We start from the raw sequence: 122,844 nt of genomic DNA, 5'->3' as shown, positions 1-122,844 counted from the left end.
GGTTTTAATCTTATAATTGTACATCTTATATCTGCGGAAAGCCGTTTATAATACGATGCGAGAAATAACTATTCTCTAACCCTTTGAACATACTCGTATTAAAACAGAAAATTAAATGGGACACCCTACCTGCACACCACCCGTACAATTGCTAGGTTATACAAAATCCTCCATTAAAAAAAAAGGATTTTTAAGGGTGTTCTGGGACCTTATAGTGTAGTTAAGACAGCCTACCAAGTACCAACACCTTGGTTAATGTGAATCATATAGGATTTGACGAGCCAAACATGATCGCATGATATACATAGTGAAAGACGAAAGTAATTGGACTTGTATCTGTTTGTCTGTTTGAAAAGAAGGATCTCGCCAACTGCTGGACCGTTGTTGTTCTCCTTTGAACTGTAGCTTCTCATAGGAAGGTTTATTATTATTATTTTGGGGTAGGGATATCCACCACCACCCTCCCAAGAGAAATCGCTTCTACAAAAAATTCCGTCCCTAGTATCATGGGAGTGAATTTTACATTGAATGCAGGGACGCCCGTAGGCACCACAAAGCTTAAATACCCCCCCCCCCAAAATAAAAAAATCTTAGACGTCCTTAATTGCTTAGAAATAAGTTTCTTCGTGGGCAAGAAATTCCTAGTAATACAACAATTTATTTTCTCGTATTCATTTGAATCCGGTGGATAGGAACCGGTTCTCATGAATACGAAAAACTATGTCTAGCATCGTATTATATCCAGTTTTCTACGAATATAGAAATGTACAATCATAAGATTAAAACTAGTTTTTTTAGCCGGTGCCTTCGGCACCACGGGGCTAAAAAAACTAGTTTTAATCTTATAATTGTACATTCTATATCCGCGGAAAGCCGTTTATAATACGATACGAGAAATAACTATTCTCGTATTCATTCAAAACCGATAAATATCCGGTGGATAAGAACCGTTTCTCATCCATATGAAAAATCTATGTCTAGCATCGTATTATATCCAGCTTTCTACGAATATTAAATGCACAAACATAAAATTAAAACCAGTTTTTTTAGCCCGTGCCTTTGGCACCTCGGGGCTAAACATAGTTTTTTGTATGGATGAGAACCAGTTCCTATCCACCGGATTCGAATGAATACAAGAAATAACTATTCTCTTATTTCTCATGTATATAGATTTATTATGCATATGCGAAAGATGTGCATGCTGATAGAAGGATAATTAATTATTATAATAAGAACACAACAGTTCAGTAAGGATGCTTTAACAATGCAATGTATGTAATTGTAGAACTAGCGGCTGCGCTCCTAGCATCTAGGACCTATTTAATCGAAGGAGTAAGGAAAGTAGAAAAAATAGCCTAAAACAAAACTTAGATATATAATAAATACATAGCCTTAAACCATCTAGAGACATGTAACAAGCTTCCATAAAATAGAGAACTCAATAGGTTTAGTATTTTTCAAAATTTTACGCAACAGACAAAAAGAACCTTACTACTTTATATAATAGAATATACGTGGATATTACGTGGTACATTTTCGTCAATTTAGTTCACAAACATGACCATCTCTTTTTGATCAGTTGGTTCACTTAGTAGAAGGGTAATCGTTATTTTAGCCCACTGCGGGTTCACTTTATTAAAGAACATGCAAATCTGATGTAAAATCCAAGTATTAATATAACTAACTATTGCTATAATCATTATTTGATATAATCTATGATAGAAGCTAATGTACTCTGCTAATAGATATATTATTACTTGGATGTTACACCAGATTTTCATATTCCTTAATATAGTAAAAATCACAGCAGGTTAAAATAGCGATACTCCCTTCACCCCATACCCTCCCTTCTTACTAGACAAACTGACCAATAAATGAGTTCCATATAAGCAACCTACATTGACTACAATTTTACCCCTGTCATGATATCCACGTATATTTTTTATCTATTACTCTACTGATTAATACATAAACAAGAATGACAGCATCCATAAGTAGCGAAGCTCAGAAATTATGAATGTATATTATAAATATATTTACCATATACCAGTGTCATCCTATATATTTGATGAAATAGGGAAATGACGAAAACTTCAAAATCACGCAACCTTTAATTCACGGAAAATTAAAAATCTAAGAATCGATCTAGCACAACAATATATAAACAAATCTTAATGAAACTTGATGGAAATATTTAGACTATTAGCATATTCAATCCCTGATAATTTCAGCCGTAAATTTTGAATAGGAATTGAGAAAACAATAGAAAACCTAAAAATCTAGGAATCGATTTAGCACCCCTATTAATAAAAAAATCGTAATAAAACTTAAGGAAAATATGTAAAATGTAAATTTAACCCTTACAGATCGGGGGGGGGGGGGTCATATTGACCCCCCCCCCTCTATTTTTTCAATGTCATTTTTTTTGTAGATAAGATAGAGAGTTGTGACTTCATGACTTTTTAAGTTTAGTAATTATACGTCGGCAAGAGTTGATTTTATTAGGATATCTGGTCTGTGTCGGCCGTGGTGTCCGGTCAAAGTCGGTTGGGTAGCACCAAAATTTAAAAAAAATTCTAAATGAATCTTAATTTCTACATTATGACTTTGTATATAAGGTAGAAATCTAAAATTATTTTTGGTGAATACTGAGATATCAATTACCTTATGAAAAAAGTGGTGTTATGACCGTTTGACCGCACCCTGACCGACTTTATGACCGATTTTTGTCCGGCTTTTACTACAGACATATATCATGAATATCGTGGCTTCTATTACAGCTAAAGACCTATAATTTTTTTTGGTAAATCCTTGAGCAATAATAAACAGATAAAATATTAATTGGCGCCGCCAACCGCCGTTTTACCGCCGTAACCGCCGAAAATGGCGGTTTCCGTTATTTGCCGTTTTTTGGCGATGATCAGAAAAAGTAATGTTTTTGTTATGAAAAATAAAAGTTCGTCCTAAAATTTGGTCATCCTAGCTGCAAAATTGGCCGCTCTACAGCTGTTTTAAAATTTAGCGGCTGGCCGCTAAAAAGCGGCTAAGGAGCGGCCTGACCGCTATGACTAGAAAAAGTAATTTTCTCTAAAAATACACATGAACCACCAAAAAAAAATTTTACGTCTTTATCTGTAACAGAAGCCGAGATAGAGGGGGGGGGGTCAATATGACCCCCCCCCCCCGATCTATTAAGGTGGGAATAGGGGCCCGATCTGTAAGGGTTAAGCAATCTCTGAAAATTTCAGCCCATTATCTTAAAATCAGAAAAACATGAAAATGTAGGAATCGATCTAGCACCCCAAATGACAGACGGTTGGACAAAACAATGTATAGATTAGATGGGCATATGTTATAAGAATCTTCACTAAAATTTCAGCTGTCTATCTTTTATAGGAGCCGAGAAAATCACGTTTCCCTTACTTTGTCTCAGACGGACGGAAAGACGGACAGACGGACGGACATTTTGAATTATAGAGTAGCTTCGCTACTAATAAAGGATAATTATGTCCATAAGGAGCGTAGCCTCAAAGTTTTTGTGTTTATCAAATGCTTCGGACGTACGGACATTCTGATAAAGATTATAGTGTTGCTACGTTTTCTTAATCGTGCCTACGCCCTACATGTCAAAGGAATCATCCAGTTTAAAAATATCGATTTTAATAAATAGAAATCAATTACTATGAAAAGCCAAAACAAGGTATATTAAAATTCAATATGTATATATTTTGCAAAAAGAAAATAAAATTTGAAAAATCCGCATAAAAAACTATACACTCTAAAAAATCAAGGAATTTTATCTATTATGATTTAAAAATGAAGCTTTTCAATTCAAAGATCGTTTGTGCGTCCGTCCGTAACAAAAAAGATAACTGATGAACAAAGGTCATAGTAATCCCCATCAAAAATATTAGGCCTTCTATCTGATATAAAAGCCGAGGAAATATTTTCTTCGTTCAAAAAACGTTTGTACTACTTTCACTATCTATGAGAAGGAGTCAGCTCATACCAACAACGAAATTAATTTTGCCCCCCAAATATTATTTTAGATTTATTTCGCTTGTTGGCTATACCTTATTGCTGATTTCGAGTACCCTAAGTTTTCTTATATCGTTTTCTAATTCGTTGGCTTAAATACTTTTGATAGAATTTGATTCTTCTTTTCTCATAAACTAGAGGTGTCCAAATGTTTTAACCAATACTGTTTTTCTACTTAAGGGGTAATTTCGTTTATGATCATAAGATTATCATTGTTGGATTAAACCCAGCTTATACCAATAACGGAATTAATTAGAGAAAAAAGCACGAAACCTATAAGTGGTTTTCAGCTGTTGTTGGGGTGCAACACATTGACGACCTCTCAATTTGCCCCCCAAATATTATTTTAGATTTATTTTACATGTTGGTTTTATCTTATACCTGGATTAAACCTTCCCTTTCCTACCCTCCCAAAAAATTAACCATTATGAAGCTAACAAATGGCAGAACAAGGTTTGGGGGAAGAATCTTTTACAATCCATAGTCCAGCCACTGAATTAATTGAAACTTTTTTAACAGTTCAGAAAGTTTAATATTAATGTTTAAAGTTGCAATCGATATGTTATCACTTGGATGTTGCACCAAATGTTCATGTACTCTTATAAAGTGATACTTGCAGCTTTCTAAAATCCCTCTACTTTACCCCATCCTCTCCCCTCCTACTCGATGAACGAACTTTCCAATAAATGAGGCGCATAATAGCAACCCAAATTGACGACAAATATTACCTTGTCAATATATCCACGTATATCATAAATCCAATAAAACTGCACTATGCAACAAATTTTATATTCAATACATTTAAAGTACATTACTCTAAGATTAGTTGGAGTTTTTTTACTTCTAGTATGGCTTCGAAACCGATAAATATCCGCTGGATTAGAACCCGTTTTCAACCATACTGAAAAATCATAATAGCATCGAATTTTTCTACATTTTTCTACAAATATTAAATAGTTCTGTTTGCCCGGGGCTAACAAAACTGGTTTTAATCTTATATTTTTATTCTAATATCCGCGGAAAGATGTCTCACAAACAGCTTTCAGCAGACAGAAACTTAAAATCCATTGGCCCCGAGTGGCTGATATTCCTGACATGATGATTCTTATAATCCTTATAAATAAGGATGACAACATCCATAAAAGCGAAGCTCTGAAACGGTTGGACAAACGGACATTAACACTTGTATAGTGTCAGAACTGAATAATCAGAATATACACGGTGTTTCAGAAAAAACTGCGTTTTCCGTTTTTCTGACACAACCAGAAGGAATACAGAAAAAAAACGATTATATGTCCTTATTCTCTGTAAAAAAAGTACATCAACAGGTGTTTTTCATTATCTCTAAAAATACGGCCTCTATGATAGGTACATAGTTTCCAAAAATGCTTTATGTGAAAAATGTTGTGCAAGAAAAATTAAAATAACTCTTTTATTATGTATAAAAAAATCGTAAAATTTTAATATTAATTTAGAAAAGGTATAAAAAAGTACCTTAATGAGTTTTAAAGGTAAACTGCTTTTTAGCTCCTCACAAAATCATTTTTAAGAAACTGCAATTTGTCATTTTTTCACATATCTTGATTGTTGCAGTAAAAGAATCTTCTTTAATAACGTAGGTTATAGTAAAAAGAAAAAAACTTCTTTTTATTTGACAAAAAAATCTCTAAAGACAAAAAAGTTATTGAAGTTTGAATTTTTTTTATTAAAGCATTTAATTACAAATTATGGATAAATTATTAGTTTATATCTTAACCTGTCAATCAAATTAAAGGATTATAGGAATAAATGAGGGGTGGGGATTTACAAACATGAGCAATTTTTAAGATCATGTTTCTTAAGTATACAAAAAGAAAAACTGAATATTTGTTTTCAATAGAGGAATTTTAAATGAAATTTTTAGTGTAATTGGTAGAAAATTGTATTGGCCGTATTAAGATGTTGTTTTCAAGTGAATAAATTTTGGAAAACTAACCTTAAGGCATGAAATTCTACCAGAAAAAAGCACCATATTCATCTTTTGAAATATTTATGCTTTAAAATCCGCCGTTATTTTCAGAGATATTTAACAACACCTGTACCAATTTCGATGCATATTTTTTTTAGAGAATATTAACATATATTTATTTTTTTTTACTCCTAATGGTTGTTTCCCAAATTTGGAAAACGCAGTTTTTTTTTAAATGCCCTGTAAATGAATGAGAGCCAAAGCAAAATTGTGAGTAAATTTGTTGAAAAACTTCTTGATACAGGATAACGTTTATGGACATATTTACATTTTATGACTTGATTATAAAGTTGCTTCGCTTATAATATTGTACTTTGTTGCAGGGAGTAAGGGAGGGGACAATGGGCAGTTAATTCAATTTAAGAGTATTCAAAGAAAGGCTATGAAATCCAGATTAATCCAGAAAATTTGGAGGAAATTGTAAAGGGGTTGTTAATTTAATTTACAAAAATATAAACTAAGAAAAAAAGTTCCAAGAAAAAAAGCAATCATATGCTGATTAGATTACAAGTATATCAGACTGACATAACCATTCTGTAATTAATTACTAATAAATCTCCCTGGAACTCTCCTGCATGCCCCTTTTTATCCTGTTTTTTCCCCTTGCCCCCACCTCCCTTCTCACTTTTCCCATCGTCTGCTTTAAAAAGAGAGGTGGGGGAGAGGGGAGTGAAATAGAGTATGGGAGGGGTGCTGTGTATTCTTAACTTTTATATTTAAACCACTCTCTGTCTGCTATATTCAAAACTAACAAAGCGAGTAGCGGCATTCCGTTGCTAGTACCCAAAGTCAGTCAGAAACTGCTATATTCTTGCACATTCCCTTTAAGCCAGTACCCAAAGTCTGAGACTCCTAAAAATTGAATATTCGATCATTTGTCCCCTCCCTTACTCCCTGACTTTGTTGTCCCAGGAATCTATATACCAAAAATCTGATCAAACGGATAATAAGATCACATAAAAATTTGTTGTTAAAAAAGTAGAAAATCAACATGTTTAAAATTGACCTACGGACATTCTTGTAAGATTATAGGGTTCCTACGCTTTCTAAATGTACCTAACTACTACAGGAATCACCATGCAATGTTTGAAATTGATGGGACAATTCTAAAATGCCGAACTTAACGAAAAAAGCTATCTGTCTCAGACGGACCGACCCTAATTATAGAAAAAAATCGCCTTTAAAAAGTGCCGCCAGGAACTTTTTAATCATTACAAGAAATTCCGTACAGAATCATTGTTCATAAATAATCTTGAACATCAAATGCAATGTTGCTCTGTTTTTTTAATGTTCGTTTGTCTGCAGAGATCCTAAGAGATCAAACATTGGCCGGTAAATTTTTAAATATCCCAAATGATGATATACAACATTACCCTTACTCTAGATTAAGTTAGAGTGTGAAACGTTTGTACACTCAACTTAAAATTTTTCCAAAAGTTGTGTTTCGTTAAACTTGACTTTTATGGATGTTGTCATCCTTGATTTTCTTACATATAGTTGTACTAGACTTAGCTCGATATAATTATCTCACTATTGGCTAGGTTTTATTTACTTTCTTTTGGTTTTACAATATAAAATACGCTCTGTATTACTATAAAATTTTTAAAAAAATTATCTATTATATTTTATATAATATTTTTTTATTTTGAATTATCAACCAGAAAGGGTTAAAATGTTTAGTTAATTGTTAAATTTTAGTTCAATATCTGAACACATTACGCACATATCGCTGGTATCAAATTATTTTAAAACTAAGTTTTCTTTTATTTACTATGTTATTAATTTAAATTTGTTGTTTTATGAATAGAAATTTAATACTGATCAATGTAATTCAAATAGCAACATGAAATAAAAAAATGAATTTGTTCTTAAAACAGTAAAATAATGGGTCTTATCGTTCTGGTCAATGAGAGTTTATTATGGATTATTGGAGCACTATGAGTTTTAAACACTTGTTACTTGGAAAACTTGAGCTCATTATAGACATTTATTTTCTATAAAGATCTGTCATGGATCTTGATGCAATATATCATTCTGTTTTGTAAATGTTAAAAAATGGAAGGTTTCATTAAACAAAAGTTCCTGCAAATATAAGTATTAAATAAAATAGTATTTTTGGGAATTTCTCTCGAGTTAGAAACTTTATAAACATTTCTATCAAATTCTAAAACTTTTACCCCCCAAATAGTAAAAATCAGAAATAAACAGATATATGGATAGATAGATAGATAATTAGATAGATAGATAGATAGATAGATAGATAGATAGATAGATAGATAGATAGATAGATAGATAGATAGATAGATAGATAGATAGATAGATAGATAGATAGATAGATAGATAGATAGATAGATAGATAGATAGATAGATAGATAGATAGATAGATAGATAGATAGATAGATAGATAGATAGATAGATAGATAGATAGATAGATAGATAGATAGATAGATAGATAGATAGATAGATAGATAGATAGATAGATAGATAGATAGATAGATAGATAGATAGATAGATAGATAGATAGATAGATAGATAGATAGATAGATAGATAGATAGATAGATAGATAGATAGATAGATAGATAGATAGATAGATAGATAGACAGATAGATAGATAGATATATAGATAGATAGATAGATAGATAGATAGATAGATAGATAGATAGATAGAAAGATAGATAGATAGATAGATAGATAGATAGATAGATAGATAGATAGATAGATAGATAGATAGATAGATAGATAGATAGACAGATAGATAGATAGATAGATAGATAGATAGATAGATAGATAGATAGATAGATAGATAGATAGATAGAAAGATAGATATAGATATATGTTTGCAAGTTAATAATATGTAAATCTTAAAGATTTTACACTGTAATTTTGAAACTGTAAAATGCGAAAATTAGAAAAGACGAATCTTTTACTTTATATATAATATACTAGCGGCTTCGCCCCAAGAGGTAATTTAGAAAAATTAATTACCTCTGGTGCAACCACCAACTAACTAAAAAAATTGAGGGGGATATTTTTCCGTTTTTTGGGGGGTTGTAGCTTAATACCACCATAGGACCAGTAGATATATTCCCTAAAGAGTAGAATTCAATCGGTTCAGTGGTTACTTATTCTACTTTGTATCATAGATAGATAGTAGTTAAAAATTGTTGTAATAATTGGTAAAAAAGACGAATGGGGTGAAGCGGACGTTTTTATTATTTGTTGGGTCTTTTATGACTTTAATTGATTTTGATTTGTTGGTTCATTAAGTTGAGTATCCAAACGTTTCAACAAATAATTGTAACTTAAGAAGGGGTAATTTTGTGTATCATCATTAGGGATGAATACCAAGTTATCAGTCATTGTCCTATCATTAGACCTCGTAATTTCAGGTCAGCTGAATTCTAGTTTCCGATTGTGTACATAGCACCCTAATCCTATCTCAATATTTACTACTAAGAAAAAGAAAAAGTAAAAAAATTTTTTTTTTTTTTTGGGGGGGGGTATTTTTCATTTTTTGGGGGGGTTGGGGGTGTCCCACCCCCCCAAGAAAATAGCCTAAAACCATCACAGGACCAGTAGGTATATTCCCTGAAGAGTAGAGCCAAATCGGTTCAGTGGTTACTGAGATCTTAAGCTTCAGACGGACAGACATCGTTCTACTTTGTATTATAGATATCGCTTTTCCCTTTGAACGGCGTAGCTGAAAACAGCTTTTGCAATAGTTGGGGTTTCTGTTGTACAACTTCGGAAATTAGGGAAGAAATTTGCTATCAATTTTCAGTTAATCTAATTTCATTACATTGGTCCAGGGAGGAAGGGGACATTAGACTGTAATGCACACTTGTAACCAATGTTTTATTAACATGATAAATTTGGCCAACACACTTTGGGGGCTTTATCAAATTAAATGTATAATAACTTAACCCCTTAGTTCCCTGCAATTGGTCAGGTGAAGTTAATTTTCAAAAATAATGTAAAATATCCGTTTAAGTCTGAATTTATCCGATTTTGTACTGTAGTTATACATGTAAAATGTTTATAGAACCAAATGTTTATTGAAAAAAAAACATGGAAAAATTTAGAATTAGGTAGTCTGCCATCATGGATTTAGAATACGTGGATGATATATTGAAATTTTGTTGTATATTTTGGTTGCTAACATTTGTTGGTTCAAACGTTTCAACCACTAATTATAATCTACAGAAGGGGTAATTTTGTGTATCATCATTAGGGTTGTACATCAATTTATCGGCCATTGTCTTATCCCTTTAGATCCTTAACAATTATAGCTCTACATAAAAATTAGCGACCTATCAAATAATATATAGTTATCTATGGCGTGCTATTCCTACAAAGTGGCTGATTAATTGATATATTATTACTTGGATGTTGCACCAGACTTTCACGTACTCTGATAAAGTGATGCTCGCAGCTGGCTAAAATAACGATACCCTCCACCCACCCCTTTTACCCCATCCCCTCCACTCCTACTGGATGAACGAAAAGACCAATAAATGAGGTCTCTCTATGAGCAAGCTAAATTGTAGATAAATTTTCCCCTGTCAATTATCCATGTATATCTAATATCCAATGGCTAATGAATTATTAATTTTAAAGTCTATGGTTACTGTCAGCCTTGTATATCTATACACACACACACACACACACACACACACACACAACACACACACATATACACACACGCACCCAACTACACACACACACACACACATACATACTCACACCCATACACCTACATTTACAAAGTGTTTTCTAGAAACTAAATAGTAGTTAAAACAAAGCTTTCTTTAAAATAAACTAATATAATACGTATCATTCTAGTAGTTATTTTTTTTATCATATTATAGATAGCTTTTCGCGGTTTTTAAAATGTTTTTGAACCAATTTGTATTGTATTGGCCGAGGGGCCGAAGTCTCCCAGGCTAAAATTGTTATAGTTATGTGATTTTAATATTCCGGGAAAATTGTCTATAGTACAATGTTATTAAAGATTTTTCAGTATGGCTGAGAACAGGTTCTAACTAGCGGATATTAATCGGTTTCGAAGCTATACTGGAAAAATTATTGTACAAAAATCTTGCAAAACCGATTGAGTTCTCCACTTTTATGATGCTTAACACACATATAGATCATGAGATGGTTTTAGGCTATTTTCTTTCTTATTTTGTTTTATTTTACCCATAGTATACATATATAGGATAATAATAGCTGTTTTTAAGATTTCAAGTGTCAAACACTTTAATGCTAAAGCAAGAAAATCGATGTATTATTAAATGGATGTTGCACCAGATTTTCATGTGCTCTGATAAAGTAATACTTAGAGCTGACAAAATTATGATCCACCCATTTACCCCATCCCCATCCCCTTCCTTTGTACTTATCAATAAATGAGGTCTATATTAACAAGCTAAATTGGAAACAAATATCCACGTATATCTTAAATCCATTAAATAAAAATAATTTTAAATTTGAATATTTCAGAACTATGACAAGTAATATGAGATTTCTTGGTATTATATCTGTAATTATAGCTATTCAGCTAATTAATAAAGTAGAAGGTTATGTTTTAGATAGATAGATAAATAGATGGAAGAATAGATAGATATATAAATAGATAGATAGATATATGGATAGTTAGAAACATAGATTTATAGTTATTCGTGGTTTAATCTCTGTAATTATAGCTATTAAGATAATTAATAAAGTGAATAGAATGTTATGTTTTAGATAGATAGATAAATAGATAGATAGATAGATAAATAGATAGATAGATAGATAGATAGATAAATAGATAGAAAGATAGATAGATAAATAGATAGATAGATAAATAGATAGTTAGCTAAATAGATAGATAGATAGATAAATAGATAGATAGATAAATAGATAGATAGATAAATAGATAGATAGATAAATAGATAGATAGATAAAAAGATAGATAGATATATGGATAGTTAGAGAAATAGATTTATAGACAGAAGATGTATGAATTAATAGATTTGTGGTATTATATCTTTAACTAGCGACTATACCCCTATAAGCCTCGAATGACACTTGAAGAGGTTTGTTTCACCCTACCACACCCCCCCATATCCCCTAGATGGATAGTTAGATAGACAGAACTCCTTTATTTTTTTTATTTTGTAGGGGGTATAAAGTGCCATTACTGTGGCCGGATGGGGCTGTGTGACCTCCCCTATGACTCTGATGAGGGGGTGTTTATTGAATGTGACAAATCCTGTCTCAAATTTGATGGGTAAGTTTATGTACGGCTTTTTACATGAGAACAATAAACATTTTTAAAAGCATAGCTTTTCTATAATTAGGGTAGATCCTTACGTCCGAGACGGATAGCATTTTTCGTTAATTTAGGCATGTTAGAATTGTCCTTTTGATTTCAAACTTTGCATGGTGATTCCTGTAGTAGTTAAGTACGATTTAGAAAGCGTAGCAACTCTATGATTATAACCAGAATGTCCGTACGTCCATTTTAAACATGTTGATTTTTTTTACTTTCAAACAACAAATTTTATGTGATATATTTATCCTATTGTTCTGATTTTTGGCATGCTGATTCCTTGGACAACAAAGTACAATATTTTAAGCAAAGAAACTCTATAATCAAGTTCTAAAAATGTAAGTATGTCCATAAACATTATCCTGTATCAAAAAGTTTTTCAACAAATTTACTCACAATTTTGCTTTGATTTTTATTTATTTATATTCTGATTATTCAGTTCTGACGCTATACAAGTGTTAATGTCCGTTTGGGAATCTCTTGGGAATCGATAAAACTTTCTAGTGCTTGTAAAAATGTTAGAAGTGGAAACCTAAGCTCAATGTGCATTTATAATGAAAACAAGGATAACATCTTTAATAGGGTTGGGCCGGATCCTTTTTTGTTCGGATATCCGGATGATTTATAATGCCGGATATCCGGTTCCGGCTGGATATCTGACCAACATTCGATATCCGGCAAATTAACGTTTATCCGGTATCCGGATAGTTACAATATCCGGTATCCGGCCGGATATTGAAAATGGCCGGATATCTGACCAAAGCTTAATCTTAAGTTAAGCTCAACAAAATAATATTCCAATTAAATTAACTTAGACCTGCGTAAAGATATACTTTGCTCTTTGCATGGTGCCAAATCGTTATATTAATCACCATTAAAAAACCATGTAAAATGCTGGTATCCAAATATGCATGGAATATATAATCTACAATACAAAGTAAAATAATGTATGTCTGTCTGTCCCTTAAGATCTCGGTAACCACTGAACCAATCGGATTCTACTCTTCATGTAATATACCTACTGGTGTTATGGTGGTTTTAGGCTTTTTTCTTGGGGAGTGGGACACCCCCAACCCACCCAAAAACCAAAAAGACCTCCCAATTTTAATTTTTTTTTTTTTTTACAAATTTTGCGAATTCGCTATTTTTTCTCGAAAATTTGCGATCCATTCGCATTTTTATTACGGCTGGGTAGGTAATAGAAGATTTAATTATACCTCTTGGGGCAAAGCCCTTAGAGGCTAGGGGCGAAGCCGCTAGTATAATATAAAGACTTTGTATTGATGATTGTCGTGATGATACGCTTTCTAAATTGTTTCTCTCGGAGGGTTGGTGGTGCCCTACACCTATAATTATTTAATCCTTATCAGGACCTAAGAGAAGTTTCATTGAAAAAAATAACCATATTTGTTTATCGGTTAGCAAAATCCATCGGTACAAACACACACAAATCCTGTTACTGTATTATGAGGATTACTAAACTATCTATATGAATAGGTTCGATAAGACTGGTAAACGTGTAATTGTACGAGACTGTGGAGTCTTTGAGGCTGATGAGTGTAAAGAAGGTACACTTTTATCTATCTATCTATCTATCTATCTATCTATCTATCTTTCTATCTAGCTATCTATCTATCTATCTATCTATCTATCTATCTATCTATCTATCTATCTATCTATCTATCTATCTATCTATCTATCTATCTATCTATCTATCTATCTATCTATCTATCTATCTATCTATCTATCTATCTATCTATCTATCTATCTATCTATCTATCTATCTATCTATCTATCTATCTATCTATCTATCTATCTATCTATCTATCTATCTATCTATCTATCTATCTATCTATCTATCTATCTATCTATCTATCTATCTATCTATCTATCTATCTATCTATCTATCTATCTATCTATCTATCTATCTATCTATCTATCTATCTATCTATCTATCTATCTATCTATCTATCTATCTATCTATCTATCTATCTATCTATCTATCTATCTATCTATCTATCTATCTATCTATCTATCTATCTATCTATCTATCTATCTATCCATCTATCTATCTATATGTCTATCTATCTATCTATCTATCTATCTATCTATCTATCTATCTATCTATCTATCTATCTATCTATCTATCTATCTATCTATCTATCTATCTATCTATCTATCTATCTATCTATCCATCTATCTATCTATCTATCTATCTATCTATCCATCTATCTATCTATATGTCTATCTATCTATCTATCTATCTATCTATCTATCTATCTATCTATCTATCTATCTATCTATCTATCTATCTATCTATCTATCTATCTATCTATCTATCTATCTATCTATCCATCTATCTATCTATCTATCTCAGGGATAAGGGATAGGAAACCTGGCCATAAATTAGGTCTCGGCCTGGTTTTGAAAGGGATCATGCAACTTTTACCATTTGCCTAATTTAATGACCTTACTGGCGGACGGCTCATATTGGCTACCGCTCTAAACCAATAGTGTTCTGTGATTTGGGCTTGTTTTGTATCAACCAATCACCAATTGGCGGAGCCAATTGGTGATTGGTTGATACAAAACAAGCCCAAATCACAGATGGCGGAAATTTTAGAAGCAGACAATTATAGAAAAAATAATGATTTCGTCTGCTACGAAAAAATAAATATAAATGGTGTTAGATCACATTAGTTTAATTATTAAATCTGCTTAGAGTTAAACATTAAAAAAGGGCCACATAGAAAAAACAAAAATAACGGGATTATTTTTTTGGAAAGAAGGTAGCTACGAATTTTCATTTGGTAGTTTATAAATTAGATGTTGTATTTTGAATTTTAAAAATTTAGTACGGAACTGATACAACACCTTCACCCTAATTTTTGTACAATACAACACAGTACAGATATATCATTACATTATATCCAGTATAGTATCCAAAGAACTTGATAGAATGTTACCCAAGTGCATATTTATTTATTTATTTTGAATTTTAATTAGCAATGAAATTTTCCAATAAAATTTTTACTCATTAATAAAAATGCAAATAATACAAACTAAAATCTGTCTGAGGGAAACCCAACGATAGCTTTCTGACAGTTCAAATTACCAAAGTAAAAGATAAAAAATTTTGGGAGAGAAAAAACTTCATTTTTACAAAAGCCATTAATATATAGGTTTATAAAAAGTTATGTTTTTTACTTTAAACTAGCTACCTGAATTTGATTCTATACTTTATCTACACACACACACACAGCTTTTTCATTAGCATTTTATACGAACCACTGCGCTATCCCAAAACTGGTTTATTAGGCTAGGAATAGGCCTAGGCTTGAAATAGGCCTGAAATAATATTTTCCTACGTTTCCCATCCCTTATCCCTGATCTATCTATCTATCTATCTATCTATCTATCTATCTATCTATCTATCCATCTATCTAACTATCTATCTATCTATCTATCTATCTATCTATCTATCTATCTATCTATCTATCTATCTATCTATATATATATATTTATTCTATGTAGATGAACAGTATCTGAACACCGAGGCAAGAGGAAGCCTCTGCCACTGTATGTCAGATGAATGTAATGGTGCAACAACTCTAACAACATCATTAACAACCATGGGTGCAGTTGTTCTTGTTTTATCTACAACTTTTTATTTACATTTTTAATGTATTCAATAATTTTAAAGAACAAAATTTTTTAAACATCAAATTTTAGAAAATTTTAGAAAAATAAATTTTACTTTATTTTCAATTGTTTTATTATTAGAAGCAAGGCTACTCTATAACTAGTTATATCCGTCGGACCAAGTCACAACACTCAAATAAGATTTTCTCAGCGACTATGAAAGATAGAGGTATGTTTTTAGTGTAAACAAAAACCCATGAAAGACAGGTTTAGGTAAAAGATTCGATATATTATTACTTGGTTGGTGCACTAGATTTTCATATACTTAATGAAGTGATACATCTAAATAATGAATAGGGATAAATAATAAAGCTACTCTATAATGAGGGTAGATTCTACACAATTATTGTTACTAAAGGATAAACATGGAATACAACATCCTTAAGTAGCGAATCATACAAAGAAAAAAGTATTTGAATAATACAAATATTTTTTGAGAAATCAAACGGCGAAAAAAGTAGTATATTAAGCAGATGCTTATCAATTAAAGGAATCATCAAAAAAGTGTCAATTAGCAAATTTGATCACAAATAAATAATCTTTAGGACAACTGGAAATTATTTCTTTATCAATGGCGAAGCGAAGCTCTAAAACTGTAGGACAAACGAATATGAATAAGTCTAAACAAAATTGTAAGTAAATTTGTTGCAAGACTGCATATAATCAGGATACTGTTGAAAGGCGTAGGATATGCATAGAAAAAAACATGGTTCTTTGTTGTTACAGAAATCAGTATTCCAAAAATCAATTCTATAGGATATCTAAATCACATAAAAAATTGTGGTCAAAAAAGTTAAAAATCAGTGTGATTTAAATGAACGTACGGACATTAGGGTTGCTATTAAAGAGTTGTTAGGCTTTCTAAATCGTACCTAACTATTACAGGAATCATCATGCTACATTCGAGATCTATAAAACAACATGCCTAAATTAACGATAAGAGCTAAGTGTTACTTTAAAAAGTGATACCACAAAAATTTTAAGAAACAAAAGTATGTAGAAATTGACTAAAAAAGGATGATAACATCCTTAAAGCGCAGCACTGAAACGGTAGGACAAACGGACATTAACTCCTGTATAGTGTCAGAACTAAATAATCAGAATATATGTATTAGATTTGGAGCAAAATTGTAAGTAAATTTGTTTAAATTTGTTTTATGGACATACTTACATTTTTAGGACTTGATTATAGAGTTGCTTTGCTTATACTTTGTTGTTCCACGAATCAACACACCAAAAATCAGATCAATTGTATGATTAGATCACATAAAAATTTGTTGTTAAAAATGGACGTACGGACATTCTTGTTATGATTATAGAGTTGCTACGCTTTCTAAATCGTACCTAACTACTAAAGGAATCACCATGCAAAGTTTAATATTGATAGGACAATTCTAACATGCCTAAATTAACGAAAAAACCTATCCGTTTGTGACGGACGGACAGACGTACGGACGGACCAACCCTAATTATAGAAAAGCTTCGCTTTTAAAAAGGAATCAAACCGTCATTAATAATCTATACAGAGGCCTGCAGAATGGGAGTTTAAGATGGTGTATTCACCCTCCAAGCAAAATAAGGGTGTTATTTACACCCCCCCCCCTCCCCAACACATCTCTACACCCTCCTAATAGAGTCAAGGGGGATGTAAAGGTAAAACAAGCATAAATCTCTGAAACTTAAGAGGGATGTCAAAAAAATATTTGCACGCTTCGCGCGTCAATTAACAAATTGAAACACTAAAGTCAATTATATAGTTGCTTTGCTACTCAGGGATCTACAGGGATAAGACAATGACCGATAAATTGATGTACATCCCCAATTAAGAATTATTACTTCTTCAGATAAAAATTTTAAGTTTATGACTCAACTAAATAAGCCCCCAAAGTTGTTGAGCCAACGAACAAGAAAATGTATTTATAAAACTTTGGGGACTAGTGAAATAAACAGCCCATTGTCCTCTCTCTCTCTCTCTCTTTCTCTCTCTCTCTCTCTCTCTCTCTCACTCTCTCTCTCTCTCTCTCTCTCCCTCTCTCTCCCTCTCTCTCTCTGTTTGTTACTAATAACTGATTGTAAGAAAGATAAATGTATAATTCTTGCATTGCATATCCTCTCATTGACAGTGATTTATATACAACCAAAGGCAAGATAGTATATATCAGGCATTTAAAGGGATTTGATACACAAAAAAAATTCTAGTGTAGATTAAAATAGTGGTTGAAATGTTTGGACACTAAACTTAATAAACGAAGATGATTAAAGTCCCTCAACAGATTATGACGTCATACGATAAAATAACCAATGAGAGGCCAGCATCAATTTTACCATTGGTCAATTACAGCGTATACTGGCCTCTCATTGGATATTCTATCGTATGACGTCATAATCTGTTGAGGGACTTTAATTATCTTATAATAAACCAAGAATTTAAAATTTAATAAAGATACCAAAAGCCATGAATAAGAAAACTGTATCATAAAACTTTGGGGACTAAAGTAATAAACAGCCCAATGTCCCCTTTCTCACAAGGAATAAGAAAATGGACAAAATATTAATATACATATCCAGAAATGATAAACAAATTACCCTTCTGAATAAATTAAAATTAATGGTTGAAAACATTGTAAACGGCTAGTTTGACCCAACCAATCTATTTATAAATTACCTTTTTTAAAATTACCTCTTGGGGTAAAGCCCCTAGAGGCTAGGGGCGAAGCCGCGAGGATTTATTAAAAGTACCCAAAGCAAATGTATGAAAAACATGGAATACCAGTATCATGTATAATTTCCAGACCAATATCCCCTCCCTTCCTGGTATATACTTCATGCCAATACAGGGATTTCAGGGGATAAGACAATCAATGTACATTCCTAATGATTATGCATCAAATTCTGTAGATTACAATTAGTGGTTGAAATGTTTGGACACTCAATTGTATGATCCAACCAATCAAGATTCATTAAAGTCACTCAAGTTGTGAAGCCAACGTATAATTAATTATTACAAAACTTTGGGGATTTGTGTAATTTCCAGTCCAATGTCCCCTTACTCCCTGGTAAATAATACATACCAATAAGCTGTACATTATTTTATATAGGGAGTGTGGGGGGGGGGGACATTGGGCTGTTTATTATACTAGTCCCTAAAGTCTTATAATAACGTTTTCTTATTCAATGGCTTTAAACAAAACTGGGGAATTTTATTGAATTTTGATTGCTTGGTTCAATTAATTGAGTGTCCCAATGTTTCAACCAATAATTGTCATCTAAAGAAGGGTAATTTTTGTGTTTAATCATTTAGGATGTACATCAATTTATCGGCTATTGTCTTATCCCTTTAGTAGATTTACACCCCCCCGGCCCCCCCCTTATAAACGCCTATTACTATATAATACACAGGAAGTAGGTATGTTATAATTATACAATAATCATTAATAGCGAAGCTACTATAAACCTTAGGTATGCTCGTATATTCGTCTTATATTATTTATAGACAAATATATTTAGATACAGTATTTTTTTTTATTATTTTTAATTTAACCCACTTATTCCTGTCAGAAATTGAATATTAATATCTCATTTTATATGCGTGGGGCATAGACGTCCAAGCTTTTTTTTGTAGGGGGGTAACAATTTTTTAAGGGGGGGAGGGGGTAAAGCGCGCCGCAAATTTTTTTTACCCCCCCCCAAAATTTTTACCCCGGGGGTAAAATTTGCTTGGGGGGGGGGGTTAATTACCCCCCCTGAAATCTGTTGGCAGAGGTAAATTTAGATTACCCCCCCCCCAAAAAAAAAATATTCTTGGTTTTTAACAAATTATGCTTTAAAATCAGTTTATTTAAATAATATTAATTGCTTAAGACCAAATTTCAAGGTAATTTTATCGAAAACATAACTTTAAAAGTAATACTTTTTAATTCATTAAAAAAACTCTGTATTTTCAATAATATTTGTTATTAACGTAGCTGCTCTATAACAAGGGACTGTCCTTACGTCTTCGGGGCTAACAAAACTGGTTCAAATCTAATAATTTTTCATTTTAATATCCTCGGAAAGCTGTTTTTAAAATGATGCGATAACTAACTATACTGTGATATTATGGTATTAAGGTTTGAAGCAACCAGATATCTAAAGGGATAAGACAATGGCAAATAAATTGAGATACATCTCCAATGATGACGCACAAAATTACCCTTTTTCTAGATTAGTGCTTGAAACGTTTGAACAATCAACTAAGTAAACCAAATAAAAAAAAATCAGTAAAGTCCCCAAACATGTTAAGCCAACGAATAGGAAAACGTAATTATAAAAAATTGGGAACTATGGAAGAACCGTCCCTTAATTTGAGAAGTAAATAGAAAAATATTTAATAAACCTTTCCAGGACCTATGAGAAGCTACCCTGTAAAAGAGAACCATTTTGGTTCAGCGGTTAGCAAGTTTCTTCAGTACAGACAAACAGATAGACAATTATCCAGTTACTTTTATAGAAAGTTTAAGGTTTAAAGAACCAGCCCTTAATTTGATAAATACCAGACAGACATGAGCGTAATTAAAAGAAGAAAAGACAAGGATGACAACATCCATTAGTAGAAATGAAAAAAAATCATGGAATGGAATTCAAAAAAGATATTCAAAGAGAATTTGTTTGAATTAAGATTGGATTATTTAACAAATAAACCACAAAACCTTCATCTTATATTTTTTGATTTATTTGTTATTCCTATTTTGTAAGATGATTGACATTTATAAATATATACAAAAACCTGCTAAAAAGCAGTCCGACCGCCATGGATGTATTTTAGTTGATCAAGCTCCTTAATGATGGGATTGTTGACAAAAAGTTTCAGTTGTGTATTTTGAATAGGAGCCGAGAAAATAACGTTTCTCTTACTTTGTCTATTACGGACGGACAGACGTACGGTCCGACCCTAATTATAGAGGAGCTTCGCTACAAAAAAAACAAAACAAGGATGATAAATGTGTTGATAACCAAGCAAAAATTTGTCAAAAAAAAAAGAAACAGGTTCGAATCTAAAAATATATTAAAAAACGCCAAATTACCCCTGGAACATCGAACCCCCCTACTTTTTAGAAAAAAATGTGCAATTCCTAACTCCTGCGGAAGCCGTAAACGCACCTAGCTTCCAAATATAACCTAACCTTGCCTGACTAAAATCAAACAAACAAATTAAAAAAACTACCTTTTATTTTAAAAAAAAAATATTTGTTTTTGGGGTATTTAAGCTAAACAAGGCAATTTAAGGGAAAACGTCCGTGATAGTTACTCTAGGAAATCAGACGGATAAGTAAAAGTGTATAAATGCTAAGCTATCAACAAAAGTTATTTGTCTTTCTTAATCAAAATTTTGTGGGGGAGAAAGTTAGGAGTAATAATCGATATACAATTACTTGGATGTTACACCAGAATTTCTGGTAGTCTAATAAATTGATGCTCCCAGCCGTCTGTGATAATGATGTCCGTTTATCCGATCCCCTCCCCTTCTACTGGATGATCGAACTGACCAATAAACGAAGTCCATGATAACAACCTAAATTGAGGACAATTTTCCCACTGTTAATATATCCACGCATATCTTATATCCATTTATATTCAGGATTAATTGGATTAATTTTGACCTTTAATCAGGGATCTTAGAGGATAAGACAATAGACGATAAATTGATGTACACTCTTAGTTGTACTAAACAAAATATCTGCTTTTGTAGATTGGACACTAAGAGATTTCATATAAGTACCCAAAGTTTTTAGTAAATGAAAGAACGTAAATATAAAAGTCCAAAGTTCTCTTCCTTCCTGCTAATACCAAACTATCTAATCTATCTATCTATCTTTTTTTTCTTCACGTATTCATTTTAAATTTATATTAAACTATCTATCTGTCCATCTATCCTAAGTAAAAGGATCTCTATCTGTGTGTCTGTGTACTAAAGGATCTTACTAACCACTGAACCGATATGGTTACAATTTGCTTCTCATAGGTCCTGGGAAGGTTTATAACTATTTTGAGGGAGGATACCCCCTTAAAAAAATTTAGTTTTCCATTTCTTGTTAAAACTACAATTAAAACTGGGGAAGTCTACTTCCAGGATGTACCAAAGGATCTCGCTAACCACTTAATCGATATGGTTCTCCTTTATAAGTAGCTTTTCATAGGTCCTGGGAAGGTTTATAACTATTTTGTGGGAGGTTACCATTATCTTCCCAAGAGAAATATGACCCCAATTACATTTTTTTACTTTTTCGTTTAAAAACTAAAATTTTGATTTGAGGGGGAGTTGACCCCCCTCCCCACTCTCAGGTGCTCTAGGGGCGTAGCTGCTAGGATTGTATAAAATAAATGAATATGTTTGATATAAAATATTTGGGTAAATTAATTTTGATATTTTGAATTGAGATTTTGCAAATGAAAAACAAATATTATCAAAATCATTTTTTTGGTAGTGTAACACCTTCTCCCCCCCCCCCCAAATCTTCTCCTTTTTATTGAACTAGCGGCTTCGCCCCTATTCTCTAGGGGCTTTACCCAAAGGAGGTAATTAAAAATACAAAAAAAATTATGGTTCTGCCATTTATTTTGGGTACCAGTGTAATTTACAACGCAATATCCCCTCCCTCCCAAGTGGTTTATTAAATGTGGGGTATATTGTTAAGTCTGCTAGCAATTTAAGAAATTTTTCCCAAATATTGTTTTTAATTATTACCAAAATAAATATTTCTTATTTCTCCTAAAACATAAAAGGATGACAACATCCATGAAAGCGAAGCTCTGAAACGGTAGAACAAACGAACATTAACACTTGTACAGTGTCAAAACTGAATAATCAGAATATAAATGTATAAGTATTTATCAAATTTGTAAGTGAATTTGTTGCAGAACTGCTTAATTTAAAAAGAGATAATTTTTAAGGACATACTAATATTTTAGAACCTAATTGTAGATATGCTTCGCTCATATCATTGTACTTTGTTGTCCTAGGAATCAGTATTCCAAAAATCAGATCAATCTGATAATGATATCACATTTAAATTTGTTGTCAAAAAAGTTAAAAATCACCATGTTCTAAATGGACCTACGGACTTTCCGGTAACGCTATTAGAGTTTCTTTCTAAATAGTACCTTTCTATTACAGGATTCACCATGCAAAGTTTGAAATCGATGGGACAACTCTAACAAGCCGAAATTAACGAAAAAGCTACCTGTTCCAGACGGACGGACGTACGAGCTATCCTAATTATGTAAAAGCTTCGCTTGTCCCTATTATGAGCTAACAGTTTTGCCCTTGAGTCTCGGGGGGGGGGGGGTCGTTCACATGTCGGGAGTACTAAAGTAGCCTAAAACCAGACAAAAAAATAAAATTTAAGCACAATATCTGAATGTGAAGGAGAGGAGGGATAAGACAATGGCCGATGTATTAGTGTACATCCCCAATATTGATACACAAAATTAGATTACAAAATGTAGATTACAATTAGTGGTTGAAACGTTTGGACACTCAACTAAATATAAAATATTACATTAGATTATCCTCCTTAAACTTTTGAAACTCCTCAGTTTATCCACTAAAAATAAAAAAAGCTTGGACGTCTCTATAGGAGGGGATGTCAAGACGACCTTCCCAGGGAGAGAGGGGTCATTGTGCTGTTTATTACACTGGTACCCAACGTTTTATTATTTGTTGGCTTTCCAACTTTGGGGACTTTTAATAATTTTGATTAGTTGGTCCTTTATGTAGAGTGTCCCATCGTTTCAACCATTAATTGTAAGGGGTAATTTTGTGTGTCCAAGCGGCCTTTCCCACTTTTTCTCCACTCACTGATCATCCCCCCCCCCTGGAAACCCCTGTTGAGCCACCGTTCAAATTAACAAGTTGTTGTATTTGATTTTTATTGACCTATCCTACACTAAATTTTTGCAGAGAGAGAGAGGGGACAATAGGCTGTTTTTATTACTCTAGTCCCCAAAGTTTTATAATAATGTTTCTTATTTGTTGGCTTTACAACTTTCGAAAATTTAGTTAATTTTGATTGGTTGTTTCACTAATTGTAAAAATTTACAGAATGGAGTAAGTTCGTTTATCATCATTGGGGATGTACTGTACATCAATTACCGGCCATAGTCATATCCCTTTAGATCCCTGGTATTTCATCAATGATTTGAGTGAAAGGTGTTGAAACAATTGGTTTATCAAGAACAAAAGTTGCTAATCATGTGTGACTTAATTCTACTTCAACAAGGATGACAACATCAATAAAAGCGAAGCTCTGAAATTATATGAGCGACAAACATTAACACTTGTATAGTGTCAGAGCTGAATAATCACAATATAAATTTGTTGAAAAACTGCTTAAATACAAAATATTGTTTAAGGACATACTTACATTTTAGGACTTGATTATAGATATGCTTCGCTTATACCAATGTACTTAATTGTCCTATGAATCAGTATTTCAGCGATTTACAATGAGAAAATAGCTTTATATATCATACCCAGACTTAAATCTTAAAAGAAACAGCCTGAAACCGTCCTGGGAATCCGTATTTTTCTATAATTAGGGTCTTCGTCAGTATGTCTGTAATGGGTGGAATTGTCTGATAGATTTCTAGCTTGGCATGATGATTCCTGTAATAGTTAAGTACGATTTCTAACGATTAGCTCTAACTCTATAATCGTTATCAGAAAGTTTGTACAAATATTTTTAAAACATGTTGATTTTCAACTAATTTTGACAAGTTATTATACGTTATGATTCTCATATTCGTCTATTTTTTTTAAAATAATGATAACAATGTTTAATGTTATTTGAAAAACATCTCTATAATAAAGTCTTATAAAATATATACATACCCTGAAACAAAATCTGTATAATTCATTTATTTGTATATAGTCCCTTTTGTGGCAACGCTCTTTAAGGGGCGATTCGTCGTATTTTAAAAATGGCCTTTGATAGGTTATTTTAGGTTAGGTTTGGTTATATTGGGTTAGGTGATTGCCCTGCTGGGTTGGGCAACTGGCCCCGTAGGGTTAAGCAATTGGCCCCGCAGTGTTAGAGCTCCCGCAGTGGCTAGAAATAGGAGAAAAGCTACTGTGAAGATACGAAGAAACGCCCCTTAAGGTGCGTTGCCACGAAAGGGACTATACCCATTTATTTTTATGTATGTTGCCATCCTTATTTTTTTCACTTTTTGCAGTGACTGTTAAAAATTATTTATTTTTAGAGATTTTTCCAGCCGTAAGAAAAATGTGCAAAAAGTAAACCATATATAGAGTAGTTTCGCTATAATAACTTTCGGTTCCCGTCAAAACGAACATATAGTTATGTGTCGATAGTGGACAAAATAATGCCATTTCATACGCCTACATGCGTAATGTTGGAAGGGTGACACAAATTTTAATAAGGTTTAGTTTTACAAGAGAGTAAATTAATAAGATAAATTTTTGATAATATTTCTATAGCTTTAAGAAAGATTCTATATTAGGGTGGGTCGATTTTAGACATTTTTTTTCTGAGGCCAAGTCGGGGATCTGCAAATGATTTGTATGAATATAATACACCTCTGGATGATTTAAAATTTATCCTAAGTCTTAAAACCGCTGACGACCAGACATTCAATTGTATAGCTATTTGTAAATGGGAGTCAAATTTTTTTTGAATCAGAACTATGGCTTCATTGTGCTCCCTGGAAAGGCCTTGAGGAGCTGAATCAAGAACTTTTGACCGTTTTAAAAAATCTCGTTCCTAGCCTGAGAAAATCTAAAAAACCTCTACAAATTAGACAATTCTTAATAAACCTTAAAAAATTGTGGTTTTTTAGTGATTTCTAAGGCTAGGAACGAGATATTTTGAAACGGACAAAAGTTCCTGATTCAGCTCCTCAAGGCCTTTCCAGGGAGCACCATGAAGCCATAGTTCTGATTCAAAAAAATTTTTGAATGTCGTCTTTGCATATTAATAAGTAATCAAATATATTTTTTAGTGGTCGCGTTCTAAAACTCAATTTATAAAAATTCTTTTTCGGTCAGAAATGTTTTTAAGGTTAATTTTATCTGTTGCAGGGGATGGCAGTGGATGGCAGGGGATTTGGGACTAAGCCCCTAGAGGATACGAGCGAAGCCGCTAGTTTCTAATAAAACAATGCAAAGATTTCTTAATTGAGAGGAGGATGTTATGGTTTAAAAATGTGATTTCCTTAGTCGTTAAATACTTTAGTGTTACTGTAAAATTATAGTCACTGAAAGCTACTAGTTTTACAAATATTTTTTTCTATCTATTTTTTTGATAAATCAGTCAACTTTTATCCTTCATTAAAACCGTTTGGCTTATTTTCGTGTATTTACTATATCATTATATGTAGCAGCTACGCCCCTAGAGGCCTCTAGGGGTACTTGAGGAGGGGATAGTCGAATTTGATAACCCAATTTTTAGATTTAAAAAAAAGTTTTTTTGGGTGGTGGATTTTTTTGGATGGGGTTCTCCTTCCCCCCATTTTTAAGTTTAGTCTAAGGAAATAAAAAATATAAATTTTTGGGGCGATATCTTTTGGGAGGAAGGTAGTACCCTCCCCGAAAATAGTTATAAACATTCCCGGGACCTATGAGAAGCTACCCTGTTAAAGAGAACCCGATGGGTTCAGCGGTTAGCGAAATCCTTCGGTACAAATAAACAAGCAAACAGACAAACATCGTTCTACTTTGTATTATAGATGTAGCAGCTACGCCCCTAGAGGTCCAGCTATATCTTAGTTTCAATTTCTATTTTAGGAGAGAAAATTTACTTTTTTTTCACTTTTTCTTTTTGAAACTAAATTAAAAAAATGGAAGGTTCGTATCCAACCACGCCACCTCAAGTGCTCCTAGAGGCCCCCAAGGCCGTAGCCGCTTATTACGTTGATAAAGTAACTAAACGAAAATTTAAGCCTAAATGCTATTTTCGAAGAATAAAAATGACTTACTTATATAGTTAATAGCTCATATACATTAGTTGACAGTTTAGAAAAAATTGCATATTAATCTTTAAATTTCAGTTATAGGTAATGGAAAAATTTAATTTGAAGATGCCTATAACTTTTTTGTTATTGAAGCTGGAGGCTTCAAATTGGTGGTATTATTTTCTACGTGTGGCAGTTAGAGCGGTATTTTCCTGCAGGCTTTCATTATTTTAATTTCAAAAAGGAAAAAAAAATCTTCTAAATAGAAATTAAAAATCTCTTAATTATTAACATAAATTCAACACAATTCAAGAATGTGTCAATACAATTTTTAAAACAAACAATTAAATCATAAATAACTTTCTTTTATGTTTTCTATTGATATTTTAGAGTATAATTGTGCTTTGCTACTTATGGATGTTGTCACCCTTGTTTTTAGCTTTTATTGTCTTTTTAAAAGCGAAGCTTTTCTATAATTAGGTTCGGTCCGTCCGTACGACCGTCACTACGTTACAGATAGCTCTTTTCGTTAATTTAAACAGGTTAGAATTGTCCTATCGATTTCAAACTGTGAATGCTGATTTCTAAAATAGTTAGGTACGACTTAGAAAGTGCAGCAACTCTATAATCGTTACCAGAAAGTCCGTACGTCCATTTAAAACAAACTGATTTTTTACTTTTTGACAACAAAGTTTTGAATGTTAAAATCATCCTATTCATCTGATTAAATGAATACTGATTTCTATTACAGTATAGTGTTATACGCGAAGCATCTCTATAATCAAGTTAAACAGTAACATGCATTTAATCATTTTTGCAACAAATTTACTTACAATTTTGTATAGTATTAGACATATGCATTAATATTCAGTTTATTCAGTTCTGACACTCTACAAATGTTAATGTTTGTTTGTCCTTCCATTTCAGAGCGTCGCTTTTTATGGATGTTGTCATCCTTGTTATTTTAGATAAATGATAAAATGCTTTTTTTATGTTTAATGTTGCTTATCAACACTCACTTTTCTTTGACTGCAAACTTTTCTTCAGTAAATGATTTAGAAATTATTCCTCAAACAGGTGAAATCTATATTCATCACTAGTGGCTACACCCCCTAGAGGCCTCTAGGGGCTCTTAAGGTAGGGAGAGGGAATAAAGTACCCTAACCACACCCCCTTACTTACATTAGCTAACTACATGTTAAAGATAAAAAATTACCCTCAAAAGTATAAAAAAAATGATTTTTAATGTGTTATAAAAATTAATTTAAAGTCTTGATTTTGAGGATGATGGCCTTTAAGATGCTCCTACTGGTGGTGATAGGGAGCAAAATGTTATCAAAAATCATGCCAATTAAGATAACTTGTCTATTAACTTATGGTTCAATTTTTGTAGTCATAGCAGCCTCCAATGGAGCCTCCTGACAAAAAATATAACCATCTTCTAAAAACTTTTGTATTTATCTTATGAATTGGAGCAATTAAAATTACAATTTTTCTCTTTTCTATACTGATTGGTTGGAGGCTGCTATACCTACAAAAATTGGACCATAGTTAAATATATAAGTTGTCACCATGGGCATGCACTTTGATAACATTTGGCTCACCATCACAACCAACTGGAGCATCTTAAAGGCCATCATCCACAAAATCATGATTTTAAAATAGATTTTTATAACACATCAAAACATTTTTGTATACTTTTGAGGGAAATTTTCATCTTTAACATGTATTTAGCTACATCCATAGGACTGGAGGTCAGCAGCTGTCCTAAAAATTGTTGTTTTATCAAAAACAATCTTTAAAAGAGAAAAAAAGTTAAAAATCGTTTTCCCATAATTTTTTATTCAGATTTGATTATCTTTTTGGTTCACCAGTATTTGACTAGGATGAAAGGGAGGGGGGGGGGGGGGTATGTCAAACGGTCTTTAGTATAGTTATTTCTAGCATTTTACTAAATCAGCTTTCCACGGATAGAAAATGCAAAATTATAATATTAAAACCAGTTTTTTTAGCTCAAAGATGCCAAAGGCATGGGCTTAAAAAACTGGGTGTAATCTTATGATTGTACAATTTTATACAGTGTGTTTTTTTTATGAGAACTTTTTTGAAAGCAATTTTACCCCACTTATAGTTATCAGAATTTAATGATTAATGGCTTATTTTCTTCGTTTTTTAAGGCAATTAATAGAACAACAAAAAAATATTTCATTTCTTATTTAAAAAGTACAGTAAAATCTAAAATTCAAAACTTAGGTGTCAACATCTAAAAATGGTTTTAGCGCATTTTTCTTTTGCTCAAATAATCAACCTTTTGCAAGAATGGCTGCTAAACACTTAAAAGTTGAGATATAGAGCTAAAATGTATACAGATACTATTAGGGACATGTACTAGAACATATCAAAGTTTGAAGGTCATATCTCAACCAGGGAGGGAGTACTGGCCCCCCAAAGTCGACTACAGAAAATCCATTTTTTAAAGAAAAATGCGCTAAAACCATTTTTATATGTGGACACCTAAGTTTTCAAAGAAGGTGTATCAACTTTTTTTTTTATGGCTAGCCGGTTCTTTTAGTAAGTAGTAGATGTAAAATTTTTCATAGAATTCAGATATGCAATCGGTTTTTTTGTAGACCTCTTATTTTTTAAGTAATTTAAGTTTTTTAAAAAAATAATTAAGTCGGTTTTAAGGTACTAAAACGCAACAAAATAAAAGAAGAAAATGGCCAGTAAGAATAAAAATAGTAAGATCTTTAATTTGACACCTTACTTTTAAAATTCTGTTGAGTAATTATTGAAAAAATCTATTTTTTTAACCTCGGTTTAATAAAAACTTTAGACCTAAATATTTTCTCAAACAGACATAAAAAACATGGGTTCATATATACCTTTAGAATCAGAAAAATATTACGAATCCATTGTAAGCAAAATTGAAAAAAAGTAAAAAAATAAAAAAATATAAAAATGGCCAATTGTATTTTTTGTTCTGGCAACACTATCGTCTTCCCTTTTTTACCCCCTCTTTACCCCCTCTATACCCCCTTCCCATTTTTATACCCAATTCAAAAGTTAAGACGTTGCCTGTACAATATAATATGATATTTTCATATAATTCCTTTTATTGTAGTTTATATACTATATTGTAAACTTTTTTTTTCAATTTTGCTTACAATGGATTCGTAATATTTTTCTGATTCTAAAGGTATATATGAACCCATATTTTTTTACTTGTGAAATGATAAAATTGAGTTCAAAGTTTTTATTCTCGTGGGTTTAAAAAAATCGATTTTTTCAATAATTACCTGACAGAATTGAAAAAGTAAGGTGTCAAATTAAAGATCTTACTATTTTTGTTCATAATGGCCATTTTCTTTCTTTTTTTTGTTGCATTTTAGTACCTTAAAATCGACTTAATTTTTTTTTTTTAAAATTTAAATTACTTAAAAAATAAGAGGTCTACAAAAAAACCGATTGCATATCTGAATTCTATGAAAAATTTTACATCTACTACTTACTAAAAGGACCGGCTAGCTATAAAAAAAAAGTTGATACTACTTCTTTAGATTTTACTGTACTTTTTAAATAAAAACTGAAATATTTTTTTGTTGTTCTATTAATTGCCTTAAAAAACGAAGAAAATAAGCTATTATTCATTAAATTCTGATAACTATAAGTGGGGTAAATTGCTTTCAAAAAAGTTCTTATAAAAAAAAACACACTGTATTTGTAGAAAACTGGATATATTACAATGCTAGACATAATTTTTTCGTAAGGATGAGAACTGGTTCTAATAAACTGTATATTAATCAGTTTTGAATGATTACGAGAAAAAATATTATCTAACCTAAAACAGTAGAATGTTATCCATCTGTATTAATGATTATTTCAATAAAATTTTGGATACTAATTCAATTACAAACCCTAATAAATTGTTAAGTATAAAATTATAAATATTGCTTATTCTTTGTAGATATAATTTACCCAGAAAGCTTAGAAGATCCTGGAGATGCCTTTGTTCACCTTCTTTTCTTATTTTACATTTCACCAAATTCTAATGAGGAGAAAGTTAAAACAGCAACAAGGTAGGAAAAATATTCTTCCTATTCTCCGCTATACTAAAAATCATGTTTAGCATCATAGTTCAGACAATTTTCCATGAACATATTAATAAAAATTCTAAATACCAATTTTGTTACCTCAGGCCTTCAGCCCATTGGGGCTAATAAAACTGGTTTTCATTTTTATAAATAATTTTGATAATTATTATTAGAAATACATTTTGAAATTTATTTTAAAGGAGGTTGAAAAGGCATCTTGATAGATTTTTGTTTTCAATATTTGTTGAAAGTACTGGAACTCCTATAAATTTTATCATTGTTACAGATGAAAAGAGTAAGGTAAATTCTAAATAATTACTAAAAGACCTGCGATCATGGCTCAACACGTAGTGCATTTGCCCGTCATTGGTGAGGTGATAGGTTCAAACAGACACCATGTCATAACTACAGACATTAGAAATGGTTCCTACTGCTGCTATGTCATGTTCACAACATAAATAGTTAGAGTAGGGGAAATGCCTTGGCCCATAAACAAGGCAACTAATTAGCAAGCTCAGTTAGGACTTTTGGACCAAGGTTGTGCACTAAAAGGGTTGTTTGTCTGTTGAATGCTACTTAAGCTAATATCCATCAGCGGGCATTAAAGTATTGAGATCCAGATGATCACTTGAAATTTAAGTAAAATAGATAAATTAAACTACAACTTATTCAAAACATTTACCATCTAACCCAATAAATCCAACATCTGTTTAGATATGAAGCTTTTTTATATTTAGGGTAGGCCTGTACATTCATTTGATAGTAACAGATACAATTTGTTGTTAATTTTAGGCATGTTACAATTGTCCTATTGATTTCAAACTTTACATGTTGAATTTAGACAATATAGCAATTTGTTACTAAAAAGTCTACCTTTAGTCTCCAATTAAAACATGCTGATTTTATACTTTTTTGAAAACAATATTTGTAAGATTTAAACCTCATTTTCATCTTATTATGATCAATAATTTCTTAGACAACAAAGAAAAAAATTATAAGCATACTAAATATCTCCATAGTTAGGGCCTAAAAATGTAAGTTTGTCATTATAGGGGGTGATGTATTTAATAATTTATAGACAATTCTTTTTCTTCTAACACTATACTTAATATCATTTGTCCCAATGTCTGAATTTAGAGCTTTGTATTTATGGATCTTACCATTCTTTTTTTGTAGATTATTGTGCATAATGCATTTAATGAATCTATTGGAAGAATTCTTCACAAAAAACTATTTTACAATAAAAGAAAATTTGTTGATGAAAATTGGAAATTTCCTAGGTAAAAAATAATAAAAATAAATTTGTCTAAAAAGTTTGTAAAATTACACTAATTCCAAAAAAGAAGACATTTTAATATAAACAAAATCAACAATGACAAAATTAATATTCAATTTTCTTAGGTTTAAGATACAGTATGTTTCTTATGTGTTTTTTCAACAAAAATACAGGAAAAATTTAGGTATTGTTTGGATTATCTTTAAAAGTTAGCTGTTTACTAAAGCAAACCAATTGAGTTATAGAATTTATGTACAATTGTATGTACATACAGCATGACCCTCAAAAAAGTATTTTTAAGCATCTGCAGCCCTTATTTCTCAATGAATTATAAAAAAAATGCATATGTCCTTGTTCTCCATAGTATTCCACATAAGTAGATATAAAAATATTTTTTTTACCTCCATTAACACCGGAGATTTTTAGAGCTAAAGTTTTGAAAAAGTGACTGAGAAAAAGAATTTTTTTTTGTTTCTCATAATTTTTGGATGGTTATATTATGTTTTTCTGGCAACTGAATAATGAGACACAAAGAAAAACAAGTTAACTAATTATTTATTTTTTATTCCACCAAAAAATATAAATTTTTAATGGCAAAAAATACTACTGAATGAATTGATTATTTGCAAATTTTAGGTTATTTATTTACCCTTATTTGAGAAAAGGATTAATTATGACAGTTGCTCCGCCTACTTTTCTGACATCTCAATAATTTAATAAGGGGTTAATTAAGCTTTTTAGACAAAAAAATCATTATGTTTTAATTTTATTTTCTTCATAACTTTTTTGTTATTAAAGTTAGGATTGTGAAACAAAAACAATTTTCCTGCTATATTCATAAAGATTTATTTGGTTTTTTAATCTTAAAAAATTTTGCCTAATAAGTAAGTTTTTCAAAATATCATTAAACTAAAAAGACTCAAAAAATATGTGTAAAAAAATGCTTTTTACTCAAAAACTAAATTTTTTATTTCATTTTTGTATAAATTTTCTGCTAGTAACAAAAATAAAAGAATTTCTACCTTAATTTTGCTAAAAAAGTCGTTTCATGTTAAAAGTTACTTTTTCCTCAGTCACTTTTTCAAAACTTTAGCTCTAAAAATCTCCGGTGTTAATGGAGATAAAAAAAATATTTTTATATCTACGTATGTGGAATACTATGGAGAACAAGGACATATGCATTTTTTTATAATTCATTGAGAAATAAGGGCTGCAGATGCTTAAAAATACTTTTTTGAGGGTCATGCTGTAGTATAGGTCAGCAAAATCTTCACCTGTACATTGTACCATTTGTACTAGTTAGCAAAATCTTCACCTGTACATTGTACCATTTGTACTAGTCAGCAAAATCTTCACTTGAAGTCATGAAGGTGTATTTGCAAGCTTTCTAACCCTATGGCTAAAGGGGTCACAATACTTATAATGACTAATTTCTATAAAAGTCTAAGAAAATCCAAATCCTATGCTAGCCTTGAAAATTTGATAGAATGAGGACTATATTTTTTTAGATTTGTACCGCGAAATCTTATGTCCACAAGAAATTGTCGAAATTCCAATCATAGATGTTGATGAACTTGAAACACTTACATCATTTTCAGGTATGATTTCACACACACAAAAAAATAAACATAAAATTCTTGCTTTCAAAAGGGGGATGCTATGTCTATTTTCTTTTTCAGTAGGATTGAAAGCGTAAAACTATTTTAATCATTACTAAAGATGTAATTGGTGTACAGATTAATATGGTCATGTACAGGCTAATTGTTTAAACTCCCAAAGAGAAATTAATCCTAAAATGGGGATCTTGGACAAAGTAGCTTCAGACAAAGTAGCTTCGGACAAAGTAGCTTCAGGACAAAGTAGCTTCAGGACAAAGTAGCTTCCGTACAAAGTAGCCCCCTAAGGAAAGTAGCCTCCACTGGTCATGGCCGCAGCGCTTGGCCCCTTGGCCTGCCTAGCCGCGGGCGCTCGGCCCCCAAGCCTATAACCTAACCTAACGTAACCTAACCAAAAAATTGTAAAAACATTATTAAAAATTGTGAAAACAATATTAAAATTTGTAAAAATCTATCAACCACTTTTTGCAAAATCCACGAAATTCTAAACCACCTATGTATTATCAGTTGATGATATTTTTCTTCAATAAATGTTCTGAGGCTAACATAGGTTAGGTTAGGTCATAGGCTAGGGGGCCGAGCACCCACGGCTAGGCATGCCGAGCGCTGCAGCCTTTATTACTATTTGAGACTTTTTTTCTTAGGAAGCTACTTTTCTTAAGTAAATGTCCTGAAGCTACTTTGTCCTAAAGCTACTTTGTCCTGAAGCTACTTTGTCCGAAGCTACTTTGTCTGAAGCTACTTTGTCCGAAGCTACTTTGTCCAAGATCCCTAAAATGGTGTTTTAATATATACAAATATCCAGCTTACTTGATTATTGCTATATAGTACCAAGAATTAAAAAATAATGCTTGTTACTGTTTGTTAACATGGATTATTGTTGCAATGTAAGATTATATTGCAGTATATCCAGCCAAATATTTTAAACATCCAGTATCTGGCCAGATATCCAGCCAAGATAGATATCCTTACAACCCCTATTAAAAAATACAGAAGATAGTATCAAAAACACTTGTATTAATAATGATTTAATAGTTAACCATTCTTTTACTTCAGTTAATGAGAGCCTCAAAGTAGAAAGGTAAGAAATTTTGATAATATAATTATACAATTTACCATTACCATTAGAATAATCAATAAATTCTGTAAAAAAAACATGAATGGCAACATTCATAAAAGTAAATGATTAAAATCAGACAAGGACAAATGAACATTAACCCTTACAGATCGGGCCCCTATTCCCACCTTAATAGATGGGGGGGGGGGGGGGGTAAAGACGTAAAATTTTTTTCTGGTGGTTCATGTGTATTTTTAGAGAAAATTACTTTTTCTAGTCATTTTTTTCGGTCAGGCCGCTCCTTAGCCGCTTTTTAGCGGCCAGCCGCTAAATTTTAAAACAGCTGTAGAGCGGCCAATTTTGCAGCTAGGATGACCAAATTTTAGGACGAACTTTTATTTTTCATAACAAAAAAATTACTATTTCTGATCATCGCCAAAAAACGGCAAATAACGAAAACCGCCATTTTCGGCGGTTACGGCGGTAAAACGGCGGTTGGCGGCGCCGATTAATATTTTTATCTGTTAATTATTGCTCAAGGATTTACCAAAAAAATGTATAGGTCTCTAGTTGTAATAGAAGCCACGATATTCATGATATATGTCTGTAGTAAAAGCCGGACAAAAATCGGTCATAAAGTCGGCCAGGGTGCGGTCAAACGGTCATAACACCACTTTTCTCATTCACCAAAAAAATTTTAGGTTTCTACCTTATATACAAAGTCATAATGTAGAAATTAAGATTTATTTAGAATTTTTTTTAAATTTTGGTGCTACCCAACCGACTTTGACCGGACACCACGACCGACACAGACCAGATATCCTAATAAAATCAACTCTTGCCGACGTATAATTACTAAACTTAAAAAGTCATGAAGTCACAACTCTCAATCTTACCTACAAAAAAAATGTCATTGAAAAAATAGAGGGGGGGGGGGTCAATATGACCCTCCCCCCGATCTGTAAGGGTTAACACTTGCTGTATGTTAGAACCTAATTAGCAGAATACAAATTTTTAAGTTGAAATAAGATTGTACATAAAATTGTTTAAATTTGTGTTCCAAAAATCAAATAAATTGGATTATTGTATTATACAAAATTTTTGTCAAAAAAAGTTTTTAAATTAGACATGCTTTAAATGATCAGGAAACAGCATGCTAAGTCTGGAATAAAAAGACAGTTATTTCTAACAGGCACAGATTTACAATAATACCCTGCCATTAAATTTGGATGTATAGATGGAAATACAAACAGATCCTAATTATAGAAAGCTTCTTATTCATTGATGAGCTAATTATTTAAATTTTATTCAAAAAATGCCTGAGCGACAATAATAGGTTTTCTTATTAACCCTAAATCATTTATGAGGATGGTGGAGGTGTGAGAGTTGGGCTAAAATATTTCTTGTTGTTTTTAGGTCTAAAAAAACATCATTAAAAGTTGACATAGAATTAATTAGCTCTTAAAAGTAAAATATAATGTTGAAAGACAATGAAATAAAAATGTCCTCCCAGTATCTGCTGTTTTGTTATAAATTGAAATTGAAAAAATGATCATTACTCATATTTTAAAAAGTCATTTTATGTTTGATTAAGTGTTTTATTCACCTATTATTTTCAGAGTTCAACTTCATACCTCTTTATTTTGTCCACCAAGATATCAGCTGGTAATTTTATTTTATTAGGCTTTAAATGTTTTTTGTCAAATGAATTCATGCAAAGTGTCCCTTATGTCAAATATTCCTGATTGCTGATTGACAGTAACTATTAAAAAAAATTCTTAGACAAAAGACACAAATATAAATAAAATTTATAATTATTGGCCTATTACTGTTATTCACCAAGATGATGCTTTCTAAAGTACTTTCTGGTAATGAAAATATGATCCTTGCTAAGATTTTTAAATTGCACTTTTCTAAAGAAATTATCAAGAAAAATTTGTCATGTCTAAAGTAACTGAAAGAAGTAGTAACCTTTTCTTTAAAATACCCAATGTCCTTTTAATCATAAAGGTTACCATTATATCTTAAACCTATATCATGACTCATTCTTTCCTGTTTTTAGAAAACTTACTCATTACCATATAACATTTTTTTCTTTTTTTCAGGATTCTTTTTACATTCAGTTTGTAATAGTGAATGAATTACCAAAGTTCATAAAAAAAATGATCAGGATTGATATTGACATACGGTTGAGGTTGGTAGAAATTTTGAATAGGTCTTATCAGGGGCGTCCAAGCTTTTTATTTTGGGGGGTGTAAAATTTTTTTAAGGGGGGGGTAATTCGGTTTTGGGGGGGGTAAAATGGCGCGCGAAGCGCGTCGCAAATTTTTTTTACCCCCCCCCAAAATTTTTACCCCTGGGGTAAAATTTGCTTGGGGGGGGGGGGGTAATTACCCCCCCTGAAATCTGTTGGCAGGGGTAAAATTTGTTTCCCCCCCCAAAATTTACCCCCGGGGTAAAATTTTTGGGGGGGGTAATTTAAATTTTATCCAAAATTTAGTATTAAAAATGCGCGCGAAGCGCGCAAATTTTTTTTTGTTAGAGATTTTCTATTTTGGGGGGGTATTTACCCCCTCAAAATTGTTTGGGGGGGATAAATACCCCCTCCTAAATGGTTGGGGGTGCCTACAGCACCCCTCGGGTAGGGGTAAATTTTAAATGGGGGGGGTAAAATGAAAAAAATTTTGGGGGTGCCGTAAAATTTAGTATTAAAAATGCGCGCGAAGCGCGCAAAATTTTTTTTGTTAGAGATTTTCTATTTTGGGGGGGTATTTACCCCCTCAAAATTGTTTGGGGGGGATAAATACCCTCTCCTAAATGGTTGGGGGTGCCTACGGCACCCCTCGGGTAGGGGTAAATTTTAAATGGGGGGGGTAAAATGAAAAAAATTTTGGGGGTGCCGTAGGCACCCCCAAATTCGTTTGGGGGGGGTAATCGCCCCATTACCCCCCCCCTTGGACTCCTATGGGTCTTATACTAATATAAACAGGAAAAATTTTACAAAATATAAAAAAGAATACATATAATTACTTTTATTAAATGTTTTAGGATTGATATAGGAATGTTACATGATCAGTTTAATTTAATGAACAGGTCTATTTAGTTTAGTCTTTTCATAATCTTTATTTTTAAAAGAATGAAATTTGGAAATAAATATAAAATTGAATATGGCAATATTTGTTTAAACTTCTAATTTTCTATGCATAGAAATGAAATATTTGGCTTACAAAAGGACTGGCCTGGGGACTGGATTGGCCTGAACAAAGTTAGAGCTTGGAATTATTTGGCGAAAGCTAATACTTCAAGTTTTGGTCAGACAGGGCCTCATCAGGTAGTTTAATCAATTAAAACATTATTTTAGGATTTGAACTCAAAATCATTTTTGATTTTTATGATGTTTTTTCTTATAAGGCTTTAAACAGTGGAGTAACATTGTTTGACATTGAAAAACTAAGAGCACAACCTGAAATACTTGCTCCAGAGTATATGCATAAGTTGAAACAGGAATTTGGCTATATTACAATGAATGTTCAGGTATAAATATGATTTAAGTTGGATTAGAACATTTGCATTACATCCCTGGATTCACAGTAAACATAAAAATTTTAACATATGATACTTTTAGCAAATAAACCATGCAAATTATAGCAAACAAGGATCTTTTTTATATAAAAGTCAGTGTATTTTAATTGTTTATCAATGTTGTTTTTATATTTAATTTCAGGGAGGCTATCACTTGATCAGATACAAACATCCAGAGAAGGTTAAACAAAATATTTAGTAGAAAAACAAAATTCTATAAATTATTTGAGAATTATACATAGACACTATTAAAAGATCTGTCTTTGCTTTTTAATCACTTTAAGAGTACTAAATTATATATCATAATATTCTATAATTAAAACTGTTATTTTATTTTTTTAATAAGTTTCTAATATGATATTACCAATATTCAATTTACTTATTTAGGTGTATATGATCCCATGTCAATACAATTATATGGTAAATATATCTTTTTTTTGTATTTTTCTCACTTCAACTTATTTCTTTTCTTTACAATTTTAGAAATCAAATTGTAATTGTTTTTTAATTATATTTTATAATTCAATGATATATTTTTGTCCTTTTCTCTTTATTATAAAACAGATTTAATAACTTTAGGAAGTTTTTGCTAGCAAAGAGTATGAACCAAATAGCTTAGAGTATCATACCTGCCTCTCTAAGCCATACATTCAACATTTTGCTGGAGAAAATATACTTGCAGACTCTATTTTAGTTAGGTAAGTAAATATTATAATTTGGTATTTGTAATTGATAATTCATAAGCCACTATTTGTGCATTAATTGTTAAAAATTGCAAATAGATTCACTAAGGTTGCTTAAGCCAATTTATGCTTAAAATCTAACAGAGATTTATAATTCTAAGTCTAATTAAGACAGTCCTTATCAACCATTTATCCTGTTGATTTAAATATAAAGCACCAAATAATTATATAAATATTATTAAGCACCAAAGAACCTAATCACAACTTCAATTTGTATACTATTACTAAACCTTTCTAATAAACCCCGAACAAACATATTATGCAAATCTGAATTTTTAAAATAGCAGCTTTATTATTCATCTAGGATGATTTTACAATAAATATGAAATGTAGATGCCTCTTTTGGTTACAAAATTCCACTGTTATTTTTTAATTAATCAGCACCAATAAAGCACAAGATCTCAAAAACAGCATTTGGGGGAAATACTGGTGAACAAACATATTATGCAAATCCAAAACAAAGCAAAAAAAAAATTTTTTTTGGCACTTTTCTCCTCTTTTAAAGATTGATTATGATAAAATAATAATTTTTTAAGGGATTTATGCATTAATTACTATGAAATATAGTATAAGGTAGAAATTAATGACTTTTCTAAATTAGAAATGTTTGAAAAAAATAAATTCGATCCCTATCACTTTAGAGGACAGCTGCTGATCCCCAGTTTTATGGATGAACCTAAATACATGTTAAAGATAAAAATTACCCTGAAAATTATACAAAAATGTTTTTTGGTGTGTTGAAAAAATCAATTTTAAAATTTTGATTTTGAGGATGATGACCTTTAAGATGCCCCTATTGGTGGTGTTAATGAGCCAAATGTTATCAAAGTGCATGTCCATGATGACAACTTATATATTAAACTTTGATCCAATTTTTGTAGTTATAGCATCCTCCAGCCCAGCATTATTAAAAAAGAAAAGAATTGCAATTTTATTTACTTCAATTCATAAGGTGAATGCTGTAGTTTTTAGAAGATGGTTATATTTCTTGTTGGAAGGCTCCATTGGAGGCTGCTATGACTACAAAAAATGGTACATAGGTTAATAGACAAGTTGTTGTAAGTGGCATGTACTTAGATAACATTTGGCTCATCATCACCACCAACAGGAGCATCTGAAAGGTCATCATCCTCAAAATCAGGATTTTAAAATGAATTTTTTTAACACATAAAAAAACATTTTTGTATACTTTTCAGCGTAATTTTTATCTTTAACATGTATTTAGTTTCATCCATAAGACTGGGGGTCAGCAGCTGTCCTCTAAAGTGATAGGGATCGAATTTATTTTTTTCAAACATTTCTTATTTAGAAAAATCATTAATTTCTACCTTATACTATATTTCATAATAATTAATGCATAAATACCTTAGAGATCTTGTGCTTTATTGGTGCTGATTAATTAAAAAATAACAGTGGAATTTTGTAACCAAAAGAGGCATCTACATTTCATATTTATTGTAAAATCATCCTAAATGAATAATAAAGCTGCTATTTTAAAATTCAGATTTGCATAATATGTTTGTTCAGGGTTTAGTTGAATACTTGTCATAAGCAAGGCTTCTTTTCAACTCACTTTTTTCTGTCTGACCATCTGTATATGTTACTTGGATACTAATAAATAGATCTGTTTCATAAGGGGGCAAGTAGACATTTATAAAATCAATATAATGTATGGTTAGGATTCATTGAAAATTTTGGATTTTAAAAGTAAAAAAATTGTGTATCTGTACCTATATCACAATAAAAATAGCAAACACCTTAGAGGGCATTCAATGTCATTTTCCCAGTACCAGAATAGGGTTAACTTATTCTCCCCTTCAACAATTATATTTGATTCTGTTTTAGATACAAGAACCTACTGAAACTGTCCTTGTGGTGTTGGGATCCAACTTGGCATCATTGTTATTAATTCAGTTTAATGCAGTAGAAATCTTATGTAGCAAAGCATTTCTTATACCTTATTCTTAGTTTTCACCTACCATTTTCTTTTTATTTCAGATGAAAATTGAAATGCTATTCCTTGCATTAATCTTTTTAAACTTGAGTGATTTTTCTTTAGCTGAAAATTGTTCTATTGTATATAATTCAGAAATTTTTGCTGAAACAGGTAAATATGTTTGCTTGTTGTATATTTGTGTGCCCAACAATGTCATTCATAAATACAAAAAAAATTCAGAACCTCGTTGGAAAGAAAACAATGATGTATCTCAAAAGAACTAGAAATAGAAGAAAAGCTTCCACAAAAATATAAAAAGACCCACTGCTTTGTTTTCTTTCTATGATCCTCTTATAGTCTCATTTGACTAGGGGAAAGTTTTTTTAAATCTCATAGTACTATAAAAAGAATTTGTATAAAAAAAACTCATCAATTACTTTTTGTAGATATATTTGATTTCCCAGGAAGCATAGAAGATCCTGGAGATAACTTTGTTCACCTTCTTTTATTATTTCAAATTGCATCAAATTCTGATGAGAAAAAAGTAAGAAGGTAAGATCTATTGGATTTATTGACAAATCTAAAATGGAATATAGTAAATATTTCCAAAAAATCTTAATCCAGGTTGGGTTGAGCTTATTTATTTCCTCTGCTACCTATTCAGATTTCAGCTACTTAAAGATCCTGAAAAAAGATATATTTTAGGAGGTTAAAAAGACATCTTCGAAAATTTGTGTTTTCTATATTTACTGAAAGTACTGGAACTCCAATAAACTTTATCTTTGTAACAGATGATAAAAGCAAGGTAGACTCAATTTGAACTTTAAGTATATTCTAAAAAATCAACTTTATGTTAAATTGAACCAAAAATATGTTTTTAGACTATAGTAAACAAAATATTCAATGAATCTATTGGAAGAGTTCTTCACAACAAGCTATTTTATCAAAAAAGGAAACTTTTCAATGCAAATTGGAATTTTCCCAGGTAAAATGATATAAATACAATAATTGTTGTTACATTTATGATTCCTATATAAGATATATTTTAATAATTTATTTAATATTTACTAGAAAGACAAACCAAACAAAAGTAAATTTTTTTAGATTTAAGATACAGTATGTTTCTATTGTGTTTTTTCAACAAAAATACAGGAGTGTGTTAGGTATTGGCTTATACTTTTATCCTAATTATTCTTTTTAAAAATTACTATTTATGTGAGGTAACCTTTTTTCCCACCAGAAAAGAATATGCAAATAGGCAACAAATTATTACAAAACACCAAAATTTTAGGTTTTTATTATTAATTAATATATATAAAAACACCCACTGTAGTTCACTTTTATTCAGCTTCCAATTTTTTAAAAAGATTTATTAAACTACTAATGTATTTGGCCAGCTACATCCTAGTAATTTCAAACTTGGATGGGATAGTGTTTTATTAAATTATTATTCTTATATCAGATTTGTACAGCGAAATCTTGTGTTCACAAGAAAATTCTGAAATTCCAATGCTAAATGTAGATGAAGCTTTAACTTTATTTGGCAATAAAAAAGGTATAAATAAAAATAAAAATAATAATGTAACTATTTATATTTATATTTTCTTTTTAAACAAAACAGAGATAGAAAATTATTGAAATATGAACTTATGAAATATGTAATTTTAGTGGACCTTAAGAACTAGTTGACTAATTGCTTTATAGATAATCCTTAGAATTACCTGGACAGATTATTTTCTGTTGTTGAAAAGCCAATATTGTGTATAATAAAGCTAATATGTTTTCTATTTTAGTTGATGAGATCAAGAATATAGAAAGGTGAGAATACAAGATATTGACATTGTCAAAAATTAGTCTGCTGGTTCAAGTTTAGCAAATATCAACAAATAGTATGATTGCAAAATTTGTATGCATTGGAGATACCTTAAACCATTTTCAGGATCAAAGTTGGAAGCAATTGGGGATGTCCATCCAGATATCAATTGGTAATTTTATTTCCAGTATGGCTTTAAATCCAATTATTATCTGCTGTCTTAGAACTTGGAAATACTGAAAAATCATGTACAGTATTGTATTGCAAATTAATTTTCCAAGAATATTAAAATAAAAATAGTAAAATCATTTGCTAGCCTTGGCCTCCAGCCCCTTGGGTCTAACATATAGGGAATGATAAAAAACACACTCCATCCCTCTGCCATTATCAGGATCTAACTTAAGGGGAAATTATATAACAATCTTTAACCTGTAAAATGTTATAACTCAATAAGAGTATAGATTTTCAATGATAATAGATAATTTAGATAATAACTTACTGATAGATAAATCATCATGCAAAGTTTGAATCAATAGGACAATTCTAACATAATTTAAAATATTTTTTTAGGATACATTTTACATTCAGTTTCTGATAATGAATGAATTTCCATTGTTCATAAAGAAAATCATTCGTCTTGACATTGATCTGCGGTTAAGGTTGGTGGATCAAATTCTTGAAAAAAATTTATATCTTTAAAAAATTATAAAAATTAAAGTTTTTTGATATATTTTTATAGGGTTGATATAGGTCTGTTACATGATTATTTTAATCAAATGAACAGGTACTTATTTTAAAAAATACTGAATAAATTTCATTCACAATTATCTGACTGATGCTTGACTAAGATGGCAAAATATTGATTTTTGTTTCATTCTTAGACAAGAAATTTTTGGATTAGCAAAGGAAAGGAGTGAAAACCACAAAATTAGGTCTTGGAATTATCTAGAAAAAGTTAGTTCTTCAAGTTTTGGACAGACAGGACCTTATCAGGTAGTTGAACAACCTATACTTGAATATGTCTGTTTATTTTTGATTTTCCATTTCAAAACTTTCCATACAAACTGCTAATCTTCTTAAATGCATGCAATTTTAAACACTGTATATTTGCAACAACATATCATACATAATCAAACATGTACAAAGGGTCTTGCTTTCTTGCATTTAGATCCAAAATCATATTAAAACAATCATTTAAATTATTTGATAAAGCTCTGTACCTGGGTGAAACTGCCAGGTTTGCCTTGATTCAGTACTTGCCTTAAAATGTGTTGCATTAGGGTTAATCAAGAAGTAATAACAATATCTATCTATAGGGCAAAACTATAATAGTGACTTTCTTTTTAGGCTTTAAATGGTGGATTACTGTTATTGGTTATTGGATATTGAAAAGCTAAGGACACAACCTGAAATAATTGCTCCAGAATATTTTAACAAGATGAAACAAGAGTTTGGCTATATTCCAATGACTGATCAGGTAAAAGATAGTCTGGCATCAAAATTTCAGGTTGTATCTTTTATAAATGTAAGAACTCATGACTGTCATGTAACACATAGCACAACCACTTGTGGCAAAGGTCATAGGATCAAATCCTGGCCTGACACCACATCATAACTAAAGGTGTTAAAAATGGTTCTTACTGCTACTATGTTAGAAAATGCCAGGGCCCAAAATAGGTGCAACTCATTATCATGCAGAGTTAGGACTTCCAGGAAAAGTTTGTTCAATCAAAGGTTCTAGTTGATTGTCTGAAGCATTAAGCGCAGGAAAAATTCTCATTGCTTCCAGTTCATCATCACTGACAGTTTTAAGATTAGCAAAAAATTAAGTTTTCTTGCAATAAAAATGCAATACATATAGAAAAATTTTGAAAAAATAAATATGTTGAATCCTTATTAGTATCATAAAAGGAAACTACTCCACACTAATTCCATGAAAAGGAAAAAAATGAAGGAAATATTCATGAAGATATTGTGCTTATTTACTAAGTATATTTGCGATTACTTTTATTTAATAGATTTTTCCAATTTTTAACATTTACAAAAGTGCCTGCCTTATTGCTTCAAGATCCATGTCAGATCTATATAGGAAATAAATGTCTATAAAAGTTTTCCAAGGAATAAATGTATAAAACTCATAGTGCTCCAATAATCCATAATAAACTCTCATTGCCCAGAACAATAAAACCCAATATTTTACTTTATTAAGAATAAATTATTTTTTTATATTTCATCTTGCTATTTACATAATATTGAAGTATTTTATTCCTATTCTTAAAAAAGAAAATTTAAATTCATAATATAGTAAATTTAAGAAAACTTAGTTTTAAAATGAGTTGATTCTAGCGCCCCTCCCTAATGTGTCCAAATTTTGAAACAAAAATTAAAAACATTTTAACCCTTTCCTGACGGTTATAAAAAAATATATATTGGAAAATAAATTCCGTAATTTAAATTGCATTTTTGAAAGAATGAAAATGGCTTTATTATAAATACGTATTTGAAGATTAAACTAAGAAATCAAAAGAAAATGGAAGAAAAAGCAAGTTAGAGAGAGGTTTTTTTTTAAAAACAAGAAAACGCTAAGGCAGAATGTTAATACGTTCATAACTTATCAAAGGCTTTTATTATAAAATAAATAACTAAAATCAGCCGGACAGAAATTCTAACGTAAGTAGTTGAACTTGAAGTAATCTTTATGTGTAAGTTAATATATTTATCTCTTTCTATTATAAATGCATAAGAATATTTTAAACTAGCGGATGTGTACCTAGCATCCAGGGGCTCTCAATTAAAAGGGGCAGAAACAGGCTAGAAAAAATAGCTCAAAACCATCTGAAAATGAAATAGCCTAATACCATCATGGGACCTATTTAAAGCTTACCTAAAATAGAGAACCCAATTGCTTCAGTAGTTATTAAGATCTTAACCTTCATAAAAAAAGTTGAAAAACATATTTTTGCAGACAGACTGACGGGCCAATTGAGATGCAGAGTAGATGCTCACCACCTTTAACAGGGAAAAATTCATCTTTCTATCAATCAAATGACAATCAGAGCATTACCGATAGACTGACAGACCATGTAAATTGTATAATGGATGCTTATTTGTAAAGGAGAACCATATCGATTCTGCGTTTATAGAGATCTTTTAGTACACACACAAGAGATCCTTTTACTTTATTTTAAGGACTATAGGCTAGACTTCTATTTTCAATAGAAGAAAAGGCACATTTCCCTACAGAAATTGATGTCATCTAGGGTTACAGACAGACTAATTGACTAAATAAGGTAGAGAGTAGATATTCATCTATCAGGAAAATCTTCTCTAGAAAAAATCAGTTGTGATCGTCTATCTAATTTAGAATTTGATAAATAAAATTTTTACATTTTAAATTAAATGCCTTGCAGGGTATTTCCGACAGGCTTATGGAATAAGTAAATCACATATTGGATGCTTAAAGGTATAGGGTATATTCTCAAAAATTAAAACCGTCTATCTTTAATAACAGATGGTGAATTATGTTTTACCCTCAGACGGACATTTCTAATTAAAGAGGGGCTTCGCGTAAAAAATATTATATTTAATAGAAAAGTTAGGTCAGCCAAAGTGAGGATGAGGGTGCTTTCCCATATCGAGTGCATATCGAGCATTGAAAATACACTTCCATATTTTAGAAATAAATTGTAAATTAGAAGGGATAGTTTTTTTGCATAAGCCTAACTCCTGCAGGGGGCCCTAACCCACCAAGGTTTACCCTTGATGTGCCCTTACTCTTGATAAGATATTAATTAAAGAACATATAGAATTTCTTAGAAATTTTAAAGCTAAACAAGGATGACATCATTTATAAGTCCTTAGTAAAGCTAATAAACATGGAAATCTTTACAATAGAATTTATATAATATCTTTGATAGTAGATGCATATCAAAGCATTCCAACAGACGGACGGACAAAGCAAGTTCATCAGTATGGGGATGTTTTTAATTCCAGCCATTGATCTTTTATAAATGAAGAGAAATTCACGTTTACTTCTTTACGGTTTCTTTCAGACAGACAGACAGACATTTCAATCAAACATCCATAAACTTTAGAAATCTAATAAAATAGACGGACAATATGGTTAAAACATTAGATGTCAATAGAAATATATACAGTAAACTTAAAACATAAAATACCATAAAATCTAATTACTAAAACTTTAGCATAATGGACGGACTGACTGACAAAGTTAATTAAATATATATTATGCTTTTTAGTCAGCGAAATCCTCACAGACAAATTTGCTTTTCATTTTTAATTTTAAGTAAATCATAATTCTGATTTTGTACCAGACAGACATACAAAGTTCAAGTAAGATTTTCTGCTAAAATATTTTTTAGTAGAGAAGCTACTTTTTAATTTATAATATAATAATTTTTCCTAATAACTCGGACCCTAAGGCGGCCTGAGGCTGCTTTGTCATATCTTAATAATTGCATTAGCCTTCTACCTTTCCAGTTCGGATATTTAATATTCTCAAGAGCATTACAGACCAGCGAACAACGTGAGCTGTAGGCTAGTTCAATAATACTACCAATAGCCACTCTGCTGGATGCACTGCTTTGATTTGCACATTATTTACACCACAACAACAAAATAAAATATTTAGGAATAACAAAATCAATTGCTCATAATATCTTAAACATTAAATGTAAACAAAATTGTATAAAAATAAGCAAGATTTATGTTTTAGGATAGCTGAGATTTTATATGAATTATATATTTTACTTTTAGGGAGGCTACCACTTGATGAGATATAAACACCCAGAGAAGGTAGAAAGTTAATCAAGATATTTAATTTGAAATTGTGGCAATCTTCTTAGATTTCAATTTTAAAAATTAAGATCAAGAAAGAAATTATTCATGATATTTTAAAGTGTGTAAAACTATCATTTATTGGTTAGTTAAGTATCTAATATTACCAATAATTACTTAGGTGTATATGATCCCATGCCTGTACAATGATATGGTAAATATCATCTTATTTTTGTTTATTTTTTATTTGATAACATTTTGACAATATCTAAAACACTTAATTAAAAATAATTTCTTATAGTTATTTTATTTATCTAGCCAGTTTTTGCTGGGATAATTGAAGAACAAAACTTAGAGTATCATACCTGCCTTTCCAAACCTTACATTGAACATTATGCTGGAGAAAACTTATATGCAGAAGCAATTCCATTTTTATTCAAGTAAGATTTATAATATTTAATTTAATTGGATTTACTAAATAACAATTTTTATGATAAAAAAACCTCCCAAGAATTGTCATAAACCTTTCAAGGACCATGAGAAGCTACCCTATAAAGAAGAACCAGATCGGTTCAGTGGTTAATGAGATCCTTCGGTACAAACATACAGACACACAGACACACAAACAGACACCTTGTTACTTTATCATAAGATTTTTTTGGTTTCAAGCTTTGCAAGTAAGGTCCAGATTTAGAAATACTCTGCTTATTGTGAATTAAATACCTAATTTAAATTAATATTTTTATTTAAAAAAATTAGGTTCGCCATGCAAAAATGTAAAATTCTGTGTTTAGATACAATTACTTACTGAAACTGTCTTTCTGGTGTTGGAATCCAACTTGGCATCATTGTTATTAATTTAATTGTGTTAGTTGTAGAATTTTTGTAAAAAATTTTAACCATTGTTTCTATTAATTATTTTTTTATGCTTAATAAATTATAAGATTGCATGTAAAGTAACCCCCTACCCCTGAAGTTTTTTTGCAATGAGATACAACTCTCTGTAACAATGTTGTACAAACATACAGCATGACCCTCGAAAAAGTATTTTTAAGCATCTGCAGCCCTTATTTCTCAATGAATTATTAAAAAATGCATATGTCCTTGTTCTCCATAGTATTCCACGTAAGTAGATATAAAAATATTTTTTTTACCTCCATTAACACCGGAGATTTTTAGAGCTAAAGTTTTGAAAAAGTGACTGAGAAAAAGAATTTTTTCTTGTTTCTCTTATTTTTTTGATTGTTATATTATGTTTTTCTGGCAATTGAATAATGAGACACAAAGAAAAACAAGTTAACTAAATATTTCTTTTTTATTCCACCAAAAAATATAAATTTTTATTGGCAAAAAATACTACTGAATGAAATTGATTATTGCAAATTTTAGGTTATTTATTAACCCTTATTTATAGAAAAGGATTAATTATGACAGTTGCTCCGCCTACTTTTCTGACATCTCAATTATTTAATAAGGGGTAAATTAAGCTTTTTAGACTAAAAAATCATTATTATGTTTTATTTTTATTTTCTTTATAACTTTTTTGTTATTAAAGTTAGGATTGTGAAACAAAAACAATTTTCCTGCTATATTCATAGAGATTTATTTGGTTTTTTAATCTTAAACAATTTTGCCTAATAAGCAAGTTTTTCAAAATATCATTGAACTAAAAAGACTCAAAAAATATGTGTAAAAAAATGCTTTTTACTCAAAAACTAAATTTTTTATTTCATTTTTGTATAAAGTTTCTGCTAGTAACAAAAATAAAAGGATTTCTAGCTTAATTTTGCTAAAAAAGTCGTATCATGTTAAAAGTTACTTTTTCCTTAGTCACTTTTTCAAAACTTTAGCACTAAAAATCTCCGGTGTTAATGGAGGTAAAAAAAATATTTTTATATCTACTTACGTGGAATACTATAGAGAACAAGGACATATGCATTTTTTAATAATTCATTGAGAAATAAGGGCTGCAGATGCTTAAAAATACTTTTTCGTGGGTCATGCTGTATATCTCATTTGTTGGCTTAAAAACAAATGGGTACTTTTACCAGATCTTGATTTTTCGTCCATTGTCTTATCCTAAAGTTCCATGTTTTTTTTATGAATTTACCAACTTTTTATTTTAATATTTTTTCTATTGAATATCAATATTAAAAATCAAATTAGTTGTTTAAACAAAAACTATTCAAATAATTGTGTTTTGTTTAATAAAATATTCAATTTTATTTTTAGATTTGCTATTCTCTTAGCAAAGCTACTTTATGTCCAAACAATGTGTTGTTTTACTTTAAGTTTTAAAAAGAAAAACTTTTAACAAAATCAGGGTGTCCAGTCCAGCCTTTAGTGAGATCCTTTATTTTGGTTTTAGGTGGTTTTAGACTATTTTTTGTACCTTTTCCATCTCTTGGAGAGCCCCTAGATGCTAGGGACGCAGCTGTTACTTCTTATATTTTGCGTACATATGGTCTGACATAAGATAGTAAATTTGTAGGTTTATTTAAATAAAATAATATTTTTTTTACATAAATCGGAAAAAAATGTTAAATTCATCTTTATTTTTTATTTTTTTTTGTCATGCTGCTTTGTTTGATAAAATATTGGCATATTCTGCCTTACCCGATAAAATATTGGCATATTCTGCCTTACCCGATAAAATATTGGCATACTATGCTTTACTTGGGGGAATATTGGCATACTCTGCTTTACTTGACAAAAAATTGGCACACTCTCTTTTACTTGTTGTGTTTGACACACTCTGGTTTACTTGATCCAAACTTTTTTTTACCTATTTTTATATGATAATTGAAGGTTTAATAGACAATGAAATGATATATATTTTTATTTAAAAAGGGAATTGTTAATTCTCGCATCGTATTATAAACAGCTTTCCGCTGATATAAACAATTATACAATTATAAGATTTATTTTTTTTAAACCAGAGATGTCAAAGGCATGGGCCCCAAAAACTGGTCTAATCTTATGATTGGACATTTTCATATCTGTAGTAAACTGGATATAATACAATGCTAGACATAATTTTTAGGTATGGCTAAAAACCGGTTCTAATCCACTAGATAATAATCGGTTTCGAAGTGATAATGGAAAAAGTCATGATTTGAAAGGAAAAATCAGTATTATGAAATATATAATTTGTTTATTTAGCAAGCATTTTTGGAAATACTTTAATTTTTTATAGTTCTGAAGCTTCAGAAGCAAAAAATAGGAATTTTAGGTCAACCTTAAAGTTGTTCTTTTTAAATTTCACATTTATCATAGTTGTTTAATATTATTCTACTAGCGGCTACGCCCCTAGAGGCCTCTACGGGCACTTGAGGAGGGGAGAGTTGAATTTGATAACTTTCTTTTACTTTAGATTTAAAAGAAAAAGTAAAAAAAAATAATATATCGTTTATCATTTAAACAAGGATGACAGAACTGAATAAGCATAACATAATTATAGAGATGCTTCGTTTATAACATTGTACCTTGTTGTAACAGGAATAAGTATTTCAAAAATCAGATGAATCGGATAATTTTAACATACAAAAATTTAATGTCAAAAAAGTAAAAAATCAACGTGTTTAAAATGGTCAAACATACATTTGGTAATGATGATTATAGAGTTGCTATGCTTTCTAAATAGCATCTAACTACTACAGAAATAACTATGCAAAGTTTTAAATCGATAGAATAATTCTAACAAGCCTAAATCAACGGAAGGAGCTAACCGTGACGGACTGACGGACCGAACCTAATTATAGAAAAGCTTTGCCTTTGAAATTAAAAATGCAATAAGGTATATTAATATTTTATTGCTAAAATTTTAGAAGACAAAATTTGCGAATGTTAAAAAACACTGACAGGCAAAAACTACAGGGATCCAAAGGGGTAAGAAAATGACCAATAAATTTATGTACATCTCCAATGAAGACACAAAACTGCCCCTACTTTAGATTAAAATTAGTGGCCGAAATGTTTGAACACTCAACTTAATAAAATAACCAATTAAAATTCAATAAAAGTCCCAAAAAAACGAATAAGAAAAAGTTATTTAAAACTTTAGGGACTAGTGTAATAAAAAGCCCATTGTCCCGTACCTGTCTGCAAAAACTAGGCTAATCTGTTTTACCCTTAACAAAGACTATTTAATGTTTGTCTTCTTCAATGTTAGGGGTTGATATACTTGGGACTCTACTTTTTGTAAATTTTGTACTGTAGGGTAATACCATGGTCCAAAAACTGGTGTGGATAAGATAATAGCCGAAAAATTGATGTAAATCCCCAATGATGATACGCAAATTTTTCCCTTCTGTATATTATAATTAGTGGTTGAAACATTTCATTACTTAAGTTAATGAATCAATAAATTGGTCCTACCCCAACTGTAGGAGTCCTAAACGTCGGAGTGGACAAATGCAGGAGTCTCAAACGTCGGAGTGGAAAAACGTAGGAGTGCAGTGGGACAAACGTCGGAGTGGACAAACATTGGAGTGAACATTGCTTAAGTAAAACCTAGGAGTGTCCGCTTTTTTTATAACATGACAATTTTGAAATTTTTTTATACCTCTGTCTACAAAATAATGACTCGGCCCCCTAGCCTGCCTAGCCGCAGCGCTCGGTCCCCTGGCCTATAACCTAACCTAACCCAACTAAGAAAAATAACGGGACCGATAAAATTGAAGAAAAAAGTTTTTGGGACTCCTGTGTTTGTCCACTCCGACGTTTGTCCCAAAAATCCTGCATTTGTCCACTCCAATGTTTGTCCCACTCCGACGTTTGGGACTCCTGCGTTTGTCCACTCCAATGTTTTTCCACTCCTACATTTGGGACTCCTACATTTGGCGTGGAACCAATAAATCAATATTCAATTAAAGTCCCCAAAGTTGTTAAGCCAACCCATAAGAAACTTTGTGGACTACTGTAATAAACAGCCCAAATGTCTCCTCTCTCCCAGATATTTTGTACAATTTTGTAATAGAATAGTATATCCATCTCTAGCTTGTTTGTAAATGGATGTCAATAAAAACTTGCGACATTACAAAAAACCAACAAAAATTAAATCTATGTATGTTCAACATTACATTTAGACAAATAGTATGATGAGTTCCAGGACAAACGCAGGAGTCCCAAACGTCGGAGTGGACAAACGCAGGAGTGGACAAACGCAAGAGTGGACAAACGCAAGAGTGGACAAACGCAGGAGAGTTAAAATACTAATTTAAGTAAGTATTTCTATACAGGTTAGGTTAGGTTAAGATATGAATGTACAAATAAGCCCCCCTCAGGGGCATTTAAAAACTTAAAAAATATGTAAAAGTGTATGCTTATTGGTATAGGTAATATACACACTAAAAAAGTTGACCGAGAAAGAAAACAGATCTACAGTTTATATGAATATACCTGCCTCCCTTTTCCAAGGTCTTTGTCTGCTAGCAAATTGTTTTCTGCTACTTGGCTGTGTTGATATTCTCGACACTATTTGTTAATTTTCAAAGACCCAATTGGGAGTCGTCACAAGGGTTTGGACATACACTTATTTAACCCCTTCCCTTCTAGTGTTTTACTATTATGCCGAGAAAAACTCATTTTCCTCATGGGAATACAGACAAAGTGGTTTAAAGAGTAGCTTATCTAATGAAAAAAATAACATTTTGTAACTAAAATATATATTTATAAAAATATAGTTAAATGCATATTATAAAACAAGAACAAAATCAAAAATATGATTTTAGATTTAGTTTTTAGTATAATCCTTGTTATATATATTCTTAAATAATTAATTATATTATTTGTTGTTCTTTACAGCTGTTTTAACTCCTTCCTCAACACTTTTCCTAAATTTTAGAAATGTTTAAGACTATACAACCCTTTGATTGCACAATCTTTATTATGAAAAATTAGTTCTTTTCCATACTTTTGTATATCAAGCAATCAATTTATCAAGCAAATTTCTAACCAATATGTATATCAAAGAATTTATCAAAATGAAAATGATTCTATTAATCTATTCATTTCAATTAATATATAAAACATTTGAACAATATATACATATCTATCAATCAATATGTAAATCAATCTATAAATCAATCCATCAAATAATTTTTAAATTAGTCTATAAAAGGATCAATCAATCTACATTAATTAATATATCAATTATTCTTACAATCAATATGTAAATAATTCAATCAATCAATTAAAGGCTCAATTCATTAATTAACCCATAAATCAGTCTAATGAAGAATCTATTAATCAATATGTAAATTATTATAATATCAATCTATCCTTATCAATTAATATACCAATTAGTCTAATAATCACAGTAAATCAATATGGAAATCATTTGATCTATATATCTTTAACCTATCAATCAATCTGTCTATCTATCAGTTTATCAATAATTTCATAAATGAATCTTGCAATAAATATTTGCAAAAAAACCTTTAGTTGTTCAATCTTTGTAAAGAAAATACTTTTGATGCTAATGTCACACGCCTGACATACCTGTTGGTGATTTAGGAAGTTCATCCAGGAAAACTATTCCTCCTGACAACTGCTTGTAATGCACAACCTAGAGTTAAAATAGTTCTATAGTTTTCAAACCTTTTTACAATGTATACTTACCTATATATTGGCCTATCATTGGTCATTTGTATTGTATGTCATTATTTCTTTATAGGCACTATGAAGAGCTTCACAATCTTTCTTTTTTTCTATCTCTCAATCTACTGATTTGTTATTCTATTTCCCAATTAATTCTATCTACTACTAATTACCATATCATTCTATCTATTTATTCTATTAATGAAATTATTAATCCATTCATCTATCTACGCATCTACCTTATCTTTAAGCCATTCATGAACTAATTCTTCTGTAACATTAGGATCTGATTTCACAATAAATGCTTTTGGTGCCTCTCCATATTTATCATGTTTCACACCTAAATTGCAATTTAAAAATGTCAATGGGTGAAACCATAGTAAATTTTGCAGTAGCGTAGCTAAGCTATAAATCTCTTTGTATGTCCGACCCTACCTCAATCCATTTTCTATTCAATATAGACTGCAAATTTTTATTGAATGTGAAAGGTTCTGTGATTTCAATACATTTGTTCTTGATATATGATCACTTTAGATCTGCTCTTTAAACCACTTTGTAAGTATTTTCATCCATAATCTTTTTTGTGTTTTGCTACTCGAGGATTTTGTCATCCTTTTTTTATGAATGTTTATGATATTTTTAAAAGACTTACTAGAGTAAAACATTTTTAATTGATAGCTACCTATGACAGAAACTTCAAAAATGCCCTTCATATTTTTTATTTCATCTTCCAACTCAGTAGGAGATACTTGGAAACCTTTTACCTAAACACAATATTAATATACCAATCAATTAATTTAACAATAAATATCAATCAATTTTTTAACTAACACTATATTAATCAATTTATCAATCAATATCTGATTAAATTTATCTATCTGATCATCAATCAATTTATTAATAAATTTATCAATCGGATAATCAATCAATTTATCAACTAATCTATCAATCAATATATCTATCAATTAATCTATTAATCAAACTATCAATCAATCTATCAATAAATCTATCAATCTATCTATCAATCTATCAATCAATCTATCTATCAATTAATCTATCAATCAATCTATCAATCAATCTATCAATCAATCTATCAATTAATCTATCAATCAATCTATCAATCAATCAATATCAATAAACCAATCCATTTTAAAGATATCATACAATCTACTACTTTACTAATCAATCAAACATATATCAATCTATCATCAAATATGTAAATAATTTAATCAATCGATTAATCAAACCATCAATCTCTTAATTTATGAATCAGTTTATTAATCAACCTTCAAATTTACCAATCAATCTATCAACAATACATCAATCAATCTATTAATCAATCTATAAATCATTTTATTTTCAATCAATCTATAAATCATTTTATTTTTCAATCAATCAATTTATCTATCAAATTATCCATTTATACATTAATTAAATAAATAATAAATATGCTAATCAATCAATTTATCAATCAAGTTGTCATCCAATCTGTCAATCATTCTATTAATCAATTTATCAATAATTCTTTCAATACATTTAATCATCAATCAATCTATTTATCAATGTATATAATTAAACAATTAATATTTTTATAAACCAATCAATTTATTAATCAATTTATCCTTCTAATAATCTATCAATCAATATTTCTATTAACCAATCAATTAATTAATCAATTTATCCTTCGAAAAATCTATCAACTTATCATTACCTTAATCATATCTTTGATTCTATCAACTACATAGAAGTCCATATTTTCATCGTAATAAAGAATATCTCCAGTATGTAACCATCCATCTCTATATTATTAATAATTATCATAGACAGCTTTCTGTGAATAGTAAAATAAAAAATTCTAAAATTCAAAAGATGTTAAAATGAAAACTGAAGAAATAAGGGGAAAAAAATTAAAATTGTTACTTGTGAATGGCAGAAGTTCTGTAAAATTTTTGCCTTACTTTATATCACTTACAAATCGTCTAATTCTATAATGGTTAAAAAGATTGTATAACTATCTAATTATAGAGTAGCTTATATTTTTATTTAAAATATATAAACTACTTTAAAGCTGCTTTTGTCTCTTTCTCATTCTCATAATAACCTTTCATAACCTAAAACAAATTTATAATTAATAGTAAAAATTTTACAATATTGTCCATTTCTGACTTCCTTGTCTATAATCTATAATACAAAGTAGAATGATGTCTGTGTCCGTCCGTCTCTGAAGATCTTGGTAACCACTGAACCGATCGGATTCTACTCTTCAGGGAATATACTTACAGGTCCTGTGGTGGTTTTAGGCTATTTTCTTGGGGGGTGGGACATCCACCCAACCCCAAAAAACAAAAAATCCCCAACCCATTTTTTAAAAGTAGGCTGTAGCAGTAGGTAGCCTGTAGCAGTGCAGGATGAGGGTAGACTGTAGCAGTGTAGGAGGACTGACTTTCCCTTACATCATAGGGCGAAGCCCCTGGAGGCTAGAAACGAAGCCGCTAGTATAGTATACTAGAGTTGGCTCGATATAACTATCTCACTATTGGCTAGTTTTCTATGAGTTACTACATATCTATTTATCTATTTCTCAATAAATCAATTTTCCTCCCCCGTCATTACTATCTTAAAAAAAAGTAAATATTTAATAATTTAAATGACTTTAAAAAGATTTTTTTTCAATTATATTTTTTTTTACATTACCATCACCAAAGGGTAATATGATTCAAATTTTAGTTTTAATATTTAAACACACTAAAAGGAAGTGTCGCCACAATTGAATTCTTTTAAAACAGAGTTTTCTTAAATTGACTATATTAAAAATTTAAATTTTCTTTTTTATGATTAGAAATTAAATACTTCAATAATGTAAATAGCAACATGAAATGAAAAAAATGAATTTATTTTTAATAAAGTAAAATAATGGGTCTCATCGTTCTGGTTAATGAGAGTTTATTATGGATTATTGGAGCACTATGAGTTTTAAACATTAATTCCTTGGAAAACTTGAGCTTATTCATAGATATTTATTTCCTATATAGATCTGACATGGATCTTGAAGCAATAAAGCAGGCTGTTTTGTAAATGTTAAAAATTGGAAGAATCTATGAAATAAAAGTTATCGCAAATATACTTAGTAAATAATATTATCTTATTGAATTAATTTAGAATTCTAATTTTAAATATTTCATAATAATTAACAAATAACGTCAAGGAGGGAGGGGACAATGGGCTGATTATAACACTAGTCCCCAAAGTTAAAAAAATATTTTCTAACCGTTGCCTTAACAATTTTGGGGATTTAATTGGTTGTTTCATTAAGTTGAGCGTTTCAACCACTTATTGTAATCTACAGAGAGGGTAATTTTGTGTATCATCAATTAGGACGAACATTAGCCAATAGCAACAAAAATCTAGACATAGCCAAATATACACAACCAAGTTCCTACAAAAGAACAGAGAGAGATTTACTAGCAGACTAAAAGGGTCTCCACCACTTGGGTCAGGTAGTCTCTCCTGGTTGGTTAGGTCCCAACATCTCACCATAAAACTTTGAATACTTATTACCTGTGGGCCTTTGATGCACATCTCTCCTGGTTGGTTAGGTCCCAACATCTCACCATAAAATTTTGGGTACTAATTACCTGCGGGCCTTTGATGCACATCTCTCCTGGTTTGTTAGGTCCCAACATCTCACCAGTTTCGGTATCAATTATCTTCACCTGGGAAAAGAGATAGGTCAATATAAGAAAAGATACTTTCTCCATCAATATTCCTTCAAAGCTCAAAAACCCCAGCAACTTAATTCTAAAATAGATTGAATATAAGGACAAAGAGTGAGGGGGGGGGGTCTGGAGAAGTTTACTTTTATTTCTTTAAGGCTACAACATGTAAGGTTAGGCTATGTTTGGTACTGGGTAGCCCTGCAGGGTTACAACACTTTAGGTTTAGGAATTCATTGAAATGACACTTAGAAATAGGAATCTTTACAAAAATTTGCAGACATCTATTGTTTAAATCAGTAAAATTATAGAGTAGCTTCTCTACTAAAAATTTGAATTGCCTGGGTATTGTTAATAATTTTGCCAACAGATCCAGGTGTAAAAACTTTAGTTCTCATCACTAGTGGACATTCACTCATACCAAATCTAACAATGACAATAATCGATTAATAACTCTTGGATGTTGCACTAGATTTTCATTTACTTTAATAAAGTGATACTCCGCCCCCTTTATCCTATCCTCTCCACTCCTACTGTATGAACGAAATGACCAATAAATGAAGTCCATATCAGCAAGCTAAATTGACGACAAATTTTCCCCTGTTAATATATCCACTTATATCCTATATCCATTTTGAGGAAGAGATCAGTAGTTTATAAAATGGTTAAGGCATCAAAAAATTGTAAAATTACCCTTCTTTGATAACAATTGGGAAAGGATGTATTTTCTGTTCCAAAGCTTTGATGGTATGAATTCCCAGGGGAGAGCCCCCACTTGATATAGTCCTGCAGTTCGTCAGGTGAACATCCCTGAATAGATATGATTCAACTAAAGCTTTTGTGAATAGAACATAAATGTAGAATATGCGTACAGGCAGTGGAATGTTCAAAATCTTATATAAAAGTGGGGCTATTTGAATAATGCCCAGTTAACAAACAACTTTTAGAGGTCGACCGATTTATTCTGTAGGTCAACCTAAACAAGTTCAACTAACAAATGCCTTTATAAAATCAGTCAACCTAAAGCTTTTTTAAGTCGATCTAAAATTTCCAGAGGTTGACCTATGTCTTTTGTGAACTAAGCTTAAATATCTTACATGGGTATAAACTGATAAAGATGATTGTAATCTATGATAGAATTATTGATGAACAAATTATTTTTGGAAATGTTTAGACACTGAAGGTTTGTACAACCGAATCAAAATAATAAGAAACTCCAAAGTTTTTTTTTCCAAAACAAATGAGTGAGATGATACTAATTTAGAGAATTGTCCATTTTATAGGCTTATACCATGTAATATTATTTGGCCTTTAGTCTATTATCATCAAGTAACTGACATAACAGCAGCTTGTCCTGTTAGTGTTATAGTTTGATTTTAATGTCATAGATTTTGGTAATTTATGATTTCATACCGCCATTTCAAAAATTGAATAATTAATAAAATTTCGATATTTTTTTAGAATTACCATCTAAATTTTATTCAATTCAAATACTACAATAGTTTACCTTTGAATAGCAGGGCTGTGAGCAATAAAAGATACTAGTGGTGGAACCAGATTCAGAAAGTTGGGTTTATACGTGGATAATACATTCATAAACAACTCTGGCTCAAATCTAAATGTATAAAGTTGCAATCATCATTAATTATATTTTTTACTTCAGTAAAAGGTGGAATCATCATTAATTATATTTTTTACTTCAGTAATCAGTACAAATAAAAGAACTTGAAAAGAGACTCAATACTTCCACTTCAGTCAGGCATGACAAAAGTGGTTACATGAAAGAAATTTAGCACTAGAAGTAAGAAGAAAATTTATTTTATAAGTTGGTATGTTTATTTTATTGATTCTAGTAATTTGACATACAAAGCCAAGATTTAAATCTAGTGGCAAACAATTGGTTACAAAACCAATGATAATAAATTTAGATGGAAAGCTATAAAACTTTATTTTCTTCACAGGACTGATTAATTGACTAGCCATAGATTCTTAGTGTTTTGACCATGGTTGTCATTGAATAGGTTAAGACACTTTTTTAGCCACTAGGACTAGCTTAAGGTCCACACACACAGCAAAGAAGCTTGGGACAGGGTTTGTACTGTTATTATGTTCGTGAGTATTAAGTATCCAAACCAAAATTTGTTCTTATTTCTTTCGCAACATGGGGGAAGTTTCATGAATGTATTGTGACTGAGAAATTCAAGTTACCAAATGAAGAATTGAACTCTAACTCCTAGCACCACAACTCAGTGTATTTCCAAAAAAGGCAAAAAACCTCCTCTCTGGGACTTTTTCTGTATGCATAAATAAAAAAAACTCACTTTGGTAGAAGAACAACTTTGATGCCAGCAGACATAGGTTGAATAATGTTGCATGTCATGCCATAGATATGATACAGTGGAATTACAGAATATACAGATGGTTGGGGTTCTCCTGTACCTATGTTAGATAAGCTTTTTAATATTTACATCCAACAGTTCTTATGGAATGACTAAGATTATTAAGTATCTAAAAAATCAGGGTTATTTGATATTATATAGATATGATATAGTGGAATTACAGAGTATATAAAAAGATGGAGTTCTTTGGTACCTAAGAAATCAGGGTTTTATATAATTATATAGACATGATACAATGGAATTTCAAAGAATACAGATGATATGGGTTATTAATTAACTAAAAAATCTGGGATGTATAATATTATGTAGATATGATACATTGGAATTACAGAGTATACGTATGGTTAAGCTTACCTAGCACTTAAAAAATCAGGGATGTATACAATTATATAGATATGATACAGTAGAATTATAATGTATACTGATGATTGGGGTTCTTATGTATCTAAAAAAACAGGGATGTATAATATTATATAGATATGATACAGTGGAATTACAGAGTATAAGGAGGGTTGGGGTTCTCAAGTACCTATGTAAAATAAGAATTTTTAGAAGCAGCTTTTAGTGCCTATAAAAATGATGATCAATGATAGTCCAGTATACAGTTTACAATTGGTTAATTACAATATATACTGACCTTTGGTCATTTGTATTATATGATGTATTTTTTTTATAGGCACAATGAGCTGCTTCGAATTTTTATTAGAATTACATCCTATAGTATCTGTGCAAAAACTAACTTGTATGTTTCATTAGGCACTATTTTATTAATTGTTAACTAGGTATAAATTAAGATGATAAAAACCTGGAAAGTAAGGTTCTACAGCACAGCCACTCTCTATACAGTTCAAGATTACATCATTTGCCATTATGTTTCTATGGCTTAACATAACACCCTAAATACAGATTAAATAAAATTTAAAGTTTTACCTTCAAGCTTATTTACAAATAACTGTGTAAAAGATTAATTTTTTTCTCGTATTTATTCGAATCCAGTGGATAAAAACTGGTTCGCATCCATACGAAAAAACTATGTCTAGCTTCGTATTATATCCAGCTTTCTACAAATATAAAAATGTACAATCCTAACATTAAAGCCAGTTTTTTTAGCACGTGCTTCTGGCACCTTGATGCTAAAAAAAATGGTTTTGATCTTATAAATGTACATTCTATATCCGCGGAAGAGCTGTTTATAATACGATGTGAAAAATAACTATTACTTTAATTTTGTAGAACAACTTTTTTCTGGAACTTTATTGTTAGGTCAAACAATCAAGCATATCTGAGGAAAGCTAATCCCTCCTGCTATAACAAAACACTCAGGTTATAAGGTTAAGTAACACCCAATAGACAACCAACTCTTTGATTGCACAACCTTTGTCTTGAAATCCTTACTGTGCTTGATTATGAGTTTTGCTTGTTTTTGGCCAAAGCATTCCCGCTAATCTGAATATAATTTTGACGCAGTGTAAACTCATAACCTCACCGCTGACAGGATTTACTAGGTGCTAAGCTGGTTTTACCTTAGGTAGGCCTGTGGTGCCACTGGAAAATGGGAGGATTGCAATATTTTCTTCCAAATCAAAATCTTCTCTGCTGTCAAATTTGGACTCTTCTGTCTAAATAGAATATTTTTATCTACTAAATACCAAAATTGGAATAATATGCTTTTTTAACCAATAAAAATGTTTATTAGATGCTGACAGGTACACCCTAGCCAAGGGGGGGGGGGGTTGAATACAAGTCTTGTGAGAAAAAAATGTGCACATATAAGAACCTTTACTGTAAATAATAATCATATAGGTCCAGCCGTTCGAGAGATTCTTCGCTACAAAGGAAAAACACAGACAGACAGGCTACATATTACGTATATAATGATTTTAAAATAAGAGTTATGTTATATTGATCAAACGCTTTACTAATATCAAAGTGTTATTATTGTTACTACCAACATCCAAATAAGCAAAGCTCTAAATAAGAAGAAAGGACAAACGATCAATAACTCATGAAGAGTGTCAGAACTTGATTTGCAAAACATTTATTTGCAAGTCTAAACAAATTTGAACTTACATACCAAATATTGTTTAGGGATATACTTTTTATTTTTAGGATTTTGTTATATAGATGCTTCGTTAATAATAGTAAATATTGTTGTCCTCAGAATCATCATGAATATGGTTATCATATCATACAAAAAATTGTTGTCAAAAAGTTAAAAAAAACCACGTTTTAAATAGAAGTACGGACTTTCTGGTAACGACTAAAGACATGCTACATTTCCGAAATATTACTGTTATAAGGAGCATCATAAAAAGATTAAAATCAATAGGACATTTCTAACCTGTATATCATTACGGACGGACTGTCTAACGGACCGACAATTATTATTTCTTATTTCTTAAAATTAATTAATCATCCAATGATGTATTCCTAACTCTAAGATATAAAACTAAATCTTTTGCTTTCTATGCATTATGCAAATTTAAATTGAAAATTTTCTTCCAATATCCTTTTGATTTGTCAATGGACTACAGTACCAACCCTTCATTTATATGTATACTATAGGCATCTAGGAGCACTTGAGGGGGAAAGTATCACCCACCCCTCATTTTTAATTTTATTTTAAAATGCATAGTTAAAAAAGAATAATTTGAGGGCGATTTCTCTTGGGAGGGGGTGGTACTCTCCCAAAAGTAGTTACAAAACTTGCCAAGGCCTATGATAAGTTGCATTGTAAAGGAGAACCATATAGATCCAGTGGTCAGTGAGATCTTTTAGTACAGACAGACACACACACACACTGATTCGGTTATTTTATTATATAAAGATTTATAACTAGTAAGACAACATCCATAAGTAGCAAAACTAAGAATCGTGGATAGGAATACGGACAAAGAGATTTGAATACAAATTTTTTAAATCAAGAATAGATTTACTGGAGAGAAAATCACTAAACCTTTCTCATTTATTTTCATATTATCTTATATTTACATTTTCAGTAGGACTGACAGACCGACAGACAACGCAAATTACATACTGGATGCTTATTTTTATAGGGGATATTCACAAAAAATTCAGCCATCCAGCAAAAGTGAAAATCAAATTTACCCCATAGCGTTACGGACTAGTAGACTGACTGAAGGACGGGACTGACGGAGTGACATACGTAAGTTAATAATAGAGTAGTTTCGCTACTAATACAAAACTTTGGGGAATATTTCCCACATATAAAACTTAATTTTTATTTTTTTTTTTAATAGTTCAAGGGAAGATTTATAACTATTTTTGAGGTAGTGTACCACAACCCTCCCTCGCACAAAGAAAGTAATGACTCTCCACAAAACCAATTTTCTTTTAAAACTAAATTGAAAGAGGTGGTCGACTTCTCCCTCACAAAACATACCCATCCTGTTACATAAAACTTTAAATCAAATTAAGGGGCGAGAGGGGGGGCATTATACAGCCCCTCTGTAACAAATTAGGAAATTATCTAAATATTCTTGACAGTCTTATACAAACTTCGATCATTAGAATCATAACATTATATAAACAAATAGTTGATAATTATATACTTTTATTTTTCTGAAAGTATTTTTCCAGTATTGCTTTGAAACCGATTAAAATGTCCGCTGGATTAGATACTGAAAAACGTGTAAATAATTTTAAAATTATTAGGGTCGTCCGTTCGTCCGTACGTCTGTAACAGATAGCTTTATTCGTCAATTTAGGCATGTTAGAATTGTCCTTCCGATTTCAAACTTTGCATGGTGATTCCTTTAGTAGTTAGGTAGAATTTAGAAAGCGTAGCAAGCGCATAATCATTACCAGAATGTCCCGACGTCCATTTTAAACATGTCGATTTTTTTGATTTTTTTAACAACAAATATTTATGTGTTTCAATCATCCGATTGATCTGATTTTTGGTAAATTGATTCGAGGGACAACAAAGTATGATGTTAAAAGCGAAGTAACTCTATAATCAATTCCTAAAAATGTAAGTATGTCCATGAACAATGAACATGCTGTATCAAGCAGTTTTTCAACAAATTTACTTACAATTTTGCTTCGACAATTTTATATTCTGATTATTCAGTTCTGACACTATACAAGTGTTAACGTCCGTTTGTCCTACCATTTTAATGCTTCGCTTTTATGGATGGTGTTATCCTTGTTCCACGAACATTAAAATAAAAATCTTAAGATTAATATCAGTTTTGTTCGTCAAGGTTTTTGGCTCTTCGGTGCTAAAAAAACCGTTTTAAAGTTTTCATTCATTTTAATATCCGCAAAAGGCTGCCTTTTATACGATGCAATAAGTATATCATGAATTTACTTAATTTAAAAATGAAGTTTAGAGATTGCATAGCTACTTTAAAACTAGGGCAGTCTGTACGTCTGTTTCTCCGTCACTCATCAAACAGTAAATAACCTACCTTGATAAGTTGTTTAAATGCAGTTTGTTCATTTTCTTCATCCACATAAAACACTTGCGGCTGTGCAATATCATTTTTATTCATTTTCAAAGTCGAAACTTTTCTATAATTAGGGTCAGTCTTTACGTCCGTAATGGATAGCTTTTTTCGTTAATTTAGGCATTTAGAATTGTCCTAAAGATTTCAAACTTTGCATGATAATTCCTGTACGAATTAGGTACGATTTAGAGAAAGCGTAGGAACTCTATAATCGTTACCAGAATGTCAGTATGTCCATTTTTAAACTTTTTTAATCACAATTTTTTATGTGATATAACAATCCGATTGATCTGATTTTTGGAGTTGATTCCTATTGCAATAAGTTACAATATCATAATCAAGTTCTAAAAATGTCAGTATATCCTTGAACATATTTCTGTATTTAAAAAGTTTTGCAACAAATTGACGTATAATTTATTTTCCAACTTATATATTTTATTTTGTATATTAAGTTTTGACACTCTACAAGAGTTAATGTTCATCAGTCATACTGTTTCAGAGCTTTGCTTTTATGGATGTTGTCATTCTTGTTTAATGACTTTTTTTTATAAAAGCGATATATCAAAATTTCATGTGCTCTCTGATAAATCAATGCTCGCAGCTGGCTAAAATGACGAAACCCCTCATCCACCACCTTTACCCAATTTCCTCCCTTCCGAACGAACTGACCAATAAATAAGATCCATATTAGAAAGCTAAATTAAACGACAATTTTTTCCCTATCAATATATCCACGTATTCTATATCCATTTTGGTGTTACATATTACAAAATTTGTTATATGAAGTTTGAAGGTGGGGGGGGGGGGGGTCATATTGACCCCCCCCCTCTATATCGGCTCCTGTTACAGTTAGAGACATAAATTTTTTTCTGGTGGTTCATGTGTATTTTTAGAGAAAATTACTTTTTCTAGTCATAGCGGTCAGACCGCTCCTTAGCCGCTTTTTAGCGGCCAGCCGCTAAATATTAAAACAGCCGTAGAGCGGCCAATTTTAAAGCTAGGATCACCAAATTTTAGGACGAACTTTTATATTTTATAACAAAAAAAATTACATTTTCTGACCATCGCCGAAAAACGGCAAATAACAGAAACCGCCATTTTCGGCGGGTACGGCGGTAAAACGGCGGTTGGCGGCGCTAATTAATATTTTATCTGTTTCTGATCACAATAAAAGACTACATAAAAAAATTGGTTGGTTTAGAGCTGTTTTGAAATTCGGCAGCTGGCAGCTTAAAAACAAGCAAAATTATAGGTAGGAAATAGAAAATCGGTCAAAAATCGGTCAATGAGTGGTCAAACGGTCATGACCTTACTACACACGGAAGTTTATTATTGATCAAGGATGTACCACAAAAAATTGTTAGGTCTCTAGCTGTAATAGAAGCAACTATATACATGATGTAAGTTTATAGTAAAAGCCGGACAAAAAATCGGTCATAAATTCGGTCAGGAAGCGGTCAAACGGTCAAATGGTCATAACACCACTATTCTCAAATGTTCATTGATATCCCAGTATTCACAAAAAAAATTAGGTCTCTATCTTAGACACAAAAGTCATAATGAAGAAATTAAGATTTATTTAGAATTTTTAATTTGGTGCCACCTAACCGACTTTGACCGGACGCCACGACCGACACAGACCAGATATCCTAATAAAATCAACTCTTGCCGACGTATAATTACTAAACTTAAAAAGTCATGAAGTCACAACTCTCTATCTTACCTACAAAAAAATGACATTGAAAAAACTAGAGGGAGGGGGTCAATATGCCCCCCCCCCCCGATCTGTAAGGGTTAAAAGAGTTATTCATCGTATAGTATTTTAGACAGTTTTCCACGGCTATTAAAATGAAAACTTACAATGTTTAAACCAGTTTTATTAGAACCGGACAAACAAAACTAGTCTTAATTTTATGATCTTTTTTTACAATTTGTGGATAATTGTCAATCATTTGATGATACACATGATTTTTCATTATGGCTGAGAACATGCTATTATTCAGCGTATATTAATCGGTTTCGAAGCCATACTGGAAAATAAGTCATTTAATATAATATAAGATGAAATCAAATTAAAATGGATGAAATGTAAGTTTATTTGACTTAACATTTGTTGAATGAAAAGCTTATTATTTCTTTTACAGAAACTTTATCCTATCAAAGAATAACAATATAGTCAGGGAAGAAGGGATTTTAATCAAATTACTTATTAAGGTTAGGTTCAGTAAAGGTTAGAAGAGCCCCGAGGGGTAGAAATCCACCAGATATTAAACTTGAAATATATTTTCTTTTTAAAAAGATTATAAAAGGGAGGGGGGGGGGTGAAAGCATTTAATATTAATTTGAAAGATATTCTTAAAAATCAAAAAGATGTCCATCTGTCTTTCTATAAAGAAGGAACTCGCTAACCGCTGAACCGATATGGTCTTTCCTGACAAAAAAATGTCACCCTTTCCCCCAATTTATTTTAATTTTTCTTTTTAAACTAAATTTAAAAGATAAAGGGGAGAGGGCACCCTATTGGCCTACAAGAAAGTATCCGCAAGTACTCTTATACAGTTAAGGTAAATAACAGTTTTATAATAACGAAAAAAAATATTTTAAAAATTTTATTATTTTATCCACTGGCATTCTCCATATTTTAGAACCTCGTCGAAGAGAAATATAAATATTAAATATAGGTTAATATAGTCACAATAGTTCAAGTTTCTGTTAAAAATCGATTAAAAACCTAACCTTGAGAAAACACAGATTTGTATTCCTTTTAAACTGGCCGTGTCAGCCGCGAATAAGTCTCAAATTTAATCCCTTTGGATTTAAAAAAAGAGGGATTGCAATGTATGGGTCAGGTTTAACATCCAGATGTTTTTTTAAAAATTTATAATTGCGAAAGGTTGATTTCCATGAACTGAAGTGCCCCTCAAGCATAATTTTACATTTTCAATGTGTTAATTATAAACACAACAGGTTCAGTTTTGTGATTTGAGCAGCTAATGTTATTTTAAAGTTTCTGAATTGTATGTGAAAAATGGATATAGAATATACGTGAGTATATTTACAGGGGAAAATTTGTCGTCAATTTAGATTGCTCACATGGACCTCATTCATTGATCAGTTCGTTCATCCATAGATGGAGGGAGGGGGGGGGGGGGATGGGGTAAAGGTCTGGGACATTGTTATTTTGCCAGCATCAAATATTGCTTTATTAGAGTACATGAAAATCTGGTGCAATATTCAAGTAATAATATATCCATTAAAAAAATGATTTTCCTTGACTGGCAGGTTAGGGATAACTTCTTTCATTTTTCCTTCCATTCCTAAAATAGGTTTTAATCATTATTTGATCCTGTCTGTCATTCTACCCATTTTAAAATATAACATTGTATCTTAAATCCTTACACTAAAGTAACAGGATGTCTGTGTGTTTGTGTGTTTGTTTGTACCGAAGGATCTAGCTAACCGCTAAACCGATCGGGTTCTCCTTAACAGGGTAGCTTCTAATAGGTCCCGGGAAGGTTTTTAACTATTTTCTTGGGGGGGTGGGACACCCCAACCCCCCCAAAAAAAATTTTTCTCTATTTTTTTAACTAAAATTAAAAAGGAGGGGGGGGGGAGACATCCCCCCCCCCCCAAATAAAAAATTTCACACCCCAAAAATATTTTTTACTTTTTCTTTTAAAATCTAAAATAAAAATTGGGTTATCAAATTCGACTCACCCCTCCTCAAGTGCCCCTAGAGGCCTCTAGCCGCTAGTCTATACATATTTCTATTAATCTTATGTATATCATTTCATATATAACCTTTTATCTATATTTCTTATTATCTATCCTTTTTTCTATATTTCTATCTTAACTTTCTATCTTAAAATATATCTTTCTATCATTCCTATCTATTCCTAAATATTTCAATCTAGCAATTCTATCTATCTTTCTTTTTATCTTTTTATTTGCCTTTTATATATCTCTCTTAATATCTTTTTTTCCTTCTACCTATCTTAAAATCTATCATCATATATTAAAATCTATCTTTCTAATTATTTTTTTAAAATTATTTTTTTTTCATATCAATTTTCTATCTATCTTTGTTTCTATCTATTCATTTAACTCTCTTTCTAGATATTTTTTTTATCTATGCAACTCCTTAACTCAGATAAAGTTAACTATACAAAAATAGCCTAAAACCTGCTTAAAGGCAGTCTGACCGTCATAGTTGTTTTTGAACGACAAGAAATTTAATTTTGATACTATAACTGAAAAAATTTTGGAAATCGGACCATAAACACCAAAGATATGGAGAAAAAAGTGAAAAATACAAAAATAGCCTAAAATCTTCTAAAAAGTGGTCGTATCGCCATTGATGTTTTATAGTTAATTGTTCTCCTTTATAATGGGAATGTTATCGAAAAAATTTCAGCCTTTTATCTTTTATAGAAGCCGAAAAAATAACGTTTCCTCCAAACTAAGACATACGGACATTTCAAATTATAGAGTAGCTTCGCTACTAAAAATAAACAGATTCCTAAAACCAAATATTTATTCCAATTTCCAAAAAACAAGGATGACAACATCCATAAAAGCGAAGCACTGAAACGGTAGGACAAACGGACATTAACACTTGTATAGTATCTGAACTGAATAATCAGAATTTAAAAGTATAAGAGCCAAAGCAAAATTGTAAGTAAATTTGTTGAAAATCTGCTTGAAGCAGGATAATGTTTATGGACATACTTAAATTTTTTGACTTGATTATAGAGTTGCTTCGCTTATAATATTGTTTTTTGTTGTCCCAGGAATCAATATACCAAAAATCAGATCAAACGGATAATTAGAACACTTGAAAATTTGTTGTTAAAAAAGGAGAAAAATCAACATGTTTAAAATGGACGTACGGACATTCTGGTAATGATTATAGAGTTGCTTCGCTTTCTAAATCGTACCCAACTACTACAGGAATCATCATGCAAAGTTTGAAATCGATAGGACAATTCTAACATGCCTAAATTAACGAACAAAAGCTATCTATCTCGGACGGACGTACGGACGGACGGACGTACGGACGGACTGACCCTAATTATAGAAAAGCTTCGCTTTTAAAAATTTGTAGTTATTTTATTATTTTCATTTTTAACAATATTACTATTTACCAAATTATCTTTATTATTTTTTTTTCATATAAACTTTCTATCTATCTTTCTTTTTATCTATTCTTTTAACTCTCTTTCTAGATATTTTTTTTTATCTATGCAATTCCTTATAAATTTCTGTCTTTTCTCTCCTATCTAATTATCTTTCGATCTTTTAATCTGTCTTATCTTAAACTATCCTAAAAAAAACTACTCCTCTGTCTATTACAAACTCTATTACTGAGAATAAAAGAATATAATTATAAAATGTATTGCTGGTTAGGACACTTAATAATTAATTTTTAATATTTATTAATTAGAAAAAAATACTTCAACATATTGTTATTTTATTCTATAGGTAATGAGAGTTTTCTGGGATTATAATTAGTTGTAAAAACATTTGGACATCCAACTTAATGAACCTGCCAATCAAAATTCAATAAAAGTCCCCAAAGTTGTTAAGCTAACTAATAAGAAAACGTTATTACAAAACTTTTGGGACTAGAGTAATAAACATCCCAATGTCCCCTCCCTTCCTGAAGAGTTTTAATCGCAGACATTAGGCTTCCTTATATAAAGGGGCAAAATAGAATAGAATAGAATAGAATAGAATTTATTAACTAATGCAATACATTTAAATTATTAGATATACATATAAAATCATATTTTAAAAATTGCATAGCAAGGAGTAATTAAGCCTTGGAGTAGGCCGTAAATTTACCCCTTTAATTGATTTCATTTATTATTTTATTTAAAGCGAGAATTACAAAAATTATTTATTATATAAAGATATTTAAACAAATTTAATAGATCAATAATTAAGTGGGTTGACTAACTAACTATTTACAGTTACACAAGTTGGTACAGATTTTATTTCTTACAGGAAAAGCATTTTCTTTTGTTGCAATGAAATGATTTATAATTTAAAAAATAATCTTTTTTAATCATGGACAATGATTTCTTTACAGAGTCTGAAAGCCTTATTTCATTTCTCAAGTTATTCCAAAGTTTTGGAAATGACACTGCTGGAAAATATTCAAGATGTTTTGTTTTAGGTATACTTATCAGTAACTTTTTTGATCTCTGAGAAGAAAGAACTTTAAACATGTTATCAAAGCTTTCTGGGAGTTTCTTATGAAAAAATTTACTTATAAAATTTAAGATGTTTAAATTTACCAAATCATCAAATTTTAAGATTTTAGATTGTCCAAACAAAATTTCAGTGTGTGCATTATAATTAGCACCTACAATAATCCTTATTGCCCTTTTTTGTTGTTTTCTTATTTGATCAATATCTTTACTTTTAGAGAGACCCCATGTGATATTAGAATAATTTAAGTGAGGCAAAATCATTGAGGAATAAATCGTTTTCAAAGTTTTTGATGGGAGAACATTTTTTATTTGATTTAATGCATATAGAGAACTAGAGACTTTGTTTTTTACCATTTTTGTATGCTCATTCCAATTGAGAAATTCATCAAGATGTACCCCAACAAATTTAAAAGACTTTGTTTCATTTTCATTGCTGATTCTCTCAACTTCCTCCCCATTAATGAAGATTCTAAAGTTATTATTGACAGGTTGCATACTGCTAAGTCTGAAGACAATGTATTTTGTTTTAGATACATTTAAAGAAAGTTTATTTGCCCTAAACCATACTGATGCCTTATCTAATTCTTCATATAATGATGTTTTTATGGTTTCTAAATTACTTGAGGTTTTACAAAAGATTGTGTCATCTGCAAAAAGGCTACAAAATAAGGTTGTTGAATTTGGAAGGTCGTTTATATACAACAAGAACAAAATTGGTCCAATGACAGAGCCCTGTGGTACTCCATGGGTTAATACTTTTTCTTCGGACTTTACACCATTTATTTCAACATACTGTTTTCTATTAGTTAGATAATTTTCAAACCATTTTGCAGATACACCTTTAAAACCATAGTGTTTTAGTTTGGATAGTAAAATTGGTATATCACACGTGTCAAATGCCTTTTTAAGGTCAAGAAACACACAAGCACTGTATTCTGATTGGGGCTTATTCAGTCCGTCATAAACTTTGTTGATTAAATGTATCAGTGGTTGTTGTGTATCTCTTGACCTTCTGAAGCCATATTGATGTTGATATAACATTTTGTTTCCCTCAAGATATCTAATCATTTGAAAAGCAACAATTTTCTCAAGTAATTTAGAGAGGGCTGGAAGTATGGAAATAGGACGATAATTGTCAAATCTATCTCTTTCACCAGCTTTGTAAATAGGTATAATTTTTGCACATTTATAGTTATCAGGAATGTAGCCAGTGTTTAAAGAGAGGTTAAACAGGTGAATGATAGGCTTTACAATTATTGGCATTATTTCTTTTAAAAGTTTCATAGAGATATTATCATTACCTACACTTGATTTTGATTTTAATTTGGACAAAGTTATATTGATAATAAAAGAGTTTACTTCCTGAAAGTTAAATTCTTCATCATATTGATCCCCCAAGAAATCCCTGAAAGATTTAGAAGATTGAGGTATTGATTCAGAAAGTCTTGGCCCAACATCAACAAAAAAGTCATTAAAACCATTGGCTATCTCAGAGAAAGTATTATAGGATTTTTGTGCATCTGTAAAAACACAAGGCACGTCATTTTTACACTTTTTTTTTCTTGACTATTAAGTTAATTAGCGACCAAGTCTTTCTGATATCAGTAACACAATCTTCAAATCTTTCATGGTAATATTTTTTCTTCTCTTTTCTAGCAAGTTTTTTGAATTTATTATTTAGGCATTTAAATTTATTTTCAGCAGATTCAGTCCTATGTTTAAGTTTGTTTTTAAAGGCCCTATTTTTGGCTTTTCTGATTTTTAATAACTCCTGTGACATCCACGGGTTAATAGGAACTTTTCCTTTGTTAACACATTTTTCTTTTAAAGGGAAACTCTCTGTAAAGTACTTTTCTAATATGTTACCAAAACTTTCAAAGGCAGTTTTCAGAATATTATCATTATTAACACCTTCCCAATTTTGTGAAGAGAGTTTCTCTTTAAAGTTTTCTATGTTATTTGGACTCATATCATAATAATATTGTTTTTGGTTTGAAGTATTTTTTTCACAAGTTACATTTAAGTAAAAAATTGGGAGATGATCAGAAATAGAAGATATAATTAGGCCGCTTTCATAAAATTCTTGCTTTTTATTGCTAAAAATGTTATCAATGAGAGTTGCTGAATTTTGACAAATTCTAGTAGGTAGAGTAATCATTGGTAGAAAAGAAGAGGATATTAATAGGTTCAAAAGATCATTTGTTTGGTTGTGGGAATCAAAGTTTAGAAAATTTGCATTGAAATCACCCCCAAATATAATTTCATCAGATTTTTTTAAAACTGGGTCAGTTTTAAGAAATGTTAATTTTTCTCCAAACCATTCTATAAAGTTATTTAAGTTACCACCAGGAATTCTGTAAATGTTGCCTATAATCTTAAATTTGTTCTTACCAAAAAATACTTTTGTGAATTGAGTCTCAAATTCGCCCTCTAAAATATATGATAATTCATCAATAATTTCATAACTTAAGTTTTGCTTAAGATATATTCCTAAACCCCCACCCCTTTTTCCTTCCCTTGTTTGTAAGATAATATCTTGATAATTTTCTAATCTAGTGGTCTGTGCGTTATTTGCTGCCCAAATTTCTTGAAATAATAGAATACTAAAAGAAAATTTTTCAGTTTCTATCTCCGATAATAATTCTTGTATATCGTCGATTTTATTATTTATACTTCTAATATTCTGACTATAGACTGAAAACTTTTCCTCCCTCTTTCCAATGAAGTTTACAAATTCATGGTTTTCAAAGTAAGAACACGAATGATCAGGGATCTCACATGAAATTTTTTTTTTACACGACTTTTTTTTAAAAAAGGGAAGGGGGGGAAGAAAAAGAGGGAAAAGGGGAATTAAAAAGGGAAGGGGGTAAGGCAAGAAAATTTTAAAAATACACGACTTTTTGGCAAAAGTCGTGTAAAAAACACGACCTTGTGATCACTGCGAATGATTTAAATTTGAATCTAATTGCAAAGAATTATGTCCAAGATTATTAACTAACTCATCATCCATTTTTAATTTGAATGCTTATATTATTTTTGTTTAAATGTACCAAAGAAAAAAAAACATTAAACAACCCATTTTTAATGCTATGATATTTTACACAGAACATATACATAGTAAAATAAATATTAAGTGATAACAGATAGAGATTAGTTTAAAATTCGGGTTTTTCAAAATAAAATATTCATCCCATTTTTACACCATTATATTCTAGTTTGATTCACTTTCGGATTGTTTATCATATTTTACAGGAGACAAGTTGGAGTAACTCACCCACATAGTAAGTTTTAGAGTTGTCATTTTTGTAATCCAAAGTTAGCCGTTTGGGAGCCGCTCCTTTGCTCAAAGTGACACTGATAACACCATTTTCATTAGAAGTAAAATGGTTTATCTTTCCATCCCTTTTAAGCTCCTTTTGTTTTCTGATTAAATCTGAACGCCTTTTTGTGAGTTGGAAAGTTAACCAAAAGTTAGGTCGTTTTACCTTTCTCACCTCCTCTTTCTGGGATCCTTCCACTGATGCCTCCCCCTCCATCGCTCCTCCCTCCATCTCGTTCCCCTCCATCGCCCCTCTCTTTCTTTCCTCAGGTTGACCTACAATCTCCTCCTCTTTCCTGGGCTGTGATGGCTTGGGCCCTTTCAAAATCGCCGAACATAGTTTAGCATATGCTGAACCCATCCTTCGATTATTAAACCTTATAATACCACAACCTTTAGATGTAGGGTGGCATGCTTCAATATCCAGAGCTGGGTCAATATGAACACCATAATACTTCTCTATAGTGTCGCATATTTGCTGTCTGTATGGTTCTTCTCCAATTTCTTCTGGCTCTTTTAGAATAGACTTAAGGTTCTTGGCTGCATTTTCTGGTGAGGCAAATAATAAAGTACCTTTCATTGCTCTTTGTTGGTTCTGGTCAATGTGATCGCTGTTATATCTGACCTGTGCCTGTATGTTGGTGGGAACACCATTTCCTTTCCATCTGTTGTTATCTCCTCCCCCTCCTCTGGGCAAGTTTGTACCATTTTTCCCCTTTCCACCCTTTACTTCCCACTCTTCCTCATCGCTTGAACTCTCACTTCCTGACTCTTTAAGCTGGGTAATTTCATTTTTAAGTTGACCGATAGTTTTAATTAGGGTGTTTAAAACACTTTTAACAGAATTTTCATTTAATGTCAATTTATTTACATCAACTTTTAACTCACTTAAAAATGCACTAGTGACTGGGTCCAATTTTACTTGAGTCACTTGAGGTGGTTTGTTAGGGATCTTTTTTGGTCCCATTTTACAGCTATAACTTTAATTTGTTAGAGATTTATATATTTTTTTGAATCACCCTTGTCCAAATCTAATCACTTGAAAACATGTGAACAGGACAAGATACAAAACTAAACTGAGATACAAAACTAAATAGACTAAAACCTGACTAATACTATTCATTTATGATTTTTTCTGCTGTTTTAAAGATCTTACTTGACAAGCAAACATGATTCCTTCTACTTAAGTATCCCTATATTCAAGTAACAGAATGTCTGTCTGTACCGAAGATTCTCGCCAACCCATGAACCGATATGGTTCTCCTTTACAGTAAAGATTCAAAATAAAAATATACCACCAAAAATTTGTTCTTCTTTTTAAAACTAAAATAAAAATTGTATTTACTTACTCCCCCTACCTAGAGGCCTCTGGGGGCGTAGCCACTCGTTATATAGGATAACAGAATGTCAGTTATTGGAATAAAAATACCTCCAATTACTTGTAACCACTTTATCTTATTCAATGGTTAAAAGACTTTTGGCCCTTTCATTAAACTTTGATTGGTTGGTTGCAAACTGTGGCAGTGGTAACTATGTTGATCATCATTGGAGGATGTTTATCAAATATTAAAACATGTAAAAATATATCTATAATACAAAGTATATATGTAAAAAGTAAGAAAAACATGTTCACATACCACAATAGATATAAAATATGTGGATATATTGACAGGGGAAAAATTGTCGTCAATTTAGTTTGCTAATATTGACCTCATCTATTGGTCAGTTTGTTCAACTAGTAGTGGAGGGGATGGGATAAAGGAGGTATTATTATCTTAACCAGCTGCGAGTATCACTTTATTAGGGTACATGAAAATCTGGTGCAACATCCATGTAATAATATATCTTACCTTTCAATGTAAAAACAGAATCTGGTTTTGACAGGGAAAGGATTCTATTCAACTCAGATGGTGTTAACATTGGGCTCACTGGCACAATCACTGTTCCAATTCCTAAAAAAAAACAAGGATTACAACATCCATAAAAGCGAAGCTCTGAAACGGTTGGACACACAAACATTAACCCTTAACAGTCGGGCCCCTTGCCGCACCTTAATCGGTCGGGTGCCTTGAACGCCCCCCCCTATTATCTCAGTTCCCATTAAAGCTAGAGAGCTAAAATTTTTTGTGCAAGTCTCCTGTTTGATAATAAATTTCCGACCTTTTATAAGTCAAAGTCAATTTTCGCTTCCTTCACCCTTTTATTTAACAACCTTTGTTTTTAGGTCCTTTTTTACTTAATAATTTCAAACAGCTGTAATTTTCTTATTTTTTAAGCTAGAAGAACAATTTTTTTTACAGAAAATGTTTTTCTTTATGTAAATCTTATATTAGAAATATCAAAACGTAAATTTCAGCGTCCGCAGCTGTACTTTGCAGCTGCCAGCCGCCGCAGTCGGCGTTTGGTGGGAAAACGGCTGCGGATCTTTATAAAATTTTAGTATGTTATGTAGACAAGTAAGAAAAGCTTTAGTTTAAAATTTGAAGTCTCTAAGTCAAAAATTGCGGCCGCATGAGCCTTTTAAAGATTTCTGGAGACCTGGAGGATCAGGACCTGCAGGATTATACCTTGAACCTGAAATTGACTTGAACACCTGTATTTATATGAGGATATACTACTAGAGGACATTTTAGTATTTTGGTAAAATAAAATGCTTTGTTTTAGTCAAAATAATATTTTTGCTCTTTACCTGGATGACCCTGCCAGGTTTGCTGGCATCCTGTGCCCGCCAGGATGGAGATATTCAAAAAATTTCAACTCTTAGTTATGTGTCATACCCATACTTAAAAGTCACGCAGTTTGGGCTCTTTATCTTTCACACACAGAAAATGAGATAGAAAAAACTGGAGGGGAGGGGGGGGGGGGCGTTCAACGCCCCCCCCTCCCCCAGACCGTTAAGGGTTAAGACTTGAGTAGAGTGTCAGAACTGAATAATAAGAATATAAATGTTATAATAGTCGAAGCAAAATTGTAAGTAAATTTGTTGAAAAACTGCTTGGTACAGGATAATGTTATGGACATATTTATATTTTTTGGACTTGATTATAGAGTTGCTTCGCTTATAATAGGATAATTTTATCACATAGAAATTTGTTGCTAAAAAAGTTAAAAAGCAATATGTTTTAATGGATGTACGGGCATGGTTTTCGTAAAAATCACTCCACAGTTTTAGCCCTAAACGATTTTAATGACCAAGTTGCTTCCGGTTTCAGCAAGAAACGACCACCAGACAGAACAGTTTTGCTGCAAATTGATTTAAGCAAAGCTTTCGACATGGTGTCTCATGATAAACTCTCGAAAGACCTCGGACAATCTTCCCTTTCAGATCCTCTGAAACGTTGGTTTAACTGTTATCTGAAAGGAATACAATCACGTGTCAACTTCAGAAACACTACATCCAAATGTAGAAATATTAGAGCTGGAGTTCCCCAAGGAGCTGTAACATCACCAATCCTGTTCAAATTAGGGTTGGGCCGGATATTTTTTTGGCCGGATACCGGATATCCGGCTGATTTCAAATGCCGGATATCCGATATCCAGCCGGATAACCGACCAACGCCGGATAACCGGCAAATATCCGGTTATCCGGCCAAATTACCGGATAACCGGCCATATTACTGCATATTAAAGTTTCAAAAAAGGATATAGTCCCTTTCGTGGCAACGCACCTTAAGGGCCAATTTGTCGTATTTTTAAAATTGCTTTTAATAGGTTATTTTAGGTTAGGTTAGGTTATATATTGGTTAGGTGATTGCCCCGCAGGGTTAGGCAATTGGCCCCGCAAGGTTAAAGCTCAAAATAGGAGGAAAGCTACTAAGAAAATACGAATAATCGCTCCTTAAGGGGCGATGCCACGAAAGGGACTATACCTGCAAAAAAAATCTTCATAAACTGGTGTTTTATTATTTAAAATTAAAGTCAAAACTTAACAATTAAGTAACTATTATATGATCTTTCTTCTTAGCAATTAATCTAATGAACTATTACTACCCTCAATCTGTAGTATCAACCCCTAACGGTTGAAGGATGGGCGGGGAGGTGGCGTTAAATGCCTGCCCCCCCCCCCTCTGTTTTTTTCTATCCCATTTTCTGTGTATAGAGGTAGAGGGCTATAACTTAGTGACTTTTGAAATATGGGTATGACACATAACTGAGAGTTGAAATTTTTTTAATACCTCCTTCCTGGCGGGCACAGGATGCCAGCAAACCTGGTAAGGTCATTCAGGTAAAAAGTAAAAATATTTTTTTTTACTTAAACAAAGCATTTTATGTTATCTAATACTAAAATATCCTATAGTCGTACATCCTTATATGAAATGTATATCAAGTCGATTTCATGTTCAAGGTATAATCCTGCAAGTCCTGAACCTCCAGGTCTCCAGAAATCTTTAAACGGTTCCTGTGACCGCAAATTTTTACTTGAAGATTTCAAATTTTAAACTTTTTTACATATCTTCATGACATATTACAATTTCATAAAATCCGTTGCTGTTTACCTGCCAACCGTTAGTTTGCGACTGGCAGCTGCCAAGTACTGCTGCCACCGCCAAAATTTATGTTTTGAGATTTGTAATATAAAATTTACATAAAGATAAACATATTCAGAAAAAATTGTTCTTCTAGCTTCAATAATAAGAAAATTACAGCCATTTAAGATTTTAAAAAATATAAAAGATTATATTGCCGGATATCCGGTCAGATAGTTTCAATATCCGGTACCCGGCCGGATATTGAAAATGGCCGGATATCCGGCCACACCGGATATCCGGCTCAACCCTAGTTCAAATATTACCTGAGGAATCTCCCAAACCCACCCAAGAATGTCAAAGTGGTCCAGTATGCAGACGACATCTCTATTTATTCTACTGGTTTGGACATAAATGCTCTTACTGAAGCCATCAATAAGTTTGTCCCTAAGGTCATTGAGTTTCTCAATGAAAGAGAGCTGATAGTGTCACCAGAAAAGTCAACAGTAACTCTGTTCACTCCAGATACCAAGGAATACAAGATCCACCCAAAAGTTCTGATTAACAACATCCAGGTCAAACTTGAACATGAACCTAAACTTCTTGGTGTCACATATGACACTATGTTAACCTTCTCCAAGCACATAAGAATCGTCACAAGCACAGCTGATACCAAAATCAATATGCTGAAGTCTCTCTGTGGCACCGACTGGGGCCAAGATAAAGAGACAATGACAATGACTTACAAAGCCTTTGCCAGAAGTGCAGTATGCCTGCCCTATTTGGAGCCCCATCATCTCTGACTCCAACTGGGAAAAATTACAGGTATCTCAAAATAAGGCTCTCAAAGTTTCCACTGGCACACTGAAAATTACCCCTTATCAACACATACATCAAGAAACCAAAGTGTTACCTATTAGGGAGCACTGCATGATGAAAACAAAGCAATATCTGCTTACCTGTCATCTCCCAGAACACCCAGGCAACAAACACGTTGTTAAGCCTTTACCTGCCAGAAAACACCTGAAACCAACCATTCAAAACTTTAGAAATAGCATACAACAACATCTTCCAATCAATGCTGAAAACAGAAAAGCCAAACTGAAAGCTATTCACACATCTGAAGTTAAAAACACTCTAGAGAATCTTCCCCCAAATGACGTTTTGGGTTGCAAACCCCCTGAAATTAACAAAGAAGAACTTTCTCTTCCCAGACATGTTAGGACCCAGCTCTCGCAACTTAGATCTGGTTTTAGTCGCAAACTAAACTCCTACCTGACAAGACTTGACAATACAGTTGAAGATAAGTGCCCCAACTGTGTAGCTACGTTCCTCACGACACTGCACACCTTTTTAACTGCCCCGACGACCCCACATCCCTGACAGTTGTATCCCTATGGACAAAGCCTAAACAGGCTGCTGAATTTCTGAAGCTCGACGAAGGATCTACCTGATAAATTTCAATATAAGATGCAAAATACATGTTGTTGGCAGATACAAGTGACAAATCTGTGGAGGCTAATCAATTAATCAATCAATGGATGTACGGACTTTTTGGTAACGTTTATAGTGTTGCTTCGATTTCTAACTTGTACCTAACCTCTATAGGAATCATCATGCAAAGTGTGAAATCGATAGGACAATTCTAACATGCTAAATTAACAAAAAGAGCTATCCGTTACGGACTTACGGACGGATGGACAGACGGACCATAAATATTTATTTATTGTAATGTTAAAAATAAACAAACTCCTAAAACCAAATATTTATTCCAATTTCCAAAAAAATAATTTAGTAGTTATTTTATTATTTTCATTTTTAACAATATTGCTATTTACCAAATTACCTTAGCAACCTAATCATATTTGAATGTTTGTATTTAGTTTTATTCAGATACAATTTTAATGTTTTTCTATGAATAATTTAATATTGTCAATCAGAGGCATGTAGAAGGGGGATTATCTTACCCCCATACTAATTCAGGGGTTTGGATACAGCCATCTAGGTGTCCATTCCCCTACAACCCTCTACACCCCTCTGTTGACTAGGGTGAGAGAGGTTAGGTGGAATTGCATCAACCCCCTCTTGTTGTCTGTATTTCAACCACTAATCATTTTGCTTAAGGGAGCATAATTGTAACCTAAGCAAAGAGAATAGAACCAAACTCTGGAATATTTAGGAGTATAATTGTTACCTTAGCATAGTGAATAGGACCAAACTCTGGAATATTTGGGAGTATAATAATTACCTAATCATAGAGAATAGGACCAAACTCTGGAATATTTGGGAGTATAATTTTTACCTAAAGAAGCATAGAGAATTGAACCAAATTCTAGAATATTTGAGAGTATAATTGTTACCCAATCACAGAGAATAGAACCAAACTCTGGAATATTTAGGAGTATAATTGTTACCTTAGCATAGTGAATAGGACCAAACTCTGGAATATTTGGGAGTATAATTATTACCTAATTATAGAGAATAGGACCAAACTCTGGAATATTTGGGAGTATAATTTTTACCTAAAGAAGCATAGAGAATTGAACCAAATTCTGGAATATTTGAGAGTATAATTGTTACCCAATCACAGAGAATAGAACCAAACTCTGGAATATTTAGGAGTATAATTGTTACCTTAGCATAGTGAATAGGACCAAACTCTGGAATATTTGGGAGTATAATTATTACCTAATCATAGAGAATAGGACCAAACTCTGGAATATTTGGGAGTATAATTGTTACTTAAGCAAAGAGAATAGGACCAAACTCTGGAATATTTGGGAGTATAATTGTTACTTAAGCAAAGAGAATAGGACCAAACTCTGGAATATTTGGAAGTATAATTTTTACCTAGCATAGAGATAGGATAAAAATCTAGAATATTTGGGAGCATAATTGTAACCTAAGCAAAGAGAACAGAACCAAACTCTGGAATATTTAGGAGTATAATTGATACCTAAGCAAAGAGAACAGAACCAAACTTTGAAATATTTGGGAGTATAATTGTTACCTAAGCAAGCATAGAGAATTGGACCAAATTCTGGAATATTTGGAAGCATAATTGCTGCTTTACTGCCAACTTTATGTCCAGAATCTAGCAACCCACCTCCAATTTTCCTAAAAATATATTTAATTTAGATTTTACTATTTTATTTCTTTTGCAGTTTGTCATATATTACATTTTGATCATAAACAAATATTTAGGATTCTTATTGTAGATAAGTTCTTGATTAGGTTAATCAAAATATTGATCCTGTTGGGTTGATCACCCTAGTCTTTATCCACGTATTTACCCCTACCTAGGTCAAATGAGAAAAGGTATATTTTCCCATTTTTTAGGCCATACTGTAGAAACTGACAGAGAGGGAGGTGACAATGGACTGTTAATTATACTGGTACCCAAATTTTTACAAAAAAAAAAGTTTTAAATAGATAATGTATTAGGGAGTCCTACTTTGGATACTTTTATTAAATCATGATTGGTTGGTTCAAACTATCAGTGTCTAAACTATCAGTGTTAAAACTTTCCCTCCAATAATTTCAATTTACAGAAAGGATAATTTTTTATGATAATTTGGGATATAATACCAATATATTGGCTAGTGTCCTACACCTTAATCTACCTGAGAAAGTGTGCACAAATTTTGGTGAGGTTAAATGAGAGGTGAAAGGGATTAATTTGAAACAATTAGACAATAAACTAGAACTGGGAAATTCTAATATAATAGTAAATGGATGTTTGTATGTTTATCTGTTTGTCTATTTGTCTATCTGTCTGTTCTATTGTTCTTCTGCCTGTCTATCCTTTTGTTTCTCTGTCTGTCGGTGTGTCTGTCGAGCTATGTCTTGTCTGTGTGTACCAAAGTATCTCACTAACTGCTAACAGCTGTCTATCCATCTGTCAATGTAAGGTAAAAAATATTATTAAAAAAATATTCAACAAACTATCTATCTATTAATCTATCAAACTATCTGTCTATAAATATATCTAACTTTCTGTCTATCTATATGTCTTTCTATCAAACTATCTGTCTATAAATCTATCAAACTATGTGTCAATCTAACTATATGTCTATCTATCTATCTATCTATCTGTCTGTCAATCAATCTATCTGTCTGTCTGTCTATCAATATATATGTCTGTCTATCTATCTTTCTGTCTGTCTATCAATATATCTATCTTTCTGTCTATCTATCTTTCTATCTGTCTGTCAATCAATCTATCTGTCTGTCTGTCTATCAATATATATGTCTGTCTATCTATCTTTCTGTCTGTCTATCAATATATCTATCTTTCTGTCTATCTATCTTTCTATCTGTCTGTCAATCAATCTATCTGTCTGTCTGTCTATCAATATATATGTCTGTCTATCTATCTTTCTGTCTGTCTATCAATTTATCTATCTTTCTGTCTGTCTATCTTTCTATCTGTCTATCTGTAAGGTGAAAGGTATTAATATGGAACAATTATCCAACAAACTATCTATCTATTTTTCTATCTGTTTGACAATCTAACCCTTTGTTAATCTATCTTTCTATTTATCTATTATTTATCTCTCTATCTATTTATCTATTAGTCTATGGAAGGTGAAAGGTATTAATGTGAAACAATTATCCAACAAGCAACCTTGGCACTAGACATCAGAAAGTCAGGGATAAGAAAATGGAAGATACTTTTATCTTCCTTGGCAGTAGCTTTCAGGGATTCTGGGATATGAAAATGGGGTAATATCATTTGAGTAAAACACTAGAGGGAGAAAGGGTTAAATAACTGTATCTCCCCATCTCAATCGTCTTATGCAATCTTTTTATTAAGTCATTGAAAATAAACCAATGGTATCGCTTATATTAACACAGCCAAGTAGCAGAAAATAATTTAGAAGCAGACGAAAGAGGTCTTTGAAAAATTAGGAGAGGTAGTTGTCTGTATATACATCTATACTATAGATCTGTTGTAATATCCTCTTAGAAATTTTTTTTCTTCCAATTTTTAAAATTTGTATACACGCTCGGCCCCCTTGCCTGCCTAGCCGCAGCGCTCGGCCCTCTTGCCTGCCTAGCCGCAGCGCTCGGCTCCCTAGCCTAAAACCTAACCTAAATTAGTTGTTATGTCTGGGTGGTATAAAAATTTTCAAAATTAGAAAAAAGAGAAGAACGCCGAAAATGGGAGATACATTAATCTTTCCCCTAATTTGTAATAGGAAGAAAAAACTTATTTATTTCTTAAGGAATGAGACAACGGACAAAAAATTAATGAACATTCTCTATTGTGTTAAACACAATAATTCCTTCTTTTTATTCAAATTATTTTAGATATTTGGACACTTCTAGTTTGAAACCAACCATTCAACATTAAATAAAAGTACCCAAAGATTTGAAGCCAACTATCAAAATGACGTGGTTATAAAACTTTGGGTGCCAGTGTAATTTAATTCCCTTTCTCCCTGGATGAAATATGTTTACTAGTACTCAAGTATCTACCTAATTTTCTATCTACTTATGTATCTTAATTTCTTTCTGTCTCTCTAAATGTCTATCTATCTTTTGATATATTTGTCTACCTATCTGCCTATGTATCTGTCTACATCTGTCTAACTATCCGTCTACGTATCTTTCTATCTATCTGTATATTTATCTGTCTATCTATCTATCTATTTAACTATATGTCTACTTATCTGTCTATATATCTGTTTATATATTTGTCTACCTATCTGCCTATGTATCTGTCTATATATCTATCTATCTGTCTAACTATCCGTCTACCTATCATTTTATCTATCTTTTTTTCTATCTGTCTATTTATCTATCTTTTTTCTATCTGTCTATTTATCTAACTATATATCTTTCTATCTATCTGTCTATCTAACTGTCTATCTAACTGTCTAACTAATTGTCTACCTATCTGTCAATATATCCGTCTATATTCTATCTGTCTATCCGTCTGTCTATCTATGTAATTTTTCTATCTACCTATGTATCTTATTGTCTTTCTATCTATCTATCTTTACCTAATTTGCTGTGCAATATCTGTATAAGTGAAACTCTTCCCCGTGTATCCACATACTATAGCTGAAATAATTACAACAGTATGGCTTCAAAACCGATCATTATCCGCTGGATTAGAACCGGTTCTCAGACATACTGAAAATAATGTATAGCATCGTATAGACAATTTTCCACGAAAAATAAAATAAAATTAAAACAATTTTTATCATCACGGGCCTTCAACCTATCGTTGATAACAAAATTACTTTAATCTTCTAATTTTACATTCATATATCCACTGACAGCTGTCTATAATACGATGCGATGAATAACTACTGACAGTTTTATAAACAAGAATGACAACATCCATAAAAGCAAAACTCTGAAATTAAATGGAAGAACAAATAAACATGAACACTTGTATAGTGTCTAAACTTAATAAACATATATCAATTTACAGGTAAAAACCAAATTGTATATAAATTTGCTGCAAAATTGCGTAAATACAGAATTCTTTTTCACGACATACTTACATTTTAGAACCTGAAAAGCCCTTTAAATTATAAGTTATTTGTGATAAAGATTTAATGAGTTGTGCCTGTTTTGTGCCAAGGCATTCCCCGACATTTACCTGGTAGATCGCTTCTAATGGCGGCTCTTTTCAGAAAGAAATCACAAAGGTTCTCATCTGGGATTTCTAACTAAAATTAAATATTCATCAGGGATCTAAAGGAATAGGACATACATTTCCAAGGTTGCTTAACCAGATTATCCCTTTTGTACATAAAAATTAGTTTTGAACTAACAAATCCTTATAATAAAGTAACAGGATGTTTGTGTGTTTGTCTGTACCGAAGGATCTCGCTAACCGCTGAACCGATCGAGTTCTCCTTAACAGGGTAGATTCTCATATGTCCTGGGAAGGTTTATAACTATTTTGGGGGAGGGTACCACCACCCTCCCTAGAGAAATTAAATTTTTTTAAAATTTCTCAATTTTAGAAAGAGAGTTCAACGAAAAACAAACATCAAACGTAAATTTTTTTACTTTTTCTTTTAAAATCTAAAATAAGAAATTGAATTATTAAATTCGACTCTCTCCTCCTCAAGTGCCCCTAGAGGCCTCTAGGGGCGTAGCCGCTAGTAAACAATTAAAGCACCTAAAGTTTATTGGTCATCGAAAAAGATATTGTTGTCATAAAACTTGGGGTAACATTAATTTTTACAGTTTAATGTCAAATTTAAAAAAATAGACCGAGAACAATTGATATGAAAAGCACCAACGGTTAGCTAGCTAGATCTTAATGAATATATAAACAACCTTAATACTTTATATAATACTAAATGCTGTTACTCTAGCATCAAGGAGATGGCTGGTAAAGTCAGAAAACTAGCTTAAAACCACTCCAAGATATTTGTAAAGCTTTTCTGAAAACTACAGCCGATTCGAACCAAATATTTCTGATATCTTAAGCTTCAGACAAAAAAAAACTACTTTGCAAAATAGTGTATATTTAAGTATCAACATCTTAATTTTTAGAAATAGATTTATGGATTTATATAAAATAAAAAAGAAATCAATAGATATTTAATGCATAGATAAAAAGAAAAATAATCCTAACATTAGAACAGATAGATATAAGACATAAAGATAGATAATTAGATTGCTATGATAGATAGATAAAAACACAGATATAAAAATAAAACTTACGTCAGAATAGATAGATTTAACAACACCCGGTTGACTGCTTTGTTGAAGTCCACGATTCACAAACTAAAAACAAGGATGACAACATTCATAAAAGCGAAGCTCTAAAACCAAAAGGAAGGACAAACGAACAATAACTCTTGTATAGTGTAGGAACTTAATAAGCAGAATATTAATTTGTAAGTCTAGACAAAACTGTACATTAATTTGTTGCAAAATTGCTTAATTACAGGATATTGCTAAAGGACATACTTTCAATTTTAGGATTTTATTGTAGAGATACCTCGCTCGTATTATTGTACCTTGCTGTTCTAAGAATCATTCTTCCAAAAATCACATAAATAGGATAATCATATCATACAAAAAGTTATTGTCATAAAAGTTAAAAATCAGTTAAAAGTTTTTGTACAGACTTTCTGGCAACAATAAAAGAGACCGACCATAATTATACAAAAGCTTCGCTTTAAAATAAATATGTTACACCGTTATTTACAGTTAGGGAAATTCATTGGCCTCAAACAGGTGGAATTATTCTGTACAGTTAGGACTTTTAGACAAATGTCATGCAATCAAAGGGTTTGTTGTCTGCAATAGTTAAATGTTAGAACAATTTATTTATTAACCAAAAATTTTCTTATTCCTGTTTCTCATAAAAATGCATTTTCTATTATTTATTTTATAAGTAAACTATACTTCTATATATCAAATTTTCCTTTTTGTAGCGCGAAGCTACTCCATAATTTACTTATGGAGTCTATTGGGAAAATGTGTTTTTTTGGTTGCTATTTTGGTCAAAATTTCTTTTATCATAGAGCATACATCTTATTGGAGCCGTCAGCTTGTCGGTCAGGCTACAAGACAAATATTTTATTTTTAACTATAAAAATTTCGAGACTTTTTATTATTTATCAAATATTCTTTTTTTTATGATCAGTGAACATCTGCTTTGTAACCCAATTTGTTCAAATGCCCATACATGATATTTTTGGGTTTCGCTCCTTTTTGATGTTGCCATCCTTGTTAATATATAATGTAATACAAGAAAAGAATATCTAAAGCGAAGCTTTTCAACAATTATTGTCCTTTTAATGTTAGAGTTTGTGAGGGAATTTAGGCAGAGGTCAATTGGAGATAAAATATTCTTTCCAGTATGGCTTCGAAACCGATTAATATCCACTGGATTAGAACATATTTCAGCCATACTGAAATATCATGTATGGCATCCTAATAGTCAATTTTTACGTAAAATGAAAAAAAATCATAGAATTAAAAAGTTTTTTTAGCCCGGGGGGTTGGGACTAACAAAATTGTTGTATATTTTTTAAAAATTTTTTCACAATATCCGCTGAAAGCTTTATATAATACGATGCGATATTTAACTATTTTTGTTTGGGATAAATAAGTTGTGATAAATTGGGAAGAAAAAACGAATTTACAAATCATATGGTTTGCTATAATAATGGATTTTTTATCCTTGTTTTTGTAGATCAGGATATTTTTAATTTAAAAATTCTGCAAATACGAAGTGCAGTAACAAAAATATAACCATTTTCAAATAAAAATAGATATGATTGAAGACATACCGTGTAAAAAATTGATTAGGAAAATCGGCCATCTACTTCAAATCAAATCAAATCAAATCAAAATATTTATTTCAGTCAACATATTAAAACACAATTATATGATACGAATATTTACATAGGTATATTGTTTATATAGTTTTATTTTATTTTATTTATTTTAATACACAAGAAATATCAAATATGTTGCCTAGTGGCAGGACCTAACGCAAAACACAATGTGTAAATTTTTTAGTATAAAGTGGATTATTAAACAATAACACTGTGATCATGCGGTAAAAAGAGATCAAGCCCTATTAAGAATATAATACAATAAAATAAAAATGAGATGAAAGTTAAATATCATAAGGGAAAAAATTTGTATTTCTTTTAAAAAAAACATAAAAAGTAAATGGAGCATGTAGTTCAAAAAAAAAAAGAAAGAAAGAAAAAAAGAAAGGAAATGTACGGCGTTGTAGTATGTTTAAAACCTGGCAATTTTTGCATTCTATTATTTTTTGATCACAGAATAATAAAATTATAGAATAATGGCAGCATTCCAACCAACAATAGTTCAAATTGCTTAGAACAGCAGCCGAGTAATATACCAAAATAAATCAAGTTACCGATAGACAGCCGATATTTAGTAGTGGTAGAGACTGCGTATAAAGAGATACTATGCAAAAAGTTTATGTATTCTATAATTTATGGAATCTCATAGATTTATATCGTCGACAATATGGTATTGATAAAAAATGGTCATGGCCAATAAAATATCAACATGCTATTTTTGAAATAATCATTTAAACAGTTTTTACGTACTTTGTGGCATTAAAGGACGCCTGCAAGAAATACCACGCTTTAACTACTGAAAGAGTGCCACAAGTAGACCCAATACCCCTAATTTAAAGTCTTCAGCTTCAATAACAAAAAAGTTCTAGGCATTTCAAAATAGCATTTCATGTACAATGAAAATTTTGAAAGATTTACAATGCTCATAAAGAAAAAACAATATTAAATTACGTTGCCTAGACATAAAATTATAACCTTATCTTTGTCAGAAATTTAGATTGTCGGTAACTGATTACATATTTACAATAAAAACACCACATTTCATAGTCAAAATCTATAAAAAAAATTCGATTTAAATTGTATTTGTGAACGAAAATCATAGCGGAAACAAAGGGGAAAACTAAAATAAGCTCAGCTGTGATTGGTTGCTTAGCTGATTCAGCCTTCTGATTGGCTACAGTACACTCGGTACAACGCAAGTTAAACTTAATTTTTTTTAATGATTTTGACTATAAAAATGGGTATTTTTATTGTAAAAATATTATTAGTTACTGGCAACCGAAATTTGTGGCAAAGATAAGCTTATAATTTTGTTTCTAGGCCACGTAGTTTAACTTCAAAATTTCTAACATAAGCATTGATATTCTTTCAAAATTTTCATTGTACATAAAATGTCATTTTAAAATGCCTAGAACTTTTTTGTTATAGAAGCTGAAGGCTTCAAATTTGGGGTATTGGGTCTACTTGTGGCAGTCTTTCAGCAGTTAAAGAGTGGTATTTCTTGCTGGCTTCCTTTAATGAGGTGATGGCTGACAAAATGTCGAAATATCGAGAGTAGTAGTTATTTCTCGCATCGTATTATAAACAGCTTTCCGCTTATATAAAATGTACAATTATAAAAATAAAACCAGTTTTTTAGCCCCAAAATGCTGAAGACACGGGCTAAACTACTGGTTTTAATCTTTGATTGAACATATTTATATTCGTAGAAAGCTGTATATAATACGATGCTAGACATAGTTTTTTCGTATGGATGAGAACCGGTTCCTATCCACCGGATTCGAATGAATACGAGAAAAATATTTATGTTAACATTATAACTATACAATTTTTGCTTGTTTCTACTATAAACCATTAGACATAATATATCTAGATGGTCCATCTGACCCCATAATTTGTCATATTTACATAGGAATTCTAGAAGACAAATACATTTATGTATGTTTGCTTACCGATTCTTTCTAATAATAACAGCAACGAATTTTTTAGGATATAATTTCTCGAAAGCTATCTCAATCCTAAGAAATTCAACTATTCATATATGACTTTTAATACATGTCTTAACATATGCTTCAAATTACACGAATGTAGAACTGTTTACTTTATATAATGTAACCTAGCAAAGCTTAAGGCGACTATTTTTAGCTAACTCATTATGCAAATGTAATGAAAAACTAACCGCCCTTTCTCCTTTAAGTCTATCTAACAAATAATATGACCAGGTTGTTCCTTCACTTTTTTCCTATTGGCTGATTTAGAGAGTATGTATCTAGTTTATATTTATTTACAAAAAATTGTCAAGTTTCTGTTTTGCACCAATTCTCAGGAAAAGATCTTTTTTTCCTTCTGCTAATAAATTTTTAGAATGTATGATTCCAGGAAATCATTAATGTAATAAACAAGGATGACAACATCCATAATTAGCGAAGCATAAAATCAACAAATGGACAAATGGACAAAGTTAGTTATAAAGCAGATATTGAGTTGTCATATATGTAAAAAGTTGGGAGCATGAGTTAGAGAAGGATGGAAATAATAAATTATTTAATTTATTATATATGCTCATTGCGAGGGAATCTTCACCTAAAATTTCAGATGTAAATCTTAAATAGTAACCAAAAAATCACATTTCCGCAAAGCTTTACGGATTGTTTGACTAAAGGACTAGTTGACATATTTCTAATATGATAACTGAGAAAAATATCGATAATGTAAAACTTAGAAAAACATACTTTTATTTTAAGGTTTTTATTATAGAGATGCTTCGCTTTGATATTGAATCTTTTTGACCTAGAAATCATAATTTTAACAAGGATGACAACATCCATAAAAGCGAAGCATTGAAATGGTAGGACAAACGGACATTAACACTTGTATAGTCATAATATAAATTTATAAGAGTCAAAGCAAAATTGTAAGTAAATTTGTTGTAAAACTGCTTGATACAGGATAATTTTTATGGACATACTTACATTTTTAGGGCTTGATTATAGAGTTGCTTCGCTTATTACATTATACTTTGTTGTCCCACGAATCAATATACCAAAAATCAGATCAATCCGATGATTTGATCACATAAAAATTTGTTGTTAAAAAAGTAAAAATATCAACATGTTTAAAATGAACGTACGGACATTTTGGTAATGATTATAGAGTTGCTACGCTTTCTAAATCGTACCTAACTACTAAAGGAATCACCATGCAAAATTTGAAATCGATAGGACAATTCTAACATGTCTAAATTAACGAAAAAAGCTATCCGTGACGGATGGACGTACGGACGGACCGACCCTAATTATAGAAAAGCTTCGCTTTTAAAAATCTTACCTTTTGTAAAGGTCTTTGGCCTCTCAACAAACATTTTATTAACATTGTTTAACTTTTTCAATTAGTCTAAAAACATGGTTAAAACATTAAACCACATTTTTCCAGTGATTGCTTAAAACTTTGGGTACTTTTTAAAAATTTGAAATCGTTGGGTCAAACCTGATCCACCCCATTCGCCCCTCCAACTATATGAACGAACTGACCAATAAGTGCTGTCTATATTAGCAACTTAAGTGGAGATGGATGATGGCTTGCACGTAGTTCCACCTGCCCGAGGGTCAATGAGTTCCAGAGCCATGCTGAGAAGGTCCTACCATGTCAGACGGGTTTGTGACGAGGCTCCAGTCTAACAGTCATCCCTGAAACTCCACAGTAATGGAGGTTGGCGCAGGGCTAATAACTCTGCCCGTAGAAAAACTTTATTACAGAAATACAACAAGGTACCCCTCATACCCTTGTAACAGAGGAAAGTATGGGAAATTCTACTGATCCAATGACTGAGGCTGTTGGCAACAACAATATGACGTCTGGCTGGCAAACTGCTAGCAGACCAGGTAGACCGAGGCTCCTCAACTCTAGTAGATCAACCAAAATTTGCACATGGAACGTACAAACAATGTACCAGGCAGGAAGAGTAGAAAACATTATTAGAGAAATGACGAAGTACAAGATTGATGTTCTAGGCATCACTGAATCACGATGGACTGGAAGTGGTGACTTCAAACATCTCTCAGGCATGAGAATACTATATTCTGGCCAACAAGATGAGGCACTAGGTCACCACCAGGGAGTAGCACTTATCCTAACAGCCGATGCCTCCAAGGCTCTGATAAGTTGGCTACCACATGGCCCAAGAATAATGGAAGCTTATTTTAAAACCTCTAACAAGAGGATAAATTTGCGGCTAATATTAGTCTATGCCCCAACTGAGGATAAAGATGATGATGTCAAGAACAACTTCTATGACCAACTTGACAAAGTTTACAGGGATGGTCAAAAAGAGAAGGACATTACCATGCTCATCGGTGATCTCAATGCCAAAGTTGGTGATAACAATGAAAACATGGAGGAAGTAATGGGTAGACATGGACTTGGTTCCATGAATGATAATGGAGACAGACTTGTAAGTTTTTGTACAGAGCATAAGTTGGTGATAGGTCACAGTTGGTTTTTTATTAAATGAATAAGTTAGGGTACAATGTTTGGCACTTTCGATATAAGTAAATGATAATAACAAAGCCACAGAATACGATAATACCTTCAGAAAAATCTATGAAAATAGTTTTCATACTAAATTTTGTTTTTTTATATTTTTTCTAAAATGTAATGACAGAAGATGCAAAATGTCGTCTTAGTTTTTTGAAAGGAGTAATCTTCTCTGAAATCTAAATTATCAAAATATTTTTTTTGGTAAATGATTATACGATATATGTCAAACATTTTATCAGAAAGAAATATTTAAAATTGTGAAGTAGAAACCTGAATAATTTTTCTTGTGGAAATAGTTTTCTGCAAATGTTGATAAACATATGTCTGCTAGCATTAAGATGTTTGTACTGCCAATACACGTTGGGTTTTATTTAAAGAATTTCTTTAAAATGTTTTTTTTTTACATTGTATACCAATAACGCAATATTTGCTATCAGAAAACCCCCGACTAAGACTCGCCTACAACCCGATCTTTTAGGATTGCTTTGTAATTTACATTTTTGAAAGTCTTTCAACAGTATACACAGCAAATTCTCTCTTTTTTAACTAACTTTCTGAATAATATACCTAAAGCATTTGAATTGACAAAGGCTATGCTAATATTTTTACCATTCAAGTTTATTTAATATTCTAATAAATAGCGCAACCCTCCAAGTTTATGACTACTTTTCATGAACATATGATCTAAAGAATAAGCTCTGATGCAATGTCATATAAGGATATTATAATATTCATTAAAAAAATTGTTATTTTTGCATATATGTTACATTTTACAGTGTTTTGTGGCTCAAAAGAAAGACAATTAAAAATTATTTCATATTATATAGTTTAAATTACATAAGATAACCTAGAAATAGTAAAAAATTCCCTTTCTTTTTTTGTCGCAAAAGAGAATTCAACAAAGATTTTCATTAAAAAACACCTTAGTGTAAAAATTAAAAAGTTTAAACATGGTCACAAAAAGATTCAATTAGTTTATTAAATGTTTCATTTTCAGCAAATGACGATTAATCTCTATTACAAAGAATAAAGTGTAAAAAGATATTCTCGTTTTAATTTTAAGCAACTTAAAATGCATTTTAATACCTTTTAATGATTTATTTTTTAAAACATCATTTTATAAAATGTTATTGATTTTTAAAGTTATATATTAGAATGTTTTTAAATTTTGTTAACATTTTTTTTTAAATGTAGAAAATTGGTAATTCTAAACATTCAAAAAATGATTTTATTAAATTTTCATCACTTAAATTGCATGTTTGATGAAATTTTCAACTGATAATTCAAGAAAAATCGTTTAAGTTTTATTATATTTTACTTTGAAATGTTAAAAAAATATATTATTGTCAAAAATGTGGAAGTTATACTTTCCTCAAAAAAAGACCCAAAACATGCAAATTAACACGTGTAATGAGATTTTTTTTCTTTCAGGTTTAATCTTAAGTAATTATTGATATTTTTTGTAAAAAGGATTTTATATAAAAAGTTTAAAAACTCGAGTTATGCAGTGGTTCTAAAAAAGGTTGCGAATTTATGCAATTTTCTTGCAAAAAAATTTTTCTAGGATTTTAAAAATAGCAAAGGGTGTTATTAGACGTACTTACAGATACAATTGCTAAGTCATTTTGGCCAAACACTAAAATAAAGTTTTGACATCTGAGGGTCCAACCGTGAGGTGGAACCCTTTTCCCTCACAAGAAGATTCATACAGCCACGTGGAAATCACCAGATCAAGCTACTTTAAACCAGATTGATCATATATGCATCTCCAAGAAGTTCAGAAGATCCCTTCTTGATGTAAAAGTACAAAGAGGTGCAGATGTAAGCTCTGATCATTTTCTACTCTCTTCCATTGTTAAGCTAAAACTTAAAAAACAACAATCAGCCCAAAACCCAAGGATTAAATACAACATAAGTGCTCTTCAAGATCAAGACAAGCTAAATACCTTTAAGCTTAACCTTCATAATCGTTTTGAGGCCTTGACACCCACTGAAGATGACACTGTTGAAGAATCCTGGGAAGAAATCAAAACTGTCTATAATGAAGTCAGTAAAGAATATCTAGGTTTCAAGAAAAATGAAAAGCAACCATGGATTTCTCAAAATACCATCAACCTTATGAATGAAAGACAAGAGTTGAGAAAGAAAGTCCTTGATACAGAAAATGAGGCAGACAAAGCTTCTTACAATAGACTTAGCAAGGCCATAAAAAAGAGCGCTCAAAGAGATAAAAGATCCTACACTGAAGAACTTGCAACAAAAGCTGAGAATGCTGCAAGACAAAATAGGATGAAAGAGGTCTATGATATCACCAGAAAACTGACTGGTAAATTCAACAAATCTAGTTCACACATCAGAGACAAACAAGGTAATCTGTTGAAAACTGATGAAGATAATCTGAACAGATGGGCTGAACATTTCAATGATATCCTAAATGTACCCTCTTCTGAAGAAGAAGTTGATATCCCACCTTCTGAAGATACACTTGACATTCTCACTGAGCCCCCTAGCCTGCAAGAAATCAAGGAAGCGTTAAAGACTCTCAAGAATAACAAAGCTGCTGGTCCTGACAATATTCCTGCTGAAGTATTAAAAGCCGACATAGAACTCTCAGCCAAGTCCTTTTTACCCCTCATACACAAAATCTGGAATAATGAGATCTGTCCCGAGGACTGGAAAAATGGTCACATCACCATTTTACCAAAAAAAGGAGATTTGACTCAATGTGGAAATCATAGAGGAATCATGCTTTTATCAGTTCCCGGCAAAATTCTAAGCAGAATTATTCTAAGCAGGATCAAAACTAAAGTTGATGAAAAGCTTAGACCAAATCAAGCTGGTTTTAGATCAAATAGATCAACAATTGATCAAATTACAACACTTAGAATAATAATAGAACAATCTAAGGAATGGAACTCTCAGCTTTTTGTAAACTTTATAGATTACAAAAAAGCATTTGACTCACTGGACAGAACATCACTGTGGAAGATCTTGAGACACTATGGCATCCCAATCAAGATCATCAACATTATCAAATCTATGTACGAAGATGGTGGTGGTAAAGTGATGTTCAAGGGGAAACTGTCTGATCTGTTTGTTATTAAAACTGGGGTCAGACAAGGATGTCTCCTTTCCCCTTTTCTCTTTCTCCTTGCTATAGACTGGATCATGAGACAGTGTGAAGCAAGAGATGGTATTCAGTGGACCGTTACTGATCATCTTAATGATCTGGACTATGCAGATGATATTGGTTTACTCTCTACAACCAGACATCAAATGCAGAGAAAGACGAATAGGATTGCAGAAACTTCCAAGAAAATTGGATTAAATATAAATGTTCCCAAAACTAAAATCCTTAGAATAAATGTCACATCTCAAGAACCAATAAAGATTGGCGACATTAATTTGGAAGATGTTAGCACATTTGAATACTTAGGCAGTAAAATTGATGAATATGGTGGAACAAATGCAGATGTTAAGGCTAGAATATGTAAAGCTAGATCAGCTTTTGCTTGCCTAAACAATATCTGGAACTCAAGAACCATCTCTGTTCGCACAAAGTTAAGACTTTTTAACTCAAATGTCATGTCTGTTCTGCTCTATGGAGCTGAAACATGGTTTCTAAATAAAACCCATGAGACTAAGCTCCAGACTTTCATCAACAAATGCCTGAGAAGGATTCATAAAATCTTCTGGCCTAACATCATATCAAATAAAGATTTGCTTCTGAGAAGTGACATGAAAGATATAAGATCAGTGATAAAGCAAAGAAAATGGAGATGGTTAGGACATACCCTAAGAAAAAGTCCCCAAGATATTACTAGGCAGGCCTTACACTTTAATCCCCACCAGGGGAAAAGGAAACCAGGAAGGCCAAGGAACACCTGGAGGAGAGAGTTGGAGAAAGAGATGATTGATTTGAAGATGGAATGGAGTGATGCTGTTGCCTTAGCAAAGGAAAAGAAGAATTGGAGAGACCTTGTCCGTAGCCTATGCCCATCATAGGGCTACCCAAGGCATAAGTAAGTAAGTAATATTAGCAACTTAAATTGACGACAGTTTTTTCTTAAAATAAAAATCATAGAAATAATACCATTTGTAATATTATAATTTTTCTTTTTAATTAAAAGCGAATAAATGTTTATAATATGATGCGATAAACAACTATTATGTAATATAATATGAAATATAATCTGTAAAAGATAATTAATAACTGAATTAGTCAAGGAGTTAATTATATAAAGATAAGTACTAAAAATATACAGCAAAGAACCTCTATATTTCACTTACATATTTTCTTTATTATGTTATGTACTAAATAAATTGAAAAGTAGGGGATAGTTTTTTTAAGGCGTTGCTACAGAAGACCAACTCTACAAAAGACCAACGCCTACAAAAGACCAACGCCTACAAAAGACCAACTCTACAAAAGACCAACACCTACAAAAGACCAACATTAAAAAAACCGTAATGCTAGAAGTTCATAGCCGCAGAGCTTGGCCCCCTAGCCTGCCTAGCCGCGGGCGCTCGGCCCCCTTGCCTATAACCTAACCTAACCTAACCTATACGTATGAATGTTTAATGTAAATTAATTTATTTATAGTTTAGTGGTTGGTAGATTTTTTTCAAATTTTTAATATTTTTTACAATATTTAGATAAGGTTAGGTTAGGTTATAGGCAAGGGGGCCGAGCGCCCGCGGCTAGGCAGGCCAGGGGGCCAAGCGCTGCGGCCATGTATTGATTATGTAATACATTATTAATAAATTTAATGTTTATATAACAATATATAGGTGTTGGTCTTTTGTAGGCGTTGATCTTTTGTAGAGTTGGTCTTTTGTAGGCGTTGGTCTTTTGTAGAGTTGGTCTTTTGTAGCAAGGCCTTTTTTAATGCCTTAATCCTGTAGTACCTATACCTGCAATGCCCTAACCAAACGGGGCTATATACCCTGTAACCAATATAACATACCACCCTAAAGTAACCTAGTAATATACCAAAACAGTAAAAATAACCCCACACCTCCCTATTTTATCTTTAACTCAAAATAAGAGAGGAGGTTTTGTATTCGACTAGGCCATTTGAGGGAAACTTATTCTTCTTGTTATTCTTGTTTAAAAGAAGATAAGAGTGTACTAATATTAGTTTTATAAAATTATATATTATATAAGTAGTTCTAGTTGTATTTATTTAACTTTTTCAATTTCTTGGGGCACTCTACTAAGGGAGAGGGAGGTTATATAGCCCCCCCCCCCCTCCTCCTCCAACTCTTCATTCTATAAGAAATATCATAAAGAAGAATCAATTGTATATTATTATTTAAATATAATATTTTTGAGGGAGGGTTTTTTTTCGGTCAGAGTGATAAATTGGGGATTCTGCTAAAATATTGATTATCACCCAGCGACAAGAAAGTAAGGCTTCGAAACTGATTAATATCCGCTGGCTTAGAACCGGCTCTTTGGCCCCTCGGGACCAACAATACTAGAATCAAGTTAGTTAGTTGTACGTTTTTATAAATAAGTGTATGTATGGTTTTAGGCTATTTTTCCGCTGTACCATAGCCCTGCAAATATAAATCCCCATATACTTATGCAGTAGCTGAGTTCATAAAAAAATATATTTTGATAACTTTGACATTAAGAATATTAAGGATATCACAAACACATAATAAAGATAAAACTGATTCGAACTTTAAACTCGCTCGCTTGTATTGTTGTTAAATCAACGCGATTCTAAAAAGCTTAAATCAGCTAGTATAACAGTATGTTTTTGGCACTTATTTACTCTATTGCTGTTGTGTTATACACATAATTTAAAGACTATAGAATCTACTCTTATCAATTGCTACACAATAGAATTTATAGAATTCTTAAAATATATATTTTTTTGTTTTCCATTGGTGTATCACTGTATACTATTTTTTATAAATTATATTTTTACTTTATAAACATAAAATATCATAGATATTTTGACTATTTACCCCCCCCCCCCTTGTTTAGCAATCTAAATGTAGAAAATCCACTAGAATTGAAAACATGATCAGCTGATTTTTGTTTACTTTTTAAAGCGCAGCTTTTATACATTAAGAGTGAAGCTGTCAGATAACAAATCAATAGTATAGATGTATATACAGACAACTACCTTCCTTCCTTTTTCAAAGACCTCTTTCGTCTGCTTCAAAATTATTTTCTGCTACTTGGCTGTGTTAATATAAGCGACACCATTGGTTGATTTTCAATGACCCAATTGAGAGTCGGCACCCTTCTAGTGTTTAACTCTAATGTCAGACGACTGGATAAATAGATCTATTATGGATCCTGATTATCATGTACTCTAATAAAATTAAACTTGTAGCAGGCTAAAAACAACCCCCCCCCCCATCTACTCCCTTTACCCCTCCCCTCATAATGAATGAACGAACTGATCAATAGGTAATGTCATTGTTCATGTTACCAACCTAAATTGACAAATTTCAGATCTTAGTTTTCGCCGTCTAATTGCTAGATTATCTAATTCGCTATAATATAAAGATAATTTTTTCTCAAATCGCCAAATCTGGGGTCTGAAATTTGCGTCACCCTTATAATCTGAAAGTGGGGAAGAGAATAAGGGATGGGGTAAAACCGGTTATCATAATGTTTTATCTTCTTGACTTTAACCCTTACAGATCGGGCCCCAATTCCCATCTTATCAGATCGGATCTATCTCGGCTCCTGTTACAGATAAAGACGTAAAATTGGTGGTTCATGTGTATTTTTAGAGAAAATTACTTTTTCTAGTCATAGCGGTCAGACCGCTCCTTAGCCGCTTTTTAGCGGCCAGACGCTAAATTTTAAAGCAACTGTAGAGCGGCCAATTTTGCAGCTAGGATGGCCAAATTTTAGGACGAACTTTTATTTTTCATAACAAAAAAAATACTTTTTCTGATCAGCGCCGAAAAACAACAAATAACGGAAACTGCCATTTTCGACGGTTACGGCGGTAAAACGGTGGTTTGCGGCGCCAATTAATATTTTTATCTGTTTATTGTAGCTCAAGGATGTACCAAAAAAAATTATAGGTCTCTAGCTGTAATAGAAGCCACGATATTCATGTTATATATCTGTAGTAAAAGCCGGATAAAAATCGGTCATAAAGTCGGTCAGGGAGCGGTCAAACGGTCATAACACCACTTTTCTCAGAAGGTCATTGATATCAAAGTATTCACCAAAAAAAATTTAGGTTTCTACCTTATACACAAAAGTCATAATGTAGAAATTAAGATTTATTTAGAATTTTTTCTAATTTTGGTGCTACCCAACTGACTTTGATCGGACACCACGACCGACACAGAACAGATATCCTAATAAAATCAACTTTTGCCGACGTATAATTACTAAACTTAAAAAGTCATGAAGTCACAGCTTTCCATCTTACCTACAAAAAAATGAGATTTAAAAAACTAGAGGGGGGGGGGGTGGCTCTAGGAGCCCCCCCTCCCCTATTTTTCTACTCTTACAATATAGTGCATAGTTGATAATCCTAGGAATCTTTATTAAAACAGGGATGACAACATCCATAAAAGCGAAGATGTAAAATAAGAAGAAAGGAAAAACGAACAATAATCCTTAAAGAGTGTCAGAACTTAATCAACATAACGTAAATTTATAAGTCTAAACTGAATTTTACATAAATTTGTAGCAAATTTTTCGTAAATACAGAATATTTCGATTTTTAGAGAAACCTTGCTTATAATACTGTACGGCTTGACTTATAGGGTAGGTTTGATTTTGGTAATAAAAAATGTTTTTTTTTTTAATGCTAACTAAATTATTAATTTATATTAATCAATTGGTAATGTGTCAAATAGGTTAAAGGGAGTGTGAACGTAAATATTTCTCATCTGATTATCAAATCTTAACATTTTCTAAGCACATTTCACTACACTGATCAACCAAAAACGTCCTATTAACAAAAATATCCAGGAATAATGCTTTGATTTTATGGTATTTTGGGAGGGAAAAAGGAAAAAACAAGGAAAATCTGAACGTTTTTGTTTCTTATAATGTTTGTAGGGATATTTAACTTGTCATATATAGTTGAAACAATTTACTTACTGTTAAGGATTTATTTTATGATATAAAATTGCCAATTAGTTTTTCTATAACGTAGTAATTAGGTAATAAAGACCTATTTTAAATTCGTATTATTGACAAAAAAATACCTCACTGTCTACAAAGGGTTGAATCTCATAGGTTATTTAAAATAATAATATCCTTTTTTATTGTGTTGGACAATAAATAACCCACTTTAGAGAATTAGTTTACACTTTTATCAGACTGTTTATAAAGAAATATTGCATCTTTATTATTTACAAATTTGTAATTAAAGGTGGGCGAGAGATGGGCCATCTAAAGTTAATTGGATACTAATAGAATAACCTGTTTCTAGCTTTGTTATTGTATTTGGTTTTCAATAAAAAATATTGCTTATTTTATCAATTTCTAAGTAACTATACATTGGTTTAAAGTAAGGATTATGTTAAAAGTCAGCTTAACCGTTAGGAAAAATCAAGAACTATGTGAAAAAGTTTAATTTTAGGTATAATGGGAGAAAAAAGCAATTTAATGCACATTTTATATAATACGGAAAATTTCTTCCTTTCCCTTTATCTTATAAAAATCGTCGGAAAAAGCCATTTTTTAAGCAAACAAAAGCGCGTTTTGCTCTATCTGTAAGATATTATGAATGAGATAATGTTAAGATTTGATATTAAGATGAGAAAAATTTACGTTCACAGTCCCTTTAATTACAATATGGTATAAACCTAACCAGTCCGTTGGTCGCCCTAGTGGTACTTTTCCTCAACAGGCCTGGAGAATCCAAAACTTAATATAAGTGAAAATGTAAGTCAGCACCTCGCCACAATGTCTAACATGGATCTATACGTTTGTAAAGAGAGAAACACAGGGAGGAAGGGGACATTGGACTGTAAATTACACTGGTACCCAAAGTTTTATAACTATGTTATCTTATTCGTTGGCTTATAAACTTTGGGTACTTTTATCAAATTATGAGTAGTTAATTTCAAACTAGTATTGTCCAAACCTTTAAGTTTAACCAATAATTTTTATTAATAAAAGTGTAATTTTGTTTATCATCATTGGTACGTATATTAATTCATCGTTCATTATCTGATCCCCCAAGATGCCTGGAGAAATATGTTTTTCTTAGTTGGTGGTATATAAGATGAAAACTATGTTTTCAAGAGAGAGAAATGAAGGGAAATATATGAATAAACCCGCAGGGATCCAAGGGATAGGACAATGGGATGAGAAATCAATCTATAATCCTAGTTACGTTTATAGAGAGTGTTTGGGACCCGAAAGATTCATGGTTACAAATTAATTTTTACTCCCATTGTCCTTTACATCCCTGTAAAGCATACATACATACACTCTAAGAAATTTAAAATTTAAGTTTATTCTTCCGCCTGTCTGTACTTCTGCCCGTCTGTCCTTCTGTCCATTCTGTCTGTTTGATATCTGTAACGCGAAGTTCTTTTTTTTTAGATATTTGTTATAAGTTTCAAACTTTACATATTAAAACAACGCTTTTTTGATTTTTTTCACTTAAAGTTTTCCTAAATTTTTTTTAGAGTAGAACATATTTTTTCTTTAAACACACTTAGTCTTAAGAAAATGTAAGTTTTTAGAAGGTCAAAAAATTCACTTGAATATACAACTTACTAGGAAAGATGTATTTATAGTAACTTTAATTTCTGCTTACTGGCAAATGGCAATGTAATTGACATATCATCTAATTTTCATGTAATCTGATAAATGATACCCACAGCTGGCTTAAATAACTATATCTCCAATACAGCCCCTGTACCCCAATCCCTCCCCTCCTACTATATGAACGAACTGACCAATCAATAAGGTCACAATCAGCAACATAAATTGACAACACATTTTCCCCTGTATATATATTCAAGTATACTCTATATCTGTTCTTGGTGTACAGTCTATGTTTGTAATCAGCACAATGTCCCCTCCTTCCCTTGTAATTTACAGTGGAATAAGAACTTTTTTATATATCTTTGGGTATTAATGTAATTTACAGTCAAATGTTCTCTTCCTTCCTGGAAAAAGAACCTAGTAAAACATTGGTTACCCGTGGAATTTCCAGTCCAATTTTCCCTTCCTTTCTGAAAAATAAACCTTTTAAATCTCTAGGTACCAGTGTAATTTTCAGTCCAATGTTTCCTTTCTTCTTTGAATAAGAACCTAGTAAATTTTTAGGTACTTGTTTAATTTAAGTACAATGTTCCCTTCCTTCCTGGAAAAAGAACCTATTAAATCTTTGAATACCATAGTAATTTACAGACAAATGTTCCCTTCCTTTCTGGAAAAAGAACCTAGTAAATCTTTGAACACCCATGTTATATACGGTCCAATGTTTGTTTACTTTCTGGAAAAAGAACCCAGTAAATTTTTGGGTACCCGTTTAATTTACAGTCCAATAATCCTTTCCTTTCTAGAAAAAGATCCTAATAAATCTTTGGATACCCGAGTAATTTACAGTCCAATGTTACCTTCCTTCCTATAAAAAGGACCAAATAAATCTTTGGATACCAGAGTAATTTATAGTCCAATGTTCCCTTTCTTCCTGGAAAAAGAACCTTGTAAATCTTTGGGTAATGTTTGTTTACTTCCTGGAAAAAGAACCTAGTATAACTTTGGGTACCCATGTAATTTCCAGTCCAATGCTCCCTTCCTTTCTGGAAAAAAAACTTAGTAAATCTCTGTGTACCCGTGTAATTTACAGTACAATGTTCCCTTCCTGGAAAAAAGATCCTAATAAAACTTTAGGTAACTGTTAAATTTACAGTCCAATGTTCCCTTACTTTCTGGAAAAAGAACCTAATAAATCTTTGGGTAATGTTTGTTTACTTCCTGTAAAAAGAACCTAGTGAATCTTTGGGTAACCGTGGAATTTACAGTCCAATGTTCTCTTCCTTCCTGGAAAAAGAACCTAGTAAAACATTGGGTACCCGTGTAATTTCCAGTCCAATGTTCAATTCCTTCCTGAAAAAGAACCTATTAATACTTTGGGTACCCGTGGAATTTCCAGTCCAATTTTCCCATCCTTTCTGAAAAATAAACCTTTTAAATCTCTAGGTACCAGTGTAATTTTCAGTCCAATGTTTCCTTTCTTCTTTAAATAAGAAACTAGTAAATCTTTAGGTACTTGTTTAATTTAAGTACAATGTTCCCTTCCTTCCTGGAAAAAGAACCTATTAAATCTTTGGATACCATAGTAATTTACAGACCAATGTTCCCTTCCTTTCTGGAAAAAGAACCTAGTAAATCTTTGAGCACCCATGTTATTTACAGTCCAATGTTTGTTTACTTCCTGGAAAAAGAACCCAGTAAATTTTTGGGTACCTGTTTAATTTACAGTCCAATAATCCTTTCCTTTCTAGAAAAAGATCCTAATAAATCTTTGGATACCCAAGTAATTTACAGTCCAATGTTCCCTTCCTTCCTGGAAAAAGAACCTATTAAATCTTTGGATACCATAGTAATTTACAGACCAATGTTCCCTTCCTTTCTGGAAAAAGAACCTAGTAAATCTTTGAGCACCCATGTTATTTACGGTCCAATGTTTGTTTACTTCCTGGAAAAAGAACCCAGTAAATTTTTGGGTACCCATTTAATTTAAAGTCCAATAATCCTTTCCTTTCTAGAAAAAGATCCTAATAAATCTTTGGATACCCAAGTAATTTACAGTCCAATGTTCCCTTCCTTCCTATAAAAAGGACCAAATAAATCTTTGAATACCAGAGTAATTTATAGTCCAATGTTCCCTTTCTTCCTGGAAAAAGAACCTTGTAAATCTTTGGGTAATGTTTGTTTACTTCTTGGAAAAAGAACCTAGTATAACTTTGGGTACCCATGTAATTTCCAGTCCAATGCTCCCTTCCTTTCTGGAAAAAATACTTAGTAAATCTCTGTGTACCCGTGTAATTTACAGTCCAATGTTCCCTTCCTGGAAAAAAGATCCTAATAAAACTTTAGGTAACTATTAAATTTACAGTCTAATGTTCCCTTACTTTCTGGAAAAAGAACCTAATAAATCTTTGGGTAATGTTTGTTTACTTTCTGTAAAAAGAACCTAGTAAATCTTTGGGTACCCGTGAAATTTCCAGTCCAATGTTCCCTTCCTTCCTGAAAAGGAACCTAGTAAATCTTTGGGTAACCGTGGAATTTACGGTCCAATGTTTGTTTACTTCCTGGAAAAAGAACCTAGTGAAACTTTGGGTACCTGTGTAATTTCCAGTCCAAGGTTTCCTTCCTTCCTGAAAAGGAACCTAGTAAATCTTTGGGTAACCGTGGAATTTACGGTCCAATGTTTGTTTACTTCCTGAAAAAAGAACCTAGTAAATCTTAGATACCAGAGTAATTTATGGTCCAATATTCCCTTCCTCTCTGTTAATTTTCAGTCCAATAATTCCTTTATTTCTGAAAAAAAGAACCTAAATAATGTTTGAGTAAAGTGTGTAGATGATATGAAATCATTAATCAGGTGAATATAAAATATAAAATAGAATATAAGCTCAACACAAAGAAGAAAACACAACCAAAATTGTAAGAAATTTTTTCTCAATTCATAAAGGAAGCTTCAAACTTTTAAGTAGCGAGACTACTCTATAATTTACTATGTCTGTCCGTCCAACAGTCAGTCTGTAATGCTATGGGGAAAAAGTGATTTCTTGGCTATTGAAGAAAGTTAGAGAGCTGAAAATGATTTTCATTCCATGATTTTTTTGTGCTTCGCTACTAATGTTATTTTTAAACAACTTATATAATGTTTTATAATTAGGGAATGTCTGTTTTTATAATCTCGGAAATGACTAAACCAGAAACTCTATAACTTTTTCTTGTCTGGGTTTAGGCTATTTTTTGTAGATATTGCAAAAAAAGTAAAATTTTCTAGGAAACAACAGACATGCACACATCCTTCTACTTTATTATGTAAGGTATATATAAAAAAAACATATGGATATTACCAATAAAAATTTTGCAAACAAGCCACATCTACAGGGATAGGATAATGGAATAATAAATTTATCTTCCTACAAATTCCTCAAGTGAAATATCATATGTTCTCTGTGATATTTAAGAATGTGATTATTGGCTTGGAGAAGGTTTTAATAACATTGTCCTCTCCCTTCCTGAAATAAACTATATCAAATATATGGACTAACAAAATATGTTTAAATGGACATTCGTTATTTCAATTTTTTATCCCCCCCCCCCCCAGAAAAAAAAAACAATATTAACAGTGCAGTGCAGTGGTGTAAAACTTACTATTAAACAGTTTTAAACCACTTAATCTTATTTATTTGCATTACTTTATTGAATTATGATTGGTTGGTTCCAAGTAGTGGTCAGTATTTTCATTAAAGTATTTTAACCAACAGGAGGGGTAATCTTCTTTGTTGTTGATTTACATCAGTTTATCGTCCATTGTCTTATCACTTAGAATCCCTGTTTAATTAGTATTGAAATATTTCAGTGTCCCTTCAAATTTTGTTGTACATTGCAAATTTACTTTGCAAAATTTTTCTGCAAGGGAGGCAAATTTTGTTTCAGAGGGAGGGAGAGGAAGAGAGAGAGAAAGAGAGAGAGAGAGATTGAGGGAGAGAGAGAGAGAGTAGAAAATAGAGATATTGAAATTAAGAAAATCTGTGTCCAAAAGTAGCGTGGCAAAAATAAAATTGCAGTATTTAAATCAACAAGCATATCCTCCCCTAGCATCAAGAATCTGTGTATTATCAAAGGGTAGAAAATACCCCAAAAACACCCCAACACTGGAATTTGAAATTAGATAACCTAAAGACCTAAGTAGATGTTCTCCGGAAAGGCTCAGTGGTTCTTAATAAGCAGAAAAAAACGTTACTAAGTAATATTTCAGAACAATTGATAAATTTATTTATCCTTGCTATATAGACCTGCAATCGTGGCTCAACACGAAGTCGCCGGGGAGATGATAGGTTCGAATCTTGGGCCGACACCACGTCATAACTAAAGACGTAAGAATGGTTCCTACTTATGCTATGTCTGGTGCGCAACATAAATAGTAAAAGTATGGGGAATGCCTTGGCCCATAAACAGGCGCAACTCACTACAATTCACATTAATGACTTCTCAGACAAAGGTCGTGCAATCAAAGGGTTGGTTGTCTGATGGATGTTACATAACCTAATATTCTTGGGTGTTAGAGTATCGCATCCCATTAAACGTAGATGATACTCTGGATTTTCTAGATGATCACTTAAAATCGCAGGAGAATCCCGCCCTTTCGAGGTAATGGTAAGGTGATATAAAGTAGCTTAGCTTCTAATAAGGGAGAAATAAGTTATACCTCTACAAACAAAGTTTATAGAAATCAGGGGTCTTAAGGGATAAGACAATAAACTATATGTAGATCATCAGTCCCAATGATGGTTAACAAAATTTTAAATTACCCATTCTCTAATCTACTAGTTTGGAACCAACCAGTAACCTAAAGGTGTTAAAAATAAGAAAACTTTGCATGCATAAATCTGTAAATTAAACTCAATGTCCCCTCCCTGACAAATATTAAGTCTTTAGATTATAGATAGTGGTTTAAAACACTCAACTTAATGAACATACGAATCAAATTCAATAAAAGTCCCCAAGGTTGTTAGGCCAACAAATCAGCAAACGTTACAATAAAACTTTGGGGACTAGTGTATTAAACAGTCCAATGTCTCCACCCTGGAAGATGGTAAGTGATATTAGTGAAAGAAAGAATTAGAAAAGGAAAGAAAATTTATTTTTTTAGGTAAAACTAAGAAATATTTAGTTGATGCTAATATTTTCTAATGAACTCTTACATACCCACAAGGTCCACGCCACCCCCCTCCCCGCTCGGGTAACTTAGTAAGCACGCTTCATTCAGTAAAAAACTAAATTTGGCTTTAATTATAATTAAGAAGTGATAAATAAAATCCAATCATGTATAAAATACCTGTTGCATTCCCTCATAATGCCAATCAAGAATTGAAATCCCCCCTTCCCCTAATTAACCCATATCATTTAGAACAAAAATTGATAATAAGGAAGAAGGTGCCCCAACCCAACGCGGATAACCATATTTCTCGTATTCATTCGAATCCGGTGGATAGGAACCGGTTCTCATCCATACGAAAAAACTATGTCTAGCATCGTATTATATCCAGTTTTCTACGAATATAAAGCTGTTTATAATACGATGCGAGAAATAACTATTATTTTTTTTTCAAAAAAAAGGGGGGGGGGGAGTTTCAATGTGCTTGACTTTGAGGGACATATTCTAATCAATCACTTGTGGGTAATTATACTATACTTTATGTCCATTTCATACAAAATGTAATAAAAGTACTATTCAGACAGAGAGGCGTGCGAAATTGGGATGCAAAATTAAGAAAGTGAATACACCCCACAACCTTCCCCCCCCCCCCCACTGCTTATGACAATTTTTGCCACTTTTTCTTGTATCAATTTACAAAAAAAAAGATTTTACATGTATTATTTTTCTAAATATATCAGGCTATATTTAATTTTTTTTGTGTATTCCTCTAGCTATAAGACATATTTTTTTATCTCTTCAAATCACGATAAAATAACACACATAAATTCATGTGCACGCCACTGATTAAAAATATTTGACATGGTTCCTTCATGGTAAAATACATGCTTTTTATTTCATATAGATATATTATATTTAGATGGTCTAACTGAATCCAAAATTTGTCAAACTTTTAAAGGAATTCAATAATATCACCTTTTGTTTTATTTTAAAACCGAGGCTTTTCTATAATTTGGGTCGGTCCGTCCGTTCATCCGTCCGTCACGGTTAGCTCTTTTAGTTAATTGAGGAATGTTAGAATTATCCTATCGATTCCAAACTTTGATGCTGTGAGAATTGATGCAAAAAATATGACGTAACAAAAAAAATTAGCCAATGAGAGGCCGTTATTGACCAATGGCGGCAATGGTAGTGGCCGCCATTGGTCAATAACGGCCTCTCATTGGCTAATTTTTTTTGTTACGTCATATTTTTTGCACCAATTCTCACAGCATCCAAACTTTGCATGGTGATCCTGTAGTAGTTAGGTACTATTTAGAAAGCGTAGCAACTCTATTGGCATTACCAAAATGTCCGTATGTCAATTTTAAACATGTTGATGTTTTACTTTTTTGGCATAAAATTTTTGTATGTTAGAACTATCGGATTCATCTGATTTTTTTAAATACTGATTCCTGTTACATCAAGGTACAATGTTATAAGCGAAGCATCTCTATAATCAAGTCCTTAACATGTAAGTATGTCTTTAAATAGTATTATGTATATTGTATAGATGCAGTTTTGCATCAAATTTACTTACAAATTTGTTTATACTTATGCAATAATAATCTGCTTATTCAGTTCTGACAGTCTACAAGTGATAATATTCGTTTGTCCTTCAATTTCAGAGCTTCGCTTTTATGGATGTTGTTTGAATTAAAAAATCAAAGTTATACAAGCGACGAAATTTTTCAAGAATATAATTTCTATCAATCAAAATTTTAATAGTATTTTTAAAACTTAAAATTTCCATTAAATTAAAAATTTATTTTAGTATCCAAAGGTTGCTTAAAACTTGAAAAGTGGGTTACTTATGGTTATGAGGTATTACTTTGATAAATCTAAAAAAGTGAAAAACTTTTGCTTCATTAAATCAGTCTGAAATTTTATATTATTTTGTTTATGTAAATGAAAGTTAACAAGGATGACAACATCCATAAAAGCGAAGCACTGAATCGGTAGGACAAACGGACATTAACACTTGTACAGTGTCTGAACTGAATAATCAGAATATAAAAGTATAAGAGTCGAAGCAAAATAGTAAGTAAATTTATCGAAAAACTGCTTGATAAAGGATAATGTTTATGGACATACTTACATCTTTAAGACTTGATTATAGATTTGATTCGCTTAAAATATTGTTTTTTGTTTTTCCAGGAATCAATATTCCAAAAATTAGATCAAACGGATAATTAGATCACATAAAAATTTGTTGTTAAAAAAGTGAAAAATCAACTTGTTTAAAATGGACATACGGACATTCTGGTAATGATTATAGAGTTGCTACGCTTTCTAAATCGTATCTAACTACTACAGGAATCATCATGCAAAGTTTGAAATCGATAGGACAATTCTAACATGCCTAAATTAACAAATTAAAGCTATCTATCTCGGACGGACGTACGGACCGACCCTAATTATAGAAAAGCTTCGCTTTTAACAAAATATAATAATTTTAGAGTACAAGCACATCAGCTGTGGGACGATATGTAACTAATGAACATGGTTATGCTATGCAGTGCATGGAGTCCTGCAAAGACAACCATGATTATTTAGATGGTTTTGCAGCCATTGCAGCCAATGTAAGTAGAGTAATGATATAGGTCAATGCAGGGACATCCAAGCCTTTTATATTGAGGTGGATGAAAAAATAAGTTTCAAAGGTGTAAGTTGGGTAATCAAATGTATTATAAATTTTGGATCATGGAAAGAAAACAAAGTCATTCCTAAATTAGGACAGAAGTCACCTTCCTAGGAAGGACATAAGAAGCCTTCCTTAAGTGAGAATTTGTTAGATGAAGGGCATAACATGTCTCCCTTAACAAAGATTTTACTTTATGTCCATTTCATACAAAATGTAATAAAAGTACTATTCAGACAGAGAGGCGTGCGAAATTGGGATGCAAAATTAAGAAAGTGAATACACCCCACAACCTTCCCCCCCCCCACTGCTTATGACAATTTTTGCCACTTTTTCTTGTATCAATTTACAAAAAAAAAGATTTTACATGTATTATTTTTCTAAATATATCAGGCTATATTTAATTTTTTTTGTGTATTCCTCTAGCTATAAGACATATTTTTTTATCTCTTCAAATCACGATAAAATAACACACATGAATTCATGTGCACGCCACTGATTAAAAATATTTGACATGGTTCCTTCATGGTAAAATACATGCTTTTTATTTCATATAGATATATTATATTTAGATGGTCTAACTGAATCCAAAATTTGTCAAACTTTTAAAGGAATTCAATAATATCACCTTTTGTTTTATTTTAAAACCGAGGCTTTTCTATAATTTGGGTCGGTCCGTCCGTTCATCCGTCCGTCACGGTTAGCTCTTTTAGTTAATTGAGGAATGTTAGAATTATCCTATCGATTCCAAACTTTGATGCTGTGAGAATTGATGCAAAAAATATGACGTAACAAAAAAAATTAGCCAATGAGAGGCCGTTATTGACCAATGGCGGCAATGGTAGTGGCCGCCATTGGTCAATAACGGCCTCTCATTGGCTAATTTTTTTTGTTACGTCATATTTTTTGCACCAATTCTCACAGCATCCAAACTTTGCATGGTGATCCTGTAGTAGTTAGGTACTATTTAGAAAGCGTAGCAACTCTATTGGCATTACCAAAATGTCCGTATGTCAATTTTAAACATGTTGATGTTTTACTTTTTTGGCATAAAATTTTTGTATGTTAGAACTATCGGATTCATCTGATTTTTTTAAATACTGATTCCTGTTACATCAAGGTACAATGTTATAAGCGAAGCATCTCTATAATCAAGTCCTTAACATGTAAGTATGTCTTTAAATAGTATTATGTATATTGTATAGATGCAGTTTTGCATCAAATTTACTTACAAATTTGTTTATACTTATGCAATAATAATCTGCTTATTCAGTTCTGATAGTCTACAAGTGATAATGTTCGTTTGTCCTTCAATTTCAGAGCTTCGCTTTTATGGATGTTGTTTGAATTAAAAAATCAAAGTTATACAAGCGACGAAATTTTTCAAGAATATAATTTCTAGAAAGCTGATTTTATTCTAAGGAATTCAACTATTCAGAGCTAACTTTTTTAAAGGTTTTGTCATATGCTATACACTATACTAGGAAATCAATTTTTACATGATGTAATTTAACCGAGAAAAGCTTTATCTTAAGAAATGCGACTATTTATAGCTGACTCATTGCGCGAAAGTAAAAAAATATGCCCTTTCCAACCCAAATCTATACACAATATCAACCAATAACATGTATGAAGTGTCTCTACAGTATCTCTATTAAAGGGATAGTTGCATGAAGTGCAATTCAGAAAAAAAGATTACAAGCATAAGTAAAAGGAATACCGTCTAACAATTAGGCACCACTAAAATAGTCGGCATGCTGTTTTTGTGAAAATAAAACAGCCATACTAGTTGCAAATATCATGAGAAAATGATTTTCAAGTCTTGATATTTTTAAAACTACTTTGTAGAAAATCAAAATTCTTTCAAATATATGCCCTATAGATGTAGTTAAAATTATTGAACAGAAAAAATATGTAGTAAACTAAATTCAAGTTTAAATGCATTTCATGCAACTATCCCTTTCCATTATTGGGGGCATTTTAAAGGTTATTATATATATATAGTTTGTCCAAAGAGTATTGTTGATTGGAATTAATAACAAATTAAATGCTGAATAATTAATAAATAAAGTTATTAGACTTATGCAAAAAATGGATGTAGAATACACGTGGATATTATGAAACTATGGTACTTTACATATGCAAAAAATGGATGTAGAATACATGTGGATATTATGAAAGGGGTAAAATTGTCATAGTTTTAGCTTGCTAACATGGAACTCATTTATTGGTCAGTTCGTTCATCCAGTAGGAGAGAAGGGATAGGGTTAAGGGGTGGAAGGGTGAAAATGTCATCGATTTAGCTTGCTAACATAAACTCGTTTATTGGTCAGTTTGTGCATCCAGTAGGAGGGGAGGGGATGTGGTAAATGGGTGGAAAGGGGGATCGTTTTTTAATCCCGTTGCAAGTTTCAACTTATTAGTGAAAATCTGGTGTATGAGCCAATTAATAATATATCGATTTAGATATTAAATTAAACATTTAGTATGGTTCCTTCTCTTTCTATATTGTGGATTTTGCTTTAAAAGTAATAGTAGGGAGAATGCCTGTAAAAAGGTGCAACTCATCACATTTGTTTCTGTAAATAAATATTTGTATTTTTAGATTGTTTAAGAGTTTTTAAAAGCGAAGCTTTTCTATAATTAGGGTCGGTCCGTCCGTTCGTCCGAGATAGATAGCTTTTATTCGTTAATTTAGGAATGTTAGAATTGTCCTATCGATTTCAAACTTGGCATGATGATTCCTGTAGTAGTTGGGCACGATTTAGAAAGCGTAGCAACTCTATAATCATTACCAGAATGTCCGTACGTCCATTTTAAAAATGTTGATTTTTTTACTTTTTTAACAACAAATTTTTAACTGTTCTAATTATCCGTTTGATCTGATTTTTGGTATATTGATTTCTGGGACAACAACGAACAATATTATAAGCGAAGCAACTCTATAATCAAGTCCAAAAATGTAAGTATGTCCATAAACATTATCCTGCTTCAAGCAGTTTTTTTCAACAAATTTACTTACAATTTTGCTTCGACTCTAATACTTTTAAATTCTGATTATTCAGTTCAGATACCATACAAGTGTTAATGTCCGTTTGTCCTACCGTTTCAGTGCTTCGCTTTTCCTTGTTTAAATATAACCCATTACAACATAACATTAATCAAAATCTTCTTTTCTCTGGTGACCTGGAAGTTTTATTTCTGAAATAAGATATAGAAATTAAAATTTGCTCTATAATTAACTTCGTCCATTTGACATAGTTTGTAAAGCGGATGTTGTGCTCCTTGTTAAATGTTGATCATGTTAATTATCATGAATTTTTAATATAGATAGAGGTTCAACGTTTTACAAAATCCTCAATGTCTGGACGGCATTTTCTGTAGGAGTAGAAATACTTGATTCGTTGATTGGATCTTGTGTGTTCAGCTTGTGTAGGTAATTAGTGAAATTAAAAGTAAAGAATATTATTTCTCGTATTAATTCGAAACCGATGGATTAGAAACAGTTCTCATCCATACGAAAAAATTATGTCTAGCATTGTATTATATCTACAAATAAAAAAATGGACAATCATAAGATTAAAACCAGCTTTTTAAGCCCCCAGATGTAGAAGGTTTTGCTCTTATAATTGTACATTTTATATCTGCAGAAAGCTATTTATAATACACTGCAAGAAAAACTATTCCAGTATGGCTTTGAAACCAATTAGTATCCGCTGAATTAACCAGTTTATAATGGCTATTGTATAGCATCATTTTATTGTCAACTGAAATAAAATGAAAATTATAAAATTTAAACCAGTTTTGTTAGCCTTGATTAGAGTCCTTACTTACTCTTTTACAGAATTATATCCCAGTGAGTAAGGGAGGGGACAATGGATCGTATATTCAATTTTTAGGAGTCTCAGACTTTGGGTACTGGCTTAAAGGGAATGTGCAAGAATTTAGCAGTTTCTGACTGACTTTGGGTACTTGCACAAATAATACCGCTAACTCGTTTGTTAGTTTAGTATATTGCAGACAAGTATCAATAAACTTTGTTTGTTATGATATGGCTGGTTTTAACAATTTTTTTCTCTCCAGAAAATTTCATTTCATAGATAAAAACTTTACTGTGATATTTGTTTAATAAAAAATCTAAGAATCCAATTAAATTTTGGGTTACGGGACTATGGGTTGAATGGGATCCAGGGAGATTTTTCTAGTTATTAATTACAGAATGGTTACGTCAGTCTGATGTGCTGGTAATATAATTTTCAAATGAATGCTTTTTTCTTGGAACTTTCTTCTCATTTTATTGTTTTCTGTATTGTATTAACTCTCCCTTTAAAATTTAATCCATATTATCTGGATTAATCTAGATTTCAAGGTCTTTCGGCAAATGCTCCTAAATTGAATTAATTGTCCATTGTCCCCTCCCTTACTCTCTGATTATATCCTGTTGCTTTCTTTATTTCCAAATTTTAAGCTCTCTTCTTTGTCATCATTGTTCCTTTCTGAAAACTTGATTATTAGGATATATAAGTTGGAAGGAATTTTAATGTTAGAGGGAGATTTGAAATCTGCAACAATTTTTAAGAATTTTTTTTTATAAAATTCGTTTTTTGTATAATTCCTTATCTAAAAGCAGAAATACAATTTTTGTTCATAAATTTTGACCAATAGGATAGGTGGATTGGAAACTACCTGCGCTCTAATTCGTTGAATGATGTGTGACACTTAAGCTTCTCCAATCAGAGCGCAGATAATTTTCAATCCACCAATCACAGATGTCAAAATTAATTAACTTAAATTGTATTTTCGCTTTTAGATAAAGAATTATACAAAAGACTAATTTTATAAAAAAAATCCTTAAAATTTGATGCAGATTTCAAATCTCCCTCTAACATTAAAATTCTTTCTTACTTATATATCAGACAACCAACCCTTTGATTGCATGACCTTTGTCTGAGAAGTCCTAAATGTGCATGGTAATGAGTTGCGCCTGTTTTGGGCCTAGGCATTCCCCCTTCTTATCACGCTCTTAACCTAAAAAACGTCTTTAGTTATGACCCAGTGTTAGGCCAAGATTTGAACCTATCACCTCCCTGACGACAAGCAAGTGCACTACGTGTTGAGCCACGGTCATGGGTTTGACTCAGCTACTCCCTGTTCAAGTTCTCTCTTTCATCTATCCAGTTATTTATATATCTTGATCCTCTGTGCTTCAGAGTTATTCGCTCTTTTTTATGTGATTTTGGAGGATTTTTTTACAAAAAAAGTTAGCTGATTTAAAAATACTGTTGTATAGTCTGATATCTGTATTCAGAGCAAGCTGGTCCTTTAATTTTCAAAAACTGTGCATACTTTTGAAAGCAATCATAGCCTTATCACTCCTAGATTTGTGAATTTGCATTCATGATTAAGAATTTAAGTCTTCATCACATTTACTATGAATAATAACATAAAAATCTTACCACTTTTGTAGGACATGAATTGATCTTGTAATTTTTATTTATTTTATGAAAATTATTTGTTTGCAGAATCATGAAATATGACTAAAGATGCATCAAACAACATCATTCTATGTTTTCATACTTCTTGTAAGATTATCCCACTCAATTACCCTTGGTGAGAACTTTTTACTTATCATATTTCTATCAATCAAAAATTTAATAGTATTTTTAAAACTTAAAATTTCCATTAAATAAAAATTTTTTTTTAGTATCCAAAGGTTGCTTAAAACTTGAAAAGTGGGTTACTTATGGTTATGAGGTATTACTTTGATAAATTTTAAAAAGTTAAAAACTTTTGCTTCATTAAATCAGTCTGAAATTTTATATTATTTTGTTTATGTAAATGAAAGTTAACAAGGATGACAACATCCATAAGAGCGAAGCACTGAATCGGTAGGACAAACGGACATTAACACTTGTACAGTGTCTGAACTGAATAATCAGAATATAAAAGTATAAGAGTCGAAGCAAAATAGTAAGTAAATTTATCGAAAAACTGCTTGATAAAGGATAATGTTTATGGACATACTTACATCTTTAAGACTTGATTATAGAGTTGATTCGCTTAAAATATTGTTTTTTGTTTTTCCAGGAGTCAATATTCCAAAAATCAGATCAAACGGATAATTAGATCACATAAAAAATTGTTGTTAAAAAAGTAGAAAAATCAACATGTTTAAAATGGACATACGGACATTCTGGTAATGATTATAGAGTTGCTACGCTTTCTAAATCGTATCTAACTACTACAGGAATCATCATGCAAAGTTTGAAATCGATAGGACAATTCTAACATGCCTAAATTAACAAATTAAAGCTATCTATCTCTGACGGACGTACGGACCGACCCTAATTATAGAAAAGCTTCGCTTTTAACAAAATATAATAATTTTAGAGTACAAGCACATCAGCTGTGGGACGATATGTAACTAATAAACATGGTTATGCTATGCAGTGCATAGAGTCCTGCAAAGACAAACATGATTATTTAGATGGTTTTGCAGCCATTGCAGCCAATGTAAGTAGAGTAATGATGGGCCAATGCAGGGACATCCAAGATTTTTATATTGAGGTGGATGAAAAATAAGTTTCAAAGGCTTAAAAAAATATTTCATCCAAACTTTTTTTCTTGGGAGGGGGTAAATATGGGGTAAACAAACACCAATTTACCCCACCTTTGAACATACATGGATCAAAATTTTATAAACAACTTAATTCAATCCTTCTTTTAATTTAGAATTTAAAATGTTTCTGTATCAAAAACTACAAAACTTGGGCGTGGAGTTCTGATTGTAATAGCATTAAAGTAAAAATTTTAGTTTAATTATATACATTTTAATACAATATAATAATGATTCCATTCTATTTGATAATCCTAAAATAAAAAGGGTAATTTTCTAAAAAGTTGTGTGTTAGCGTTTAGTAAAATTGCGCTTATTAAGTCAAACTGTTCTTAATTATTGTCATTTTATGTAAATACATTTGGTCAAAACTAAGAATAGTTTGACATAATAGGCGCATTTGACTAAACAGTAACACATAACTTTACAGAGAATACGCGAAAAAAAATTCCCCCTTTATCAAATTCAAAAATTTTAGCAATCATTTGAAATGTGAAATATTCTTGTGTTTTCAATCTAAGAACTGATACCCCCTCCAATTTTAGTTTTTTGCTTGTTAGTTAATTACTTAAAGATAGGTTGGGCTGGGTACTATACAAATGGTAAAAATTCTCCTCCCCAACTTTATTTTAATTTTAAAAAAAATATGGGGGGAAAATGGAGGATTATAAGGACTTACCAGGAAAACAGTAAAAGTGTCGAACTATGACGTCAAAAAAAATTTACAATTAACCAATGAGAAGCCAGTATTTACAATGGTAAAATATATAGCGGCCTCTCATTGGTTAATTGTTATTTTTTTCTGACGTCATAGTTCGACACTTTTACTGTTTTCCTTAACAGGCACTTTATGTGAAAGCACCAAATATTTCTACAAATAATATTTCTTTTTAATTTTTAATTTATTATTTTTTAAGGATTATTATGCAATATCTGATATGCCTTTCTCCTCCACCTGTGCTCAGCTGTATTATCAGTACAGGATATATATGTCAAGAGATTACAGGTGAGACTATGGAATTAATCAGGGATTCTAGGGACACATCAATGATGATAAACAAAATTACCCCTTATTTTTAGATTAATATTAAAGTGCCCAAATAAGATATGTAATTGTAAAATTTTAGGTATAAGTTTGATATACAGTGTCTTGGCACGCAAACGGGTTGTTGTATATAATATCATAAATTTAAACTTTTCAAAATTACTACTTATTCTTTAAAACTTTATTTTTTAGGTTATCTCTAAATGGTGATTATGTGAAGTAAGTTTGCTTTTAAGATAATGATATAAATTTACATATTATAAAGTTTAAAAAAGAAATAAATTAAAATTTTTCCAGTACATGTCTTTGAAATCAATTAATATCTACTGGATTAGAACCAGTTCTTAGCCATGCTGAAAAATCATGTATTATATTATATTATAGAAAATATCCTATGAATAATAAATTTAAAAAAAAATGTATTATTAATACAAGTTTTGTTAGCCTTGGCCTCCTAACCCTTAGGGACAACAAAACTGCAAATAATCTTATACTTATTCATTTTACCACCTGTAAGAAGAATATTGAGAAAAAAATAATTTAGGATTACCTGTAACTTTGGCAATGATGATTACATTGGACATAGTTTATCCTACAGGTTTAGTATTCATTTTATAATTGACTTGCATGCCATTGATATTCTTTAAAAAAATTTTATTCACCTTAATTGATATTTCACCTTAACAATAATTAACAAGACATGTAATTTAACTGTTACTTTGTATTATGCTAACTTGAATTACAGATTTTCATTTTAGACTAAATCTATTACCAAGAAATCATAAAACACCTCTTGCTTTTATTTTACCCAAAATCTATCACTGCTTTTAAATGTGGTCACCATTACCCTTGTAGGAATCATGTTACTGGACATATGTGCTGGGTGCCTTTACAACGCCTGAAGAGGGGAATGTCCTCACAGGAGATATTGCGATGAAATGATAGTTATTTATCGCATTGTATTATAAACAGCTTTTCACGAATATAAAAAATGTACAGATATAATCTTAAAACCAGCTTTGTTAGCCCCAAGATGCTGAAGGCATGGGCTAGCTGGTTTTAATATTATGATAGAACTTTTATATATTCTTTGAAAACTTGATATAATAAAATACGATGCATGATTTTTCAGTGTGGCTGCTTGAGAACCGATTCTTATCCACTGGATATTAATCAGTTTCATGCCATACTGGAAATATCTTTCTTCTATTCATATGAAACCAATTCTAATTCAGTGGATTAGAACCAGTTCTCATCAATACAAAATACTATGTCTAGCATCGTATTATACCCAGTTTTCTACAGCACCTCGGGGCAAAAAAAAATCGTTTAATTCTTATAATTGAACATTGATCCCCGGAAAGCTGTTTATAATACGATGTGAAAAATAATTATTATCTGTATTGCATGATTGATGATACACAATACCAGGACAATTGTGTTTATTGTGATACCTCATATAAATCTTTCATACAAAGATCATGCAGTGTTTTCTCACAAAGAGCCTCTTTTCTGTTCATTTCAAATATATCAAGTTCACTGTGAGCTACAATTGAATCAAGACAAAAGTAAGTGCCGAGCCCTGGGACCTATGTAGGGTGAAAATAGACATAAATCCTTGATGATTCCAGGTAGAGACAAAATATTTCAGCGGGGTCTTTTGGTTTTTTTTCAACTTTAAGTTCTGAAAAAAAATAAAAAAAAATATGAAAATCTTTAATAAAAAACAAGCAAAAAATAATTTTTAATATTTTTTTTTACTGAAAGATACAAACAACTTATATAATTACTATAAGCTTTAAAAAAATCACAATTTTTAAATTTAGTCTTTCAATATAAAGATTTTTAGAAAAAACCTAACAACAAATTCTAACATATTTCTGATCAACATAGCAATAAAACGTCTTTTGCAAAATCTTTATCATCAAAAATAAATAGCACTTACTAAAGACTTTTTTACATTTAAACTTATACTTTTCACATTAATTAACTTTAAAGATTGATTTTTTTAAAAAGAAAGGTTTCGTGATATTTTTCTTCAGAATTTATTGCCTAATTTTAAGATTCAGACAAAAAACCTTACTGCTTTAAATTAAGGTATAATCTACTAGCAGCGGCTACGCCTCTAGAGGCATATGAGGCCCTTGGGTTGGGGGGGAAGTCGATACCCCCCTTACAATTACAGTTTTTTTAATGAAAAAGTTAAAAACATTTATTTTGGAGAGTTAATTCTCTTAGGATAGTGGTTGTACCCTTCCCAAAATAGTTATAAACCTTACCAGGACATATGAGAAGCTACCATGTAAAGGAGAACCATATCGTTTCAGTGGTAAGTAAGATGCACAAAGACTCACATAGAACCTGTTACTTTATTATAAAGATACATATTATACACAGAAGCTCTACAATCAGAGTATGTCTGTTTGTACATCAGTCTGTATAAAACAATACATAATATATTTATTTGGTACTAGCGGCTACGCCCCTAGAGGCCTTTAGGGGCACTTAAGAGGGGAAGAAGGGGTTGAATTCAACAACTATGTTTTTATTTTAGGCTTAAAAAGAAAAAGGTTTTTTTATGGGTTGTGGGGTCCTTTTTTAAGGGGCGATTTCTCTTAGGGAGGTAGAGGTACCATCCCAAAAGAAGTTATAAACCTTCCAAGGACCAATGAGAAGCTACATAGTAAAGTAAAAAAGAACCATATCAGTTCTTAAGCGTCAGAAAGATGGACAAACAGACATCAATATATTTTGTATCATAAATAGTGCTTTAAAGCAGAGAGAGAAATATCATCTAAAAAAAAAAAATTTGCTATTGTTTAAAAGTTATATCCCTGTATAAAAAAGATAGGATGTCCATGTGTTTTTTTCTGTCTGTGCCTAAAGTTCTTGCTAACCGCTGGACCAATTTGGTTCTTCTTTATTGACCTATCTTTTAGACTGATAATAGGATCAACATATAAAGGAGTAGTTTAGTGTCTATTAATCCTTCTATAAAAGTAACAGTTTCTGTGTCTGTCTGTTTGTGTGTATATGTGTGTGGGTGTCTGTCGGTACCGAAGATTCTTTATAACCGCTTAACTGATGTAGTTCTCCTTTTGGTTCCAGCTTTCCATGGTCCTGAGAAGTTTTGAGTTTAGAAAAAAAAGAGTTCCTACCCAACATTTAAAAAAAAACTTTTTCTTTTACATACTACAACTGAAAGTAGGGGAGGGGTCAACTTCCCCCCACTTATCAAGGGCCCCTAGATGCCTCTAGGGGCAAAACCGCTAGTGATAAAATAATTTTTATCTTGAATTATGATTAAAGTGTTCTTTTTCCATTTTATAAAACATAATTGTAATTATCAACCTCAAAGAATATCCAGATTTAGGTAATTGGATTTAACAAGGAAAAAAAAAGAAGACAACATCCATAATTAGTGATGCTCTTAGTTTAAAAGAATACAAATAAAGAAATTAGCAAGTGTAACATACAGATGCAAAGATATATTAATCAGAGCAAGATGGGACAATGGGCTGTTTATTAGACTAGGTCCCATAGTTTCATATAGCAATTTGTTATTCATTGGCTTAACTACTTAGGGGACTTGATGCGATTTTTGTTTGGTTGGATTATGAAATTTAGTGCCCAACATTTCAACCATTAACTGAAACATAAAGAAGGGATATCCATGTATCATATTTGGGAATGTAAATTAATTTAGTGGTCATTGTCTTATCCCTTTAGATCCCTGAATAGTATGTAACAATGATCAATGGTTCTTTTTTTCTATGTAGCTTCTCATTGGTCCTTGGAAGGTTTATAACTTTTTTGGGAGGATACCTCCACCATCCTAGGAGAAATCACCCCCTAAAAAAGGAACCCATACACACACACAAAAATAACTTTTTTTTAAGCCTAAAATAAAAATCTAATTGTAGAATTCAACCACTTCTTCCCCTCTCAAGTACCCCTAAAGGCCTCTAGGGGCGTAGCCGCTAGTACCAAATAAATATATTCTGTATTGTTTTTATACAGACTGATGTACAAACAGACATACTCTGATTGTAGAGCTTCTGTGTATATATGTATCTTTATAAAGTAATAAAGTAACAGGTTCTATGTGAGTCTTTGTGCATCAAGGGATCTCACTAACCACTGAAACGATATGGTTCTCCTTTACATGTTAGCTTCTCATATGTCCTGGTAAGGTTTATAACTATTTTGGGGAAGGGTACCATCACCATCCCAAGAGAATTAACTCTCTAAAATAAATATTTTTAACTTTTTCTTAAAAAAAAAACTGTAATTGTAAGGGGGGTTCGACTTCCTCCCCAACTCAAGGGCCCCTATATGCCTCTAGAGGCATAGCCGCTGCTAGTAGAGTATTACATGATATAAATCAGTAAGGTTTTTTGTCTGAATCTTAAAATTGGGCAATAAATTATGAATAAAAAATCACGCAACCTTTCTTTTTAAAAAAATCAATCTTTAAATTTAATTAATGCAAAAAGTATAAGTTTAAATGAAAAAAAGTCTTTAGTAAGTGCTATTTATTTTTGATGATAAAGATTTTGCAAAAGACATTTTATTGCTATGTTGATCAGAAATATGTTAGAATTTGTTGTTAGGTTTTTTCTAAAAATCGTTATATTAAAGATCTAAATTTGAAAATTATGATTGTTTTA

At 31.5% G+C, this 122,844-nt stretch overlaps 4 protein-coding genes and 4 long non-coding RNA genes across 8 annotated transcripts; 7 read left to right on the top strand and 1 right to left on the bottom strand.

The window, feature by feature from the left end:
* Positions 1-11,540: 11,540 nt before the first annotated feature.
* Positions 11,541-16,126, top strand: LOC145332451 (uncharacterized). Its single transcript, XM_080177440.1, has 4 exons — positions 11,541-11,626; positions 12,213-12,321; positions 13,861-13,931; positions 15,898-16,126. The coding sequence occupies exons 1-4, from the start codon at positions 11,554-11,556 to the stop codon at positions 16,044-16,046; spliced, it is 402 nt and encodes a 133-aa protein (XP_080033566.1). The 5' UTR covers positions 11,541-11,553; the 3' UTR covers positions 16,047-16,126.
* A 17,793-nt stretch (positions 16,127-33,919) lies between these two features.
* LOC145331009 (uncharacterized) lies at positions 33,920-36,720 on the top strand. Its single transcript, XR_013883607.1, has 3 exons — positions 33,920-33,983; positions 35,058-35,082; positions 36,678-36,720. It is a non-coding gene; the product is annotated as an uncharacterized LOC145331009 (long non-coding RNA).
* A 1,390-nt stretch (positions 36,721-38,110) lies between these two features.
* On the top strand, positions 38,111-41,352 carry LOC145332892 (uncharacterized). Its single transcript, XM_080177994.1, has 7 exons — positions 38,111-38,151; positions 38,266-38,389; positions 38,470-38,592; positions 38,783-38,821; positions 39,028-39,060; positions 39,220-39,338; positions 41,229-41,352. Exons 1-7 carry the CDS (start codon positions 38,120-38,122, stop codon positions 41,290-41,292), a joined length of 534 nt encoding a protein of 177 aa, XP_080034120.1. The 5' UTR covers positions 38,111-38,119; the 3' UTR covers positions 41,293-41,352.
* A 346-nt stretch (positions 41,353-41,698) lies between these two features.
* Positions 41,699-42,424, top strand: LOC145332039 (uncharacterized). Its single transcript, XR_013884011.1, has 3 exons — positions 41,699-41,871; positions 42,025-42,124; positions 42,201-42,424. It is a non-coding gene; the product is annotated as an uncharacterized LOC145332039 (long non-coding RNA).
* A 280-nt stretch (positions 42,425-42,704) lies between these two features.
* On the top strand, positions 42,705-43,305 carry LOC145332123 (uncharacterized). Its single transcript, XR_013884030.1, has 3 exons — positions 42,705-42,874; positions 43,113-43,137; positions 43,259-43,305. It is a non-coding gene; the product is annotated as an uncharacterized LOC145332123 (long non-coding RNA).
* Positions 43,306-44,512: 1,207 nt separating this feature from the next.
* Positions 44,513-48,948, top strand: LOC145331368 (uncharacterized). Its single transcript, XR_013883709.1, has 5 exons — positions 44,513-44,609; positions 47,909-47,947; positions 48,111-48,143; positions 48,248-48,369; positions 48,724-48,948. It is a non-coding gene; the product is annotated as an uncharacterized LOC145331368 (long non-coding RNA).
* A 4,630-nt stretch (positions 48,949-53,578) lies between these two features.
* Positions 53,579-91,900, bottom strand: LOC145332411 (putative 4-coumarate--CoA ligase 3). The gene is made up of 21 exons (XM_080177409.1): positions 91,764-91,900; positions 86,809-86,871; positions 85,730-85,799; positions 85,122-85,182; positions 82,124-82,230; positions 76,498-76,599; positions 68,386-68,430; positions 65,075-65,136; positions 62,165-62,260; positions 61,447-61,537; positions 60,564-60,681; positions 59,750-59,857; positions 58,936-59,052; positions 58,584-58,668; positions 58,165-58,242; positions 56,591-56,640; positions 56,241-56,328; positions 55,212-55,293; positions 54,769-54,869; positions 54,431-54,497; positions 53,579-53,763 (listed from the first exon to the last, which is right to left on the bottom strand). The coding sequence occupies exons 1-21, from the start codon at positions 91,806-91,808 to the stop codon at positions 53,729-53,731; spliced, it is 1,671 nt and encodes a 556-aa protein (XP_080033535.1). The 5' UTR covers positions 91,809-91,900; the 3' UTR covers positions 53,579-53,728.
* A 24,132-nt stretch (positions 91,901-116,032) lies between these two features.
* Positions 116,033-118,880, top strand: LOC145331571 (uncharacterized). Its single transcript, XM_080176291.1, has 7 exons — positions 116,033-116,123; positions 116,218-116,267; positions 116,904-117,026; positions 117,246-117,314; positions 118,047-118,135; positions 118,367-118,393; positions 118,719-118,880. Exons 1-7 carry the CDS (start codon positions 116,057-116,059, stop codon positions 118,819-118,821), a joined length of 528 nt encoding a protein of 175 aa, XP_080032417.1. The 5' UTR covers positions 116,033-116,056; the 3' UTR covers positions 118,822-118,880.
* Positions 118,881-122,844: the final 3,964 nt, after the last annotated feature.

This window comes from Acartia tonsa, chromosome 11 (genome assembly GCF_053477335.1).
Source record: "Acartia tonsa isolate MP-2025a chromosome 11, ASM5347733v1, whole genome shotgun sequence".
NCBI lineage: Eukaryota > Metazoa > Arthropoda > Copepoda > Calanoida > Acartiidae > Acartia > Acartia tonsa.
This window is presented reverse-complemented; position numbering and strand designations above follow the sequence as displayed.

Coding starts and splice junctions, on each gene's coding strand:
- LOC145331571 (XM_080176291.1), top strand. CDS start 116,057: ATGCATCAAACAACATCATTCTATGTTTTCATACTTCTTGTAAGATTA. Junction 116,268..116,903: donor GGGTTACTTATGGTTATGAG/GTATTACTTTGA, acceptor TAATAATTTTAG/AGTACAAGCACATCAGCTGT. Junction 117,027..117,245: donor TTGCAGCCATTGCAGCCAAT/GTAAGTAGAGTA, acceptor CTTTTAATTTAG/AATTTAAAATGTTTCTGTAT.
- LOC145332451 (XM_080177440.1), top strand. CDS start 11,554: ATGACAAGTAATATGAGATTTCTTGGTATTATATCTGTAATTATAGCT. Junction 12,322..13,860: donor TCCTGTCTCAAATTTGATGG/GTAAGTTTATGT, acceptor CTATATGAATAG/GTTCGATAAGACTGGTAAAC. Junction 13,932..15,897: donor GGCTGATGAGTGTAAAGAAG/GTACACTTTTAT, acceptor TATTCTATGTAG/ATGAACAGTATCTGAACACC.
- LOC145332892 (XM_080177994.1), top strand. CDS start 38,120: ATGTTACATGATCAGTTTAATTTAATGAACAG. Junction 38,152..38,265: donor CAGTTTAATTTAATGAACAG/GTCTATTTAGTT, acceptor TTCTATGCATAG/AAATGAAATATTTGGCTTAC. Junction 38,390..38,469: donor GTCAGACAGGGCCTCATCAG/GTAGTTTAATCA, acceptor TTTTCTTATAAG/GCTTTAAACAGTGGAGTAAC.
- LOC145332411 (XM_080177409.1), bottom strand. CDS start 91,808: ATGTTAATAAAATGTTTGTTGAGAGGCCAAAGACCTTTACAAAAG. Junction 76,600..82,123: donor AATTCTCTATGCTTGCTTAG/GTAACAATTATA, acceptor GTTTTTTTTTAG/GAATTGGAACAGTGATTGTG. Junction 59,858..60,563: donor AAAGTTGTTCTTCTACCAAA/GTGAGTTTTTTT, acceptor TTATACATTTAG/ATTTGAGCCAGAGTTGTTTA.